Source organism: Microchirus variegatus, assembly GCF_963457635.1.
Source record: "Microchirus variegatus genome assembly, chromosome: 8".
NCBI classification, from domain to species: Eukaryota; Metazoa; Chordata; class Actinopteri; order Pleuronectiformes; family Soleidae; genus Microchirus; species Microchirus variegatus.
In genome coordinates, this window is record NC_139809.1 from 4,273,901 (window position 1) to 4,418,079 (window position 144,179).

At 40.0% G+C, this 144,179-nt stretch overlaps 11 protein-coding genes across 13 annotated transcripts; 9 read left to right on the top strand and 2 right to left on the bottom strand.

The window, feature by feature from the left end:
* Positions 1–11,356: 11,356 nt before the first annotated feature.
* LOC310930657 (beta-1,3-galactosyl-O-glycosyl-glycoprotein beta-1,6-N-acetylglucosaminyltransferase 3-like) lies at positions 11,357–16,110 on the top strand (the record flags this gene model as incomplete). Its single annotated transcript, XM_083893699.1, has 4 exons — positions 11,357–12,212; positions 13,494–13,577; positions 14,925–15,167; positions 16,100–16,110. 4 exons carry the CDS (start codon positions 11,357–11,359, stop codon positions 16,108–16,110), a joined length of 1,194 nt encoding a protein of 397 aa, XP_083749825.1.
* A 1,311-nt stretch (positions 16,111–17,421) lies between these two features.
* LOC310930658 (uncharacterized protein) lies at positions 17,422–26,988 on the top strand (the record flags this gene model as incomplete). Its single annotated transcript, XM_083893700.1, is given in 6 exon segments — positions 17,422–18,310; positions 20,341–20,424; positions 21,773–22,015; positions 24,872–24,992; positions 25,796–26,072; positions 26,074–26,988. Coding segments are annotated over 6 exon segments (2,529 nt in total).
* Positions 26,989–31,809: 4,821 nt separating this feature from the next.
* Positions 31,810–32,742, top strand: LOC310930659 (beta-1,3-galactosyl-O-glycosyl-glycoprotein beta-1,6-N-acetylglucosaminyltransferase 3-like; the record flags this gene model as incomplete). Its single annotated transcript, XM_083893701.1, has 1 exon — positions 31,810–32,742. One exon carries the CDS (start codon positions 31,810–31,812, stop codon positions 32,740–32,742), a length of 933 nt encoding a protein of 310 aa, XP_083749827.1.
* A 7,864-nt stretch (positions 32,743–40,606) lies between these two features.
* On the top strand, positions 40,607–41,755 carry LOC310930842 (beta-1,3-galactosyl-O-glycosyl-glycoprotein beta-1,6-N-acetylglucosaminyltransferase 3-like; the record flags this gene model as incomplete). The annotated part of the gene is made up of 1 exon (XM_083893896.1): positions 40,607–41,755. Exon 1 carries the CDS (start codon positions 40,823–40,825, stop codon positions 41,753–41,755), a length of 933 nt encoding a protein of 310 aa, XP_083750022.1. The 5' UTR covers positions 40,607–40,822.
* Positions 41,756–47,543: 5,788 nt separating this feature from the next.
* Positions 47,544–51,519, top strand: LOC310930660 (beta-1,3-galactosyl-O-glycosyl-glycoprotein beta-1,6-N-acetylglucosaminyltransferase 3-like; the record flags this gene model as incomplete). The annotated part of the gene is made up of 2 exons (XM_083893702.1): positions 47,544–48,459; positions 51,287–51,519. The coding sequence occupies exons 1-2, from the start codon at positions 47,760–47,762 to the stop codon at positions 51,517–51,519; spliced, it is 933 nt and encodes a 310-aa protein (XP_083749828.1). The 5' UTR covers positions 47,544–47,759.
* Positions 51,520–57,263: 5,744 nt separating this feature from the next.
* On the top strand, positions 57,264–58,412 carry LOC310930661 (beta-1,3-galactosyl-O-glycosyl-glycoprotein beta-1,6-N-acetylglucosaminyltransferase 3-like; the record flags this gene model as incomplete). The annotated part of the gene is made up of 1 exon (XM_083893703.1): positions 57,264–58,412. The coding sequence occupies exon 1, from the start codon at positions 57,480–57,482 to the stop codon at positions 58,410–58,412; it is 933 nt and encodes a 310-aa protein (XP_083749829.1). The 5' UTR covers positions 57,264–57,479.
* Positions 58,413–66,438: 8,026 nt separating this feature from the next.
* LOC310930662 (beta-1,3-galactosyl-O-glycosyl-glycoprotein beta-1,6-N-acetylglucosaminyltransferase 3-like) lies at positions 66,439–67,380 on the top strand (the record flags this gene model as incomplete). Its single annotated transcript, XM_083893704.1, has 1 exon — positions 66,439–67,380. The coding sequence occupies one exon, from the start codon at positions 66,439–66,441 to the stop codon at positions 67,378–67,380; it is 942 nt and encodes a 313-aa protein (XP_083749830.1).
* A 3,952-nt stretch (positions 67,381–71,332) lies between these two features.
* On the bottom strand, positions 71,333–72,493 carry LOC310930844 (beta-1,3-galactosyl-O-glycosyl-glycoprotein beta-1,6-N-acetylglucosaminyltransferase 3-like; the record flags this gene model as incomplete). Its single annotated transcript, XM_083893898.1, has 1 exon — positions 71,333–72,493. The coding sequence occupies exon 1, from the start codon at positions 72,479–72,481 to the stop codon at positions 71,333–71,335; it is 1,149 nt and encodes a 382-aa protein (XP_083750024.1). The 5' UTR covers positions 72,482–72,493.
* A 4,108-nt stretch (positions 72,494–76,601) lies between these two features.
* Positions 76,602–77,837, top strand: LOC310930663 (beta-1,3-galactosyl-O-glycosyl-glycoprotein beta-1,6-N-acetylglucosaminyltransferase 3-like; the record flags this gene model as incomplete). The annotated part of the gene is made up of 1 exon (XM_083893705.1): positions 76,602–77,837. The coding sequence occupies one exon, from the start codon at positions 76,602–76,604 to the stop codon at positions 77,835–77,837; it is 1,236 nt and encodes a 411-aa protein (XP_083749831.1).
* Positions 77,838–79,358: 1,521 nt separating this feature from the next.
* Positions 79,359–94,176, bottom strand: bnip2 (BCL2 interacting protein 2; the record flags this gene model as incomplete). Of its 3 annotated transcripts, XM_083893927.1 has the most annotated exons (11): positions 93,280–94,176; positions 89,744–89,839; positions 89,551–89,618; positions 88,696–88,872; positions 84,911–85,093; positions 84,480–84,582; positions 84,268–84,399; positions 84,094–84,180; positions 83,438–83,536; positions 82,282–82,317; positions 79,359–80,096 (listed from the first exon to the last, which is right to left on the bottom strand). In XM_083893927.1, the coding sequence occupies exons 1-11, from the start codon at positions 93,630–93,632 to the stop codon at positions 80,039–80,041; spliced, it is 1,392 nt and encodes a 463-aa protein (XP_083750053.1). In that variant the 5' UTR covers positions 93,633–94,176. The 3 variants fall into 3 exon arrangements, with proteins under 3 accessions (XP_083750053.1, XP_083750054.1, XP_083750055.1); XM_083893928.1 differs by lacking the exon at positions 82,282–82,317; XM_083893929.1 differs by lacking the exons at positions 79,359–80,096; positions 82,282–82,317 and having other exon boundaries at positions 83,434–83,536.
* Positions 94,177–125,722: 31,546 nt separating this feature from the next.
* On the top strand, positions 125,723–126,658 carry foxb1a (forkhead box B1a; the record flags this gene model as incomplete). The annotated part of the gene is made up of 1 exon (XM_083893388.1): positions 125,723–126,658. The coding sequence occupies one exon, from the start codon at positions 125,723–125,725 to the stop codon at positions 126,656–126,658; it is 936 nt and encodes a 311-aa protein (XP_083749514.1).
* Positions 126,659–144,179: the final 17,521 nt, after the last annotated feature.

Sequence of the window (144,179 nt, forward strand, 5' to 3'; positions counted from 1 at the left end):
AGTTACATACATCCTGCGCCAGGATAAATTTGAATTATTTTATGTTACCAATAATGCATTCAAAAAAAACAAAAACGTGTTGAATTCTAACCAATTTTCTAACCTTTTCTCATTTATACCTAGAAAACCCTGAGATCTGCAACAGCTGTGGTGAAGGTTACTTTCTGTAAGTATTCGTCTCTTGTCTTGATATCTAGTCTTTCTTTATCATCAGGAACATTATCAAATACATTCATTTAAAAGTGTACAGTATTTCTGCATATTATAAGTTGTTACAAACTAGTTTGCAGATTAACTAATTGTCAGCCGACTTATAGTTTGGATGTGTGTATAGGTGCTATTATTTTCTTTTTATTTGCATTGCCATTGTCTTTCTAGATAAAAGGTTGGGTAATTCAACATGCAGTTTGTGGAGCTGAACACCATACTCTAAAGGTTATATTGCTCATGCTGCAGGAACCTAGGTTTCACCTATATTTCTGTTTACACCAACTTATCAGTTGGACCCAGCACACGTTACAGAGCTAGAACAGAACTCCCATTGTGTCCTCGTCCCTTGAGTTTATCCTACTGGTATCGTGTGAGTCAGGTTACCTTCCATTTTCAGTCGTACGCTGTTACCCGAGCCTTGGTTTGAGCACAGAAAAGCGGTCTGCCTCACAGAGAGACACTTGACAGAGTGTGTTTTTACGTGACGTGTGAGGTATTTATTCTCAATATGACTTTTTAGGAGCCAATTCGAAGAGCGAACGTGCTAAACAAAGGTTGCTTTTGGAGATGCTGTTGTGCTCTACTGGAATGGATGGCCTGATATTTACACAGAGGGGTTCTTAAACACAACACACACATTCTTAAGTAGTATACTGTTGCCTAGTCGGCTGCTATTGTGAGTGAGTTGATGGATGCTGTGTGGGGGTCCAGCTGTTCCTTCTCAAACAACCACAACATCTTAGCACCAAATCCAGGGCAACACAGGAGCTAGAGCAGCTTGCATGATCAGGGGTTAGATTCCCTAAAGAAAAGATGGCACAGGAGGCAGCAGAAGATGTCAAACTATGTCAATTATATAGGCTTATCGTGGTCAAGCCTGTTTTCGTTGTATCCTTGAAGTGGAAGGTATGGTGAAAATAAATTGACACATGCTGCAACTAACTGTTACATGTGGATTTCACCCAGACGGTTTCTAATTGTTATAGATTATCAGTAAATATTTTTTATTTTATTTCATTTTTTTTTAATTTGCCTTCACAGTTTCAGGCACCAGTGTCGCAGACATTGTCCACAGGGCACCTACGAGGACGGGGGCAGGGGAGTGTGTCTCTTCTGTCCAGCCCCGTGCACAGATTGCAGGAGTGACGCCAGCTGCCTCGCCTGCCAACCAGATTATTTCCTCAATGGTACCAGTGGCGACATTTCTTCACATAATTCTCTTTAGCGCCATGTTATTGGGTTTTTTTGGTTTTCTCGATAGAATAATTGTTTGTGTCCGACACACACGTTAGATGTGATCGATTACGCACCAGTCCTTCTTGTTAAATACAAATGACGGTAGTCTGATTCTTCATTTGGTTTGCAAATCATGTCCGCGTCAGCAAATCTGTAATGTGAGCTATGTAAACGGACAAGCAGGGATCTAGCATGTTGCTCTGTTCCCTTGAGGTGTCTAAGTAAACGTATGCTGCCACGCTGTTGACATATATATTTTCACTTGTATGATTGCACTTTTTTCTTTTTGTTAGAGCTGATCCATTAAGCAGTCTGTCTCTTCTCTACTCACAATATCCAGTTTTAAAGGATGAAAGTGATTCCTTTATGTGACGGCGGTCAGATTGAATTTGGAGACTATTCCTGCGAGGGTAAACAGAGGAGAACTTTATTTTAATTTATATAACTGTGAACTTTTAAACCACCATAGCTGCTTCATACAGGGTAAAAAGATGGTAACGTAGTAGATTGGATGTTATCCATAATGCAGTGCCTGCTGGTTTCTCTGTGAAAATAATGCATACTGTGTACTGTGTACTGCTCCGCCCTGCCAGGAGGCGAGTGCATTAAACAGTGCCCTCAGCAGACCTACAGTGACTCCAGTGGGTGGCGCTGTCAGCTTTGCCACAGCTCATGCCTCACGTGCCTTGGACCCCGTTCAACAGATTGTGAGCTTTGTCTTGGCGGGAACCCTTCTCTTCATGGGCAGTGTCCTCTAGTCAACTGCCCACAGGGACAGTACTTTGACGGTATGAGGAACAGGCTTTTTCTGTCTTTTTTTTCCTGACTTGTATCATGAAAAAAAACTAACATTCCCTTTTCAGTAAATGTGTCAGCTTGTGCGTCATGTGTGACGGTAAAGTACAGTAAAAACTGAAGATAATTAAGAGAGAAACAAATATTAACAGTGAGATTAGCACTTTAGCAGATTGCTGTATGGAGCAGAGCGTAGATAGGTAGATAGATTAAGATTTATGCTTTATAATGTGCAACTTCTGGTGTATTTGCGATGAATATTCTTTGCAATGTTGCTGAATGAGTTGAAGCACAGTAGATACATTTAAATGTATAAATGTAGCTTTTTTTTTTTTTTTTTACCTATAGCTTGTATCATAAAAAAACTAACTTTCGTTTTTCAGTAAACGTGTCAGCTTGTGCGTCATGTGTGGCGGTAAAGTACAGTCAAACTGAAGATAATTAACAGGAAACCACATATTTACAGTGAGATTAGCACTTTACATACAGCAGATTGCTGTATGGAGCAGAGGTCAGAGAGATAGATAGAGAGAGAGAGAGAGAGAATCATGAATGTATTGTATTGTCCGGGAAACTTGATCCATAAGTATGAAACAAAGATAAGTAAATGAGATAAGTACATGAGATAAGTGATAACAAAAAACAAGAAAGAAATAGTGTGTTCTTCAAGTAAGTTATATTCAGACTCAAGTGCATGAATTGCTTTAATTTATGCTTTATAATGTGCAACTTCTGGTGTATTTGCGATGAATATTCTTTGCAATGTTGCTGAATGAGTTGAAGCACAGTAGATACATTTAAATATATAGAAACTAAACTAGTAAAAAAAATAAATAAAGGTGATTTATAGATATATTCATTATTAATTATTTCATTCATACTGGAGGATGATCTCACCCTGCCACACTATGTTCTATGTCATCATTCGTGCAGGAGCATGTTTTAGTGGAATGAATTCAACAGGATTCTCTGACTAATTCTTGGACCTTGAAGAGAAAGTTTTAATCTATTTCAATTTCAGGGAAATACGCTGAATGTCGCACTTGTGATGCGGCCTGTAAAACCTGCTTTGGCCCTCAAGCGCAGGATTGCGCTTCCTGTTTCAAAGGTAGAACTGTTCATTTCAATTTTTATTGTGACATGAGCTTTAATTATAAACCCAGCTTACAGTGTGCCTTGTGTGTGTGCGTGTGAGCATCACAGGATATTTCCTGGACCAGGACAGTTCGTGTGTTGCACAGTGTCCATCTGGCTCTTATGCAAACTCTGCAACTCAGCTGTGTGAGGACTGCTCCCCAAATTGTGAGGCCTGCACTGGCAAGAGTGATAACTGCATCAGCTGTTCCAAAGGCAGCTATAAACTTTTTCTCCACCAGGGTCGATGCTGGTCAAATTGCCCTGAGTAAGCAGTTGACCAAATTAATTAGATGTTAATAATGATGGCCAATTGAATGTTTTTTCCACTTTTCACATATGAACTATCTTTACTTTCAGGGGTTTCTTTGAGACTGCCGAGGGTTCGTGTGAAGCCTGTGACAGCTCCTGTCTGACGTGTGATGGGATAGAGTCCCATTGTTTGTCTTGTGCTAATGGTTACTTTTTAGGAAGTGGTATTTGTAGACTGACTTGTTTACTGCAAACATATCCTGCAGAAGATGGAACGTGCAGACGCTGTCCTCCCCACTGTGACGTCTGCTCGGGTGACAGCACCTGTGTCAGTGAGTTTGCGTAAAGGGCGAAACAAATATTAGAAAACATGTTTTGATGACATTTTTGAAATGAATTGTAAAACCTTGCATCAGATCCTGAAATCTCTCCACCTTATCATTGCAGAGTGCAGTTTCCTCTACTTGATGCTGAATGGTGTGTGTAAAGCCAGTTGTCCTATGGGGTATTATGAAGATATGGAGGAGGGCCGCTGTGGTCAGTGTCACCCTACCTGTGCCACCTGCTCAGGGCCCTTGGCAGATGACTGTGAGACCTGCTCAACATCTAGCCCCAAACTCTACAAGGGTGCATGCTTCAAAGACTGTGTTACTGGTACTTACTATGAACCGGAAGCCATGGAATGTCAAGGTGGGCCTCTGGATTCACAGACTTATATATGTATTGACTTTGCACAGTCCACTTGCGAAACACTAAAAGAGCGGGTCTGTAATCATGCCGGTCATCGCGTGGAAAAGAGTAGTAATTAAGCAGACTTTTTGTCATCTAAAATAATAATTAGTTAAAGGTCCCATATTATGCAAAATCAACTTTTTAATAATTTTAATACTTATGTTTGGGACTCTGGAGGCCCTGCTGGCACATGTATGTGACTCACTGATGTTTTAGTGGTACCTCCTCAGTCCCAGGCCCCGTTTACACGAGGACGCTTGCGGGTAAAAAATGACAAAATTATTTTATGGGAAGTGCCTTTCGTTAAGACAGTGACAGCGTTTTTGTGGCTTGAAAACTTGAATATGCTCTGCCGTAGCGTTTTCCGTCTACACCGCCAAGAAGCAAAACTCTGCTCAGAACAGGGAAATAAACAAACATGTCAGATTATTTCCATGCGTCGGGCCTTCATCAAGGTGCTCTGGCAGCTCTAATAAACTTACACAAGTCTTTCCGTGAAATGTACAGGATATATACACGCTTACTCAGACGTGGCGGTGTTGTGTGATAGTGTATCACAGCACCACTGAGCCACATGGCATGCATACCCAATCGAACTCCACACACTTTTGCGTCACTGTATGCACACAGATTTCATCCGAAAATGAGAAGTCTGCGAAAAGTTTTATTCTTGGGTTAGGGTTAGGAATCTAACCCCTGATGATGCAGCACAGAGTCCTACACAAACTTCCAGCCTCAGAGGATTTATCTGTCCAGTGGATACACTGTACGTTATATATGACGGCAATTTGCCTACTAGATCATGCAAATGATCACTTTTCCAAATGCTAACTGCTGTTAGCTCCCAGTAGCCTCTGTGGCTGATGTCATTTCCTGTCCCTTAAGTTTTGTTGTACCTTTTTTTTTTTTTTTTTATTTAATCAAAAGAGAAACTACTAAACAGAGCGTTCTGAACAGGGCTGTTTCGGCAGAGTGATTGAACTGCTGTGGTGCTTCATCCTTATGGTATTTTGACCGAAGCATGTCACAGACATGTTCATTAGGACACCAGGGAACTCGGTTAACTTGGAGAAATAGGGTACAATATGGAACCTTTAATGTTTGACAGCTCACCCCTGATTACCCCTGAAACATTTATTTCTGTATAATTGGATGATTCTGTGCAGAATGCCACCAGACTTGCACGACGTGTTCCGGCTCAGATGCAAATCAGTGCACTCGGTGCGAGAAGGGACTCGTGCTGGATCCAAACACATTGATGTGTGGTGTGACGAGTGACACGGACTGTCCACCTGGGACCTACCTGCACGATGACCAGTTCACCTGTATGGGTTGCCACAGGCACTGTTACTCCTGTGACGGGCCAGGCAACAACGAATGCAACACGTGTGTCGTACCCAACTACCTCCATAGTAAGCCGTTTCCGCCGTGTGTTCAGCAAAATGTCACAGTAGAATTGTTTTTAAAAAAAATCAGTGGAGATATTTTCAATATCTTATATACTTATTTTTAACGTGTGCATGTACTATACAAAGATAATCCATCTTGTAAAAGATCCATATACATCAATGTATCAATATAAAAGCCCTATGAACTGATCAATGTCTTAAAGGGGACATATTATGCGAAATCAGCTTATTAATCATTTTAATACTTGATGAATCTATGGAGGCCCGATGAGTAGGCAAAGTGTGAAAAAAGACGACTCACTCATGCACAGAGTTCTACACAAACTTTCCAGCCTCAGAGGATTTATCTGTCCATGTTATATATGACGGCAATGTGCCTGCAAGATCCTGCAAATTATCACTTTCCAAATGCTAACTGCTGTTAGCTCCCAGTAGCTTCTGTGGCTGATGTCATTTCCTGTCCCTTAAGTTTCGTTTTACCTTTTTTTTTTTTCTTAATCAAAAGAGAAACTACTAAACAGAGCGTCCTGAACAGGGCTGTTTTGGCAGAGTGATTGAACTGCTGTGGTGCTTCATCCTTAAGGTATTTTGACCAAAGCATGTCACAGACATGTTCATTAGGACACCAGGGAACTCGGTTAACTTGGAGAAATAGGCTTTAATATATCTCCTTTAAAGTGATGAATGGTTTGATGAAGCTGCCATGGTGTTTAGCTCCCAGACCGTGGACATCATTTGTCCAGGGCTAAAGATGTGGCTAATAAACTTACTTTTAACTGGCAGATGATGAGCACACCAAAACTCTGCTTGATCTAGAGGAGGGACATATTTCTTTTCAGTGTGCAGTTATCAGCTTTCCCAGACTTGACATAATCGTCTACACCATTCCCTCTTTCTTGTAAATGATGCAGTGGGATAGAGATAACCCTTTCTGGCTTGTAATCATTCACAATTCACACTTTGATTGCTCTGAACCTTGTGACCAGGATCTGGACGAGGGAGTGGATAGTCTACATTGCATATTGCTTTTATTGTCTCGATGACAACTCAAAGCCGTTTTTGCCATTCACCCGTTCACAGCCATTCAGTCACACTTTCATACAGCTACATCTATGTGCAGCAAATTATTTATATCAGTCATGTCCATTCACATTGCTGCCGGCACAGCCATCAGGAATAAATGTGGGGTTAAGTGGCTAAATACACGTCGGCATGTAGATTAGTGGAGCCAGGAATCAAACACGCTGACCAACACGTGCAATTATTTAGCAGAACATCTGAAAACAGGTTTTTCATGATAAATGACACTGGACTTTATCTAAGCCGTAATCTGAGATGGGACAAGTCAGTTGCATAATAATTATCTTTCAAGGTGTATAAGAAAGACGAATGATGCATACACTAGGGAGGAGTTGATGGTAATGAAGTGTGTATACTGTTTTACAGACAGCACATGTGTAAGCGAGTGTCCAGACGGAACTTACAAATCGATACAGGATGCGGATGGGGAGGAGCTTGGACTCTGTTTACCCTGTAACCACGTCTGTTCCACCTGCGAAGGAGCGTCACCTCGAGACTGCGAATCCTGTTCTCCAGGACACCTGCGATTCCTGCATCTCTGTGTCACTCACTGTCCAACAGGGTGTTTGATTTAATCTGTGATGAATTTACGGCAGCACTATACAATCTGTAGAATGTCTCCTCACACCCATACACAAATCGGCGTTTTCATTTTAACAGCAGGTGTCTTCCGCTTCAACAGTAAAGCACAGACCTTTTATTTTTTGCTGTGTGTTTCCTCAGATATTTCAAAGAGGACTCCCACTGTGAGAAATGTGACCAGTCCTGTGAGGAGTGTACGGGACCAGGGCCTGACTCCTGCAGGGCCTGTTCTCCACCTCTTCTGGAGCTACAAGGCACAAAGTTGTGTGTTGAACACTGTCCACAACGCTTCTATCTACAGAATGACGGATGCCAACAGTGTCACACCAGCTGTCAGACATGCGACGGTAAACCTGAATGAACAATATACCTAAAGATCACGCAAACGTTATAAACCTATACACTAAAACAACAGTGATGAACAAAGTTAAAAAACGCAATTAAAGGCCCAGCATCTAACATTTGGGAGGATTCATCTGCAGAAATGAAATATAGTACCCATTTGTATTTTTTGTACGTTTATTTTCTTGTAGCTTTAGAATAAACCTTTCTCCTTCGTTTCTTTAGACAAGGGTTATTCTTTCACAGTGGTCGCCATCTTCCACTCCCACGATTCTACAGCAGTCCAAACTGACAATCTATGTCAACAAAGAATGATAAAAAACTAGTTCCCTGAAAAGGGATGGGTGAGCAGAGAAGTCCTCTGTCGGTTACATTTACACTGTCGCCATCAGATTTCTACTAATCAAAGCACAGTGGACTTGAGAATAAGAGCTGAAAATCAAGCCGAGGGAAGGCACAGTTAATAGTGTGACTTTAATTGTTTGATTAGTTCTGCACATAATACTTAGTATCCAGCTGTAATTTATTTCTTACTGACATGGCATCTGACATCTTATGTGTAAACATAATCAGAACAAACACATTGTGGACATATATTTGCAGAAGCCTCACCTCAAAGCTGCCTCACATGTGACAGAGGCAGCATTTTAAAGGACAAAGTCTGCTATCCACGCTGTGAGGAGGGGCGCTACTTTTCAGCTGAGGTACAGTCTAAGTCATGTATTTGTGTTAAAATCATGCTTCTGCATCATAAACGTGGGCGTGAGCTGGTCGAGGTCATGAATGGGTTTCAAACTCAAGTAAATGATTAAACTTACTTACTAAGTATGATAAAGATGATCAGAGTGTACACTACGTTCTTGCCTTGGCAGTGCTCCCAGTTGGAATGTTATGACTTACTGGAAGTTGCGTTGTGTTGGTCAGTCTTATTTAGACCATATCAGACAATCATTATCAGGATGAAATAAGATTTGTGAAATTGCACTATCCTAGGAAACGTGTGAGCCCTGTGACGACTCATGTAGGCATTGCACTGGCCCCAGACCTGACCAGTGTCTTACATGTCACCCTGACTCTGCTCTTCATGCTGTGGAGAACCGCTGTGCCCGCTGCTGTCAGGCTGCTGTCAATGACACTGACTGCTGTGTTTGTGACAGCCGCTCAGGTAAAGTTTACTTTTCAAAGGATACACAATTACCAGTCTATTCAAATGGCGTCCCCCGCAACCCATAACTATTTAAAATAGTTACAGCTAATACTGTGCTATATCCTGCACTATTACATTATTTTATGCTGCAGAAGTCATGATACAATTGTGTTGATGAGTGCAATCGACTAAATGCATTTTTGTTGTTGTTGTAGCTCTGTGTGTGGAGGCTCCCAAACCCAAATCAGGAGCTGGCCAGGGAATGGACCTAAATATGTCCTCCAGAGGTGTAAATCACACCCCTGCAGCCTTGCCTATTTCCCTAATGCTAGCACTGGGGTTGGCTTTGGCTGTGTTCGCCTTGGTCAAAGCTCATGCTCGGAAAAGGTTGTGTTGGGGCCAAAGCTATGAAAGACTGAGTGGCAGTGCCAGCATCCACATGCCCCATGGTGTGCCTGAGCCGGACAGTGGAGACGAGGTGGATGTGGTGTACACCAGTAGAGGTGGATCAGTGTATCGACGCCACAGCTTCATCCATGAGCAGGACACTGATGCAGACCAGGATGTGGATGAGAGCACTTGTCTAAATCAATCTTAAATACATCCAAACCAGAACTTACAGTAGGTCATGAAGTTAGCAGTGGCTTGAGGATGTACACTATTATCAAGACTGACAGTCGAATTCAAACAAGTGTAGTAACCTACTATGTATCTATGTAGTTTTTTTGTTTTTATTTTATTCTACAAAGTGCCTGTATCTTTATAATGCACATATTTACATGACCTTCAGTAGTAAAGGTCGACCGATATGGATTTTTCTATAGCCGATAGACATGTTAATGAGTCAGGGTCAGCCGATGGCTGAAATATGCTGCCAGGTTTTATTCCCCCTTCTGTTTGCATGATAAAATGTCACACATTACAACAATTACACATTTTGGAGAAAAACATTTATGACTAAGTGCATGATGGTATAATAGTAATAGAGTACATACAAGAACCAAAACCTTTCACTGACATGCTTGTTTTTTTGTTGTTGTTGATTAACAGACAGATTGCTTACAAACTAAATGACCACAATCTATCATCCATCCATCTTCTACCGCTTTACCCTCCACAGGAGGGTCGCGGGGTGCTGTGCCAATCTCAGCTGACATAGGGCGATAGGCGGGCTACACCCTGGACAGGTCACCAGTCCATCGCAGGGCTACAACAATCTATTGTATCTGTTTGTGTGAGCTGCTGCCTGCTTCACAAAGAGTGAAATTCTCCGACTATGACAAAAGTGTAGTTCATGTATCAAGATGGGACACTTTTAGAGTTTGGCAGCGATAACATCGCAGGTCAACAGTGCCCGGTACAGAGTAGGGGTACCTCGGCATGTCCTGTTAAATAAAAAAAAAAGTAAATTGAAAACATTTGAGAATTGAAATTCTAAATGAATGAGTCATTTAGAATATAAAGATCTATCAAGACAGGACATATTTATAGTTTGGTAGCGACAAAGTCAGAGGTCAACAGTTCCACAGCTCCAGCTGAGTTTAGTTTTATGACATTTCACCTCTCATCTGAGATTAGAAGCCACTTGAAAACCTATGAGGTCAAATTTACCTGACATTTGTGACTGACAAAATACAAATACATTTTGATATAGTTGTGTATACAGTATGTATATAAATTACTTACTTCTTACATGATATTAAAGAGGTGTTTGTGAAACCATGAAGTGACCACATAACTAAAGTAGCTGAAATGTACATGATTAATAAATATAAATGAAAATTAAAGTGCCCCAAGTTCAACATAAGAGCAGTGTAAGTAATAAAGTAATATGTAAGAAATAAGAATTCTTTCTCAGGCTCTAATTTAATTAAATTCTTCCCAATTTCCTCTAGTTGAGAGCTGATGTGTTAAGTAATAATTATTTAGACAATTGACACACCTTGTTGAAGGGTTGGTAATGTTTGCCCATTTGTGGAACATGAACCTCTGCAGCTCCTCCTCTTTAGATTTCCCAAGAAACTGCATTGAAGATTGTCACTTGTGTTGCACTCACTCTGACAAGAGCATGGCTTCTCTAAGGTTGCCACATTGCACAGCTGTATTCATTTTGTTGACCCTCTGTCTCATCTCCATGGGTATGTGCCTTTTCCTTTTCCTTTTGGAAGATGGCTCTGACAAAAAGCCTTTGTCAGATCAAGCAATACCACTGGAATTCTCTAGGGACCTGCCTGGATGTTTAGCTATCATCACTGGAGACTTAGATGGAAAGAAAAGGGAAGTAGAAGAACTTCTGATATCAAAGACAAAGACAAAAGTTTTATCTACGGATTTCTACCTTAATGTGACAGAGGACTGCCCATCTTACATTGACTGGAGAGGCTTCGTTACGGTGCCTTTAAGTCAAGAAGAAAAGGATTTTCCCATTGCATACTCCATGGTGATCCATGACCAAGTGGAGATGTTTGAGCGACTTCTTCGAGCAATTTACGCACCTCAGAATGTCTACTGTGTGCATGTGGACCAAAAATCCCCAGAAGAATTTCACATGGCTGTACAGGCTATTATTTCATGTTTTCCCAATGTGTTTATAGCAAGTAAATTAGAAAGTGTGGTTTATGCCTCGTGGAGCCGAGTGCAGGCTGATCTTAACTGCATGACAGATCTGCTTAAGTCACACATCAAGTGGAGGTACCTGCTCAACACCTGTGGGACAGACTTCCCCATCAAAACTAATAGAGAGATTGTAAAAACACTGAAGGCTCTCAAGGTAAGAAACAGTATGGAGACTGAGGAAACCCCACCCCATAAGAAAATACGCTGGCAATATCACTTCAATGTCACAGACACTATCATCAGGACGGATATAAAGAAAAGTCCTCCACCTATAAACAGCCCAATGTTCTCAGGAAATGCCTACATTGTGATCACCAGAGACTTTGTGAAACATGTGATCCAGGACAGAAAAATCCAGACATTTATGGAGTGGGAGAAGGACACGTACAGCCCTGATGAACACATGTGGGCCACTCTGCAGAGGATGCCCTCTGTTCCCGGGTCACTTCTTTCCAACAATAAGTACGATGTGTCAGACTTGCAAGCTGTTGCTCGTTTGGTGAAGTGGGATGGTTTAGCAGGTGATGTAAGAAATGGAGCTGCATACCCTCATTGCACTGGGACTTACAGACGAGGAATTTGTGTATATGGAGCTGGTGACCTCTGGTGGCTCCTGAATCAACAGCACCTTTTTGCAAATAAGTTTGATCCCACAATTGATGATGTTGCCATTAGATGTTTGGAGACAGTTTTACGTTTTAAAGCCTTGGGTCATGACCCGTTGAAAATAGATCGATTTTCTTACATTTTCTAATACTCATAATCATTTGTACTGTAATGTATTGTCACTATAAGGTTGTGGAGCTGTTACATAATCATCTTTCTTATTACTACAGCAGAACTGGCACTGTATTAAACTATTATATATCTAAATAAATGTATGCCTATTTTCTCCAGTGAATGGTGATGACTGACTTTCGTTGAGCTTGTTTAACATAAACCTAAATGCAAGGAATGTTTAGTTGACAGGGACCATGTACAGAACCGGGTCTATACCAGAGTTAGCTAAATAGCTAATTTGCATCTGTGGTCATGTCTGTCTGTTAACTGCAAAACTGTCCACCAGTTCCTTTGACAGGCCTCAAACTTGGCAGGTGCTTAGGACACCTTGTTGTTCCCTTCTGTGGGCTTCAGGGCTGTCACTGTTTATTTAAAATTCTATATCATTTCGAACGTGGTATGAGAAGTTCACGTGTTAGTTATTACATTCATTCATTCATTCATTCATAAACAAAATCATTCATTCATTACCTGCTCGAGATTTAAATGCTCCATTTTCACAAGACTGTGGTCAAGCCAGCCGCCACTCCGATCTCCGTGGTTAAATCAGCCACACTTTAATTTCGAGTGCACAAGTATTCTCAGCATTATGGGAAATGGAGAGAAACGGCGTATTTACTTCCCGTTTTCAAAATAAAAGTATGAAAACCAGTGAGCTATAATTCTTACCTACATTTAAAATAAAATATGTTCTATGAAAGTGTTTAATGCGACCATGATGAATAAAAAAAATCAACATATTTTTACTGCTCCAGATTGGAGAAATGCCAAAATAAAAGTCCCACATTCATGAGATTGCATGTTTGAACATATTTGAGCTACTGTAAAAGCATTTTGCTCAATAATTCCTGGCAATGGGTGTAGCATTTTCATTATGTTTCAAGAAAGGTGCAATCTAGACAAATGTTTAATTAAATTTTGTAAAATCCTCACTTTTTTTTTTTGTGTCTTACCTTCTGGCTCTGGTCGTCACAAGCTTACTCTCAAGATACAAAATATTCTGTCATTCACACAATATTCATACATATACATAGCTTTATTATTAGTGTACTGCTCCGCCCTGCCAGGAGGCGAGTGCATTAGACAGTGCCCTCAGCAGCCCTACAGTGACTCCAGTGGGTGGCGCTGTCAGCTTTGCCACAGCTCATGCCTCACGTGCCTTGGACCTCGTTCAACAGATTGTGAGCTTTGTCTTGGCGGGAACCCTTCTCTTCATGGGCAGTGTCCTCTAGTCAACTGCCAACAGGGACAGTACTTTGACGGTATGAGGAACAGGCTTTTTCTGTCTTTTTTTTCCTGACTTGTATCATGAAAAAAAACTAACGTTCCCTTTTCAGTAAATGTGTCAGCTTGTGCGTCATGTGTGACGGTAAAGTACAGTAAAAACTGAAGATAATTAAGAGAGAAACAAATATTAACAGTGAGATTAGCACTTTAGCAGATTGCTGTATGGAGCAGAGCGTAGATAGATAGATAGATTAAGATTTATGCTTTATAATGTGCAACTTCTGGTGTATTTGCGATGAATATTCTTTGCAATGTTGCTGAATGAGTTGAAGCACAGTAGATACATTTAAATATATAGAAACTAAACTAGTAAAAATAAAAAAAATAAAGGTGATAATTATTAATTATTTCATTCATACTGGAGGATGATCTCACCCTGAAACACTATGTTCTATGTCATCATTCATGCAGGAGCCATTTTAGTGAAATGAATTCAACAGGATTCTGTGACTAATTCTTGGACCATCAAGTGTCATTTGTAGTACAAGAGAAAGTTTTAATCCATTTCAATTTCAGGGAAATACGCTGAATGTCGCACTTGTGATGCGGCCTGTAAAACCTGCTTTGGCCCTCAAGCGCAGGATTGCGCTTCCTGTTTCAAAGGTAGAACTGTTCATTTCAATTTTTGTTGTGACATGAGCTTTGATTATAAACCCAGCTTACAGTGTGCCTTGTGTGTGTGCGTGTGAGCATCACAGGATATTTCCTGGACCAGGACAGTTCGTGTGTTGCACAGTGTCCATCTGGCTCTTATGCAAACTCTGCAACTCAGCTGTGTGAGGACTGCTCCCCAAATTGTGAGGCCTGCACTGGCAAGAGTGATAACTGCATCAGCTGTTCCAAAGGCAGCTATAAACTTTTTCTCCACCAGGGTAGATGCTGGTCAAATTGCCCTGAGTAAGCAGTTGACCAAATTAATTAAATGTTAATAATGATGGCCAATTGAATGTTTTTTCCACTTTTCACATATGAACTATCTTTACTTTCAGGGGTTTCTTTGAGACTGCCGAGGGTTCGTGTGAAGCCTGTGACAGCTCCTGTCTGACGTGTGATGGGATAGAGTCCCATTGTTTGTCTTGTGCCTATGGATATTTTTTAGGGAGTGGTATTTGAAGACTGACTTGTTTACTGCAAACATATCCTGCAGAAGATGGAACGTGCAGACGCTGTCCTCCCCAATTAGACGTCTGCCCGGATGACAGCACCTGTGTCAGTGAGTTTGCTTAAAGGGCGAAACAAATATAGAAAATATGTTTTGATGACATTTTTGAAATGAATTGTAAAACCTTGCATCCTGAAATCTCTCCACCTTATCATTGCAGAGTGCAGTTTCCTCTACTTGATGCTGAATGCTGTGTGTAAAGCCAGTTGTCCTATGGGGTATTATGAAGATATGGAGGAGGGCCGCTGTGGTCAGTGTCACCCTACCTGTGCCACCTGCTCAGGGCCCTTGGCAGATGACTGCGAGACCTGCTCAACATCTAGCCCCAAACTCTACAAGGGTGCATGCTTCAAAGACTGTGTTACTGGTACTTACTATGAACCTGAAGCCATGGAATGTCAAGGTGGGCCTCTGGATTCACAGACAAGACTTATATATGTATTGACTTTGCACAGCCCACTTGCGAAACACTAGAAGAGCGGGTCTGTAATCATGCCGGTCATCGCGTGGAAAAGAGTAGACTTTTGTCATCTAAAGTAATAATTAGTTCAGGTTTGACAGCTCACCCAATGATTATCGAAACATTTATGTCCAGGCGAGGGCAGTAGTATCCGTAAGAGCGGACGTCCGCTAAGTGTTCTATTCTTGGCTGCACAGTGCAGCACAGAGTTCTACACAACTTTCCAGCCTCAGAGGATTCATCTGTCCAGTGAATACATTTTATACATGATGGCAATGTGCCGGCTAGAGTTGGAAAATTATGGCTTTTCCAAATGCTAACTGCTGTTAGCTGCCAGAGCCTCGGTGATGCTGACATAGTTTCCTGTGTTTCATTTGAATTTAAAGAGACAGGTATTTCAAACCAATCGTTCTGAACAGAGCTGTATTGGCAGTGAGTGGACTGAGTGATTGAACTGCTGTGGTGCTTCATCCTTAAGGTATTTTGACCAAAGCATGTCACAGACATGTTCATTAGGACACCAGGGAACTAGGTTAACTTGGAGAAATAGGCTATATGTCTCTTTTTAAGTGTTAAATCGTTTGATGAAGCTGCCACGGTGTTTAGCTCCCAGACCGTGGACATCATTTGTCCAGGGCTAAAGATGTGGCTAATAAACTTACTTTTAACTGGCAGATGATGAGCACACCAAAACTCTGCTTGATCTAGAGGAGGGACATATTTCTTTTCAGTGTGCAGTTATCAGTTTTCCCACGCTTGACATAATCGTCTACACCACTCCCTCTTTCTTGTTAATGATGCAGTGGCATAGTGTATCTTTCTGGCTTGTAATCATCCCTCATTCACACTTTGATTGTTCTGAACCTTGTGACCAGGATCTGGATGAGGGAGTGGATAGTCTACATTGCATGTTGCTTTAATTGTCTTGATGACAATCGGAAAGCTGTTTTGCTGTTTAAGATGGGACATTTTCAGGTACAGGGGGCGAGTCCAAATTATTTAATGATGGCCCAGAACTTGAAATAAAACATTTTCTGTCTCACGAAACTCAGTTTTAAAAACATTTGAGAATTGAAATTCTAAATGAATGAGTCATTTAGAATTTAAAAATATATTCTATCTAGCAAGACAGGACACATTTATAGTTTGGCAGCGACAATGTCAGAGGTGAACAGCCCCAGGGCACTGCTGCTCAGTGCCATCCATCAATAACACTTGGCTGCCTGTGGACGTGCCTGACTGTAAATAGCGTACTTTTGCTGAAACACTGGCCGAGCGATATATCGGTCGACCTGTATTCAGTAGTTAGTTGTAGGCAACTGAGTTAAGTTTGAAGACATTTCACCTCTCATCTGAGACTAAAAGCCTATCAGGTCAAATTTGACTGACAAAATACAAATACATTTTGATATAGTTGTGTATACAGTATGTATATAAATTACTTACTTCTTACATGATATCAAATAGGTGTTTGTGAAACCATGAAGTGACCACATAACTAAAGTAGCTGAAATGTACATGATTAATAAATATAACTGAAAATTAAAGTGCCCCAAGTTCAACATAAGAGCAGTGTTAGTAATAAAGTAATATGTAAGAAATAAGAATTCTTTCTCAGGCTCTAATTTAATTAAATTCTTCCCAATTTCCTCTAGTTGAGAGCTGATGTGTTAAGTAATAATTATTTAGACAATTGACACACCTTGTTGAAGGGTTGGTCATTTTTGCCCATTTGTGGAACATAAACCTCTGCAGCTCCTCCTCTTTAGATTAACCAAGAAACGGCATTGAAGATTGTCACTTGAGTTGCACACACTCTGACAAGAGCATGGCTACTCTAAGGTTGCCACGTTGCAGAGCTCTATTAATTTTGAAGATCCTCTGTCTCATCTCCATGGGTTTGGGCCTTTTACTTTGGCTTTTGAGAGATGGCTCTGACAAAAAGCCTTTGTCAAATCAGGCAATACCACTGGAATTCTCTAGGGACCTGCCTGGATGTTTAGCTATCATCACTGGAGACTTTGATGGAAAGAAAAGGGAAGTAGAAGAACTTCTGATATCAAAGACAAAGACAAAAGTTTTATCTACGGATTTCTACCTTAATGTGACAGAGGACTGCCCATCTTACATTGACTGGAGAGGCTTCGTTACGGTGCCTTTAAGTCAAGAAGAAAAGGATTTTCCCATTGCATACTCCATGGTGATCCATGACCAAGTGGAGATGTTTGAGCGACTTCTTCGAGCAATTTACGCACCTCAGAATGTCTACTGTGTGCATGTGGACCAAAAATCCCCAAAAGAATTTCACATGGCTGTACAGGCTATTATTTCATGTTTTCCCAATGTGTTTATAGCAAGTAAATTAGAAAGTGTGGTTTATGCCTCGTGGAGCCGAGTGCAGGCTGATCTTAACTGCATGACAGATCTGCTTAAGTCACACATCAAGTGGAGGTACCTGCTCAACACCTGTGGGACAGACTTCCCCATCAAAACTAATAGAGAGATTGTAAAAACACTGAAGGCTCTCAAGGGAAGAAACAGTATGGAGACTGAGGAAACCCCAGACCATAAGAAAATACGCTGGCAATATCACTTCAATGTCACAGACACTATCATCAGGACGGATATAAAGAAAAGTCCTCCACCTATAAACAGCCCAATGTTCTCAGGAAATGCCTACATTGTGATCACCAGAGACTTTGTGAAACATGTGATCCAGGACAGAAAAATCCAGACATTTATGGAGTGGGAGAAGGACACGTACAGCCCTGATGAACACATGTGGGCCACTCTGCAGAGGATGCCCTCTGTTCCCGGGTCACTTCTTTCCAACAATAAGTACGATGTGTCAGACTTGCAAGCTGTTGCTCGTGCGGTGAAGTGGGATGGTTTAGCAGGTGATGTAAGAAATGGAGCTGCATACCCTCATTGCACTGGGACTTACAGACGAGCAATTTGTGTATATGGAGCTGGTGACCTCTGGTGGCTCCTGAATCAACAGCACCTTTTTGCAAATAAGTTTGATCCCACAGTTGATGATGTTGCCATAAGATGTTTGGAGACAGTTTTACGCTTTAAAGCCTTGGGTCATGACCCGTTGAAAATAGATCGATTTTTTTACATTTTCTAATACTCATAATCATTTGTACTGTAATGTATTGTCACTATAAGGTTGTGGAGCTGTTACATAATCATCTTTCTTATCACTACAGCAGAACTGGCACTGTATTAAACTATTATATATCTAAATAAATGGATGCCTATTTTCTCCAGTGAATGGTGATGACTGAGTTTCGTTGAGCTTGTTTGAAATAAACCTAAATGCAAGGAATGTTTAGTTGACAGGGACCATGTACAGAACCGGGTCTATACCAGAGTTAGCTAAATAGCTAATTTGCATCTGTGGTCATGTCTGTCTGTTAACTGCAAAACTGTCCACCAGTTCCTTTGACAGGCCTCAAACTTGGCAGGTGCTTAGGACACCTTGTTGTTCCCTTCTGTGGGCTTCAGGGCTGTCACTGTTTATTTTTTAAATTCTATATCATTTCGAACGTGGTATGAGAAGTTCACGTGTTAGTTATTACATTCATTCATTCATTCATTCATTACCTGCTCGAGATTTAAATGCTCCATTTTCACAAGACTGTGGTCAAGCCAGCCGCCACTCCGATCTCCGTGGTTAAATCAGCCACACTTTAATTTCGAGTGCACAAGTATTCTCAGCATTATGGGAAATGCAGAGAAACGGCGTATTTACTTCCCGTTTTCATAATAAAAGTATGAAAACCAGTGAGCTATAACTCTTACCTACATTTAAAATAAAATATGTTCTATGAAAGTGTTTAATGCGACCATGATGAATAAAAAAAATCAACATATTTTTACTGCTCCAGATTGGAGAAATGCCAAAATAAAAGTCCCACATTCATGAGATTGCATGTTTGAACATATTTGAGCTACTGTAAAAGCATTTTGCTCAATAATTCCTGGCAATGGGTGTAGCATTTTCATTATGCTTCAAGAAAGGTGCAATCTAGACAAATGTTTAATTAAATTTTGTAAAATCCTCACTTTGTTTTTTGGGTCTTACCTTCTGGCTCTGGTCGTCACAAGCTTACTCTCAAGATACAAAATATTCTGTCATTCACACAATATTCATACATATACATAGCTTTATTATTAGTGTACTGCTCCGCCCTGCCAGGAGGCGAGTGCATTAGACAGTGCCCTCAGCAGCCCTACAGTGACTCCAGTGGGTGGCGCTGTCAGCTTTGCCACAGCTCATGCCTCACGTGCCTTGGACCTCGTTCAACAGATTGTGAATGTACCGATAATTCGGCGGCCGAAACACGGCGAGTAAACTGTGGAACATCACCTGTTAAATGCTGGAAAGTCTCTGCGCAAAAGTGAAACTTATGAACTCCCCGCGACTTTCACTTCACACCAGAGAACATTCTCTCTCTTTGAACAGTTAACTAAAGACATCGGCTCATCTGATGCATCTGTTATTCCCTTAATTGCAGAGTTGTAGGGGTAATATTGCGTGTAGAGAAATGATCCAGACGGATACGGAGAAGCGCACGGCGCAGGAGAGGGAGAACAGTACAGCGCAGGGGCGGTGCGCAGAAATCCGTCTGCATCAGATGAGGGGCACTACCATTTTTTTTTTTTATGTTTATTATTTTACTTTTAAATGTGACCAGCATTGCATGGCTTGTTTTAAGATTCACTGGCATTTATTTAATTAGGATTTAACTTAAGTCAAAACAATTGAACAATTGAGAAGTCAGTGGATTCAAGAAGAAAGTTGCATTTCAGTGGACATTTTATTCACTGACACAACAAGCACACATTCTATGGTGGTAAAGTAAGTATAAAAGGTAAAAAAAAAACAGAATAAAAAAAAATTAAAACAGAAAAAACGGAATTCTAAAAAATTAAAACGGAAAAAACGGAATTTGGAAAAAAATAAAACGGAATTGGGGAAAAAATAAAACGGATTTCATAGGGCCCTACATTAGACAGTGCCCTCAGCAGCCCTACAGTGACTCCAGTGGGTGGCGCTGTCAGCTTTGTCACAGCTCATGCCTCACGTGCCTTGGATCTCGTTCAACAGATTGTGAGCTTAGTCTTGGCGGGAACCCTTCTCTTCATGGGCAGTGTCCTCTAGTCAACTGCCAACAGGGACAGTACTTTGACGGTATGAGGAACAGGCTTTTTCTGTCTTTTTTTTCCTGACTTGTATCATGAAAGAAAACTAACGTTCCCTTTTCAGTAAATGTGTCAGCTTGTGCGTCATGTGTGACGGTAAAGTACAGTAAAAACTGAAGATAATTAAGAGAGAAACAAATATTAACAGTGAGATTAGCACTTTAGCAGATTGCTGTATGGAGCAGAGCGCAGATAGATAGATAGATTAAGATTTATGCTTTATAATGTGCAACTTCTGGTGTATTTGCGATGAATATTCTTTGCAATGTTGCTGAATGAGTTGAAGCACAGTAGAAACATTTAAATATATAGAAACTAAACTAGTAAAAATAAAAAAAATAAAGGTGATAATTATTATTTCATTCATACTGGAGGATGATCTCACCCTGAAACACTATGTTCTATGTCATCATTCATGCAGGAGCCATTTTAGTGGAATGAATTCAACAGGATTCTGTGACTAATTATTGGACCATCAAGTGTCATTTGTAGTACAAGAGAAAGTTTTAATCCATTTCAATTTCAGGGAAATACGCTGAATGTCGCACTTGTGATGCGGCCTGTAAAACCTGCTTTGGCCCTCAAGCGCAGGATTGCGCTTCCTGTTTCAAAGGTAGAACTGTTCATTTCAATTTTTATTGTGAAATGAGCTTTAATTATAAACCCAGCTTACAGTGTGCCTTGTGTGTGTGCGTGTGAGCATCACAGGATATTTCCTGGACCAGGACAGTTCGTGTGTTGCACAGTGTCCATCTGGCTCTTATGCAAACTCTGCAACTCAGCTGTGTGAGGACTGCTCCCCAAATTGTGAGGCCTGCACTGGCAAGAGTGGAGTGATAACTGCATCAGCTGTTCCAAAGGCAGCTATAAACTTTTTCTCCACCAGGGTCGATGCTGGTCAAATTGCCCTGAGTAAGCAGTTGACCAAATTAATTAAATGTTAATAATGATGGCCAATTGAATGTTTTTTCCACTTTTCACATATGAACTATCTTTACTTTCAGGGGTTTCTTTGAGACTGCCGAGGGTTCGTGTGAAGCCTGTGACAGCTCCTGTCTGACGTGTGATGGGATAGAGTCCCATTGTTTGTCTTGTGCCTATGGATATTTTTTAGGGAGTGGTATTTGAAGACTGACTTGTTTACTGCAAACATATCCTGCAGAAGATGGAACGTGCAGACGCTGTCCTCCCCAATTAGACGTCTGCCCGGATGACAGCACCTGTGTCAGTGAGTTTGCTTAAAGGGCGAAACAAATATAGAAAATATGTTTTGATGACATTTTTGAAATGAATTGTAAAACCTTGCATCCTGAAATCTCTCCACCTTATCATTGCAGAGTGCAGTTTCCTCTACTTGATGCTGAATGCTGTGTGTAAAGCCAGTTGTCCTATGGGGTATTATGAAGATATGGAGGAGGGCCGCTGTGGTCAGTGTCACCCTACCTGTGCCACCTGCTCAGGGCCCTTGGCAGATGACTGTGAGACCTGCTCAACATCTAGCCCCAAACTCTACAAGGGTGCATGCTTCAAAGACTGTGTTACTGGTACTTACTATGAACCTGAAGCCATGGAATGTCAAGGTGGGCCTCTGGATTCACAGACAAGACTTATATATGTATTGACTTTGCACAGCCCACTTGCGAAACACTAGAAGAGCGGGTCTGTAATCATGCCGGTCATCGCGTGGAAAAGAGTAGACTTTTGTCATCTAAAGTAATAATTAGTTCAGGTTTGACAGCTCACCCAATGATTATCGAAACATTTATGTCCAGGCGAGGGCAGTAGTATCCGTAAGAGCGGACGTCCGCTAAGTGTTCTATTCTTGGCTGCACAGTGCAGCACAGAGTTCTACACAACTTTCCAGCCTCAGAGGATTCATCTGTCCAGTGAATACATTTTATACATGATGGCAATGTGCCGGCTAGAGTTGGAAAATTATGGCTTTTCCAAATGCTAACTGCTGTTAGCTGCCAGAGCCTCGGTGATGCTGACATAGTTTCCTGTGTTTCATTTGAATTTAAAGAGACAGGTATTTCAAACCAATCGTTCTGAACAGAGCTGTATTGGCAGTGAGTGGACTGAGTGATTGAACTGCTGTGGTGCTTCATCCTTAAGGTATTTTGACCAAAGCATGTCACAGACATGTTCATTAGGACACCAGGGAACTAGGTTAACTTGGAGAAATAGGCTATATGTCTCTTTTTAAGTGTTAAATCGTTTGATGAAGCTGCCATGGTGTTTAGCTCCCAGACCGTGGACATCATTTGTCCAGGGCTAAAGATGTGGCTAATAAACTTACTTTTAACTGGCAGATGATGAGCACACCAAAACTCTGCTTGATCTAGAGGAGGGACATATTTCTTTTCAGTGTGCAGTTATCAGTTTTCCCACGCTTGACATAATCGTCTACACCACTCCCTCTTTCTTGTTAATGATGCAGTGGCATAGTGTATCTTTCTGGCTTGTAATCATCCCTCATTCACACTTTGATTGTTCTGAACCTTGTGACCAGGATCTGGATGAGGAGTGGATAGTCTACATTGCATGTTGCTTTAATTGTCTTGATGACAATCGGAAAGCTGTTTTGCTGTTTAAGATGGGACATTTTCAGGTACAGGGGGCGAGTCCAAATTATTTAATGATGGCCCAGAACTTGAAATAAAACATTTTCTGTCTCACGAAACTCAGTTTTAAAAACATTTGAGAATTGAAATTCTAAATGAATGAGTCATTTAGAATTTAAAAATATATTCTATCTAGCAAGACAGGACACATTTATAGTTTGGCAGCGACAATGTCAGAGGTGAACAGCCCCAGGGCACTGCTGCTCAGTGCCATCCATCAATAACACTTGGCAGCCTGTGGACGTGCCTGACTGTAAATGGCGTACTTTTGCTGAAACACTGGCCGAGCGATATATCGGTCGACCTGTATTCGTATGTCATGTGACACATCGGATCGGTTTAAAAACTACAAACCTTTAGCCCCTCATGTACAGTTCAGCAAAGGCTAGGTGGCCGGGTTTAGGGCCGTCACATTTTGAGGCCGGCAAACAATGCAAACATTCGGACTAAAGTATGTGAAGCTAAACCTCGTGGCGTGTGTTTGGTTTTAAACCGTCTGTTTTAAAGGTTTATAAGCTACAAGTGGATGGGAGAGAGTTTGTATGGAGACAGCAGACAAGTCCACATGGTGAGGCATGAAGATAAACGTATATATTTATATTGTGCTGCACCCTGTGACAGAGCAACGTTTTACCATATTTAGGGTTGAGAAAACTTAGTTACGGTAACGGTAATAGACGGAGTAGTGACTGAGAGTGCACGTCCCCAATGTAAACAACTCCCGAAACATGGCCGACACACCCAAGATACAACACGGAGTGACAACACGATCCCATTCCCTATTCTCACAGTGCCCACGCAGTGAGTAGTGGTGTCATACAGTGGGGTTTTCTGCTGCAACAGTAAAGCACAGACCTTTTTTCAAAATTTCAAATTATTCATTATATTTCTAAGCTTTAAAATGAGAGTATCGAAAAACTATGTCACTGTCTGACCAATACTGATAATACTGTGTTTCCTCAGATATTTGTATATCAATATCATTTGGTTTTGTGTAGCTTTATTCTTTAGACAAGGGTTATTCTTTTGCAGTGGTCAACATCTTGTACTGCCACGTTTCTACAGCAGCCCAAACTGATAAGCAGCTGTCTATGTAAACAAAGAATGACAAAACTAGTTCCCTGAAAAGGGATGGGTGAGCAGAGAAGTCCTCTGTCGGTTACATTTACACTGTCGCCATCAGATTTCTACTAATCAAAGCACAGTGGACTTGAGAATAAGAGCTGAAAATCAAGCCGAGGGAAGGCACATTTAATATATTTGCGTAGCAACTGAGTGACTTTAAGTATGACATTAGTTCTGCACATAATACTTAGTATCCAGCTGTAATTTATTTCTTACTGACATGGCATGTGTATATGTAAACATCATCAGAACAAACACATTGTGGACATATATTTGCAGAAGCCTCACCTCAAAGCTGCCTCACATGTGACAGAGGCAGCATTTTAAAGGACAAAGTCTGCTATCCACGCTGTGAGGAGGGGCGCTACTTTTCAGCTGAGGTACAGTCTAAGTCATGTATTTGTGTTAAAATCATGCTTCTGCATCATAAACGTGGGCGTGAGCTGGTCGAGGTCATGAATGGGTTTCAAACTCAAGTAAATGATTAAAAGTACTTACTAAGTATGATAAAGATGATCAGAGTGTACTTTACGTTCTTGCCTTGGCAGTGCTCCCAGTTGGAATGTTATGACTTACTGGAAGTTGCGTTGTGTTGGTCAGTCTTATTTAGACCATATCAGGATGAAATAAGATTTGTGAAATTGCACTATCCTAGGAAACGTGTGAGCCCTGTGACGACTCATGTAGGCATTGCACTGGCCCCAGACCTGACCAGTGTCTTACATGTCACCCTGACTCTGCTCTTCATGCTGTGGAGAACCGCTGTGCCCGCTGCTGTCAGGCTGCTGTCAATGACACTGACTGCTGTGTTTGTGACAGCCGCTCAGGTAAAGTTTACTTTTCAAAGGATACACAATTACCAGTCTATTCAAATGGCGCCCCGCAACCCATAACTATTTAAAATAGTTACAGCTAATACTGTGCTATATCCTGCACTATTACATTATTTTATGCTGCAGAAGTCATGATACAATTGTGTTGATGAGTGCAATCGACAAAATGCATTTTTGTTGTTGTTCTAGCTCTGTGTGTGGAGGCTCCCCAACCCAAATCAGGAGCTGGTGTGGGGTGCTGTGCCAATCTCAGCTGACATAGGGCGATAGGCGGGCTACACCCTGGACAGGTCACCAGTCCATCGCAGGGCTACAACACTCTAGTGATCCTAACAAAAAAAAAAAAAGATAAAATAACTGTGCTGTGTTACACAGCCTTGTATGCAAGGACCATGCAAACCATCTGTGACAGATAGACAGGTTTAATGAGGGAGCAAATGGTGCAAAAAAAGTCTTGCACTCTTTATCACGACATCTGACATCATTTGATTTGCCACAGTAAATAAACCTTCACTGTTCCGAGCAGTGATACCTCGGCATGTCCAATTTTTAACGATGGCTCAGAACTCAGTTTTAAAAACATTTGAGTATTGAAATTCTAACTGGATGAGTCATTTAGAATTTAAAAATATATTTAGCACAAATTTATAGTTTAGCAGCAACAATGTTGGAGGTGAACAGCCCCAGAACACTGCTGCTCAGTGCCATCCATCAATAACACTGGACTGCTTGCGGACGTGCCTGACTGTAAAATGTTGACTTTTTTAATCAATGGCAGAAAGCCTTTGTCAGATCACGCAATACCACTGGAATTATCTATGGACCTGCCTGGATGTTTGGCTATCATCACTGGATACGTAGAGGGCAAGAAAAGTGAAGTAGAAGAACTTCTGACATCGAAGAAAAAGACAAAAGTTTTATGCACAAATTTCTACCTTAATGTGACAGAGGACTGCCCATCTTACATTGACTGGAGAGGCTTCGTTACGGTGCCTTTCAGTCAAGAAGAAAGGGATTTTCCCATTGCATACTCCATGGTGATCCATGACCAAGTGAGATGAGATGTTTGAGCGACTTCTTCGAGCAATTTACGCACCTCAGAATGTCTACTGTGTGCATGTGGACCAAAAATCCCCAGAAGAATTTCACATGCCTGTACAGGTTATTATTTCATGTTTTCCCAATGTGTTTATAGCAAGTAAATTAGAAAGTGTGGTTTATACCTCGTGGAGCCGAGTGCAGGCTGATCTTAACTGCATGACAGATCTGCTTAAGTCACACATCAAGTGGAGGTACCTGCTCAACACCTGTGGGACAGACTTCCCCATCAAAACTAATGGAGAGATTGTAAAGGCACTGAAGGCTCTCAAGGGAAGAAACAGTATAGAGACTGAGGAAACCCCAGACCAAAAGAAAATACGCTGGCAATATCACTTCAATGTCACAGACACTATCATCAGGACGGATATAAAGAAAAGTCCTCCACCTATAAACAGCCCAATGTTCTCAGGAAATGCCTACATTGTGGTCACCAGAGACTTTGTGAAACATGTGATCCAGGACAGAAAAATCCAGACATTTATGGAGTGGGAGAAGGACACGTACAGCCCTGATGAACACATGTGGACCACTCTGCAGAGGATGCCCTCTGTTCCCGGGTCAGTTCCTGCCAACATTAAGTGCGATGTGTCAGACATGCAAGCTATTGCTCGTGTGGTGAAGTGGAGTTTTTTAGCAGGTGATGTAAGAAATGGAGCCCCATACCCTCATTGCACTGGGGCTTACAGACGTTCGATTTGTGTATATGGAGCTGGTGACCTCTGGTGGCTCCTGAATAAACAGCACCTTTCTGCAAATAAGTTTGATCCCACAATTGATGATGTTGCCATAAGATGTTTGGAGACAGTTTTACGTTTTAAAGCCTTGGGTCATGACCCGTTGCAAATAGATCAATCTTCTAACATTTTCTAATACTCATTATCATTTGTACTGTTATGTGCTGTCGCCATAAGGTTGTGGAGCTGTTATAAAATCATCTTTCTTATCACTTCAGCAGAACTGGCACTGTATTAAACTATTATATATAATAAATAAAAATATTATATAAATATAAATGTATGCCTATTTTCTCCAGTGAATGTTGATGAATTTGTTTTTTTTAAAACGTGTTTTAAATAGCTTCACATGATCAGCAATCATGCTAATACATTTTCAAAATAAAACACCAGTGTAAACGTCCACTGTATTCATTATAACCCCCGGCTACATTGCATGAATCAAAGGATTTCTGTCTCAACAAGACATGGAAAAACTTGTCCATGCATTTATTATTAGTAGGTTAGATAATTGTAATGGGGTCTTCACAGGTCTCAGTAGAAAAATTAATCAAGCAGCTGCAGCTCATCCAGAATGCTGCTGCCAGAGCCCTGACCAACAGCAAGAAAATTAACCATATCACACCTGTCCTTAAATCACTGCACTGGCTCCCTGTGTGTCAAAGGGCCGAGTTTAAAATCCTGCTACTAGTCTACAAGTCACGAAATGGTCTATGGCCTAAATACATGTCAGAACTGCTTGTTGATTATGAAGATCCCAGACCCCTCAGGTCATCAGGGACAGGTTTACTCAGCGTCCCCAGGGTCAGAACCAAGCAGGGCGAAGCTGCATTTAGCTTCTATGGTCCTCACCTGCGGAACAAGCTCCATTAACACCTGAGGCGTGCACAAACTGTCAGCTTGTTTAAATCTTTTTAAAGATTTTAATAATTTTAAAATAATGATTTTAAATTGGATTATTGTTTGGTTATTATTGTGTAATTATATAGTTAATTGATTGTTGGTTAGCAATGAGGCAGCCCAGTGGGTGGGGCTACAGCTTGCCTAAGGCTGTATCAGGCCCCATGGCCTCAGTTGGAGAAGGGGGTGCAGAGACTGTGCAGAGAGAGAGAGGGAGAGAGAGGGAGAGAGAGGGAGAGAGAGAGAGAGAGAGAGAGAGAGAGAGAGAGAGAGAGAGAGAGAGAGAGAGAGAGAGAGAGAGAGAGAGAGAGCACTGGGACAGAGAACTGTTAAAGGGTAAAATGTGCATGGTTTTTCTTTTGGAGAGAAATAGCCTGGCAACTTGATCCCTATTTATTTTTCGTTTTGAGCATTTTTGACTTTTCTTGACACTGTAAATATTTGCACCTATTAGAAATATATATTTGAAAAAGAAAAAAAAAAACTAAACAGAAGACTTTTTAGAAAACTTGCATCTTCCCTGACTCCACCATCGGCTATCCTGTCACAAGTGCAATCGACTAAATGCATTTTTGTTGTTGTTCTAGCTCTGTGTGTGGAGGCTCCCCAACCCAAATCAGGAGCTGGCCAGGGAATGGACCTAAATATGTCCTCCAGAGGTGTAAATCACACCCCTGCAGCCTTGCCTATTTCCCTAATGCTAGCACTGGGGTTGGCTTTGGCTGTGTTCGCCTTGGTCAAAGCTCATGCTCGGAAAAGGTTGTTGGGGCCAAAGCTATGAAAGACTGAGTGGCAGTGCCAGCATCCACATGCCCCATGGTGTGCCTGAGCCGGACAGTGGAGACGAGGTGGATGTGGTGTACACCAGTAGAGGTGGATCAGTGTATCGACGCCACAGCTTCATCCATGAGCAGGACACTGATGCAGACCAGGATGTGGATGAGAGCACTTGTCTAAATCAATCTTAAATACATCCAAACCAGAACTTACAGTAGGTCATGAAGTTAGCAGTGGCTTGAGGATGTACACCATTATCAAGACTGACAGTCGAATTCAAACAAGTGTAGTAACCTACTATGTATCTATGTAGTTTTTTTGTTTTTATTTTATTCTACAAAGTGCCTGTATCTTTATAATGCACATATTTACATGACCTTCAGTAGTAAAGGTCGACCGATATGGATTTTTCTATAGCCGATAGACATGTTAATGAGTCAGGGTCAGCCGATGGCTGAAATATGCTGCCAGGTTTTATTCCCCCTTCTGTTTGCATGATAAAATGTCACACATTACAACAATTACACATTTTGGAGAAAAACATTTATGACTAAGTGCATGATGGTATAATAGTAATAGAGTACATACAAGAACCAAAACCTTTCACTGACATGCTTGTTTTTTTGTTGTTGTTGATTAACAGACAGATTGCTTACAAACTAAATGACCACAATCTATCATCCATCCATCTTCTACCGCTTTGCCCTCCACAGGAGGGTCGCGGGGTGCTGTGCCAATCTCAGCTGACATAGGGCAATAGGCGGGCTACACCCTGGACAGGTCACCAGTCCATCGCAGGGCTACAACAATCTCGTGATCCAAACAAAAAAAGATAAAATAACTTTGTTGTATGGAAGGACAATGCAAACCATCTGTGACAGATAGACAGGTTTAATGAGGAAGCAAATGGTGCAAAAAAAAGTTTTGCACTCTTTCTCACGACATCTGACATCTTTTAAATCATCACAGTAAATAAACCTTATCACTGTTTGGAGCAGCTCTGAGGTGAACACGTCCGCTGTCTGTGATGAGGGCAGAGTAACATAGCTCTCACTCATGCTGCAGTGTTTGTGTGAGCTGCTGCCTGCACAAAGAGTGAAATTCTCCGACAATGACAAAAGTGTAGTTCATGTATCAAGATGGGACATTTTCAGGGGCGGAGCCAAGGCGGGGGGCAGCTGCCCCCCTGCTGTAGAGACTTGCTCCCCCAACTGCCCCCCTTAACTTTTGTGGTTTAAAAACTTTACTTGTAAAAACATCCGCCACTATGTCCACAAGCTTTTCTAAGTATTGAAACAAACAATAAATTGAGCAAAAGTCAATAATCGTAAATGTAATCTTAGGCCCCTGACTCACTTAGCTACGGCCCTGCATCAAATGTGCAGCACACACAGTCTGGCTCACACACAGCGAGTCTGCTGCAGTGGCTCTGCATCCTGGCAAAGAGAGGAGCTACTGAGCTGCCCCAAGACGATCTGAAGGTGAAGTCAGTTTACCCAGGTGAAGTTTAAACACACCAATTTAACTTAAAGTTACATTTATAATGAATGTAATCTATGCTGAAGGTAATTCACCATCAGCAGTAACAGCACAGCCATTAAAGCAGACCTAGAGTGGTCCTACTGCACATATATGTGAATTATGGAGGTCTAATTACATACATTATTGTTGTTTTTATGGTCAAAAACCTCCTAATTGCCGCAAACGAGCCGATAGAAATCTCTCCTGACTGAAGCTCTCACCAGTCCATCGCAGGGCTACAACAATCTCATGATCCAAAAAGATAAAATAGCTTTGCTGTGTTATACAGCATTTTATGCAAGGACAATGCAAACCATCTGTGACAGATAGACAGGTTTAATGAGGAAGCAAATGGTGCAAAAAAATGTCTTGCAATCTTTATCACGGCATCTGACATCATTTGAATCACCCGCAGTAAATGAACCTCATCACTGTTCCGAGCAGCTCTGAGGTGAACATGTCTGTTGTCTGTGATGAGGGCAGAGTAACATAGCTCTCACTCGCGCTGCAGTGTTTGTGTGAGCTGCTGCCTGCTTCACAAAGAGTGAAATTCTCCGACTATGACAAAAGTGTAGTTCATGTATCAAGATGGGACACTTTCAGGTAGCCAGTCCATCACAGGGCTACAACGATCTAGTGATGCAAACAAAAAAAAGATAAAATAACTTTGTTGTATGTAATGGGACAATTTCAGGTAGCAGCGACAATGTCAGAGGTGAACAGTTCCACAGCCCCAGGGCACTGCTGCTCAGTGCCATCCATCAATAACACTTGGCTGCCTGCGGACATCCCTGACTGTAAATGGGCAGATTTTTGCTGAAACATTGGCCGAGCGATATATGGGTCGACCTGTATTCAGTAGTTAGTTGTAGGCAACTGAGTTAAGTTTAAAGACATTTCACCTCTCATCTGAGACTAAAAGCCTATCAGGTCAAATTTGACTGACAAAATACAAATACATTTTGATATAGTTGTGTATACAGTATGTATATAAATTACTTACTTCTTACAAGATATCAAAGAGGTGTTTGTGAAACCATGAAGTGACCACATAACTAAAGTAGCTGAAATGTACATGATTAATAAATATAAATGAAAATTTAAAGAAAAATAAAGTGCCCCTAGTTCAACATAAGTGCAGTGTAAGAATAATAAGTAAGAAATAAGAATTCTTTCTCAGGCTTTAATTTAATTAAATTCTTCCCAATTTCCTCTAGTTGAGAGCTGATGTGTTAAGTAATAATTATTTAGACAATTGACACACCTTGTTGAAGGGTTGGTCATTTTTGCCCATTTGTGGAACATAAACCTCTGCAGCTCCTCCTCTTTAGATTAACCAAGAAACTGCATTGATGATTGTCACTTGAGTTGCACACACTCTGACAAGAGCATGGCTTCTCTAAGGTTGCCACGTTGCAGAGCTCTATTCATTTTGAGGATCCTCTGTCTCATCTCCATGGGTTTGTGCCTTTTCCTTTTCCTTTTGGAAGATGGCTCTGACAGAAAGCCTTTGTCAGATCAAGCAATACCACTGGAATTCTCTATGGACCTGCCTGGATGTTTAGCTATCATCACTGGAGACGTAGAGGGTAAGAAAAGTGAACTAAAAGAACTTCTGATATCAAGGACAAAGACGAAAGTTTTATCTACGGATTTCTACCTTAATGTGACAGAGGACTGTCCATCTTACATTGACTGGAGAGGCTTCGTTACGGTGCCTTTCAGTCAAGAAGAAAGGGATTTTCCCATTGCATACTCCATGGTGATCCATGACCAAGTGGAGTTGTTTGAGCGACTTCTTCGAGCAATTTACGCACCTCAGAATGTCTACTGTGTGCATGTGGACCAAAAATCCCCAGAAGAATTTCACATGGCTGTACAGGCTATTATTTCATGTTTTCCCAATGTGTTTATAGCAAGTAAATTAGAAAGTGTGGTTTATACCTCGTGGAGCCGAGTGCAGGCTGATCTTAACTGCATGACAGATCTGCTTAAGTCACACATCAAGTGGAGGTACCTGCTCAACACCTGTGGGACAGACTTCCCCATCAAAACTAATGGAGAGATTGTAAAAACACTGATGGCTCTCAAGGGAAGAAACAGTATGGAGACTGAGGAAACCCCAGGCTATAAGAAAATACGCTGGCAATTTCACCACAGTGTCTCAGACACTATCATCAGGACGGATATAAAGAAAAGTCCTCCACCTATAAACAGCCCAATGTTCTCAGGAAATGCCTACATTGTGGTCACCAGAGACTTTGTGAAACATGTGATCCAGGACAGAAAAATCCAGACATTTATCGAGTGGGAGAAGGACACGTACAGCCCTGATGAACACATGTGGGCCACTCTGCAGAGGATGCCCTCTGTTCCTGGGTCAGTTCCTGCCAACATTAAGTACGATGTGTCAGACATGCAAGCTGTGGCTCGTGCGGTGAAGTGGAGTTATTTAGCAGGTAATGTAAGAAATGGAGCCCCATACCCTCATTGCACAGGGACTTACAGACGAGCAATTTGTGTATATGGAGCTGGTGACCTCTGGTGGCTCCTGAATAAACAGCACCTTTTTGCAAATAAGTTTGATCCCACAATTGATGATGTTGCCATAAGATGTTTGGAGACAGTTTTACGTCTTAAAGCCTTGGGTCATGACCCGTTGCAAATAGATCACTTTTCTAACATACTGTAATATTCATTATCATTTGTACTGTAATGTATTGTCACTATAAGGTTGTGGAGCTGTTACATAATCATATTTCTTATCACTAAAGCAGAACTGGCACTATATTAAACTATTATATATCTAAATAAATGTATGCCTATTTTCTCCAGTGAATGTGGATGAATGAGGTTTTTTTTAAACTTGTTTAAAATAGCTTCACATGATCAGCAATCCTGCTAATACATTTTCAAAATAAAACACCGGTGTAAACGTCCACTGTATTCATTATTACCTCCCTAAATTATCTCGACACACAACAATAATGAATCCATTATGAAACAGAAAATGTAGGTAGGTACAAATCAAACAGGCATTTTCCTTTTAATATGTATCTGAAGTTAAGTGGAAAATATTGTAAATTATGCAATTTCAGAAGGCCTTTATTTTGAACTAATTTGTGAGAGCCACCCTGAGGTGGTCTACTATAGTTTCCTTTTAATATCAATCAATTAAGGTGTAATATTTGTCAATTCTTCAATTTCAGCTGGCTTTTATTTGTCTTTGCACGGTTTTATGAAGTTGAAGCATGACTTTACTGCAGTAAATAAAATACACGACGATCATCATCTGGAAATCTGGAAACCATATCGATGGCTGAAAAAGAAATGGTAATTTTAAGAGTTTAAATGTTTTGAAATGAAGTGCAACAACCAGGTTCACAAACGCACAAGTAACTCCACCTTGAACAAATGTTCTAATTCGTATTTTTGAACTTGCTGGTGAACACAACCAAGATAAGATAAGATAAGAAGTCCTTTATTCGTCCCGCAGTGGGGAAATTTCCAGTGTTACAGCAGCAAGACAATAAGGATAAGGATAATAAATAATAAACATGCATTACCAAAAAGAAATAGAATCTATAAAGTACAATATATAAAGATATTAACACTGACTATAAAATAGGTTTAAAAATAGAATGTAGAATGTACATTACAACCGGTCTGCAGAATATACACAGTATGCACATGGTATTTATAGTGTAAGGAAACAAGGCTGAGCTATTAAATAAGGATATTAAATAAGGATAAGGATATTGCACTGATGAGAAAACTACAGTATAAAAAATTTGACAGTATGAAAAATGACAATATATTGCACTTAAAAAAAAGTTACATTATGAAAAAAAATAATAATACAGTATATTACACCAATGAAAAATTAACAGCATATTGCACATGGAGAGTGGAGTGTGTGTGTGTGTGTGTGTGTGTGTGTGTGTGTGTGGTCTACTTAAGAGCAGTACTTGTTGTACAGTCTAACAGCTGCAGGGAGGAACGACCTGCGATAACGCTCCTTCAGACATTTTGGATGTTTTAGTCTGTGACTGAAGGAGCTGCCCAGTGCTGCGATGGTGTTCTGCAGGGGGTGGGAGAGATTGTCCATCAGAGATGATAGCTTGGTAGCCATTCTCCTCTCTCCCACCACCTCCACTGGTTCCAGGGGACATCCAAGGACAGAGCTGGCTTTCTTAATCAGCCTGTCCAGCCTCTTCCTGTCTGCGGATGTGATGCCACTGCCCCAGCAGACCACTGCGTAAAAAATGGCTGATGCCACTACTGAGTCGTAGAAGGTCTTCAGGAGTTCTCCCTGAACTCCAAAAGACCTTAGTTTCCTCAACAGGTAGAGTCTGCTCTGACCCTTCCTGTAGAGCGCAGCAGCATGATCAGACCAGTCCAGTTTGTTGTTAAGGTGAACACCCAGGTATTTGTAAGATGTCACCATCTCTATGTCCTTTTCCTGGATGCACACCGGCGATGGAGGAGAGAGACATGAGACAAGAGGTGGCCACTGACCAAAAGCTCCAGCAGGGTGCAGTCTTACCCTAATCACAGCATCACAAATGCAGGTCTACAAGAGGGAAACTGTGCTCTCTGAAAATTGTAAACCTCTGCTTTGGTGGAGACGCATGGACTTCACAAAGTGACTGCAACTCTATGTAATCTGGCTCATACATGCGTATTTACTCTATGTCTGTGTTCTCATTCGTGGGTAACTCGTAGTTTAAAGCGCTCAGAGCTTCCCTGTTCAGGAAGGGTTTATTCCATCCTTCTCTCCTGAATTTTATTAATAACACTTGCAGCAATGTAAACAAAGTAACACTTATTAAATGTATTAATAAAGTAATGAGACTGAGTATGTTAATAGAGTATCAAAGCACAGTCAGCTAGGGAACTGCTTTGCATTGTGGGGGATGTTTTCGTCCATCCTTGTGAAGTCACTTTAGACCAGGGTTTTCAAACTCAAATGACCTGGGGCCCACTTTGCATTTAGTCTGGTCAGGAGTCAATTTCCCAAAAAGTCCAACTTTTTATAACAAACATATTGTAATAACAATATTTTTGAAGATATTTCACATGGAACAATATATAACTGACACATAAAATGTATTTATGATGTAAAATGAATATTTGCCTTCAAACAACATGCAGAAATAAATATACATTATAACTTGGTATAAAGTGGTGGGCCACAGGAATTCAACTGGAGGGCCACAAGTTTGAGACCCCTGCTTTAGACTGATTAGCATGTTTAAAAGAATAAAGGGAAGGGGATTTACTAGGAAACACTGAGTGGACCATGATGCCAGAGGCTGGCAGCTGGCAAAATTACAGGTAACTACAGACATCTTCGCTAACCTCGTATGTCATGTGACACATCGGATCGGTTTAAAAACTACAAATCTTTAGCCCCTCATGTACAGTTCACTCATGGCTGGGTGGCCGGGTTTAGGGCCGTCACATTTTGAGGCCGGCAAACAATGCAAACATTGTCATTCGGACTAAAGTATGTGAAGCTAAACCTCGTGGCGTGTGTGTTTGCTTTTCAATCGTCTGTTTTAAATGTTTATAAGCTACAAGTGGATGGGAGAGACTTTGTATGGAGACAGCAGACAAGTCCACATGGTGAGGCATGAAGATAAACATAATTTTTTAAAAATATATTTATATTGTGCTGCACCCTGTGACAGGGCAACGTTTTACCATATTTAGGGTTGAGAAAACTTAGTTACGGTAACGGTAATAGACGGAGTAGTGACTGAGAGTGCGCGTCCCCAATGTAAACAACTCCCGAAACATGGCCGACACACCCAAGATACAACACGGAGTGACAACACGATCCCATTCCCTATTCTCACAGTGCCCACGCAGTGCGTAGTGGTGTCATATAAAGTGATTTTGTACTGGGAGCAACATTTGATAGGGGATATTGTTCTATCACGTAACACTACCCCTGGAATCATTGTTCAAGATGTTAAAAGAGTGTTTTGATAAAAGAGTATCAAAACATGCTGCCCATATTCTCACAGTGTGAGTCGTGGTGTAATGCAAAGTGATTCTGTACTGGGAGCATTATTTGATAGGGGATATTGGCCGATTGAGATATGATCCCCATATTCTTACACGACATTTCTCTCCATTTGTACCCCAAAACACACATAGATTTCATAACACGGTAAGAGTAATATAATTATCTTTGGGAGCATTTTCGGAGGGGCGCACAGGAGAAGGGTTTTGGAATTCATTTGAACAAATTACTGACCATGATAAATTATTTTGAACTTGATTTTTTGAAAGCCAAAGTAAGCACCAGTGTGTATAGTGCCGACTTCGTCATTGTTTGGGTATGAAAACGCAAGTGATGTCTGTACGTCTGTTGAAACTAATCTGATCTGGACCAGATCAAGGACAAAACCTGAGGCCAAAATCTGCCAAATGCAGCGCATTGGCAGTAGAATCAAGACAAAGAAAAATTCCAATGAACCCCAATTCTTATTTATATTTAGAGCTAAAAATATTTTCAACGAGATACTGCGAAGTATATGGTTCAACAACACGTCATTTGGACGCTTGCTTTATAGACCACAGTCCTCAGAGCAGCTCTACTAGTAAGTCCAGGATGAGACAGGTGGAGAGGGAGAGATACAATCATGAATCTTGTATTGACAGGGAAGCTCGATTCATGAGCATAAAACAAAGATAGTGTGTGTGTATCACAGGATATGTCCTGTGTCGCATCCGTGTCCATCTGGCTCTTATGCAATTACACATAAGCGCTAGTGTGCCGTTATCAGCTTTCCACGCTGAGCATACTTGTCTGCACCACTCCCTCTTTCTTGTAAATGATGCAATGGGATCATTTAACTTTCTGTTTCCTGTAATCATCCCTCATTCCTACTTTCATTGTTCTCAACCTTGTGACCAGGAACTGGATGAGGGAGTGGGTAGTCTACATTGCATCTGGCTTTTCGAGTTTTGATGACAATGCAAAACTGATTTGACAATCACCCGTTCACAGCCATTCAGTCACACTTTCATACAGCTACATCTATGTAAATGGTGGTTTTGAAATTTTAACAACAGGAGTATCGAAAAACCTATGGCACTTCCTGACCAATACTGATAATACTGTGTGTTTCCTCAGATATTTGTATGTTTGTATAAATATCATTCTCCTCCGTTCTTTAGACAAAGGTTTTTCTTTTACAGTGGTCGCCATCTTGCAGTATCCAGCTGCAATTTATTTCTTACTGACATGGCAATCTTAATGTGTAAACATGATGAGAACAAACACATATAGTTGGACATAATATGGTTAAGTTACGCACAAGTAACTCCACCTTGAACAAATTCTCTAATTCGTATTTTTGAACTTGCTGGTGAACACAACCAGACATGAGACAAGAGGTGGCCACTGGCCAAAAGCTCCAGTAGGGTGCAGTCTTACCCTTATCCCACTATATGTGTTTGTTCTGATGCAGCTTTGAGGTGAGGCTGCTGCAAATATATTATATTTGCAGCAGCCTCACCTCAAAGCTGTCTCACACGTGACAGAGGCAGCATTTAAAGGACAAAGTCTGCTATCCACACTGTGAGGAGGGGCGCTACTTTTCAGCTGAGGTTCAGTCTAAGTCATGTATTTGTGTTAAAATCATGTTTCATGTGTTTACATAATAAAGGTGGGTGTGGGCTGGTCGAGGTCAGTGAATGAGTTTCGAACTCAAGTAAATGATTAAAAGCACTTAGGTGTGATAAAGATTATGGCCGGTTAAAGTGTACTTCACTTTCTTGCCTGGGCAGTCCTCCCAGGTATGGAATTTTATGATTTGCTGATGATGATATGATGGACCTAAATATGTCCTCCAGAGGTGTAAATCACACCCCTGCAGCCTTGCCTATTTCCCTAACCCTAGCACTGGGGTTGGCTTTGGCTGTGTTCGCCTTGGTCAAAGCTCATGCCCCGAAAAAGTTTGTGTTGGGGTTAAAGCTATGAAAGACTGAGTGGCAGTGCCAGCATCCATAATGCCCCATGGTGTGCCTGAGCCGGACATTGGAGACGAGGTGGATGTGGTGTACACCAGTAGAGGTGGATCAGTGTATCGGCGCCACAGCTTCATCCATGAGCAGGACACTGACATAGATATATTTTATCGGAGGTGAACAGCCCCAGGGCACTGCTGCTCAGTGCCATCCATCAATAACACTGGGCTACCTGCGGACGTGTCTGACTGTAAATCAGCATACTTTTTTAATCTAGCATTATCGTCGCAAAATTAATACTAAACTTCGGCCGAGCGATCTATCAGTCAACCTCTATTAAGTAGTTAGTTTGAGGCAACTGGACTTGAGGACTTCACACTTGATTTCGCCTCTCATGTGAGAGAAGAAGCCTCTTGATATCCTTCTAAGTCAAATTTACCTGACATATGTGACTGACAAAATGCAAATAAATTCATATATTTGTGTACAGTATGTGTATGAAATGTACATGATTAATACATACAGTTAGGCCCATAAATATTTGGACATCGGCACAGTTTTGGCCAATTTTGGCTCTATGCACCACTACAATGGATTTGAAATGAAACAAACAAGATGTGCTCTAATGGTACACTTTCAGCTTTAAATTGAGGGGATTTACAACCAAATTAAGTGAACGGTGTAGGAATTACAACACTTACTATATGTGCCTCCCACTTTTTAGGGGACCAAAAGTAATTGGACAAACTAAACAATCATAAATCAAACTTTCATTGTTAAATACTTGGTTACAAATCCTTTGCAGTCAATTCCAGCCTGAAGTCTGGAAGACATAGACATCACCAGACACTGGGTTTCATCCCTGGTGATGCTCTGTGAGGCCTCTACTGACACGGTCTTCAGTTCCTGCTTGTTCTTGGGGCATTTTCCCTTCAGTTTGGTCTCCAGCAAGTGAAATGCATGCTCAATTAGATTCAGGTCAGGTGATTGATTGATAACATTCCATATTTAACTTAAAAACTCTTTGGTTGCTTTTGCAGTTTGCTTTGGGTCATTGTCCATCTGCATTGTGAAGCGCCGTCCAATGAGTTCTGAAGCATTTGGCTGAATATGAGCAGATAATATTGCTGGAAACACCTGCTGTTTTTGTCAGCAGTTACATCATCAATAAACACAAGGGAACCAGTTCCATTGGCAGCCATACATGTCCACACCATGACACTACAACCACCATATGCTTCACTGATGAGGTGGTATGTTGTGGATCATGAGCAGTTCCTTTCCTTCTCCACACTCTTCTCTTCCCATCACTGTGGTACAAGTTGATCTTGGTCTCATCTGTCCAGAGGATGTTCTTCCAGTATTGTTACGGCTTTTTTAGGTGTTGTTTGGCAAATTCTAATCTTGTCTTTCTCTTTTTGAGGCTCACCAATGGTTTCCATCTTGTGGTGAACCCTCTGTATTCACTATGGTGAAGTCTTCTTTTGATTGTTGACTTTGAAACACAAACACCTACCTCCTGGAGAGTGTTTTTGATCTGGCCAACTGTTGTGAAGGGCTTTTTCTTCACCAGGGAAATAATTCTTCTGTCGTCCACCACGGTGGTTTTCCATGGTCTTCTAGGTCCTTTGGTGTTGCTGAGCTCACCGGTGCATTCTTTCTTTTTAAGAATGTTGATTTGTTAAAGTTGATTTGGCCACACCTAATGTTTTTGCTATTTCTCTGATGTTTTTGTTTTGATTTTTCAGCCTAATGATGGCTTGCTTCACTGACAGTGACAGCTCCTTGGATCTTATATAGAGTTATAATATTATATAAGTTAACAGCATCAGATTCCAAATGCAAATGTCACTCCTGGAATCAACTCCAGATCTTTTGCCTGTGTCATTGAAGATGAAATAATGAGGGAATAGCCCACAATTGTCCATGAAATAGCTTTTCAGTCAATTGTCCAATTACTTTTGGTCCCCTACAAAGTGGGAGGCACATATAGAAAGTGTTGTAATTCCTACACCGTTCACTTGATTTGGATGTAAATACTCAAATTAAAGCTGAAAGTGTGCAGTTAAAGCACATCTTGTTCGTTTCATTTCAAATCCATTGTAGTGGTGCATAGAGCCAAAATAAAGAGAACTGTGTCGATGTCCAAATATTTATGGACCTAACTGTATATGAAAAGATCAACATAAGATCCGGTGTAAGAATAATAAGCAAGAAGGAAAAGTTCTTTGCTCAGACGCTAATTTAAATAAGTTCTTCCTAAGTTCTGATGTGTTACGTAAGAATTCTTTGACATTTGACACACCTCATAATGTTTGCCCATTTGTGGAACATACACCTCTGCAGCTCCTCCTCTTTAGATTTCCCAAGAAACTGCATTGAAGATTGTCACTTGAGCTGCACTGACCTCTGACAAGAGCATGGCTTCTCTAAGGTTGCCACGTTGCAGAGCTCTATTATTTTTGAGGATCCTCTGTCTCATCTCCATGGGTATGTGCCTTTTAATTTTCCTTTTGGGAGATGGCTCTGGCAGAAAGCCTTTGTCAGATCACGCAATACCACTGGAATTCTCTAGGGACCTGCCTGGATGTTTAGCTATCATCACTGGAGACGTAGAGGGTAAGAAAAGGGAAGTAGAAGAACTTGTGATATCTAAAACAAAGACGAAAGTTTTATCTACGGATTTCTACCTTAATGTGACAGAGGACTGTCCATCTTACATTGACTGGAGAGGCTTCGTTACGGTGCCTTTCAGTCAAGAAGAAAGGAATTTTCCCATTGCATACTCCATGGTGATCCATGACCAAGTGGAGATGTTTGAGCGACTTCTTCGAGCAATTTACGCACCTCAGAATGTCTACTGTGTGCATGTGGACCAAAAATCCCCGAAAGAATTTCACATGGCTGTACAGGCTATTATTTCATGTTTTCCCAATGTGTTTATAGCAAGAAAATTAGAACGTGTGGTTTATACCTCGTGGAGCCGAGTGCAGGCTGATCTTAACTGCATGACAGATCTGCTTAAGTCACACATCAAGTGGAGGTACCTGCTCAACACCTGTGGGACAGACTTCCCCATCAAAACTAATGGAGAGATTGTAAAGGCACTGAAGGCTCTCAAGGGAAGAAACAGTATGGAGACTGAGAAAACCCCAGACCACAAGAAAATACGCTGGCAATATCACTTCAATGTCACAGACACTGTCATCAAGACGGATATAAAGAAAAGTCCTCCACCTATAAACAGCCCAATGTTCTCAGGAAATGCCTACATTGTGGTCACCAAAGACTTTGTGAAACATGTGATCCAGGACAGAAAAATCCAGACATTTATCGAGTGGGAGAAGGACACGTACAGCCCTGATGAACACATGTGGGCCACTCTGCAGAGGATGCCCTCTGTTCCTGGGTCAGTTCCTGCCAACATTAAGTACGATGTGTCTGACATGCAAGCTGTGGCTCGTGCGGTGAAGTGGAGTTATTTAGCAGGTGATGTAAGAAATGGAGCCCCATACCCTCATTGCACAGGGACTTACAGACGAGCAATTTGTGTATATGGAGCTGGTGACCTCTGGTGGCTCCTGAATCAACAGCACCTTTTTGCAAATAAGTTTGATCCCACAGTTGATGATGTTGCCATAAGATGTTTGGAGACAGTTTTACGTCTTAAAGCCTTGGGTCATGACCCGTTGCAAAAAGATCACTTTTCTAACATTCTGTAATATTCATAATCATTTGTACTGTTATGGAAATACTCCATACTTAATGCAAACAGCTAAGCATATGAGATATTACATGAATCACACATTTATTTATTCTCAAAATATAATTATATATATATATATATATATATATATATATATATATATATATATATATATATATATATATATATATATAAATATATACGTTACATTTGAATCACGTCAAAACACTTTGTCACTATAAGGTTTTGGAGCTGTTATATAAACATCTTTTTTGTCACCACAGAATAAATGTTACTGTATTAAAATATAAATTTTTTTAATAAGTGTATGCCTACATATGATTTTGTGAAACTTCAAAATAAACTTAAATGCAAGTAATGTCTGACTGTTTACTGCAGAACTGTCCCAACAGTTCCTTTGACAGGCTTCTAAATTGGCAGGTGATTTACTAAGGACACCACTGTGTGCAGTGGGGAAAAATAATGGCTATGTTTTTCTGAATGAATTTGATTAATTTTCCTGAATGGCCACACGGTGCAGTAGTGGTTAGCACTGTTCACTTACAGCAACCCAGTTCTACCAACACACAGTTTATACAACTGACTACAATGGACTAAAAATAAATATTGATTTGAGTTTGCACTTTGGATTTGCAGTTTGAAAGTGAGTCGAGAATAGGATGTTTCACCAACAAGGCAATTTTCATTTTTCATCACTCACATTCTCTTCACTTGCCTCTGACTCACTCTTAGTCTCGAGCACCTATATCAGCATTGCTTTGATAACTGAAATATATGTCAAGAAATTAGCACAAAATAACTGACAAATAACATGTTAGGCCTAGTTATTAATAAGTGGCTGTGGTCACCTCGTTTGAACCCAATGGTCTTCTCATTGTTTAGTTGAATTTAACATAGATTTAATGTGTCCTGGGGCTAAATATAGAGGCTATGTAACAAAAGAACAAGCTAAAAAGAGTCAGAGTCGTCACTAGGTTTTAAGGACAGGGGAGGCTTAGCCCCCAAGAGAAGCACAGGATGTCAGTGAACGTAGCGCACAAGCACAACATTTCACAAACAGCTGACAAAGACTGAGAAACTGAGTAAATGATCAACATAGAAGCTAATGCCATGACTTTCCCTCACAACAAAGTCATTGTTTGCTCGCACAGATTATATTTTGGGCACATATGTAACTAAAATGGTTGCCATTTCAAGCCCTGAAAAATATTACTTAATTACTTAAATTAAAAAATATCTTGGCTTTCTCCACTTTCTAATCATTACTCTCCTCAATGAAAGCTCAAGTTAAATAAGTCTTATATGGTGCAGCTTGACTGAAATGTTTCATATCTCATATTCATATTGAGTTCCATAAAATTCCAAGACTGTCTGCATCACAAATGACTCTATCCTGTGAAATCCTTTAGACTCACCTTTCCAGTAGAAGTCTCTCTCCTCTCACCCCCTGTGCTCCTCTGCCCTGACTCCTACAGGACAATAGTGATTATTATTAGTGTATTATTATGATTATTATTATCAACTGATGATAATCATACGTGAATGAGCTCAGCTCCTGACGCACGGTCTGCATCCATGCGTGAATTGAGAAACACAGCTGATGCTCCGGAAATTAGTCTATGGTAAAAAAGAGTGCACTGCACACTTAACTCTATAAACCATAGACATATAACAGTAGACGCCGCATTGGCTGCTGGGGCGCGAGAAATGCGGCCGCCATCTTGGACCGGTCGTTCTACTATTAGTTGAGCAGCAGAAGCAATACGATGCCAGAACATTGTGCAGCATATTCCTGCGTTAATAGACGGACGTTTGAAAACAGGGCTCGAGGAATTACTTTTCACAAGTAGGATTGAACATTACCCAGAACAGGTGATTAATTGAACCTAAAACTGATTTTGTCAGTTGTTTATTACTGTTCCATCCAGTGTCTCTGGTGTGGGCTGCAGTTAACGATTCAGCCTCCAGAGGCATCTGTTCTGTTAAGTAATATTGAGATTCCATAAAATTTAAAAGGAAAAGGGAAAGATATCATTTGTAAAATCAAGATAATAGTGGAAAAACAATAAACACTGTGTTGTGATCTCCCCAAGTAAATATGAGAGTTTCTTTGTGTCTGTAGTGTGTTCAAATTCAGGGTGTATTTGTATTATTTTGGGAAAGTGTTCATTTCTCAGAGCCTGGTATTTGGTATCTCTCTCTGTATATCAATTATATATATTTACATTTTCTCTGATATATACCGTGTGTGTATGTGTATATATATATGTATGTATATATATGTGTGTGTGTGTGTGTATATATACATATATGTGTGTGTATATATACATACACACACACACACACACACATATATATATATGATTATTCTATGATTTCTATTGCTGTGTTTATATTTATAGTGTATATAGTGTTTTGCAAAATACCTACATATCACATATATCATACATCTGAATATTCTATTACTGTTAATCCCACTATGACTATTAAAATACGCCGAACCATGTGTTCTGTATCACAGCTACATGTATGACGTTTGCAGCAACAAAAAAAAACGCGTGAAAATAAGTTTTGAAATTCAGAGTTACGATTGATAAAGTGCGCATTGAGCTGTCAAACAGATAGACAGAGTGGAGCGGGCGACCTGTCCAAGATGGCGGCCCCACGGCCCGTCAGCGCCAATAGGCAGTAGCGGTCGATGCGGCGTCTACTGTTATACGTCTATGCTATAAACAACCAGGGCCTTCACAATGCAGTCAGACTACCTAGCTAGCTAAGTAGCAGTGTTCTTTTAGCGCTGGAATGTAACTTTTGACCGCAAAACAACAAGCTAGGTTTTTATTTTTCAAACAGGGAACATGGGACTTTCTGCTGTTAGTTGTTAGCTGTTAGCTGTTAGCTGGGGACTGGAGCTAACTAACTGTTACTAGCAGCAGTGATGAGTACTTACTGAAAAACTTTCTGATGTCCATTCTTCATTCACGTTATTCTGCTAAGCTGCTGTATTCAAGGTGCACACACGCTGCAGGAGTGCAAGCAAGGTCGCAGCGAAAACGTGGACTGGATTTTCAGTGATGTGGGCGTTCTCGAACAAGTGGAATGGATTGGATAACGACGCACTGAAGGGGCTTTCTCTGCCTTACACTATGAAGTGAAGGGAAACGGACAGATTTATGATCATATTTAAGTGAATAATGATAGGTTACATCATTATTTATTTATTTAAACTCAGATTATGGCCATTTTATATTGAATTATTTGTCCCACTTTTTTTGTAATGGAGACTTCTGGAGACGTTTTCAAGAAATTTCATTCCGTTCTTCTAGTTGCCGAGTTCGCTGGTGCTATGGCTAGCGCAAGTCAATGATACAAGTTAGCATGGCATTAGAAACACTCATACCGACTCCACAGTGCACCCGAGGCAAATCAATTGTAACGGCAGACTATCGTTGTACATATCTGTGTTTGAAATATGCGTTGATAAAGTAGCAGTAGTAGATGAGGAGCAACATGAAGTATTTTGAGTTCACGGATGACTAAGAGTCTTTGGTGGCTTCTTTTCTGAATGTCCATGATGTGCTGATCGAAGGGAAGTCTGTAGTTTAATGTCACTCTGAGGTAACAGTGAAACTGTCCACTATTTCCACTGTTTGGTTATGACAAACAATGGGGTGAGGGGGGGCCGAACACTGATGGAAAAGGCTCACTATGGAGGTATTTGGGGATGACGTGTCTAGCGTTCGGTGTTGCTTGGCCCATGACTAGCATAGTTGGAACAGGTCATACAAGACTGGTGTCCTTTTGCACAGCGTCAATGAATCAAGTCAGACTGTGCCAGAAAAACAAATTATTGTTATTTTTATTCAAACTTCCGCCAACAATAACATTTGAATGAAACACTGTAGTGCTGTACACAATATGCTACAACTTAATTTTCATCAAAAAGAGCTGGAGAAACTACACTGATGTCGTCAATGAGACGAGAGAACAGGAATAATACACGGTGTATTATCATGGACAGTACCACTGTGACATTTACAGGATGGAAGACGGCTCTTTTTGATGAAAATGAGGTTTGAGCTTGTTGTCGACATCTCTATGATTTAAAATATGTCTTGAATGTGTTTCAGCAAATGTTTCATTTTAATGTTATGGATCGCCGAAGTTCAAATCTGTGAATATCTTTCTAACTTTTCTTAACTTTTGTAATAATGAGTTCTCCTAATGAAATAATACTACTATGTGGCCAGAGTCCCCCCCCCCCCCCATGTCATGTCTGGGGCTACACACTTTTATTCATTTCCATTATTTCATGGATTTTCCCCTCAACCCTCTGGTGGAGGATATAGTGGTAGATTCTGATTTGTGTGTCAATTGTCCCTCATTCAACCTGAGATGTGTTAACCATTTAACACCTAAGCCTCAAAATGTCCTGCCTATTATAACCAGAAAAATGCCAGAAGAATGTTCTCTGAGTAAGGGATTTTTGACAATTTTTCCAGAAGAACTTTGAATATCTGGCAGTTATTTACAATTTACTACATGTTAAAATAGCGTACTAACAATTTAAAATGAAGAGAAAAAAAACATGGAAATTGTTGTACATGAACAACAGATTTTTAGAATTTAGGATTTTAGATTAGAATTAGAATAGAATAGATTAGAAACAGAATAAAACATAATTGACAATATAAACATGGTTCTGAGTCCGTCTCAATGTGCAAACATCAGTTGACGAAAAAAAGTAATTGTGCAAATCAAAGTATTTCTGTTAAACAATGTAGACGGTTCACTAAAGTTCTCAGTGTGAATGGGAGTGACTAAGTTAACCTGAAAGCAACCCGTCTGAGTCTGTGTGTGTGTGATGGGTATGTGGTCAAGCAAGAGAAGCAGCAAACTGCAGATACAGTTAATGTTGGCAGAGAAACAGTTTCACACCAATGTTCTGTGCCAGTGAAAGAAACAAGTCCCTCCTCTAGATCAAATGGAGTTTCTGCAGTTTCTCAGGTCATGAATATGACTTTATTACATGTCATTACTCTTGTTCTTTCTCTCTGTAGTTTGTGTCTTTCCTTCCCGTCTTCTCTCTCTCTCTGTCCTCATCTTGCATCCAGAACCAGTTTCAAGGCTGTCGTTCTTATCATTAACCTTAGTATTATTGTCATGAGCTGATATCAGTATAATGTTTTAGGATAAAGTGATAGATAATGGATGGATATGAATGAAATGATTTGTGATTTGTGTGTCAATTGTCCCTCATCAACCTGAGATGTGTTAACCCTTTAACACTTAAGCCTCAAAATGACAATTTTTCCAGAAGAACTTTGAATATCTGGCAGTTATTAACAATGTTAAAATAGTGTGTTAACATTTTAAAATGAGGTGAAAGACAAATATGGAAATTGATTTTAAACTGCACATGAAAAACAGATTTTGCATCTTAAATTAAAATGTTGAATAGTATAAAACATAATTGACATATAAACAAGTCTCTGAGTCTTTGTCTCAATGTGCAAACACAGTCCTCTTTCAAACTCCCTCCTCTCTGACGACAAAGACGCTGATTTAAATTATTTGACACACCTTATACTTTTTTTTTTGAAGATTGTCACTTGAGTTGCAAGCACTCTGACAAGAGCATGGATACTCGACATTGCAGCGCTCCAATAATTTTGAGGACCCTCTGTCTCATCTCCATGGGTATGTGCCTTTTACTTTGGCTTTTGGAAGATGGCTCTGGCAGAGAGCCTTTGTCAGATCAAGCAATACCACTGGAATTCTCTAGGGACCTGCCTGGATGTTTAGCTATCATCACTGGAGACGTAGAGGGCAAGAAAAGTGAAGTGGATGAACTTCTTATATCAAGGACAAAGACGAAAGTTTTACGTACGGATTTCTACCTTAATGTGACAGAGGACTGTCCATCTTACATTGACGGGAGAGGCTTCGTTACGGTGCCTTTCAGTCAAGAAGAAAGGGATTTTCCCATTGCATACTCCATGGTGATCCATGACCAAGTGGAGATGTTTGAGCGACTTCTTCGAGCAATTTACGCACCTCAGAATGTCTACTGTGTGCATGTGGACCAAAAATCCCCGAAAGAATTTCACATGGCTGTACAGGCTATTATTTCATGTTTTCCCAATGTGTTTATAGCAAGTAAATTAGAACGTGTGGTTTATACCTCGTGGAGCCGAGTGCAGGCTGATCTTAACTGCATGACAGATCTGCTTAAGTCACACATCAAGTGGAGGTACCTGCTCAACACCTGTGGGACAGACTTCCCCATCAAAACTAATGGAGAGATTGTAAAGGCACTGAAGGCTCTCAAGGGAAGAAACAATATCGAGACTGAGAAAACCCCAGACCACAAGAAACCACGCTGGCAATATCACCACGATGTCTCAGACACTGTCATCATGACGGATATAAAGAAAAGTCCTCCACCTATAAACAGCCCAATGTTCACCGGAAGTGCCTACATTGTGGTCACCAGAGACTTTGTGAAACATGTGATCCAGGACAGAAAAATCCAGCCATTTATCGAGTGGGAGAAGGACACTTCGTGCGCTGAAGAACACATGTGGGCCACTCTGCAGAGGATGCCCTCTGTTCCCTGGTCAGTTCCTGCCAACATTAGGTACGATGTGTCAGACATGCAAGCTATTGTTCGTTTGGTGAAGTGGAGTTTTTTAGCAGGTGATGTAAGAAATGGAGCCCCATACCCTCATTGCACTGGGACTTACAGACGAGAGGTTTGTGTATATGGAGCTGGTGACCTCTGGTGGCTCCTGAATAAACAGCACCTTTTTGCAAATAAGTTTGATCCCACAGTTGATGATCTTGCCATTAGATGTTTGGAGACAATTTTACGTTTTAAAGCCTTGGGTCATGACCCGTTGCAAATAGATCACTTTCTTAACATTCTGTAATATTCATAATCATTTGTACTGTTATGAAAATACTCCATACTGATATACTATATACTAAGTATGGAGTATTAGTACTATATTTGCTATATTTGAATCCTGTCAAAATCAGTTGGAGTGCTGTCACTATAAGGTTGTGGAGCTGTTATATAATCATCTTTCTTCTATTAAACTATTATATATCTAAATAAATGTCGGCCTATTTTCTCCAGTGAATGTTGATGACTTGCATTTTTTGAAACTTGTTAAATAAAATAATAAAAATAAACCTAAATGCAAGGAATGTTTGTCTGTTAACTGCAAAACTGTCCACCAGTGCCTTTGACAGGTCTCAAACTTGGCAGGTGATAAGGACACCTTGTTGTTCTCGGGCTGTCACTGTTTATTTGAAATTCGACATTATTTCGAACGTGGGATGTGAAGTTCCCGTTTTTACTGTTATTACCTGCTCGAGATTTAAATGCTCCATTTTCACAAGTACCTGTTCCCTCTAGAGTCCAGCAGAGGGCGCACACAAGGTTCCCAATCATATTATATGCACGGCATGGATGTATAATATGCACTGGATAGAGCACCGCCCCTTCTGCCTTGAAGACAATTTTTACATGGTGGCCACTGTGGGTACTGCAACAAAAAATCCTATGGGGCCCAATAACAATTTTCCCATTGACCACAATAGTAAAAGAGACGCCTGTAAAAGTGTCCGCAGGACACCTCGAGACATGGACACGGGCTTTCATAGATCTTTATATTCTATATTTTTAATTCATGGAGTTTCATATTTGAAAAACATTCCTAAAGGCCATAAAAAGCCCAGACAAATCTTATTTCCCAGAGTGACGTCACAGCTGTGTACGAGCACAGCCAAGTGCGGTCATGTGGCGTCTCGGGAACAGCGCTGCTGTCAGTGGACCGTACGACATGAAAACTTTATGAGAAATGTGATTAAATGAAGACAGTGAGAGGGTTTAGTATGAGGCGCCGATTGTAAAGTTGCGCACTTTTTGCCAAATTTGGCAAAAAAAACATGTATTAAAAAATTGTGAATTTTTTTAATTAAAGTTTCGACCAGATTTACAGCAATATTTGTGAAAACTTCTCCTGTGAAAATATAATTTCAACGTTTAATCTGAATAAAAAATCTAAATCTAAATGTTAAATATTAAAGGGACAATGTGTAGTATTTAAGGGTTTATATAACCCAAAATCCACTTTTTTATACATATTATGTGCTCCTGCATTGTCTAGTCGCTGTATAATAGTTTTTGTTTCATTTTCGTAGTGTTTCAAAAAGTCATGTAAAATAACATGGTCGCGGGCCGCGGTTGCATAGCCACTGTTAGCAGCGAGACGCCATGTTTCTACCGGAGCCTGTAAGGACAAACGCGAGAGAACAAATCAAGCGTCTCTTTACTTGTAGCGGAAGTCCCGCCTCCTCTCTCTCCGCTTCGTCTGCTATGGCCGCGGTAGCTCGCCCTCTCCCTCGCCTCACGAACCTCATCTGCTGACAGACAACGAGGACGACATTTGACCGGCTGCGGACACCGTAGCGCTCAGGGAAGGGAGGGGGTGAGCAGAGGAGCAGTTCTTTGTTGTAAATTTCAGCCTCTCCTCTAGATGGCACTATAAACTACTTACTTCACCTTTAAATCTAAATGTTAAATATAAATGTTAAATATAAATTTAAATCTAAATCTAAATCTAAATCTAAATGTTAAATATAAATTTAAATATAAATCTAAATCTAAATCTAAATGTTAAATCTAAGGCCCCATCCCAATACCTCCCTCTTAATATTTCCCCTTGGTTTTGAGTGCCCTCGACCATAAATTCCCCTCGTTGAGGGAAGTGGTATTGGGACATCACTACATCCAAATTAGCGTAGTGAACGTTACGAAAGTGCTAACCTACGTCACATGTTGACAATTCTACCGGTGGAGCGTGCTACTATTTTCATTCAGGAAAAATGCCGGCGGAACAGCTGTTTGTTTTTTTCCTCGTAAACGCTATATCACGAATGTGATTGAAATCTGACAAGTCCAGGGTATTCGTGTTCAAGTGAACGCCGGTACACACATTCAAACACTGACAAAACTATCCAGATGTAGCAGAGCTGCCTGGCGACTGTTCAAAAAAACTATGTCACTGTCTGACCAATACTGATAATACTGTGTGTTTCCTCAGATATTTGTGTTTGTTGTAGCTTCAGTGTAAACCTTTCCTCTTCATTCTTTAGACAATGGTTTTTCTTTTACAGTGGTCACCATCTTGTACTGCCACGTTTCTACAGCAGCCCAAACTGACAATCTATGTCAACAAAGAATGACAACACTAGTTCCCTGAGAAGGGATGGGTGAGCAGAGAAGTCCTCTGTCGGTTACATTTTCAACTGTCACCATCAGTTTGAGCCGAGGGAAGGCACATTTAATACAGTTTCGTAGTAACTAAGTGACTTTAAGTATATTAGTTCTGCACATAATGCCTAGTATGCAGCTGTAATTTATTTCTTACTGATATGGCAATATTACACAATCTTGTCACATGTGTCACAGACATGCAAGCTGTGGCTCGTGTGGTGAAGTGGAGTTATTTAGCAGGTAATGTAAGAAATGGAGCCCCATACCCTCATTGCATAGGGACTTACAGACGAGCAATTTGTGTATATGGAGCTGGTGACCTCTGGTGGCTCCTGAATCAACAGCACCTTTTTGCAAATAAGTTTGATCCCACAGTTGATGATGTTGCCATAAGATGTTTGGAGACAGTTTTACGTCTTAAAGCCTTGGGTCATGACCTGTTTCAAAAAGATCACTTTTCTAACATTCTGTAATATTCATAATCATTTGCACTGTTATGGAAATACTCCATACTTAATGCAGACAACTAGCATATTAGATATTACATGAATCACACATTTATTTATTATCAAAATATAATTATATATATATATATGTTACATTTGAATCACGTCAAAACACTTTGTCACTATAAGGTTTTGGAGCTGTTATATAAACATCTTTTTTGTCACCACAGAATAAATGTTACTGTATTAAAATATAATTTTTTTTAATAAGTGTATGCCTACATATGATTTTGTGAAACTTCAAAATAAACTTAAATGCAAGTAATGTCTGACTGTTTACTGCAGAACTGTCCCAACAGTTCCTTTGACAGGCTTCTAATTTGGCAGGTGATTTACTAAGGACACCACTGTGTGCAGTGGGGAAAAATAATGGCTATGTTTTTCTGAATTAATTTGATTAATTTTCCTGAATGGCCACACGGTGCAGTAGTGTTTAGCACTGTTCACTTACAGTAACCCAGTCTACCAACACACAGTTTATACAACTGACTACAATGGACTAAAAATAAATATTGATTTGAGTTTGCACTTTGGATTTGCAGTTTGAAAGTGAGTCGAGAATAGGATGTTTCACCAACAAGGCAATTTTCATTTTTCATCACTCACATTCTCTTCAGTTGCCTCTGACTCACTCTTAGTCTCGAGCACCTATATCAGCATTGCTTTGATAACTGAAATATATGTCAAGAAATTAGCACAAAATAACTGACAAATAACATGTTAGGCCTAGTTATTAATAAGTGGCTGTGGTCACCTCGTTTGAACCCAATGGTCTTCTCATTGTTTAGTTGAATTTAACATAGATTTAATGTGTCCTGGGGCTAAATATAGAGGCTATGTAACAAAAGAACAAGCTAAAAAGAGTCAGAGTCGTCACTAGGTTTTAAGGACAGGGGAGGCTTAGCCCCCAAGAGAAGCACAGGATGTCAGTGAACGTAGCGCACAAGCACAACATTTCACAAACAGCTGACAAAGACTGAGAAACTGAGTAAATGATCAACATAGAAGCTAATGCCATGACTTTCCCTCACAACAAAGTCATTGTTTGCTCGCACAGATCATATTTTGGGCACATATGTAACTAAAATGGTTGCCATTTCAAGCCCTGAAAAATATTACTTAATTACTTTAATTAAAAAATATCTTGGCTTTCTCCACTTTCTAATCATTACTCTCCTCAATGAAAGCTCAAGTTAAATAAGTCTTATATGGTGCAGCTTGACTGAAATGTTTCATATCTCATATTCATATTGAGTTCCATAAAATTCCAAGACTGTCTGCATCACAAATGACTCTATCCTGTGAAATCCTTTAGACTCACCTTTCCAGTAGAAGTCTCTCTCCTCTCACCCCCTGTGCTCCTCTGCCCTGACTCCTACAGGACAATAGTGATTATTATTAGTGTATTATTATGATTATTATTATCAACTGATGATAATCATACGTGAATGAGCTCAGCTCCTGACGCACGGTCTGCATCCATGCGTGAATTGAGAAACACAGCTGATGCTCCGGAAATTAGTCTATGGTAAAAAAGAGTGCACTGCACACTTAACTCTATAAACCATAGACATATAACAGTAGACGCCGCATTGGCTGCTGGGGCGCGAGAAATGCGGCCGCCATCTTGGACCGGTCGTTCTACTATTAGTTGAGCAGCAGAAGCAATACGATGCCAGAACATTGTGCAGCATATTCCTGCGTTAATAGACGGACGTTTGAAAACAGGGCTCGAGGGATTACTTTTCACAAGTAGGATTGAACATTACCCAGAACAGGTGATTAATTGAACCTAAAACTGATTTTGTCAGTTGTTTATTACTGTTCCATCCAGTGTCTCTGGTGTGGGCTGCAGTTAACGATTCAGCCTCCAGAGGCATCTGTTCTGTTAAGTAATATTGAGATTCCATAAAATTTAAAAGGAAAAGGGAAAGATATCATTTGTAAAATCAAGATAATAGTGGAAAAACAATAAACACTGTGTTGTGATCTCCCCAAGTAAATATGAGAGTTTCTTTGTGTCTGTAGTGTGTTCAAATTCAGGGTGTATTTGTATTATTTTGGGAAAGTGTTCATTTCTCAGAGCCTGGTATTTGGTATCTCTCTCTGTATATCAATTATATATATTTACATTTTCTCTGATATATACCGTGTGTGTATGCGTATATATATATGTATGTATATATATGTGTGTGTGTGTGTGTGTATATATACATATATGTGTGTGTATATATACATACACACACACACACACACACACACACATATATATATATGATTATTCTATGATTTCTATTGCTGTGTTTATATTTATAGTGTATATAGTGTTTTGCAAAATACCTACATATCACATATATCATACATCTGAATATTCTATTACTGTTAATCCCACTATGACTATTAAAATACGCCGAACCATGTGTTCTGTATCACAGCTACATGTATGACGTTTGCAGCAACAAAAAAAACCGCGTGAAAATAAGTTTTGAAATTCAGAGTTACGATTGATAAAGTGCGCATTGAGCTGTCAAACAGATAGACAGAGTGGAGCGGGCGACCTGTCCAAGATGGCGGCCCCACGGCCCGTCAGCGCCAATAGGCAGTAGCGGTCGATGCGGCGTCTAATGTTATACGTCTATGCTATAAACAACCAGGGCCTTCACAATGCAGTCAGACTACCTAGCTAGCTAAGTAGCAGTGTTCTTTTAGCGCTGGAATGTAACTTTTGACCGCAAAACAACAAGCTAGGTTTTTATTTTTCAAACAGGGAACATGGGACTTTCTGCTGTTAGTTGTTAGCTGTTAGCTGTTAGCTGGGGACTGGAGCTAACTAACTGTTACTAGCAGCAGTGATGAGTACTTACTGAAAAACTTTCTGATGTCCATTCTTCATTCACGTTATTCTGCTAAGCTGCTGTATTCAAGGTGCACACACGCTGCAGGAGTGCAAGCAAGGTCGCAGCTAAAACGTGGACTGGATTTTCAGTGATGTGGGCGTTCTCGAACAAGTGGAATGGATTGGATAACGACGCACTGAAGGGGCTTTCTCTGCCTTACACTATGAAGTGAAGGGAAACGGACAGATTTATGATCATATTTAAGTGAATAATGATAGGTTACATCATTATTTATTTATTTAAACTCAGATTATGGCCATTTTATATTGAATTATTTGTCCCACTTTTTTTGTAATGGAGACGTCTGGAGACGTTTTCAAGAAATTTCATTCCGTTCTTCTAGTTGCCGAGTTCGCTGGTGCTATGGCTAGCGCAAGTCAATGATACAAGTTAGCATGGCATTAGAAACACTCATACCTACTCCACAGTGCACCCGAGGCAAATCAATTGTAACGGCAGACTATCGTTGTACATATCTGTGTTGATAGAATGTTTGAAATATGCGTTGATGAAGTAGCAGTAGTAGATGAGGAGCAACATGAAGTATTTTGAGTTCACGGATGACTAAGAGTCTTTGGTGGCTTCTTTTCTGAATGTCCATGATGTGCTGATCGAAGGGAAGTCTGTGGTTTAATGTCACTCTGAGGTAACAGTGAAACTGTCCACTATTTCAACTGTTTGGTTATGATGAACAATGGGGTGAGGGGGGGCCGAACACTGATGGAAAAGGCTCACTATGGAGGTATTTGGGGATGACGTGTCTAGCGTTCGGTGTTGCTTGGCCCATGACTAGCATAGTTGGAACAGGTCATACAAGACTGGTGTCCTTTTGCACAGCGTCAATGAATCAAGTCAGACTGTGCCAGAAAAACAAATTATTGTTATTTTTATTCAAACTTCCGCCAACAATAACATTTGAATGAAACACTGTAGTGCTGTACACAATATGCTACAACTTAATTTTCATCAAAAAGAGCTGGAGAAACTACACTGATGTCGTCAATGAGACGAGAGAACAGGAATAATACACGGTGTATTATCATGGACAGTACCACTGTGACATTTACAGGATGGAAGACGGCTCTTTTTGATGAAAATGAGGTTTGAGCTTGTTGTCGACATCTCTATGATTTAAAATATGTCTTGAATGTGTTTCAGCAAATGTTTCATTTTAATGTTATGGATCACCGAAGTTCAAATCTGTGAATATCTTTCTAACTTTTCTTAACTTTTGTAATAATGAGTTCTCCTAATGAAATAATACTACTATGTGGCCAGAGTCCCCCCCCCCCCCCCATGTCATGTCTGGGGCTACACACTTTTATTCATTTCCATTATTTCATGGATTTTCCCCTCAACCCTCTGGTGGAGGATATAGTGGTAGATTCTGATTTGTGTGTCAATTGTCCCTCATTCAACCTGAGATGTGTTAACCATTTAACACCTAAGCCTCAAAATGTCCTGCTTATTATAACCAGAAAAATGCCAGAAGAATGTTCTCTGAGTAAGGGATTTTTGACAATTTTTCCAGAAGAACTTTGAATATCTGGCAGTTATTTACAATTTACTACATGTTAAAATAGCGTACTAACAATTTAAAATGAAGAGAAAGAAAACATGGAAATTGTTGTACATGAACAACAGATTTTTAGAATTTAGGATTTTAGATTAGAATTAGAATAGAATAGATTAGAAACAGAATAAAACATAATTGACAATATAAACATGGTTCTGAGTCCGTCTCAATGTGCAAACATCAGTTGACGAAAAAAAGTAATTGTGCAAATCAAAGTATTTCTGTTAAACAATGTAGACGGTTCACTAAAGTTCTCAGTGTGAATGGGAGTGACTAAGTTAACCTGAAAGCAACCCGTCTGAGTCTGTGTGTGTGTGATGGGTATGTGGTCAAGCAAGAGAAGCAGCAAACTGCAGATACAGTTAATGTTGGCAGAGAAACAGTTTCACACCAATGTTCTGTGCCAGTGAAAGAAACAAGTCCCTCCTCTAGATCAAATGGAGTTTCTGCAGTTTCTCAGGTCATGAATATGACTTTATTACATGTCATTACTCTTGTTCTTTCTCTCTGTAGTTTGTGTCTTTCCTTCCCGTCTTCTCTCTCTCTCTGTCCTCATCTTGCATCCAGAACCAGTTTCAAGGCTGTCGTTCTTATCATTAACCAAAGTATTATTGTCATGAGCTGATATCAGTATAATGTTTTAGGATAAAGTGATAGATAATGGATGGATATGAATGAAATTATTTCTGATTTGTGTGTCAATTGTCCCTCATCAACCTGAGATGTGTTAACCCTTTAACACTTAAGCCTCAAAATGACAATTTTTCCAGAAGAACTTTGAATATCTGGCAGTTATTAACAATGTTAAAATAGTGTGTTAACATTTTAAAATGAGGTGAAAGACAAATATGGAAATTTAAAATTTAAACTGCACATGAAAAACAGATTTTGCATCTTAAATTAAAATGTTGAATAGTATAAAACATAATTGACATATAAACAAGTCTCTGAGTCTTTGTCTCAATGTGCAAACACAGTCCTCTTTCAAACTCCCTCCTCTCTGACGACAAAGACGCTGATTTAAATTATTTGACACACCTTATACTTTTTTTTTTGAAGATTGTCACTTGAGTTGCAAGCACTCTGACAAGAGCATGGATACTCGACATTGCAGCGCTCCAATAATGTTGAGGACCCTCTGTCTCATCTCCATGGGTATGTGCCTTTTACTTTGGCTTTTGGAAGATGGCTCTGGCAGAGAGCCTTTGTCAGATCAAGCAATACCACTGGAATTCTCTAGGGACCTGCCTGGATGTTTAGCTATCATCACTGGAGACGTAGAGGGCAAGAAAAGTGAAGTGGATGAACTTCTTATATCAAGGACAAAGACGAAAGTTTTACGTACGGATTTCTACCTTAATGTGACAGAGGACTGTCCATCTTACATTGACGGGAGAGGCTTCGTTACGGTGCCTTTCAGTCAAGAAGAAAGGGATTTTCCCATTGCATACTCCATGGTGATCCATGACCAAGTGGAGATGTTTGAGCGACTTCTTCGAGCAATTTACGCACCTCAGAATGTCTACTGTGTGCATGTGGACCAAAAATCCCCGAAAGAATTTCACATGGCTGTACGGGCTATTATTTCATGTTTTCCCAATGTGTTTATAGCAAGTAAATTAGAACGTGTGGTTTATACCTCGTGGAGCCGAGTGCAGGCTGATCTTAACTGCATGACAGATCTGCTTAAGTCACACATCAAGTGGAGGTACCTGCTCAACACCTGTGGGACAGACTTCCCCATCAAAACTAATGGAGAGATTGTAAAGGCACTGAAGGCTCTCAAGGGAAGAAACAATATCGAGACTGAGAAAACCCCAGACCACAAGAAATCACGCTGGCAATATCACCACGATGTCTCAGACACTGTCATCATGACGGATATAAAGAAAAGTCCTCCACCTATAAACAGCCCAATGTTCACCGGAAGTGCCTACATTGTGGTCACCAGAGACTTTGTGAAACATGTGATCCAGGACAGAAAAATCCAGCCATTTATCGAGTGGGAGAAGGACACTTCGTGCGCTGAAGAACACATGTGGGCCACTCTGCAGAGGATGCCCTCTGTTCCCTGGTCAGTTCCTGCCAACATTAGGTACGATGTGTCAGACATGCAAGCTATTGTTCGTTTGGTGAAGTGGAGTTTTTTAGCAGGTGATGTAAGAAATGGAGCCCCATACCCTCATTGCACTGGGACTTACAGACGAGAGGTTTGTGTATATGGAGCTGGTGACCTCTGGTGGCTCCTGAATAAACAGCACCTTTTTGCAAATAAGTTTGATCCCACAGTTGATGATCTTGCCATTAGATGTTTGGAGACAATTTTACGTTTTAAAGCCTTGGGTCATGACCCGTTGCAAATAGATCACTTTCTTAACATTCTGTAATATTCATAATCATTTGTACTGTTATGAAAATACTCCATACTGATATACTATATACTAAGTATGGAGTATTAGTACTATATTTGCTATATTTGAATCCTGTCAAAATCAGTTGGAGTGCTGTCACTATAAGGTTGTGGAGCTGTTATATAATCATCTTTCTTCTATTAAACTATTATATATCTAAATAAATGTCGGCCTATTTTCTCCAGTGAATGTTGATGACTTGCATTTTTTGAAACTTGTTAAATAAAATAATAAAAATAAACCTAAATGCAAGGAATGTTTGTCTGTTAACTGCAAAACTGTCCACCAGTGCCTTTGACAGGCCTCAAACTTGGCAGGTGATAAGGACACCTTGTTGTTCTCGGGCTGTCACTGTTTATTTGAAATTCGACATTATTTCGAACGTGGGATGTGAAGTTCCCGTTTTTACTGTTATTACCTGCTCGAGATTTAAATGCTCCATTTTCACAAGTACCTGTTCCCTCTAGAGTCCAGCAGAGGGCGCACACAAGGTTCCCAATCATATTATATGCACGGCATGGATGTATAATATGCACTGGATAGAGCACCGCCCCTTCTGCCTTGAAGACAATTTTTACATGGTGGCCACTGTGGGTACTGCAACAAAAAATCCTATGGGGTCCAATAACAATTTTCCCATTGACCACAATAGTAAAAGAGATGCCTGTAAAAGTGTCCGCAGGACACCTCGAGACATGGACACGGGCTTTCATAGATCTTTATATTCTATATTTTTAATTCATGGAGTTTCATATTTGAAAAACATTCCTAAAGGCCATAAAAAGCCCAGACAAATCTTATTTCCCAGAGTGACGTCACAGCTGTGTACGAGCACAGCCAAGTGCGGTCATGTGGCGTCTCGGGAACAGCGCTGCTGTCAGTGGACCGTACGACATGAAAACTTTATGAGAAATGTGAATAAATGAAGACAGTGAGAGGGTTTAGTATGAGGCGCCGATTGTAAAGTTGCGCACTTTTTGCCAAATTTGGCAAAAAAAACATGTATTAAAAAATTGTGAATTTTTTTAATTAAAGTTTCGACCAGATTTACAGCAATATTTGTGAAAACTTCTCCTGTGAAAATATAATTTCAACGTTTAATCTGAATAAAAAATCTAAATCTAAATGTTAAATATTAAAGGGACAATGTGTAGTATTTAAGGGTTTATATAACCCAAAATCCACTTTTTTATACATATTATGTGCTCCTGCATTGTCTAGTCGCTGTATAATAGTTTTTGTTTCATTTTCGTAGTGTTTCAAAAAGTCATGTAAAATAACACGGTCGCGGGCCGCGGTTGCATAGCCACTGTTAGCAGCGAGACGCCATGTTTCTACCGGAGCCTGTAAGGACAAACGCGAGAGAACAAATCAATCGTCTCTTTACTTGTAGCGGAAGTCCCGCCTCCTCTCTCTCCGCTTCGTCTGCTATGGCCGCGGTAGCTCGCCCTCTCCCTCGCCTCACGAACCTCATCTGCTGACAGACAACGAGGACGACATTTGACCGGCTGCGGACACCGTAGCGCTCAGGGAAGGGAGGGGGTGAGCAGAGGAGCAGTTCTTTGTTGTAAATTTCAGCCTCTCCTCTAGATGGCACTATAAACTACTTACTTCACCTTTAAATCTAAATGTTAAATATAAATGTTAAATATAAATTTAAATCTAAATCTAAATCTAAATCTAAATGTTAAATATAAATTTAAATATAAATATAAATCTAAATCTAAATCTAAATGTTAAATCTAAGGCCCCATCCCAATACCTCCCTCTTAATATTTCCCCTTGGTTTTGAGTGCCCTCGACCATAAATTCCCCTCGTTGAGGGAAGTGGTATTGGGACATCACTACATCCAAATTAGCGTAGTGAACGTTACGAAAGTGCTAACCTACGTCACATGTTGACAATTCTACCGGTGGAGCGTGCTACTATTTTCATTCAGGAAAAATGCCGGCGGAACAGCTGTTTGTTTTTTTCCTCGTAAACGCTATATCACGAATGTGATTGAAATCTGACAAGTCCAGGGTATTCGTGTTCAAGTGAACGCCGGTACACACATTCAAACACTGACAAAACTATCCAGATGTAGCAGAGCTGCCTGGCGACTGTTCAAAAAAACTATGTCACTGTCTGACCAATACTGATAATACTGTGTGTTTCCTCAGATATTTGTGTTTGTTGTAGCTTCAGTGTAAACCTTTCCTCTTCATTCTTTAGACAATGGTTTTTCTTTTACAGTGGTCACCATCTTGTACTGCCACGTTTCTACAGCAGCCCAAACTGACAATCTATGTCAACAAAGAATGACAACACTAGTTCCCTGAGAAGGGATGGGTGAGCAGAGAAGTCCTCTGTCGGTTACATTTTCAACTGTCACCATCAGTTTGAGCCGAGGGAAGGCACATTTAATACAGTTTCGTAGTAACTAAGTGACTTTAAGTATATTAGTTCTGCACATAATGCCTAGTATGCAGCTGTAATTTATTTCTTACTGATATGGCAATATTACACAATCTTGTCACATGTGTCACAGACATGCAAGCTGTGGCTCGTGTGGTGAAGTGGAGTTATTTAGCAGGTAATGTAAGAAATGGAGCCCCATACCCTCATTGCACAGGGACTTACAGACGAGCAATTTGTGTATATGGAGCTGGTGACCTCTGGTGGCTCCTGAATCAACAGCACCTTTTTGCAAATAAGTTTGATCCCACAGTTGATGATGTTGCCATATGATGTTTGGAGACAGTTTTACGTCTTAAAGCCTTGGGTCATGACCTGTTGCAAAACGATCACTTTTCTAACATTCTGTAATATTCATAATCATTTGCACTGTTATGGAAATACTCCATACTTAATGCAGACAACTAGCATATTAGATATTACATGAATCACACATTTATTTATTATCAAAATATAATTATATATATATATATATGTTACATTTGAATCACGTCAAAACACTTTGTCACTATAAGGTTTTGGAGCTGTTATATAAACATCTTTTTTGTCACCACAGAATAAATGTTACTGTATTAAAATATTACATTTTTTTATAAATGTATGCCTACATATGATTTTGTGAAACTTCAAAATAAACTTAAATGCAAGTAATGTCTGACTGTTTACTGCAGAACTGTCCCAACAGTTCCTTTGACAGGCTTCTAACTTGGCAGGTGATTTACTAAGGACACCACTGTGTGCAGTGGGGAAAAATAATGGCTATGTTTTTCTGAATTAATTTGATTAATTTTCCTGAATGGCCACACGGTGCAGTAGTGGTTAGCACTGTTCACTTACAGCAACCCAGTTCTACCAACACACAGTTTATACAACTGACTACAATGGACTAAAAATAAATATTGATTTGAGTTTGCACTTTGGATTTGCAGTTTGAAAGTGAGTCGAGAATACACACGTCAGAGGCGTCACTAGGTTTTAAGGACAGGGGAGGCTTAGCCCCCAAGAGAAGCACAGGATGTCAGTGAACGTAGCGCACAAGCACAACATTTCACAAACAGCTGACAAAGACTGAGAAACTGAGTAAATGATCAACATAGAAGCTAATGCCATGACTTTCCCTCACAACAAAGTCATTGTTTGCTCGCACAGATCATATTTTGGGCACATATGTAACTAAAATGGTTGCCATTTCAAGCCCTGAAAAATATTACTAAATTACTTAAATTAAAAAATATCTTGGCTTTCTCCACTTTCTAATCATTACTCTCCTCAATGAAAGCTCAAGTTAAATAAGTCTTATATGGTGCAGCTTGACTGAAATGTTTCATATCTCATATTCATATTGAGTTCCATAAAATTCCAAGACTGTCTGCATCACAAATGACTCTATCCTGTGAAATCCTTTAGACTCACCTTTCCAGTAGAAGTCTCTCTCCTCTCACCCCCTGTGCTCCTCTGCCCTGACTCCTACAGGACAATAGTGATTATTATTAGTGTATTATTATGATTATTATTATCAACTGATGATAATCATACGTGAATGAGCTCAGCTCCTGACGCACGGTCTGCATCCATGCGTGAATTGAGAAACACAGCTGATGCTCCGGAAATTAGTCTATGGTAAAAAAGAGTGCACTGCACACTGAACTCTATAAACCATAGACATATAACAGTAGACGCCGCATTGGCTGCTGGGGCGCGAGAAATGCGGCCGCCATCTTGGACCGGTCGTTCTACTATTAGTTGAGCAGCAGAAGCAATACGATGCCAGAACATTGTGCAGCATATTCCTGCGTTAATAGACGGACGTTTGAAAACAGGGCTCGAGGGATTACTTTTCACAAGTAGGATTGAACATTACCCAGAACAGGTGATTAATTGAACCTAAAACTGATTTTGTCAGTTGTTTATTACTGTTCCATCCAGTGTCTCTGGTGTGGGCTGCAGTTAACGATTCAGCCTCCAGAGGCATCTGTTCTGTTAAGTAATATTGAGATTCCATAAAATTTAAAAGGAAAAGGGAAAGATATCATTTGTAAAATCAAGATAATAGTGGAAAAACAATAAACACTGTGTTGTGATCTCCCCAAGTAAATATGAGAGTTTCTTTGTGTCTGTAGTGTGTTCAAATTCAGGGTGTATTTGTATTATTTTGGGAAAGTGTTCATTTCTCAGAGCCTGGTATTTGGTATCTCTCTCTGTATATCAATTATATATATTTACATTTTCTCTGATATATACCGTGTGTGTATGTGTATATATATATGTATGTATATATATGTGTGTGTGTGTGTGTATATATACATATATGTGTGTGTATATATACATACACACACACACACACACACACACACATATATATATATGATTATTCTATGATTTCTATTGCTGTGTTTATATTTATAGTGTATATAGTGTTTTGCAAAATACCTACATATCACATATATCATACATCTGAATATTCTATTACTGTTAATCCCATTATGACTATTAAAATACGCCGAACCATGTGTTCTGTATCACAGCTACATGTATGACGTTTGCAGCAACAACAAAAAACCGCGTGAAAATAAGTTTTGAAATTCAGAGTTACGATTGATAAAGTGCGCATTGAGCTGTCAAACAGATAGACAGAGTGGAGCGGGCGACCTGTCCAAGATGGCGGCCCCACGGCTCGTCAGCGCCAATAGGCAGTAGCGGTCGATGCGGCGTCTACTGTTATACGTCTATGCTATAAACAACCAGGGCCTTCACAATGCAGTCAGACTACCTAGCTAGCTAAGTAGCAGTGTTCTTTTAGCGCTGGAATGTAACTTTTGACCGCAAAACAACAAGCTAGGTTTTTATTTTTCAAACAGGGAACATGGGACTTTCTGCTGTTAGTTGTTAGCTGTTAGCTGTTAGCTGGGGACTGGAGCTAACTAACTGTTACTAGCAGCAGTGATGAGTACTTACTGAAAAACTTTCTGATGTCCATTCTTCATTCACGTTATTCTGCTAAGCTGCTGTATTCAAGGTGCACACACGCTGCAGGAGTGCAAGCAAGGTCGCAGCGAAAACGTGGACTGGATTTTCAGTGATGTGGGCGTTCTCTAACAAGTGGAATGGATTGGATAACGACGCACTGAAGGGGCTTTCTCTGCCTTACACTATGAAGTGAAGGGAAACGGACAGATTTATGATCATATTTAAGTGAATAATGATAGGTTACATCATTATTTATTTATTTAAACTCAGATTATGGCCATTTTATATTGAATTATTTGTCCCACTTTTTTTGTAATGGAGACGTCTGGAGACGTTTTCAAGAAATTTCATTCCGTGACTAGAAAGAAATTTGGCCCATGACTAGCATAGTTGGAACAGGTCATACAAGACTGGTGTCCTTTTGCACAGCGTCATTGAATCAAGTCAGACTGTGCCAGAAAAACAAATTATAGTTATTTTTATTCAAACTTCCGCCAACAATAACATTTGAATGAAACACTGTAGTGCTGTACACAATATGCTACAACTTAATTTTCATCAAAAAGATCTGGAGAAACTACACTGATGTCGTCAGTGAGACTAGAGAACAGGAATAATACACGGTGTATTATCATGGACAGTACCACTGTGACATTTACAGGATGGAAGACGGCTCTTTTTGTTGAAAATGAGGTTTGAGCTTGTTGTCGACATCTCTATGATTCAAAATATGTCTTGAATGTGTTTCAGCAAATGTTTCATTTTAATGTTATGGATCGCCGAAGTAAGTTCAAATCTGTGAATATCTTTCTAACTTTTCTTAACTTTTGTAATAATGAGTTCTCCTAATGAAATAATACTACTATGTGTCTTTCCTTCCCGTCTTCTCTCTCTCTCTGTCCTCATCTTGCATCCAGACCCAGTTTCAAGGCTGTCGTTCTTATCATTAACCAAAGTATTATTGTCATAAGCTGATATCAGTATAATGTTTTAGGATAAAGTGATAGATAATGGATGGATATGAATGAAATTATTTCTGATTTGTGTGTCAATTGTCCATCATTCAACCTGAGATGTGTTAACCATTTACCACCTAAGCCTCAAAATGTCCTGCTTATTATAACTAGAAAAATGCCAGAAGAATGTTCTCTGAGTAAGGGATTTTTGACAATTTTTCCAGAAGAACTTTGAATATCTGGCAGTTATTTACAATTTACTACATGTTAAAATAGCGTACTGACAATTTAAAATGAAGAGAAAGAAAACATGGAAATTGTTGTACATGAACCACAGATTTTTAGAATTTCGGATTTTAGATTAGAATTTTGAACAGAATAAAACATAACTGACATATAAACATGGTTCTGAGTCTGTCTCAATGTGCAAACATCAGTTGACGAAAAAAAGTCATTGTGCAAATCAAAGTATTTCTGTTAAACAATGTAGACGGTTCACTAAAGTTCTCAGTGTGAATGGGAGTGACTAAGTTAACCTGAAAGCAACCTGTCTGAGTCTGTGTGTGTGTGATGGGTATGTGGTCAAGCAAGAGAAGCAGCAAACTGCAGATTACTGTTGGCAGAGAAACAGTTTGACACCAATGTTCTGTGCCAGTGAAAGAAACAAGTCCCTCCTCTAGATCAAATGGAGTTTCGTCAGTTTCTCAGGTCATGAACATGACTTTATTACATGTCATTACTCTTGTTCTTTCTCTCTGTGGTTTGTGTCTTTCCTTCCCGTCTTCTCTCTCTCTCTGTCCTCATCTTGCATCCAGACCCAGTTTCAAGGCTGTCGTTCTTATCATTAACCAAAGTATTATTGTCGTGAGCTGATATCAGTATAATGTTTTAGGATAAATTGATAGATAATGGATGGATATGAATGAAATGATTTCTGATTTGTGTGCCAATTGTCCCTCATTCAACCTGAGATGTGTTAACCCTTTAACACCTAAGCCTCAAAATGTCCTGCCTATTTTAACCATAAAAGTGTCATAAAAATAATAATAAGGAATTGTTGACAATTTTTCCAGAAGAACTTTGAATATCTGGCAGTTATTTACAATTTACTACATGTTAAAATATCGTGTGCAAACGCAGGCCTCTTTCAAACTCCCTCCTCTCTGACGACAAAGACGCTGATCTAAATTATTCGACACACCTAACATATTTTTTCTTTGAAGATTGTCACTTGAGTTGCAAGCACTCTGACAAGAGCATGGCTACTCTAAGGTTGCCACGTTGCAGAGCTCTATTCATTTTGAGGACCCTCTGTCTCATCTCCATGGGTTTGTGCCTTTTCTTTTTGGGAGATGGCTCTGGCAGAAAGCCTTTGTCAAATCAGGCAATACCACTGGAATTCTCTAGGGACCTGCCTGGATGTTTAGCTATCATCACTGGAGACGTAGAGGGTAAGAAAAGTGAACTAAAAGAACTTCTGATATCAAGGACAAAGACGAAAGTTTTATCTACGGATTTCTACCTTAATGTGACAGAGGACTGTCCATCTTACATTGACTGGAGAGGCTTCGTTACGGTGCCTTTCAGTCAAGAAGAAAGGGATTTTCCCATTGCATACTCCATGGTGATCCATGACCAAGTGGAGTTGTTTGAGCGACTTCTTCGAGCAATTTACGCACCTCAGAATGTCTACTGTGTGCATGTGGACCAAAAATCCCCGAAAGAATTTCACATGGCTGTACAGGCTATTATTTCATGTTTTCCCAATGTGTTTATAGCAAGAAAATTAGAACGTGTGGTTTATACCTCGTGGAGCCGAGTGCAGGCTGATCTTAACTGCATGACAGATCTGCTTAAGTCACACATCAAGTGGAGGTACCTGCTCAACACCTGTGGGACAGACTTCCCCATCAAAACTAATGGAGAGATTGTAAAAACACTGAAGGCTCTCAAGGGAAGAAACAGTATGGAGACTGAGGAAACCCCAGGCTATAAGAAAATACGCTGGCAATTTCACCACAGTGTCTCAGACACTATCATCAGGACGGATATAAAGAAAAGTCCTCCACCTATAAACAGCCCAATGTTCTCAGGAAATGCCTACATTGTGGTCACCAGAGACTTTGTGAAACATGTGATCCAGGACAGAGAAATCCAGACATTTATCGAGTGGGAGAAGGACACGTACAGCCCTGATGAACACATGTGGGCCACTCTGCAGAGGATGCCCTCTGTTCCTGGGTCAGTTCCTGCCAACATTAAGTACGATGTGTCTGACATGCAAGCTGTGGCTCGTGCGGTGAAGTGGAGTTATTTAGCAGGTGATGTAAGAAATGGAGCCCCATACCCTCATTGCACAGGGACTTACAGACGAGCAATTTGTGTATATGGAGCTGGTGACCTCTGGTGGCTCCTGAATCAACAGCACCTTTTTGCAAATAAGTTTGATCCCACAGTTGATGATGTTGCCATAAGATGTTTGGAGACAGTTTTACGTCTTAAAGCCTTGGGTCATGACCCGTTGCAAAAAGATCACTTTTCTAACATTCTGTCATACTTATAATCACTTGCACTGTTATGGAAATACTCCATACATAATGCAGACAACTAAGCATATATATATATATATATATATATATATATATATATATATATATATATATATATATATATATATATATATATGTTACATTTGAATCCCGTCAAAACACTTCCAAGGTTTTGGAGCTGTTATATAAACATCTTTCTTGTCACCACAGAATACATGTTACTGTATTAAAATATTAATCATTTAAATAAATGTATGATTACTGATTTTGTGAAACTTCAAAATAAACTTAAATGCAAGTAATGTCTGACTGTTTACTGCAGAACTGTCCCAACAGTTCCTTTGACAGGCTTCTAACTTGGCAGGTGATTTACTAAGGACACCACTGTGTGCAGTGGGGAAAAATAATGGCTATGATTTTCTGAATGAATTTGATTAATTTTCCTGAATGGCCACACGGTGCAGTAGTGGTTAGCACTGTTCACTTACAGCAACCCAGTTCTACCAACACACAGTTTATACAACTGACTACAATGGACTAAAAATAAATATTGATTTGAGTTTGCATTTTGGATTTGCAGTTTGAAAGTGAGTCGAGAATAGGATGTTTCACCAACAAGGCAATTTTCACTTTTCATCACTCACATTCTCTCCACTACTGCCTCTGATTCACTCTCAGTCTCGAGGGTCCGGGTACTAAAGTATAATCTGTGTTTTTGACAATACCAACAAATGAGAGCACGGAAGGTCCGGGTACTAAAGTATAATCCGTTTTTTTCACAATACCAACAAACGAGAGCACGGAAATTTCCTTGTTTCGTATTGAACCAAAATACGAAACAAGGAAACAGCGCCCCTATTTCCTTTTTTCGTATTCAACCAAAATACGGAAAAACGAAAGAAACAAAACAAAATAACGGCCCAAATTTGTTTTTTGCAAATTCCTTCTTTTGTTCTTCGTTTCTCAATTCTCAAGACGGCGGCTGACAGACCGGAAGCGGAAGTGAAGTGTAAAAACTTCAAAATAAAAGCGTGCTAATTTATTGTCATACAGATTATATACCATTCTCTTTATACACTGTAATGTAGTACATGTATTTTCGTGAAAAGTGAAAATATAACAGCTGGTTGTTTGGGAGAAGGACATGTAGGCTGTAATTATTATTTTAGCTGAGTGTGTGAATGGATATTGTAGAAAACGTTTACCCTGCCGAAATAAGCTAGCATCTAATGTCACCAGCAGAGGTCGCCATCAGCCGCAGTCAAGACAGACACGGCCAATTATAGTGTTAATAATTATTTGAAAATCAAAACTTGTGATTAAGTTATGATGACTTCAGCGTCGATGTTTAGCCACAAGGTAGCGCCCGCATCCACCCAGGGATTTATTATGTTTTGTCTTATAGCCTATAACCCTGTATGTTTGGAATACAAATATGCTGAGATGGAGCTATAGTATGTAAACTGGCTCATGACAGGTCATCTGATGCACATATAAGTAAATGACTTACTTACTTAATTAAGTAAGTAAGTCATTTGCATTTGACAAATGCACTTTTAGACAGAAGTCAAGTGGAAAAGGTCACCTTGTGTCACCGGAGTGTGACACAATCTTCAGTGTTGCTTTGAAACAACAAGGAAACAAATGAGTACTCAGTCAACAAAAGACTACAAACAAATTATCATTAATCTAATCCATAATCTCAACTGAACTACTGTATATAGCACATACGTGAGCTTTCTTGTTTTGAACTATAACTAACAAAAATAACAAGTAAAAGAAACAAACAATTATAAACAAATCAAATGAATATTTTCAGGATTCCTATGGTCTCCTCAATCCCTGTTATTGTCCTGTCATGAAAACATGTTATGTTCACTCTTAACTGTATGTCAGGTGTATTTTACTGTAATCTCCAGCGATCCAGACATGGACCCAACAGTGAGGAGCACCACCACATTGCCCATCCAGGGTCCTCAGGAAGAACAATCTAGACACCAAACTGCTGAAGACCTTCCATCCATCATGTGTTGAGAGCCTGTTGGCAGTCTTGGGTTCCCTCTCTCCTTGACACAAGGTTGACCTTTTCCACTTGACTTCTGTCTAAAAGTGCATTTGTCAAATGCAAATGACTTACTTACTTAATTACTGAACTGGTCACAACACAATATTACCAAATGGAAGAGTTTATAACAGAGGGAACAAAACTGAACTTGAGAGTGAATAAGAAAGCCCTTAATTAAATAGTAAAATTCAATAATTACAATGCATTTAAAGATATACATTATTACATTACTGTATTTTGCCCTGGGACGACAATACAAGACTTCCATAGATGTGCATCAGATGACCTGTCATGAGCCAGTTTACATACTATAGATCCATTTCTCAACATATTTGTATTCCAAATCATACAGGGTTATAGGCTATAAGACAAAACATAATAAATCCCTGGGTGGATGCGGGCGCCACCTTGTGGCTAAACATCGACACTGAAGTCATCATAACTTAATCACAAGTTTCATTTTCAAATAATTATTAATACTATTATTGGAATTGAGCCCACGGTTGGTGTAGTGGTTAGCACTCTTGCCTTTGCAGCAAGAAGACCTGGGTTCGAGCCCCGTTTGGAACATCTTCGGAACAAGGGCCTTTCTGCAAGGAGTTTGCATGTTCTCCCCGTGTGTGCGTGGGTTTCCTCGGGTTCTCCGGCTTCCTCCCACAGTCCAAAAACATGCAATATGGGGATTAGGTGAATTGGTCACTAAAATTGACCATAGGCGTGAGTGTGTGAGTGAATGGTTGTTTGTCTCTATATGTGGCCCTGTGATGGACTGGCGAACTGTCCAGGGTGTACCCCGCCTATCGCCCAATGTCTGCTGAGATAGGCACAGCATCCCCCGTGACCCTCTGGTGGAGGATAAAGCGGTAGATAATGGATGGATGGATTATTGGAATTTGAAGCCATGTCTGTCTTGACTGCGGCTGATGGCGACCTCTGCTGGTGACATTAGATGCTAGCTTATTTCGGCAGGGTAAATGTTTTCTACAATATCCATTCACACACTCAGCTAAAATAATAATTATAGCCTCTCCAGCTGTTATAGTTTCACTTTTCACGAAAATACATGTATTACATTACAGTGTATAAAGAGAATGGTATATAATCTGTATGACAATAAAGAGCGGCGCTATTTTCGTGCTCTCATTTGTTGGTATTGTCAAAAACACAGATTATACTTTAGTACCCGGACCCTCGAGATTGAGAGTGAATCAGAGGCAGTAGTGGAGAGAATGTGAGTGATGAAAAGTGAAAATTGCCTTGTTGGTGAAACATCCTATTCTCGACTCACTTTCAAACTGCAAATCCAAAATGCAAACTCAAATCAATATTTATTTTTAGTCCATTGTAGTCAGTTGTATAAACTGTGTGTTGGTAGAACTGGGTTACTGTAAGTGAACAGTGCTAACCACTACTGCACCGTGTGGCCATTCAGGAAAATTAATCAAATTAATTCAGAAAAACATAGCCATTATTTTTCCCCACTGCACACAGTGGTGTCCTTAGTAAATCACCTGCCAAGTTAGAAGCCTGTCAAAGGAACTGTTGGGACAGTTCTGCAGTAAACAGTCAGACATTACTTGCATTTAAGTTTATTTTGAAGTTTCACAAAATCAGTAATCATACATTTATTTAAATGATTAATATTTCAATACAGTAACATGTATTCTATATGAGAAAGATGGTTATATAACAGCTCCAAAACCTTATAGTGACCAAGTGTTTTGACGGGATTCAAATGTAACATATATATATATACATATATATGTATATATATGTATATATATATATACATAAATATATTTTGATAATAAATATATGTGTGATTCATGTAATATCTAATATGCTTAGTTGTCTGCATTAAGTATGGAGTATTTCCATAACAGTGCAAGTGATTATAAGTATTACAGAATGTTAGAAAAGTGATCTTTTTGCAACGGGTCATGACCCAAGGCTTTAAGACGTAAAACTGTCTCCAAACATCTTATGGCAACATCATCAACTGTGGGATCAAACTTATTTGCAAAAAGGTGCTGTTGATTCAGGAGCCACCAGAGGTCACCAGCTCCATATACACAAATTGCTCGTCTGTAAGTCCCTGTGCAATGAGGGTATGGGGCTCCATTTCTTACATTACCTGCTAAATAACTCCACTTCACCGCACGAGCCACAGCTTGCATGTCTGACACATCGTACTTAATGTTGGCAGGAACTGACCCAGGAACAGAGGGCATCCTCTGCAGAGTGGCCCACATGTGTTCATCAGGGCTGTACGTGTCCTTCTCCCACTCGATAAATGTCTGTATTTCTCTGTCCTGGATCACATGTTTCACAAAGTCTCTGGTGACCACAATGTAGGCATTTCCTGAGAACATTGGGCTGTTTATAGGTGGAGGACTTTTCTTTATATCCGTCCTGATGATGGTGTCTGAGACACTGTGGTGATATTGCCAGCGTGGTTTCTTATAGTCTTCGGTTTCCTCAGTCTCCATACTGTTTCTTCCCTTGAGAGCCTTCAGTGCCTTTACAATCTCTCCATTAGTTTTGATGGGGAAGTCTGTCCCACAGGTGTTGAGCAGGTACCTCCACTTGATGTGTGACTTAAGCAGATCTGTCATGCAGTTAAGATCAGCCTGCACTCGGCTCCACGAGGTATAAACCACACTTTCTAATTTACTTGCTTTAAACACATTGGGAAAACATGAAATAATAGCCTGTACAGCCATGTGAAATTCTTTCGGGGATTTCTGGTCCACATGCACACAGTAGACATTCTGAGGTGCGTAAATTGCTCGAAGAAGTCGCTCAAACAACTCCACTTGGTCATGGATCACCATGGAGTATGCAATGGGAAAATCCCTTTCTTCTTGACTGAAAGGCACCGTAACGAAGCCTCTCCAGTCAATGTAAGATGGACAGTCCTCTGTCACATTAAGGTAGAAATCCGTAGATAAAACTTTCGTCTTTGTCCTTGATATCAGAAGTGCGTCCACTTCACTTTTCTTGCCCTCTACGTCTCCAGTGATGATAGCTAAACATCCAGGCAGGTCCATAGAGAATTCCAGTGGTATTGCTTGATCTGACAAAGGCTTTTTGTCAGAGCCATCTCCCAAAAGCCAAAGTAAAAGGCACAAACCCATGGAGATGAGACAGAGGGTCCTCAAAATGAATAGAGCTCTACAACGTGGCAACCTTAGAGAAGCCATGCTCTTGTCAGAGTGAGTGCAACTGAAGTGTGACAATCAAAAACATGTCAGGTGTGTCAAATAATTTAGATCAGCGTCTTTGTCGTCAGAGAGGGGGGAGTTTGAAAGAGGCCTGCGTTTGCACACGATATTTTAACATGTAGTAAATTGTAAATAACTGCCAGATATTCAAAGTATTCTCGAAAAATTGTCAACAATTCCTTATTATTATTTTTATGACACTTTTATGGTTGAAATAGGCAGGACATTTTGAGGCTTAGGTGATAAAGGGTTAACACATCTCAGGTTGAATGAGCGACAATTGGCACACAAATCAGAACTTGAGAAGTTATTATTATGGAATTAATCCATCCAACCATCCATTATCTACCACTTTATCCTCCGGAGGGTCGCAGGGAAAATACATAAAATACTTGAAATTACATGGGGGGGGGGGGACTCTGGCCACATAGTAGTATTATTTCATTAGGAGAACTCATTATTACAAAAGTTAAGAAAAGTTAGAAAGATATTCACAGATTTGAACTTCGGCGATCCATAACATTAAAATGAAACATTTTTTGACGCACATTCAAGACATAATTATTTTATATCATAGAGATGTCGACATCAAGCTATAACCTCATTTTCATCAAAAAGAGCTGAATGAAGGACAATTGGCACACAAATCACAAATCATTTCATTCATATCCATCCATTATCTATCAATTTATCCTAAAACATTATACTGATATCAGCTCACGACAATAATACTTTGGTTAATGATAAGAACGACAGCCTTGAAACTGGGTCTGGATGCAAGATGAGGACAGAGAGAGAGAGAAGACGGGAAGGAAAGACACAAACTACAGAGAGAAAGAACAAGAGTAATGACATGTAATAAAGTCATATTCGTGACCTGAGAAACCGCAGAAACTCCATTTGATCTAGAGGAGGGACTTGTTTCTTTCACTGGCACAGAACATTGGTGTCAAACTGTTTCTCTGCCAACAATAACTGTATATGCAGTTTGCTGCTTCTCTTGCTCGACCACATACCCATCACACACACACAGACTCAGACGGGTTGCTTTCAGGTTAACTTAGTCACTCCCATTGTTCAACACTGTTGTTCAACAGAAATACTTTGATTTGCACAATGACTCATTAACTGATGTTTGCACATTGATATTTTAACATGTAGTGTCAGTGACTCTGACCACATAGTAGTAGTATTTCATTAGGAGAACTCATTATTACAAAAGTTAAGAAAAGTTAGGAAGATATTCACAGATTTGAACTTCGGCGATCCATAACATTTAAACGAAACATTTTTTGACGCACATTCAAGACACATTTTAAATCGTAGAGATGTCGACAACAAGCTAAAAGGTTTGTAGATCTCTGTCAAATACTGATAAAAATAACTACTTTCAACTATATGTAGGTTGGTACATTTTCCATGTCAGGTGGAAAACTAATGTAAACCAATGTAAAACTAGAATTTTTTTTTTTTTTTTTTCATAAAACGTTTTTTAAAAAAGTGTTCTGTGTGAACTTCATGACAAGGGTAGAAAATAATGCTTGCATCCAAACAGAAGCTGTTTAATTTGAATTTAGTTGCAATTGTCAGGTGGCACAACTGCAAGGAATGTCACTATATAATGCTATTCAAGGCGCTGAGGTTATCCATGACACTTCTAGAATGTTTATTAGTTTTGAATGTAAAGATATTACACACTTTAAATCATTTTGCATGATCATTTGTACATTTTAGATGCCACTATCACTATCAAATCTAGCATGACACAGGGCAAGTATTAACAATGATCCAGTTGACAACTGTGCTTTGATTACGAACTACATATGCTCCATGGACTTAGTCATAACATCTAACACATACAGTTTCACCTGCTGGAAAGTTCTCCAACAGTTATTATTATTATTATTACAGGGTTTTACTTACTTTACTTAAAAAAAAAAAAAACCTTTTTAGAAGCTTTATTTGTCATTGACCCACATATAGTTATAAAATAGACCATGAAGACCATTGGCACCGGAAACCTTATAACCCCCGATTTCCACCGGGTGCGTCACGACAGCTGAACGTAAGGGTCGTGGTCACTGAAGCTGATCGCTGCCCGCTGGAAATGCAATATGAGCATTTCCAGCGGGCACGCCGCGGCTTCTTGTGTGAATACAGCCGGCTCGCAAGCCATAATGCATTAAACTAGACCGTTTTGTCCCATTTGGTTTGGTTGCTTTCACACCAGAGGAACCATACCAAACTAGAGCGGATAAAGCACCAAATCAACCGGTCTGAGACCTGCCTTTAAGGTGTGGTCTCAGACCGGTTGATTTGTGTGAAAGTGTGAAAGCACCCTTTATGACACTGTTTTGCACAACGCTAAGTCAGACCACGTTCTCTTTAAAACTGTAGCTTTAAGCTTCATTTGTTTGATTTCAACTAATAGCAGTAGTAGATGAGGAGCAACATGAAGTGTTTTGACCTTACGGATGACTGAGAGTCTTTGGTGGCTTCTTTTCTGAATGTCCATGATGTGCTGATCGAAGGGAAGTGTGTGGTTTAATGTCACTCTGAGGTAACAGTGAAACTGTCCACTATTTCAACTGTTTGGTTATGACGGACAATGGGGTGGGGGGGGGGGGGGGCGAACACTGGAGAACAGGGATAATACACGGTGTATTATCATGGACAGTACCACTGTGACATTTACAGAATGGAAGACGGCTCTTTTTGAGGAAAATGAGGTTCTAGCTTGTTGTCGACATCTCTATGATTTAAAATATGTCTTGAATGTGCGTCAAAAAATGTTTCATTTAAATGTTATGGATCGCTGAAGTTCAAATCTGTGAATATCTTTCTAACTTTTCTTAACTTTTGTAATAATGAGTTCTCCTAATGAAATAATACTATGTGGTCAGAGTCCCTGGCACTACATGTTAAAATATCAATGTGCAAACATCAGTTAATGAGTCATTGTGCAAATCAAAGTATTTCTGTTGAACAACAGTGTTGAACAATGGGAGTGACTAAGTTAACCTGAAAGCAACCCGTCTGAGTCTGTGTGTGTGTGATGGGTATGTGGTCAAGCAAGAGAAGCAGCAAACTGCAGATACAGTTAATGTTGGCAGAGAAACAGTTTCACACCAATGTTCTGTGCCAGTGAAAGAAACAAGTCCCTCCTCTAGATCAAATGGAGTTTCTGCAGTTTCTCAGGTCACGAATATGACTTTATTACATGTCATTACTCTTGTTCTTTCTCTCTGTAGTTTGTGTCTTTCCTTCCCGTCTTCTCTCTCTCTCTGTCCTCATCTTGCATCCAGACCCAGTTTCAAGGCTGTCGTTCTTATCATTAACCAAAGTATTATTGTCGTGAGCTGATATCAGTATAATGTTTTAGGATAAAGTGATAGATAATGGATGGATATGATTTTTTTTGACAGTTCTGATTTGTGTGCCAATTGTCCCTCATTCAACCTGAGATGTGTTAACCCTTTAACACCTAAGCCTCAAAATGTCCTGCTAATTATAACCATAAAAGTGTCAGAAAAATAATAATAAGGAATTTTTGACAATTTTTCCAGAAGAACTTTGAATATCTGGCAGTTATTAACAATGTTAAAATAGTGTGTTAACATTTTAAAATGAGGTGAAAGACAAATATGGAAATTGATTTTAAACTGCACATGAAAAACAGATTTTGCATCTTAAATTAAAATGTTGAATAGTATAAAACATAATTGACATATAAACAAGTCTCTGAGTCTTTGTCTCAATGTGCAAACACAGTCCTCTTTCAAACTCCCTCCTCTCTGACGACAAAGACGCTGATCTAAATTATTTGACACACCTTATACTTTTTTTTGTTGAAGATTGTCACTTGAGTTGCAAGCACTCTGACAAGAGCATGGATACTCTACATTGCAGAGCTCTATTCATTTTGAGGACCCTCTGTCTCATCTCCATGGGTATGTGCCTTTTACTTTGGCTTTTGGAAGATGGCTCTGGCAGAGAGCCTTTGTCAGATCACGCAATACCACTGGAATTCTCTATGGACCTGCCTGGATGTTTAGCTATCATCACTGGAGACGTAGAGGGCAAGAAAAGTGAATTGGACGCACTTCTGATATCAAGGACAAAGACGAAAGTTTTATCTACGGATTTCTACCTTAATGTGACAGAGGACTGTCCATCTTACATTGACGGGAGAGGCTTCGTTACGGTGCCTTTCAGTCAAGAAGAAAGGGATTTTCCCATTGCATACTCCATGGTGATCCATGACCAAGTGGAGATGTTTGAGCGACTTCTTCGAGCAATTTACGCACCTCAGAATGTCTACTGTGTGCATGTGGACCAAAAATCCCCGAAAGAATTTCACATGGCTGTACAGGCTATTATTTCATGTTTTCCCAATGTGTTTATAGCAAGTAAATTAGAAAGTGTGGTTTATACCTCGTGGAGCCGAGTGCAGGCTGATCTTAACTGCATGACAGATCTGCTTAAGTCACACATCAAGTGGAGGTACCTGCTCAACACCTGTGGGACAGACTTCCCCATCAAAACTAATGGAGAGATTGTAAAGGCACTGAAGGCTCTCAAGGGAAGAAACAGTATGGAGACTGAGGAAACCCCAGACCAAAAGAAAATACGCTGGCAATATCACCACGATGTCTCAGACACTATCATCATGACAGATATAAAGAAAAGTCCTCCACCTATAAACAGCCCAATGTTCTCAGGAAATGCCTACATTGTGGTCACCAGAGACTTTGTGAAACATGTGATCCAGGACAGAAAAATCCAGACATTTATCGAGTGGGAGAAGGACACTTTGTGCGCTGAAGAGCATGTGTGGGCCACTCTGCAGAGGATGCCCTCTGTTCCTGGGTCAGTTCCTGCCAACATTAAGTACGATGTGTCAGACATGCAAGCTATTGCTCGTGCGGTGAAGTGGGATGGTTTAGCAGGTGATGTAAGAAATGGAGCCCCATACCCTCATTGCACTGGGACTTACAGACGAGCAGTTTGTGTATATGGAGCTGGTGACCTCTGGTGGCTCCTGAATCAACAGCACCTTTTTGCAAATAAGTTTGATCCCACAGTTGATGATCTTGCCATAAGATGTTTGGAGACAATTTTACGTCTTAAAGCCTTGGGTCATGACCCGTTGCAAAAACATCACTTTTCTGACATTCTGTAATATTCATAATCATTTGCACCGTTATGGAAATACTCCATACTTATACTATATACTAAGTATGAAGTATAATTGCTATATTTGAATCCAGTCAAAAACAGTTGGAGTGCTGTCACTATAAGGTTGTGGAGCTGTTATATAATCATCTTTCTTATCACTACAGCAGAACTGGCACTGTATTAAACTATTATATATCTAAATAAATGTAGGCCTATTTTCTCCAGTGAATGTTGATGACTTGAATTTTTGAAACTTGTTTAAAATAAACCTAAATGCAAAGAATGTTTGTCTGTTAACTGCAAAACTGTCCACCAGTTCCTTTGACAAAAGCCTCAAACTTGGCAGGTGATAAGGACACCTTGTTGTTCTCAGGCTGTCACTGTTAATTTGAAATTCGATATTATTTCGAACGTGGAATGTGAAGTTCCCGTTTTTACGGTTATTACCTGCTCGAGATTTAAATGCTCCATTTTCACAAGTGCCTGTTCAACTAGTTCCCTCTAGAGTCCAGCAGAGGGCGCGCACAAGGTTTCCTATCTATTCCATGACTGTGACAGAGCCACAGCAGCCTGGAAACTCTCCTCTCTTCACACGATCAGCAAAAAAATGCTAATACATTTTTCAAAATAAAACACCAGTGTAAACGTCCACTCTGTATTCATTATTACCCCCAGTAAATTAACTTTACACACAACAATAACGAATCCATTACGAAACATGAAATGGAGGTCGGTAAATGATGTATACTTCACAATAAAAACACATTTATGATGCACAAAAACAGAGATGACGAGGATAACTGTAACTAAAACAGCGTAAATATATGTAATTAAACGTCAAGTGTAATAGATTTAATAAAGCGATAATTACAACCAAATGTATAATTACTATTAAAAAAAATTGAGAGCAAATATATTTAGTCTCATATTTTGTGAGGGCCACCCTGAGGTGGTCTACTATAGTTTCCTTTTAATATCAATCGAATTTAGGGAGAATTGTTGATTCTGCAATTTCAGATGGCTTTATTTTGTAATTGCACACACAAAAGTAATGTCTAATATAGATATCATTAAAAAAAACAGGGGCAGGCTTTGCACAGTTTTTGGAAGTTATGGCATGGCGTTAAACTATATACACGACAATCATCATCTGGCAATCTGGAAACCACAGACTAAAAATGGACTATGCAACGACGATGAAACCGCACTTACTGCAAGTGAAAACGTTTCTTTTCTTTTTGAAATGACAAACAAAAACAAATGAGAATTAAATCTTGCTTTCATTGGACCACACACGTTGTTGCAATGCTTCCGATTTATATCTAGAGCTAAACATTTTCAACGAAATATAAGGAGTCCCCAGAGCAGCTCTAATTGTCATTCCAGCACACGTTTTATTTCAGAGCAGGCTTATGATCACCCGTGTGAAACCCCAACCTCATATTTGCAGAAACAAACGGCACAATAAAACCGTCTCATTGCGTTTGTTCGTGTTACACGTAAAGCTTGCAACACCTTCCATGTTCTCAACTCTTCCTTCAGCATGCAACACTCTAAATCAGATGGATGACCAGGATTTTTAGGGAGTATATAAAAAATGAATCCCTACATCTTCGTTCCACAAGATTCCAACATTCAAATGAGGGGGCGAAAAAAATTACAAAACTTTATTTTCCCCTGGCAGGACTTAAACACGATGAACGGTGAAAAAGGTGCCATGAAAATGTGTTCTAGGAAATTCCACTCGTTGGGTCAGAGACCGAAAATGCAGTTTAAAATCAAAGCAATCATAAAAATATATTAATCTCTCTCCTTTGTCACCTTTTGAATATAAATATATATATTTAAATGCAATAAAGCAGAGCATGCATCAACCATGTTTAAGAGAGTGTCTTAAATAATGACTAGATGCAACAATAACATGAAAAGACCAACTAAGTCTTACATAAAATATTGGCAGTGAATAAAAAGGATTAAAAATGCTTGAGAGAGCATGTGTAAGAGATGCTGATCAAGATGCTTTGACAGAGAAAACATAACACAGAGTTCCACAATGTAACAGGCTGTAAAAAGGCTCTTTCCTGATGCTAACATTTAAGTCTTCAGTCATGTCGCCCAAACTATAAACACAAGAGTGGCTGTGGTTGAAAACAATGCTTATCGTTTCTCCTCCTCGTCGTCTTCCCCCCCCAACAACGAGCGGAGTCACTCTGGAACCGCAGCAGCTGCGATCTCTAATTTACCGTGCATGTCCTGGTCGATCCTGCAAAACAGATTCATCGGTCATGAGACTCTTGTGTCACTACAAGGGCTGCGGGACAAAGCTCGCTGATAATGAAAGCAACGACGGGCTACTCCCCTTTTTCCATTTGCATCCTGAAATGTGACCAATACCCTCGTAGTGAGGCAATATTTCTGGATACGATTTCTAGGTAGAGGTATGATTTCTTACATTACTGGAGACTACTTTCTTGAGAAAATGAATTACAAAATAAAATATTTGTTTTTTACTGAAAACACTAAATGGTGTGAAGAATACAAACCATAAGTGTGTGAAGGCCAAATTCCATTTTACAAACGTTTTTTGTGCTTATAAACTTCAGTGCATTTCTCCACAGCATCATGTCAGTATATATACATATATATATACACTGACATAATGATATACATGTATATATATATTATATTATATATATTTATATAAATATATTTTTATATATATATTTTTACACACATATATGTGTGTATATATGTACACACACACACACATATGTGTATATATATACACACATAGTATATTTGTATATGTATATATACACACACACACACACATATATATATACATATAGGTAAATAAGTATATATAAAAGTAAAAATTTAGAAACGAAAAATAAAAAGCTATTAAAGCTAATTGTGGTGCTTTTTACACCTTGAGAGAACACAATGGAGGTTTGTAGAGATTAACCAAACATCAGCAAGCAGTGGGTATGCAGTGGGGTCATGCAAAGAGCTGTGAGAGTGAACGAGCCGTGTGATCAGTGAGGGCATGGTTATGTGCAACCACACACACACACCACAGTGACTAAGGCCCTGCTCCGACATGGCGTCAGCACGAATTCTGAGAAATCCAATCACAAAAGAACAGTTCATACCGAGCGTTAGAATGTCTGTGTGTCTCCAGACTACACAGGTTGGTTCATGGTAGACAGGATAGCAGAGTGAGAGCCAAATCATTGTGCAAACCTCTTCTCTCAAATTGCGTGCAGAGCTGCTCTGCTCTGCTCCGTGTGAGAGAAGTCGGTTTGTGTCACCCTTTTGAAAACAGCTGACGATTGTGCCGTGTCAGAGTAATAATCGGAGGTCAAACGCATTCTTGAAGAATCTTACATGTTCTCACACCTGAAATTAAAGCAGTCCACGCTTTATAATACATACACACTATAAGCATTAGTGAAGCATTAATAAATATTGAATTCATAATTTGTAACACATGAATACTCATTAGTATGTAGTGTATAAACACTGTTATAAATGTTTTACTCATGTGCTGAAGTGTTGACATGTACTGAGCGACTGCTGGACACACACACAGAGAGAGGTGAGAGAGAGCAGTCCCTTGTAAGTCGATCAAAAAGCTTGTTTGTTGGAGGTGGATGCTGATTGGCTGCTTGAGTACAGCAGCTATTTGGACACAGTAAAACTGTGTTTATAACCTACATACTCATGGGAATTTGTGCGTTATAAATGATGAATTCAATATTTATTAATACTCAACTAATGCCAATAGTGTGTATGCATTATAAAGTGTCACCCAGGCCACTTGTGAATGGATCCCTCAGGACAGATGTTGACATCAGATCTGAACAGACCTTAGTAGACAAGTAAACAAGCCTTGTATTTCCACCTCATTCAGTTGTAAAAACATGAGCAAACTTACCCAAAATCAAAATATCAAACTCTGAACCTAGTATTTAAAAGACAAATGCATCTTAGTGCTACTTGACCCCAGCTTTCCTATAAGGAATTAGCAGTGCATTAAACATCTTGATGAGTTTTATGAGTCAGCATAACAGTAGAGCACCAGTGTGTCAGGGACAAAAACCCCCCTACTTTATTAATGTTTTTAATCACATAGAGATAGCTGTTGACAGCTGTTTTAACAGCTAACACCTTTTTTTAAAGCTTAATTTAATAGAACTGGCTGAACTACCAACTTTTGCAAATGAATCAGTTACTCAGTCGGCTTCATAGAAATGCCCTCCATCTACTCAGGAACAATTTGCGGGATAATAAGAAGAGCAGAATTTTGGCCTAAGGGTATGATTCAATAGAAAAAAAAAAACAGGAACAGAATGAGATGCACGGGCACATTTCTAAAAGCCAACAGACAACCTTCATTGTTAGTATTTGTGAAAAGCGAGACTGGTCCTGGGTGAAAGTGCATATACCTTTTACGGCTTGTCCTATTTTTTTCGTGGTCAAACCTTTAGGAGGGGGCAGGGGGAAACTAAGTCAAGAAAAGGAGACATATACAACCAAAAAGCAACCAAACATCCGAAGAGCAAAACCTGCAGGGAACATCCAAATGTCTTTGAAGCAATAACATATCATGCGATAAAAGAAGAAAGAAAGACAGCCCTTCTACTTCATGGTTTGTAGTCGTAAATCCTACACACAAAATAACTTGAGTCTACCAGTGAGAGGATGCTGAGCTGTGAGCATTGTACTTGTTAAACATATTGATATACATGATCAGATTATAAACAAACTATTTTAATATCTTTCATACAATTTGAAGTATGTGTATGTGTTTCTCCTAATAAAATATAGATACAATTTATTTATTGTCAACCACTTTATCCATCCATCCACACTAAGGCTGAACAATTTTGAATAAATATCCAATTGCGGTTATTTTGACAGGAATTGTAATATGATTTGCGATGTCCCGAGGGAATGGTGATTTTGACTTATTTTCATTCGAAAAACAAATTTAAAAGGATTACTGTCTGATATTTGTGCAGATCTGTAAGAAACAAAGATGTTCTCTTCAGTCTGTAGAATAAGATGTGTATAAATCAAGACAATAATGATATTTCGACACAAATACAGCGCCTCCTGCGATTTGAAAAATTGTTCAGCCCTAGAACATTCAAATTCCATACAGAAAGGGGGTCACAAACCGTCATGTGACCCCATATGGAAGCGAAACACATTTCAACCGCGAATTTAAGAATTATGGCGTAAAGACTGAAAACGGTTTCTCTCCAGTGCTCTGATGTGGATTTTTTTTGAGATGTGTCTAAAGATACAGCTTGATGATGCACCAAAGTCATAGTTTGCATAGCTCCTGCTCAAAAGCTTTAGTCGGCACTTAAGTGCGCATGTGTGTGTGTTGCCATCAGGGATTCAGAGCAGAGAACATTGCCAAATTGTACATGATGTGAATTTGGCCGAGGTGATTAGTAACACATTTTCCTGTGGGGTGACAAAGTCAGAGGACGTACTTTTCATTGCATTACACGCATTTGAACTGAAATAAAACCAGAGTCTTCACTGAAACGGGTGGAAAAGTGCTGATGTGCTCGAGTGAAACATACTTACTGTTTGATACAATCCGGAATGGACACGTACTCCATTGGAACCAGTGCTGCAAGGTCTGTCAAGCTGTACACGTACTTGATTTTTTGACTAAATTTGGAGCTGTGGAAAGAAGTAGAAAGTGTCACAATCTCAGGCTATGAAAGGGCAGACATGGAGGACATGTGGTCGGTTTCTATTCAGTCAAGAAATGTATAGATATACAGTCGATGAAAGGACAGGAATTAATGTTTGGACGGAGAATAAATTATTTTAAAATGAAAACGTATTGGCGTGAAATGCAGATTCAAAGAGATTAATATGTATAGAGCTGAAACAATTACGCGATTATTAATCGATTACTAAATTAATCGTTTAGAAGCTTTTTTCATTATTAAAACAAGATTTCTGATTGTTTTAGCTTCTTAAATGTGAATATCTTCTCGGTTTCTTTGCTCCATGTAACAAAGAAATCGTTAAAACTGAATCAATTTGGTTTGTGGACAAAACAAGACGTTCGAGAACATCGTCATTTCCAGGTTTGACAAACACCGATCGACGTTGTATAACGTTTTCGGACCAAACGATTAATCGACTGATCGGGAAAATAACCGATTACGAAAAAATAAACGTTAGCTGTAGCTCTAAATATGTACAATAAGTTGAAACAGTACAGATACCTTATGAAAGGTTTCGTCAGTGCCAGCAGGGTGCGAATAAACCAAGAAGGATGGACAATTATCAAAGATTTCAGGTTCTTTCTTAACCTGTACAAAAAATGTGAGAACAGTAAAACAACACACACACACACACATATATAATATAATGACGTCTCTTTGAGAATTGCGACTCACCTCCTATCAATCTGCTGATAACACTTTCTGAGCCAGCCGACAGTTGGCATCTTTTTACGAGAGGTCGCCCCGTTCAAATACACTATCATATAGTTCTCAGCAACCAGAAGCTCCAGTGTGCCAATGACATACCTAGAAGCAAGACATTTATATCACTGACGGTTTTTAAAATGTTAACTCACAAGCCCAAAGGAATTCAAATAAACGCTCACTTGAATAAATTGTCCATGATGTATCTGTAATTTGGCTGATTGCTCTCCGGCATGAAGCAAACAGCAAAGACGATTATGGCATTCAAGCCGTCTCCATAGTAACCTGCAAGGAAAAAATCGAATATAAAAAAGGTTGATGATCTGGCGCTAAAACAATTAATATTGGTAACACTTTAGTTTAGGGCACACATTCACCATAAAGTAGGTGCTTATTAACATATACAAGTAGCATACTAGCCCTTTATTAGTAACCATTAAGCACGTATTAACACCTTATTCTACCTCTATAACAACATGTATTAAGATTTTTCCAACATAAGTTGTCAATACCTGCTTAATATTTCCTAATGAAGTGCTAGTATGCTACTTATATGCATGTTAGTTAATGGTGAATATGTGCGCAAATGTTATCACAATGTCATGCTTCTGACCTCCATGGCTGATAACCCTCTTGTAAGGTTCAATAGCCTTCATGTCGACTCTGTGCTCCTGGTCTCCAAAACGAAACATCCTCCAGCGTCGACCCTCCTCCCTCTCCTCTGAGACCGAGTACTCCTGAACTGACTCCACACCTTTCTGTAGCAGCTCTGTGGTTTTTGGTTTTGGGAGATCGTCTAAAGGGGGGGAGGGGGAGGAAAGATTTGTAAGCCCACAGCTTGGATAGTCAAATCAATGGAGACTTGCCTGATTTTCTCAAATTAGATCTATGTCAATCAAATACATTTTGATCAAATGTTTATTTTTTTTCCAAACACATGCAATTTAATCAATTGACAGCAAGATTACACTTAACATTTGTTGTTTTGTAACTGAAGGCATGCTTTCTCTGCAAATCAACAGGAACAATCACATCCATGTGACCCTTGTCTTAAAGCTGCAGTCAGCAGGTTTGCTGGATTAACAGTTAATAGTGGAGGTTTTTCAAATTACTCAGGTTTCTGGACCACAGCTTTCTGGTCCAGGGATCCTCTCATCGGACGAGCATTGAAAGACGACAGACGACTTAAAGCAATCTCTCAATACTGACAAATTTCATTACATCTATTGTCCAAATTTGTTTTAAACCCTTTCCCTTTAAAAAAAATGTTTTGTTAATGATGCAGCACCAGAAATGACCTCTATGGAGAGAACATAGAGGTCATTTCTGACCACAGTGAGCAAGGCCAATTCATCACCATGAAGATTTTTAGGGGCTAAGACCGGATCAAGACGAAGACAAAGTGAGTGAGGTCTGAGTGTTTTGAGTTCTGCACGGGGAACAACATTATTGCAGATGCAATGATGGAAAGACGCATCGACTCCCCGGCATTGAATATCAAATCTACCAATCTACAAATAATACAGACCCAGTGCTGGTAATAGCACAAACATGTGGATCACTTTAAGCTACTGGTGAATATTTTCATAAATACCTGACCCCAAAGTAGATACATCAATGGTCTGTTAAATTTGATACGACCACACAGTGCAACTCTGCTAATACAGTCATTGGTGATAATTCTCAAACTCAAACCTTAAAAAAAATGCATCAGACTTTCTGAAGTAATCCCCAAATTGTCAAGCACAGGGTGCTGTAGCTTGGCCTCAGCCATGCCCTCTTCGCACGATGTTACTCAGTCCGTTTACATGCACAATTTAATCGAGCTAAAGCCGTAGGCCAACCAAGCCAGGCAATCGGACAACTTGCCGCCAAGCCTGAGTTTATATGCGGAGGAGAAAAGTCTGACTCAACCTTCGTAAAATTGTGCTCTATTTCTCTTTATAAAAAATATTTTGGTGCATGCGCGGAACGCCAATTCCCACTTCAGTCCGACTAATACATGCAGGAGAAAGTAAAGTAGTCCGATTAAGACTAGCTTGACTAACTAACTTGTTTACATGGCATTAAGAAAACCGAACCCGTCTACAATCTGACTTTTAACATGCATGTAAACGCAATGACTGATGTATTGGAGTGACGGGATCAACACCACAGATGACACTGTAATGAATAACACTGCTGACTCGGTTGTTACCTTATCGGTTAGTTCCAGTGATGCAGTGAAGCAAGTAACTCAAGTCACTTAACTGGTCTGTTAAGTTATTGTTTACAGTTTTGTTGTTTTGTTTTTAACTGGTCTGTCAAGTAATTGTTTACAGTTTTGTTGTTTTGTTTTGAACTGGTCTGTTAAATTATTGTTACAGTTTTGTTTTTTTTGTTTTTAACTGGTCTGTTATGTTTATTGTTTACAGTTCAGTTTCTTGTTTTTAACTGGTCTGTTAAGTTATTGTTTACAGTTTTTGTTTTTTTTACTGGTCTGTTAAGTTATTGTTTACAGTTTTGTTCCTTGTCTTTAGCTGGTCTGTTTAGTTATTGTTTACAGTTGTTGTCCTGCTTGTCTTGTTTGCCTAGATTTGTCTTATTTTTACCTGAACCTAATACGCACCTTATTTACATTCACTCTTATCTTATTTCTTTCTATGTACAGTTTTTATAACATTGTGTAATTGTTAATCTGTATACGGAGCTGCTGAAACCCTGTTCTCTCCCCACTGTGGGATAAATAAAGCTATCTTATCTTATCTTATCTTATCTTAAAGTTTGTGCAGAAGATACAGGAAGCTGCGTATATTAAAAGTTCGATCTCAACATTTCATCAAACGATATTAGATCTTTCAATTGTAGAATAGATATGAATCGTAACCCAGCCCTACCGACTGCAATATAATAAGTTCCAGTAATGTGAGAATAAAAGAAAATGTAACACAACGAAATATTGACAGACAAAAAAGCACACATCGTCAAAGGTTCAAATTGCTCCTACTTCATGACTGCTCCTTTTACAGTGATCATTGAACTGTTTAAACATATCTTGCTTGATTATTTCCTCAAATTTTCATGGAAAAAAAAAAAACCCCACATGCGTAAAAAAAAAGTATGTAAAAATGAAGAGGTATGAAACACCATTCACAACATGATTTGTTTGAACAACTGAAAAATAGGGGTTGATTGACTGATGGTTGGCAGGGTAAAAAAACACAGGTTCTGTCTAAGAGACCTTACCACGAGGAAAAGTGAAACCTGTTGCTGGCCTGTGCCCTGTATCCAGGCAGAGCATGGAAACATTTCTTCCCAGTGATAAAGAGGAAGGCAGCAGTGAAGAAACAAAGATAAACAACAAAGCATATTTTAACTACTCCAGCTGCCTACACAAAGCTAGAAAAGTGGGTAATTACCAATGCACCCAAGAGGGTGGACATAAAAGACTTTGAAAACACATTTGCTTATGTATTACAAGTTACAATAAAACGGAGATACATACATTTCCATAAATATTATATTATTATAGATTAAAATATAGGTCAAATTATGAGTAAACGTTACGTTGCTGTGACCAAGATAGAATAAATCAGAGGAGAGGCATGTTTCCACCACAGGAACTGGGGACTTTCTACGGCAGGAACGAGGGACTCAATGGAAGTAATGGACCATTTATTTGGCCCAAAAAATTGTTTTGTTTGGGGGTTGAAAACCATGTGGGTGGAGCTTGCAGCAGTGCATTTCTGATTGCTGAATTGTATTTCCCTTGCCATTTTTATAAACCTAAAGTAGCAAACGAAACCAATGTAATTTTAGCAATGCTGAGAATAGCTGGTTGTGTTCATGTGTTTTGCCTTAGCTTTGTTACTAGAACTCATTCTAGTAACAAAGCAAACAGCAGCACGACATGGATCTCTTCATGGTTACCATTGTTGACGTTTTGTGTTGTTGTTGTTGTTTCCTGTTGTCCTGCCCTCTCATGACACAGTTTCAAATATGACCCAAAACTGTCCATACTCCATACTAGTTTCTAGTATGGAGTATGCATCTCTGATGCATCTCTGATAGCTATACTATTAGTTCTTGTTTTAGATAGCTCCTCTGTTAACTTTGTTGTTAGCCCCACAATTACAGAGGGAAGTGTTCTACATAAAGGCCAACAATATGTTTGATCATTTTCTATGGCAAGCAATAGCGATGTTGTGGCGTAGACTTTTACATCACTGCCGTCTGGTGGACAGCAGTGTAACAGTTCATTGTGGGTGTGGTTTGCTCACATGTCATCATGCTACTTTACATCATCATTCCTGGCCTTTCACCGCAGTGGAAACGTGCCTGAACAATGGCCTGCAAGAGCCATGTAGATCCTGGTACCTGCAACATCAATGTCAATACATGATATAATTAAGCCTTTACCTTCCCACTCAAACTCATTGCTGTTGTCTGAGGGTGTGTCGATGTCATCAAGGTCTAGCTCTGTGCTTTCATCCAGTTCATCTGAGAGAAGAGAACCCTCACTGCGATCCAATGTCAGACTGATGTCTGGTGCTGCAAGCTTTTTCTTTGCCTTCTTGCTATGGTCGATTACATAGTCTAGGGTAGAAACCAAGACATTAATGGTTATACTGTTATACAGGTTCAGGTGTTTTCTAAGTCTACCATAATACAAAACTATTCCCACCAAATCTTTAGCTTAGAAAGCAATCTTAAATCCACAGCTGTATTAATTGATATTTGAATCAATGCAATACAATATTGTTCTGCTTTAATAATAACATTGTTGTAATTAATATCGTTATTGCAAATATTTGAAACATCAGGGCAGTATTTTCATTTCTCAAGATTATTGGCTTAAATGCTTAAAACTATTGCCTTTGTACTCAACCTCTGGAAGACTTCTTTGAAAGACACTTTTTTGATCTTGCCAACTCGGAGTGCTGAGCTCTGACATTAGTTCCGAATGAACTTTTGAGAGGATTTTGGGAGAAACAAGACTGACTACCTTTTAAGCTGCGACTTCAAAAGGAGAAAGGAGATACATACTGGGGGAAATGGGACTATCACAAATTCAAAGACTGTTAATACTTGTCTGTTCATCTGAATATGTCTGGTATGCACTGTGGAATGTACCAAGTAGTGTATTGTAAGAGATAAGAATTGCTTTGCAATTGTAGTTGTTCTGGTCCTCATCTGTTCTTTGTTCATATATGTATATATATAAATATATATATTTTATGGACATGTGATATTATAATATTCTGTTTTCCTTACCAGGGTCTCGGTCTTCAGGTGATGCAGCAAAAAGCTCTTCTTCAAGCTCCTCCTCCTCTGGTAGGGGCCTGAAAATAAAACAAGAGGGGAACAGGTCATCAGTAGGTCTTCTGTCTATGTGACTTCAATACACAAAGATATGCGTTCCATACTTTACTAAATTTACTAAAATAATGATAAAATGCAAAATTACCGTGGAAAGTCCTCATCTTGCCACTCTTCCTTAAGTTCAACTCCTTCCATTCTTAAACGGGCCTCTGTTGTGGCGACTGATTCTTGGCGATCAAGACTGGAAATTAGAACACAAACATGTTTTGCTATTGTTGAAGTTTTAAGGCCTGTACTTACTAAAAGTCTGTTGTACTCCAATTTCAATTAGCACAAGAGCAAGAAAAGATTATCTATGACCAACAAAACCCTAAGAGACACAAATGGTCATCTGTCAACACTTGCTTGTAACTTCTACAATCCTCAAAGGTTTCAGGGGGAAACATTGAGGTCCTATTGCTCTACCAAGAGTCAAGCGCAGCTTTGTTTTATTACAAAGTTACTGGATAGGAAAATAAACCATAAAGAATATCCAAAAATCATAGAAATGTTTGACAAAACAGGAGGAGCACAATAATAAAGTATGCATTAAAGAGAAATGTTAAAAACGAAAGAAAAGCTACAGAATATTGCTTCAGGGTATATTGATATATGCTACATATGTTTCACTTAACCCTTCGATAATTGTGTACCATGTACATACAATAACAGCCTCATTATTGTAAACAAATTACATACCGTAAACAAAACCAACCATAATGGAGCATTGCGCTATTAAATTATAGACAATTTAACATTCAAATGCATTGTGACATAAAGGAATGAATTGCAAAAATATCAAAAGCTGTGACTGTGTTCAATGTATGCAAAATGCAAAACAATAAATACCAAGCAACACTAAATGGGTCATAGATCCACCCAAGCTTGTTGGGGTGTGGAATGAGAGGCCACCAATTATTTGTTATGTTAAAGTATAGCAAATGCAGACCACATCCTGAAAGTTTGAAGTGACAATAGGAGACCCAGGTGCTATATAACACATTGCAGTGTTTGTGAATTGCTGATTGTGTCGTTTCAAATTCAAATTGATTTCGATTTGACAATCGTCAAATATTTGAAATGAATCACATACATTGATTATTAATTAACGGAGCGATTCTTGAATAATATCACACGTTACAGTACTAATCAATACATGAATAATAGTCCTGCGTTGTGGGTGACTGCCTTTACAAATTGGAAGGTCACACACTACATACAGAAAATACTGTAGGAATTTGTGTGTGAGTGACTTGTTTTATCTAATGTCAAGTGCTTTGAGTTGGTTGTGCACACAGACCTGTTAACATGTTGATTGTCTCTGAATGTTGCTTGTTCCAAGTCATGTAATCAGATCACTGGCTTCTTGAAAAGCTTATCAGCTTGCGTTGAGGGATTAGTTATAAACCATGAATGCTGATCGTGACATCTGTATCTTTGCTATACAGAGCTCCTTTTGATGCACTGAGCACATGCATGACCGAATTTGTATTCCCAGACACAAAAACATTCTGGGAATTTGGTTCTCAACATTTCACAAGGTATCAGCGTAGCGGATTGCTTGTGTTTCACACTAATCACTACATTATACTCAAGAAAACTGTGAGAGGTCTGGGTGCCACAGGAATTTAGTTTCCTCAAAAAGAGGCTTGCAACCTAAAGTGTTCTGGTGACATTACTGGATGTAAATGTAATCAGCCACACTGACTCAAAAAGTAAAACAAATAAGTATGTGAAAAAAATTCAATAAATTAATTAATCATCAACTATTTTGCTCAATGATTGATCGCTTTGACTTTTTTTTAAACAATTAAAACAAGCTTTCTGATTTTGAAGTGATATTTAACAAAGAAATCATTAAAACTGAATCATTTTGGTTGGTGGACAAAACATGACATTTGAGAAAATTATCGTTTTCAGGTTTGTTAACTCATTGGCATTGGCCTCATTGTATAGGCGTCAATTCAGATACAACCGTTCACTGCCAATAACGTCTGATGAAAGAAGAGATTCTACTCTTTCTTTTGGTAGTTTCGGTGTTTACGTCATAGAACAAACTATTTTTGGAGTCTTGGAAAATCAGTCAACAATAAATGGCTGGCAGCCAATGAGTTAAACACTGATCAACATTTTTCTGACATTTTGTTAAAAATCAGTAAGCTTGTTATTTTGATTACGCCGATCACACTGGTTAAAGAATTCCATCTGGCTGTCAGCTTAGTTGACCTAAAATGACTTGCTCAGGCTTGCTAATAACTTAATTATACGTTAACCATTTTATAAAGACAATTATCTGCTGAATCTCCCTCATGTGTAACTATTTGTTGATGTGTCATCCCTTATTACATGACCCTAACCCTAACACAAGCATTTAGTTCCCTTATAAACACAACAGGTCAAGCGGTTTAACCCTGCTTCAAGAAAGTCCCGAGTTCCTCCTGCATGCTCTCCTGCTTGAAAAATTTGATATGCAATTTCCTTTGGTTAGATAGGGCGGCCTATTTTAGCTTTCGTGAAACAGCTCATTCAGTACTGTTGGTTATGCTGACGACAGAAGGTAGACGCATAATCCGCAAAGTTATCCTCACACACAAAGGATCACACATTTCAAGACGACAACATGTAGACATGTCCTCTCCATAAGACGCATTTAATTTGCAGCTGTCCTGATGTGTCATACATATTTGTTTCCCATTTTAACTGCACATGTAGTGATGTGCCCGTTTCTTTATGTATTCCACTACAGTAGTAGTAATGAGAGTCATTGACATACGTATCAACAGGATACAACAGGGATTGCATGTGGAGGATAAAGCGGTACACAATGAATGAATGAAAGTTACATTATTGTTGATTGTGTTCTTTTAACACAGTGGTCCTTTTTTTTATATCCTAGCCTGTGGAGCATTTTACTACATGGTATTATGATAATATGATAAGTTTGTCCTTGGCCAGAATTAAGTACATGTTGAGATTAATGGTCACCCCTCAACAATATTCAATAATAGTAATAACAACAACAACAATAATAAAAAATGTTATACACTCTAAACCTAGCTTCTCCAAATACTGCAATGTCAAAATGTTAAGATACCTTCTCCTCTCATAGGACCAGCACAGCAACTAACAGCCAACAGCAACAATATTGGCAATAACAATGAATGATAACTGGCCTGTCAAAGCACTTTCGAATGTAGTGTCTCAGTCTGAATACATGAACACACACCACAGGTAGTAATTCAGGGGGAGATTCTGGAGTCTGGGTGAGTTTTGCAATGAAGAGATACTGGGATACTGGTGAAACCTGCCACTTGATCAACCCTGAGGTCATGTCAATGTTACACTATATATAGTTTACTTGAGCAAAGTCAAAACTCAAGGATTTGGGTCATTGTAATGTTTATCATTTACATTTAAAACATATACACTGATGAGTCTAAGTCTAAACATGTGTGATCTTAGAATATTTGTTAAATAGAAAGATTTAACATGCCACACTGCACAACTTTGGAGGACTTATGGCAAAACCATTGCTCACATTCTCCTCCAGAAACAGAGAAAGAAGGAAAGAAAACCTAAAATAAGATCATGTTGTCATTATTCAGGCAATATTTTAGAATTTTAAATGCATATATGACAGACCTTCCCACAGGTCCAGATGGTGAGCGTGGCTGGGAAGGTTTCACTGGAGTAGAACTTCTGGCTCCAGGCTGTTTGTGTACATGTTCTGGCGTCGTCTTCTCCTGCAAGGTAACTCTCGTGGTCGTCAGACTCTCCTTCAGGGCCTCTTCGCCATTTCCAATGGTGCTATTTTGTAATTCATCTGCTTCCTCCACGTCACCTTCTCCGGACACCCCGGAGGATGAGGGACTGGAAGTCTGCCTGTTTCCACCATGAGTCCTCCTGGGTGTGACACAATCCGGGTTGCTATTGTTCACATTCATATCACTTACACCGTGTAGCACGGCTTCACTCTCAATCACACCCGACGCCATGGGTTTGTCCTGTTGTCGGTGGAGCGTAACAGTCCGTGAACAAACGACAAAACACACCTGTTTATCAGTGACACAAATCAACAAGATCGCTCAGTCTGATTCACAACTTCTGAAGAAGTTTGTGGCGAGTGTGCAGTACCGCTACCGCTTTTGTTGACAGCTAGCGACACCTACCAACTATCTCATTAACAAGTCGTGTTAAATGTCCCACAGGCTCCACACATTGTCACATTTTCAAGATGGGTCACGGTGTAGAGTCGAGACGTCCAAAAAGTAGCTTAGCAAATGGAGCGGAGCGGAGCGGAGCGGAGCGGAGCGATCCTACCTATGTCAGTTCATTTCCTTCCTTCCTCCAACCGTTAACCCACGTATGTCACGCTAGCGCGTGAGCTACCGTTAGCCAACGTAGCCGCAGCAAAACAAGCTAATGCCGTACGGCTTAAGTCCAAACAAATCACACCAAAGTAGTTGACAACTTCGGGAAGCCCGTTCCCCTGGTTCGTGTATAGTACAAAGTCAGTACCCGCTGATTCCACCACCCGGAACTTTCAGTACCGGTGTCAGACCACAACTGTTGTTTGCCAACAACGCTAGCTGCTTCCCTGTTGCGCAGCTAGCGTTAGACAGCTTTCCACTGAGTTGCCAGGTGTCGTTTCCTCGTGGTTTGTTTCTAAACGTTTTACTTCCCTCAACACAACACGTAGTAAACGACATAAAACATTTTGTTTTCATTTCAAACTGCAAAGTTGTTCACCGCCTCATCTTGTGACAGACGAAGATTTAAGATCTCCGAGTTGTGATTTGTCATTATGTTCTACCCAAACTCAAGAGAACAAAGTTGTGTGTACCGTAAAATACTAAATGAATAAATACATATCAATACTATTCCAGGGACACCAAATATTTATAATTTCTCCTAAGTTGGAGACTGTTCATTAGAGTCGATTACGTACATTGTCTCATCGCTGTGTCTAAGCTGTAATTAAAAACGACTGAAATATATGATACATATAATTCCGGAAAAATAGAAAACCTGGCAACGTCGACAGTTTACTGCCCTCTGCTGGCGGCAGCAGCAGCAGCTCATTGTTATGATTATACAGAGTAATCAGAGATAACGGTATCCATACTATACTAATACTCTACCTTGTGGGATAAAAACATAATTGCAATTTAGGGGAAAACAATTGGTATGATAAAAAAAAAAAAAAAAAAAAAAAAAAAAATTATTGCTGCAGAGCCCATTTTGGGCAATTGTGTTTTTGCAATGATTTGATGCTTACTGAAGGTTTTCCCACACACTGAGGTGAGGGTTATTATATATATCTATATGTTGCTAAAACATACTTTTGGTGTTTACTTTACTCATTGTTCTTTGATTTCATATTTCCATGATTTGGTTTTTTACTTCTTGAATGTTAACACATGTACAGTTAGTTTTTACTGTAAAGCACTTTTACTCTATTTTGAAATGTAGTTCCCATATATACGTATGTACCTAAACTATCTAATGTCTGGTTAGAGCTACTGTCAAGTAATACAAGTTCCTTATAACTTGAATTGACTGTGGCCTCAGTGTCTCTCTGCAATGCGCCACTAGGTGGAGGTAGATGCTTATTTAAATGGTGGGCTTTTTATTGATTGCAAATCTGCCTTTAACTCAAAGCCTTGTAGAGAAAACTGTCTGCGATGTAATGAAGACCGTTTTTAAATTGCAATAACAAGAGGCAGCTGTTACCCAACCCATTTTTATCTGGAAGAAAAACAACAACAAAAAAACACATTACACGTTTTTTAAAGTAGAGATTTTCTTTGGTGAAGACGGCTGCTTTCATCCCTCAGGTGAGGCCATGTTAATACCTTATCTGAAGAGATGGGAGCATATTACATTTACATTTGATGGCTTTTATCACCACCTATACCTATAACTGAAATGAGATGACTCCAACGAATGTACTTTCTCTTTTGGCAGTTTGGATAATTGTTGACTTATGACTATTATTATTATTATTATTATCATCATTATTATTGTTATTATTAATAATCAGACCTTGCGGTGTAAAATAAAGCACATCTATAATTCTATCATAATGGTGCTGCATGGTTAATTAAGACCTCCTCTGTGTGCAGTGGCTCATTCAGCAGTTGTTTCTAATTAACACAGTGCTATTTACTCTGCTGGATCATTAGGCCTCATCACCGAATGATAATCCAGTCAAATTGAGAGTACTTCCCTTCCACCTTCCACCACTGTGCTAGTTGCCACTGAGTCATGTTGCAATTATTGTACAAATGAAGACAAATGTTGCCTGTTTAGTCAAGATAAATCCGTTGATCTGGGCTGTAGCATTACCATATCTAACACGTGGATATTTTTCTTAGATATATTTCTTTCTTTGTTAACCTCCATGTTTGGTGACAAAAAAATAATTAATTATGCTCAGAGAGTTATAATTCAAATTTTCAAGCAAAATTGCAATTGCATCTCAATGAGGTTGGGGCGACTGACAAAAGCCAGTGCCTTTTAGTTAAAACTAGAGCTGAAACGATTAATCGATGAATCGATTATTAATCGATTACTAAATTAATCGGCAACTATTTTGATAATCGATAACCGGTTTGAAGCTTTTTTCATGATTAAAACAAGATTTCTGATTGTTTCAGCTTCTTAAATGTGAACATTTCCTTGGTTTCCTTGCTCCACATAAACAAAGAAATCATCAAAACTGAATCATTTTGGTTTGTGGACAAAACAAGACTTTCGAGAACATCGTCATTTCCAGCTTTGACAAACGCTGATCAACGTTTTTTAACATTTTCTGACATTTTATGGACCAAACGATTAATCGATTAATCGAGAAAATAATCGTCAGACTAATCGATTACGAAAAATAATCGTTAGTTGCAGCTCTAGTTAAAACCATTCAATATGTGCCTGCTTTTTGAGAGAGGTTGGACGTGGCTCTTTTTAGCTATACATCTGTTGCATTTGTACTCATATCTCTTGCATTTCTTATCCAAAGTTGACACTACACACACTGGTGCACTGAGCGAGTCCCCTGCTGAGTGTGAGGCCTGTCAGGTGACCCGTTTACCCCAAGCAACAGTTACAGTTATGTGATTAACAGACAGACAGATATTCGTCCATCCATCCATCCATTATCTACCGCTTTATCCTCCACCGGAGGCTCGTGGGGGGTGACAAAGGGTGATATGAAAAAAAAATTGAATTTAATCTATGGTCGTCATAATGTGTAGGTACGAGCACAATCTAGAACAACCGAGGAGCTGATTTGTTAAGCAACACAATGCAACGAGGCACCGTCTGTGCGTAGGGTGTCTCAGATTTCTCCCCCACGAAAAGTAATAGCTGAACTCCAGATCTCGGCCGAGACGCTGTCGCAGACCCCTCATTTCATCATGAAAGGAGGGATCAATGCTGGATTCAGAGATGGAGGCATAACCTATTTGTACAGCAGGATCATTAGGAAGGTTCTCCTCCAATTTCCATAAGCGGGGTAGTGGGAAGTATTTAGGCTACTTGAAATATATCACTAATGAGGGGAGACAAAAAGAATTCATGTGCATGTTTTATGCAATCTCTTTCTGGGTGTAGATGAATAATTATTCATGACTGTGAAGCCTAAAAGGAAGGCATGGATATAGCGACTGCAAAGAGACTGGTAAAAAATTTAAAGAGGAAGTTGGATTAATATTTAAGGGAAGATGAAATATTTAATGGAAACAAATGAGCAAAACATTTAAACCGGGCACGATAAATAGCAGCGAGTGTCATTAAATTGGCCCTTGTAATTCGTGCTATTTGTTACATTAGCCAAAAGGTCTCATTCATAGTCATGGTGTGAGCCGAGGAGTCTGTGGGTTGTTTTCAGCGTCATGCCAGTGCCTGTCTGAACACACTGTGTCTGTAACTAAGGGCTGACCTCACAGCCCAGAAATAGATAACAACACATGTTGTATTGACCTTCTTTCCAAGTTAAATTGTGGAAAATAAAAATACACAATGACATAAATTGAGTAGATGGTTGCGGCTATAGGTTTCCTCACGAGACACGTGTGCATTTCACCCATAGATACCATCAAAAGAGAAACAGAGAGTGGATTTGTTTGCCAAATGCAAAAATAATTAAAGCAGTAAACAAACAATTATCCAAGTCAATGAGAACAATTATCTCAAAGACGCCTCTGAGACCTGCATGTGCATAGTGAATTGATTAATTATCCTGCTAAAGACAATGGAGTGGAGCTAGATCTTTGACTGCTTCCTCTCAACATACCCATGCATCCACTTTGATCCCGACAATAATCATCCACGCCACCATTGTGTTGTGACATAAACACGTCACTGTGTTTTAAGTGTTGTGCTTCAGTTCTTGCAGGCATCTCACCCTTACATTATTCCTGCACCATAAGACAAAAAGAAAATGTCCACGGCCAGACACGGAGTGCAACTCATCTCTTACTTAAGCTCTGTGAACCTCCAGGTTTTGCAATATATTTTAATCTTTATTAAATTGCCTGTTAAACGTATTAAAAACGTAGCAGTGTACTGACCTGTGCTCGTCTGTCCGAGTTCAACTTTGTCAGCAACACTGTGTCATGCCCTCACTAACCTGTGGGCAGACTATTACTTACTTCCGAGCCAGACAGAGATCATTACCCCCGTGAATGATGGCAAGGCAGCCGGAGCCCAACAGCTTTATTTCCCAGCTCAGCTCAGCGGATGCGAGCCATCACATCCTGTTAACAATTCCATGGCTCCTCCATAAAGATAAGCTCTCTCAATCTGCTCCGTCTGTCTCAATCGCCACTGAGGGGCCATCAGTCATCACTATAGCCCGGGATGGGGCCCTGCGTATTCACTCGTGATTGACACCGTTTAGGATGATTTAGACAGAATCAGTATAGGCTGTTTATTTCCTCTGTGAACCACTGTTTTCAGACTAAGGGAGGTTCAAAAAAATATTTATTTTTGCTATCAGCCTTTTAGGAAAAAATGGTCTTTTCCCCCTCTGAGCAAATATTGGGTCACTTCCCCGTGGAATCTTACAAATGCCGAGAAGAATTAATTCACAGGTTTTGACATTTTTACTCAAATGAAACACAAATCAGCGATTAAACACGAGGGTAATTCCTGTTGTTAAGGATCTGCTTGTGACAAGATTTAATCGTTACATCCTAATGATTTCGTTTACATGTAAGATCAGGTTGATATTTTATGTATAAGCACACATTCTGTTCAAGGCCCTTTATTCTATTAACCTGTCCTGTCTTTACTAGATCATAAGATAATTCCCTTATGGCTTAGCCTTTGATAAATATGCTTTTAGATCTGCTTAATTAATGCATTCCACTGTGATTTTCTTCACTTGTCACCCACTCTTTAACCCCACTGTGAAGGAACGGACTTTTCCTACTCAAATTATAGGTCCTCTGAGATGCTGCACATGTGTGAGCTAATGATGTAGTATGCTGTACAACCTGGTTACTTATCTTAAGGGCCTTTTTTTTTTTTTTTTTTTAGTAGAAACTAAATATTATACTCCTTCTGAGGAAACATGTTATAATCTGGCATTTTTCCAGTTTGATCACGCCATAAATTACAGTCACTTCTTAAGCACTTAAAGTGTTTTCTGCATAATTAGGGGTTTTATGTTGTTTTAAATGTGATTCTCCTGTGCTCACTGTATGCTTTGTCTGCGAAATATCTCTAATATTTCTTTAAATACCAGCAAAAACAGAAACAAACAAAACAAAGCCATGGCACAGTGTTGAGGCAACATTTCCGAGGAGACACGGGAGGATAAGCCTCCACTGGCTTATTCCACTATCAAATTAATTCAGGCTATTCAGCGTTTTTTAAAATCTCCCACCCATTTTTACGTTTACTTTACTGCCAGCGTAATTGCAGTTTGCAGCCATGTGACCGAGGGACTATTTATAATGAATGGGATGAGGTGGTGCGATGTGCAAAGATGCTTGGCCATTATTGTAACTGCATGTGCTTAATATGAGAAAGGCCAGCTGCACTCGCACAACACTCATAACAATCAGAAAAACACACCGTGTAATTATGTGTGTGTTTGCAACCTCTGATTTAGCCGCCTGTCACCTCCCACTGTAAAATGTTACAGTGAGCCTATGAAGAGAAATACTTTGGTAAAGCCAAGATAAGATAAGATAGTCCTTTATTAGTAAAGGACTATCTAACAGATAAAAAATAATAAACATGAATTTCCAAAAAGTACAATATAGAAAGATTTAAAGGTGCATTATGTAATAAATCTAGAGCAACTGGCCATCAAATCCTCCTAATATGTCACAGAGACTCAGGAATAATGTTCATATAACAAACTGAACTCACCAACAACAACAGTACAGACAAAATATTTGCATTAAAAAAAAATCATTTGCAGACTGCAAATCATGTTTATGTTTTGAAATCATGTTTTGGGCATGTGGCGCCACCTACCGCCGTCTAACTATCATCGCGGTCAGTAGAGTCTCAGCTGCCGAGCAACCACGGGTTGCCAGTTACGTCCGAGCTACAATGGCGGAGAAAACGAAACCTAACAAACCTCTGTATTTTGAATATGAGTGTAGTAACAGGTTTCGCCTGATTCTTACATATGGTACCTTTAACAATAAGACTTTAAATAGTTTTTTAAAAAGAATGTACATTATAGACAGTGGGCCCACGGTTGGTGTAGTGGTTAGCACTCTTGCCTTTGCAGCAAGAAGACCCAGGTTCCTGGGTTCGAGCCCTGTTTGGAACAACTTTTTGGAACAAGGGCCTTTCTGCAAGGAGTTTGCATGTTCTCCCTGTGTGTGCGTGGGTTTTCTCCGGGTTCTTCGGCTTCCTCCCACAGTCCAAAAACATGCGATATGGGGATTAGGTAAATTGGTCACTCTAAATTGACCGTAGGTGTGAGAGTGTGAGTGAATGGTTGTTTGTCTCTATATGTGGCCCTGTGATGGACTGGCGAACTGTCCAGGGTGTACCCCGCCTATCGCCCAATGTCTGCTGAGATAGGCACAGCACCCCCCGTGACCCTCTGGTGGAGGAAAAAGCGGTAGATAATGGATGGATGGATGGATTATAGACAGTTTAAAGAACATATGCAGTATGGCCTTGATATTTACAGTACAAACAGTAAATGTGGGATATTCTATGTGTATATTGCACTTAAAAAATGGGTAAAATTGCAGTGGGCTCCTTCAGACATTTAGGATGTTTATTAAGGTTGTTATTAGGCGCCATATGTAAGAATGTGGCCAAAAAAACCAGTTACTACACTCAAATTCAAAATACTGAGGTCTTTTAGGTTTTCGTTTTCTCCGCCATTGTAGCTCAGACATAACTGGCAACCCGTGGTTGCTCGGCAGCTGAGACTCTACTGACCGCAATGGTCGGCTTTATTCAAGTCAAGATTATACAGATTATTTTGTTTCGAGAGCTGTGCATTTTACTGCTGGCAAATGAATCCCCTTTAAGAACCCGCTGTGCACTCAAAGATCACTGCACAGCAAATATGTGATCATTTGTGCACACATTTGAATATGTTGCATAAGATCGTGATAGTTAAGGAAGCGATGGTTCAATCATAGACACGTATTGATCCACATTTTTGCCATAACACAAGGTTCACCGAGGTCACTGATCCGTGCACTATACCCACAGCTCAGATAAAAAAATAAAATAAAAAAAAGTTAGAATAGTATTTAAGGTAACCTGAAGTTTGACTTTGATTGTGCTGTCAAACGACCTTTTGCACGTCTATTGTTAAAGCGCCAGACGTCTCTTGCAAAAAGATTGATCGCCGAAAACTTTGAACCACCCTCATAATTAAGTGTGTCAGAAGAAGCTTAACGGTAACTGTCAGCACACGCAGCCAACAACCAGGGAGCGATGAGGGGGGAAAAAAAAGCAAAACTTATAATTACTCTTTGTGTCACTTTGTTATGATAAATGTTTAAGTTACCATCCAACACAAAACAATAAATATTGTGCACTAAAGCTTCCAGTTCTCCACTCTGGCTTCAAACCCTCAAGAATTTATTCACCATCACAGCCAGACAGCGTGACTACAAAAATACTTTTTCCTTGTCTTTTAAAAGGATGAAATATTTCCTCTGCTGTGTAATTCTCCTCTCTGTATTTTCGAGAGACACTGACCTAAAAAGGTTGATCAAAGACTGATGGAACTCCACAGCCCTGCAGCGACCAATAAATTGGTTCGTTCGATGTTTTTTTGCACTGACAAATTATTCTCCAGAGTACTAACATTCTTGGGAGCAACTCAATTAGCAAGAGACAGATGTAAAAAAAAATCACATTTATGTTTCATTGGCATTTCAATATTTTATTATTTCACCGCATGTTGGCTTTGACCCTTTTTCTTTTTTTTTTGTCAAAGAAATTATAACTATTTACCAATTCTCGCATCAAGTGTAGGTTGTTTTGGTGCAGGGTTGTGGGCTAAACTCGACTCTCTTTCTATCCCTTTAGGCCTTTTTGCGCAATGTTGATACGGCCTTGAGCATCCATATGCTTTTAATGTGACTTTTAAAAGCCAATATGTTTTATTACGGCTGAAGGGAGACTGATTCTGCTCTCTGTCAAAGTAAAGAGAAATGTCGACAAAAGGAACGTGGTAAAAATCCGACCTGGGAGAAATAATGATGTAACCATTTGAGAAGTTATTCATTTAAAAGAATAAAACAAAAATTTCCCATTAGTTTAGATTGATTTCTGCAGATTTTAAACCAGAGTCCTAATTAATTGTCACTGAGCTCAATGCATTCCCAGTTATCATAAGAAAGAAACACATATTTGCCATCTGCATGGTCTTTGCACAGGGGAATATAGACCGTTATTAATAAATGTGTGAGTGCCTCAGTCTTTGGGCATTTGATATTAACCCCCAGAAACACTGGTGACCTTTAGCACAAAACCATATGGTTAACAGTGAGTGATAACCCCGCTGTTCAAGCATCATTTACCCCAGAAAGGCATGGAAACGGAGAAGTTAATGGCGTATCACAGCGAAAGGTGCGTCGAAAGAAAAATATTCAATTCATTGTACAAGTTTAGGTTCTATTTTACTCACTACAGTATTTCTAGTATTCAAGTATTAAGTGTTTTTTTATTGCTCATGTGAATCACACTGATTTAAAAAGGATTACTATATCGTACGGTATGTTATAGGAAATGACACTGCAACGACACTGGTGTTTTTCTACACGTGCTCAGGCTTTGCATGTGGCGGCGGCAGCAGCATCAAAAACACATGGCGCTCTCTCTGTTATGCAAATACTATGAAATGAAACCGGAGCACAACAACAGACTCACTGTACATTTGCTGAGAACATCAGGAAATACCAGACCGCACAATTAACTGCCAATGAAATGTTCCCTCGAGTCAGTCTTTTGCTTTATTAACAAAGTAAGGCGGTTATTTTTAATTGGCTATTTCATTGTATTACCAAATTAGATAAAATGACACGGTGCTGCAGAAAAAAAACAAAACAAAAATATCTAACCGTCTTCTATACCCTTGGCAGGTGGACACGACAAATAATATTATATTTTTCCACTTCACATATTGAGGATATAATATACGTATGTGATAAATGCATGTAATAAATATGTGATATTTATTACATGACATAGGCAGGCATTGAATCAAATGTTTGAGTGTGTACTGTGTGGGTCATTTTCTGTGAAAATTCGATTGAATTTAAATATATGTCTTTCTAAAATGCTGTGTTTGTATAATCTCCATTGGATTACAGGATGGAGCTTATATGTTTATTCCCACCATGTTGCAATCGTGTCGTTAGCAATTTGAACGTACTGAACTAAAACTTTACTGATCGTGTGTATTTTTTATGCAGCCTATAGCTGCCTCCGCCACAGCAACACAAAGTATGATCTAGAGCCACAACACTTTGCAAGAAATTGCAATGATCATAGTTTGGCAAGGAGTTGAAAACTGTTTTAATAATTTAGATCAAAGTCAAAGTAAAAAAATAAAATAAAACTGCAAGGAGAAATTTGCTCTTTGTGGCACCACATGAAATGTCCCTGCAGCATAGCTTAAAGAAGACAACCGGCGGGTTGATGAGCAGTTGTGAGAACATCAAACACTTCTTTCTTTCACTGAAGAAATACTTCAGATTTTCCTCTTTTTTTGGGGGGGGGGGGGGGGGGAGTAAGAGAGCCTGTCTTCTTGCTGACAGGGATTCCAGAGTTGGCATTGCACTCGGCAGCAGGGAGGCACCAGTGGAGAACTATACCTGAATAGCTTTCCTCACCACAGACCTCTACCCGAATGGATCATTAGCATTGTGCCAGAGATGGATGGCAACTTTCTGCACGACTTGCCGGCCACCAGTGCACGAGCAGGACGCGGGCTCTCCTCTGGTCCCTTTGGCCTGCCTGCTGACCTGCTCCTGGGTCTTAGTTAACATTCAGGGGGCCCTGACCTGAAAAGCAGGCTTGGCAACAGAACCAAGGTCCCATCCTCCCCAAAGAAATTAGGAGGTAGTAATCGTTCAGGAACAACCTGCTAACCTTCCCAGACCATGTAAATGTAATAGATGCAGCTGATTGTTCCAGCCTCTGTTTCGCAGCCCCTCTCGCTGTCACCGGCCATGGCAGGTTGCGTACCAATTTGTGTGTATTTGACAGCTCAGAAGTGACAAACGATGGCTGGAGCTGAAAGAAGGTTACATTTAAACACAGCACAGGTCAATGGGGTAGATGACTGAATGCTAAATCATTGTCAGAGAAACTAATGATACAACAGTTTACAACAACAGGGCACAGTGAAAGATAAAGTGCAGAATGTCATGCGGACGCCGGAGTCGACCAATGTCTGTCTGAAACGCACATTTGTCTTGATTTTGCATAGACATTCATATATTCTAGTCGTTGAATGGAAAATACTGAGGAGTCTTTTATATTGTGTGGTGCAACAGCATCATAGCATAGTGATTCCTGACGGCGATACTATGCTGCGCCATTTACACGCAATACTTTCGGGATTATTCTCGTCTCGTTGTAATTAGAACAGAAAATGCACTTTGTAAACGAAAACATTTAACTCACCGTGTCTGAGATCTGTTACACCTGCTGTAGCAATTACACACACACAGGAAGTCTGAATAACAAACACAATCGCAAGAGCCTGGGAAACCGAGGCACAGGCTGTGGCATCTTGATAAGTCTTTAAGTCGTTTTTACAAGAACAAACAGCCCTAGGCTCATTTGCTTCGTTGCCTAAGTCAAAACAGAGAGAGTACACACAGCCACTCGGCTGCCAATGAAATCACATAAGTAGTGTCCACTATTTTAATGAGCGTATTTGTTAATCATTGAGGAAAAATAAGATGTGCTATTGCTCTAAACTTGATGTGAAACTCGTTTAATATTATATTACCAGGGTTTCTAAATCTGTTGTTTCGTTCACATCATCAAAAAAAAAATGTTATTTCATTGTCTCTGGTCTTTTTCAGTGGGAAAAAGCCAAGCGTGGCTGCTAATAATAACCATTAGTACAACCGTGTAGCTGGAGGTTATGTGGACACGGAGTGTCCAGGAAGCTTCAAGGACGGCCCACTCTCCCAGATTAAACAACATTCACTCTCTGTCAGATGCCCGGCTCCCAAAACTGCCAAGCCAGAGGAAAATGAGCCCCCACATGACCCTCACTGTGGATGACAGGATAAAACACAAGACAGTTGCGCCTGAAGGAGACCCAGGATAACGAAATAATCTTTAATCTCTGTCCCTTCAAGGCACTTTCAACACCTGTTAGGAGAGGGCAGCTAACAGATTCATTTTAAGCCTGGTAATTATTGCACTAATTATTCACTTTAGCGCGGGGTGATTACCAGTCCTCGTTCAGGTGAATACCCGTCCGCTTGCACGCCAGCTGAGTCCAGAGCAGCTCGGCAGAACAGTTGTTCCACTCGTTCTTTCCTCGCAGATATTTGACCTCTTGTCATGTTTGCAATCTGTACTTTGGGGGGGGAAGGGAGAAAAATAGCCAGAAACTTTTAATTGCACAACAGAACCAGTAGTGAAAGGCATGCGTGTGGCCATCTGTTCAGCCCACACCTTCTCTTTAGCATAGAAACTTAAACAGGTTGCATGTTTTCCACTGTCAAATGTGAAGAAGCTACTGGGAATTCATTTAAACTTTTTTTTTTTTTTTGTATCACATATAGCCAAGTAGTTGCCTTCCCTTAATGATGAAACATTATTTCTCTTAAATTAATGAGTATGCATAGTGTTTTCCCCTCCCCCCTCATCAATAATTAATAAATCGAGACGTATTCTTTTCATTTTGCATTTATAATCCGATCTTGAGGGTCCAAAAGCCTTTAAGACAAAAAATATTTCTGCTCTTTGACTGGATTTAATTCAATTATAAGACACGTTCGACATCAAATAGAGCGCCTCCATTTACAGATCTTTCATGTTGAAAATGAATATCATAAATATTGCAATTTATGGCCACATGAAGACAATTAGTCTCTCATGCTGTGAAGATAGAAATTAAAAAGAAAATACAATGAATTTCCCAATATTGAACAGGTATCTGTAAGTTAGATCACATTATATATATATATATATATATATATATATATATATATATATATATATATATGTGGCGCACATGTTTTTGTGTGAGAGGAAATAGACACAATTTTGTATCTGTATGTAGGTAAAACATATTTTTCATCATATCATCAACATATAATGAAGATGCACATTTCACCAATTGCATTTTCTAACAATTGTAGAGTCAAATTGGCTAATATTGGCTAACAGGCTAGCATTTGTTGGTCAGATACTTTAATCTCAGGGTTAGTATCGAATCCTAACCCTAAACCCTAACCCTTAATCACACACAGATGGTTAGATTGATGAATGAATAGATGAATCCAAGCAAATACTGTCAAACGCATGACATCCTTTCCACAAAAAATACTGTATAATATAATATTGTCCAACGATTTATCTCTTACTAGATGTATCACTTACTAACTATAATGAATAAGTAGAATATATCCATGCCTTTCTCAGTCAATATTGTTAGGGACACACGATATTGATACTTTTTTTTGCCGATATCAGATATGCCGATATATTGGTATATACATACATTTCTTCTCAGCCAATGTAGATATAAGTTGTCTTCATTAAGCAAAAATACGGTCAACGGTAAAACAATAATACATAAGGAGGTAGCAGATTATTTAGTCATCAGTTTTATCGGCAGATCTCGGTGTGTTTGCCGATTTTCCATCATACATTTTGCCGATGCCTAACGATAACGTCACGCATCCCTAAATATTGTTAACATGCACAATAATGACTTTCTCCGTGTTTTCAGCTACTGCTGCTAACAATGCGAGAGAAGTCATTTGAAAGCCGAAGCAAGTGACACGCCTGGCAAATAAGTAATTATTTGCCAGGCGTCCTAAAGGTCAGGTTTTTTGCTGTCTTTGAAAACACAACTGCAATATAAATGCTCTCTGACGCCGTGTCTGCTGATTGCTTTACTCTCTAGGCAATGTCAATTTTGTGGAAGTACTTGCAGATTAAGTCGGCAGGAACGTCAAGGGCCCTTGTCGATGCAGCTATCTTGTCTTAGCAAAAGGTCCGAAAGCCCTTGTCTATTACCGGAGACACCCCCAAGGACAGATGTTTTAGGCTTAGAGGGGTGATGGAGAATAATAGCACATTAGATTCCTAATGTCTCTCTGATGCAGGACTCGGGGGAGACAGAACTCCTGGGTAATCCAAATTCATCTTTCTCTCTCTCTCTCTCTCTCTCTCCCTCATTTCCTCCTCTCTTTCTTCTCTTTCTTCACTCTAACCAGAGTTGGGTCCTCTCTGCCTCTTGAGGTGCTGAATCTTAGCCTGAAGCTATGCACGGTACACAGTCCATTCATCAAAAGCCTGACCCTCTCCAGTGAGGGACACAACGCCATGGACTAATGAACTGAGTGTATGCTATGAACCACAAATCTTTGCACACAGGGGAGGGAATCTTTACTTATAATGGGCCATTATTACACACAGCGTACCTGCGCGGCGTTTCAATACAAAGACAAAAGTCTCATCCGTCTGCTGGACTCCCACTGCAACCGTCCTTGGGAAATATTCATCTAAAAACAACATTGAAAAAGGTTAATGTCAGTGCGACGTCTCAGGTGTGGTACCCGGTGCTCTCACTGGTTAATATACATGAGGAATATGTGGATATTTAGTTTGGTTTAAGTTTTGTCATTCAATCATTTATGGATATAAGGACAACTTTTTTTTTTTTTTTCCCTTCCTAGAAGGCTTTTCAGCCTGGTAAATATATTGCCATAAAGCTAATATGTAATGAAGTGCACTGTGGTAACATGCCCCTCTGGAGTTTCTTTTTATTGTCATACATCATATGTAAATTGGGGATAACAGGGTTTTCATCTCCTTTTTTTCGTTCCCACTATGAATGTTGAGTGTACTAAACACATGCTACCCATATTAAATCCCAACCCCCACTCCCCTCACCGCCAACACAGAGGCACCACACCCCCCCCCCCCCCCCTCATCCCCAACCTCAGGCCAAGGGTACACCTTGATGAGTAAAGGGGGAGGCTAATTCAGTCCTCAGGCTTAATTAATCCTATGTCTTATTTGATGAATGACTCCCAAATTGTGCTGTAATAGTGGTATTTTTTTTGTGGAGGCGGCTGCAGAGGCGATGGGAGGGGGGCGGTGGGGGGGGGGGGGGGGGGTTGCACAGAGCGGCATGTTGACACGAAGCCGGGAGAAAGTCAAAGTCGGGACTTCCACGAGGTTCGACTTGGCTGCTTTGTTTGCAAAGTTGTTGTCCTCTGCGGACAGTTGCGAAGCCCCGTCCTTTGACGTCAGGCTGGGCTGCGCAGATCGATGTCGCGCTGCAGGGAAAACGCATGCGTTCGCGCCGCGGACTTCTCCGCGCTAACGCCGCGATAGCTAGGCGCTCACTGTTTTTCCTTTCACGCTGGGTTTGTCAGTTTTTGACAAACAAGATTTGTTGTCTGCGAGTACACACGGTGCCCTTACAATGTTCTCTCTGTTTTTGCATGAAGATCTGCCTCAGGGGTGCAACGCATTATAATGATAGATTCCATGTTTGCCTTGCTAATGAGAGGTTGCCTAAACTATTGAAAACCAACAGTTTCTTATTTATAATGAATCTAAATGTGCTGTTTCATCGTTTACTTAAATATCAGCAAGGTTAACAACGATGAGATGTGTCGTTCGTCTAACATTTAAGTAAATATAGATTTTTTTTATGAGCAATTTCACTGTAATAGATTGGCTCCCATCACAACTATCACACAATATCATTGTGATTGTTGTGTTATGTACACAGTTTTCTGCTCTGTGTTGTATATGGGCCAGTTCAGACTATATTATATTAGCATCTCGGAAAGATTCGGTACTCCCGGCTTTTGCCCCCCCCCCCCCCCCCGTCTAATATGAATCCTCTTGTCACGAAGGGTTCTGCTTTAAGTATGCATTGTCCTAACAGGGGTAGCACTTAAAACTAACGATGTCATAAATTTTTCGGGCTAATGTGGCAGGCGTAAAGGGAGCTTTGGCGGTTGGGGTGAGGGTCTGGTGATTTGAGAGGAAGGATGATGAGATTCCGTGGCCTAGCCCAAGCAATGAACTTGATTAAACTAATCTCATCTCTATCAAAGCATCACTCGGATCCTCCTTGTCCCCATTATTCATGGCAATGGGATAATTACATTGAGATGCGCGGGGCCAGACAGATAGCACTGTGACACAGGCCCTCAGACCCTGGGCTACGCCGCCACTACGGTAGCGGCCTGTTCATTTTAAACACAGATTAATTATGGTCAATGGGATGGTTCACGTCTGTCACTCTGAGTGAGAAAAATGGAAATGACTTCCCTCAAGATGATAAAGGATGTGTATTAAGTCATCTTCTTGTTGGGGCTCATCGGTATGAATACAATCAGCATTTTAATTTTGACATCAGCGACCGTGAGTGTCACCGTAACGTGGAAAAAGCAGCTGCAGTGGACGGGGTTTACTGTCAGTGCAGGAATCACGCGGGAGGAGACACACGGGAGGATGACGGAGGTATTATTATGGTGTTTTCTGCTCGTCTGAACCTGATATGTACAGTTTGTGTGCATTTTATGTTGAAAGCGGTGACTGAAACTCGACATGAAATCAAGTTTACAGCGTGACAGTAAAGTCCCGTTGAGGAGGCAACAACATTTATTGGGTTTTTACTGCATCACAGTATTTTATTGGATAATATTTTACGCTGTTCCTCCGTGTATGACACACACACGTCCCATGATTCTATTTACAAATATTTTCCTTTTTCACTTTTAATCGATAACACATAAACAGCTGAGTAATGCAATACTTATATTACTGTGTCCACTGAAATGTGCACACCTGCACACATCAGGAGTTTAAGCGTGTGTGTACTCTTCAACTTACATCCTTTTTTTTTTATTTACTTTTAATTGAGATCAAAATGAGCAGTTTAATTGTGCACAGCATATATATATTTATGTGTGTAGACTGTATATATGGATGGCTGCGTCTAAGACATGGACATTTACTTTCTGTTAAGCAAAGCAGTAAGAGGTGATTTCAGGATTGGCCTGGTGGGTGGGTTTGCTGTATCCCTTAGTGCACACGTGAACGAACACACACACACACACACACACACACACACACACACACACACACACACACACACACACACACACACACACACACACACACACACACACACACACACACACACACACACACACACACACACATTCTTGTACTTGCTGCATACTGAGGACCAGCATTTCCACTTTAAAAATCAACACAATTACAAATATCTACTTCATGAATCACATCTACAAAGAACTACTGGTTGCAGTACCATAACATGTCTGCAGGTGGAGCCCCAGAGCAAAAAGGGCTGGAAAACTTTTTTTTTTTTTTGTAATTTTTGGTCCAACATTTGACAAAAATGTCACACTATATACTATGTCGTCCAAAATGTAAAAATAATTTTGACCAAAAAGTTTTGGTCCAAAAATTAACAAAAACGTCGTACTATACTATGTCGACCAAAATTTGACCAAAGATTTTTGGTCCAAAATTTGACAAAAAAAGTTATACTATACTATGTCGGCCCAAATTTAAAGAAAAATGTGACCAAAAAATTCAAAGAAAAATTTGACCAAAAAATTTAAAGAAAAATTTGACCAAAAAATTTTAGTCCAAAATTTGACAAAAACGTCATACTATACTATGTCGTCCAAAATTTGAAAAAATCTTTGACAAAAAATGTTTGGTCCAAAATTTGAACCAAAAAAAAGTTATACTATTATACTATGTCGACCAAAAGTGGAAAAAAAAAATTAAAAAGAAATTAGAATTTTTTTTTTCCCAAAAAAGTCATACTATACTATGTCATCAAAAATTCAATATTTTTTTTTGGACAAATTGAGTATAGCATGTTATAGCAACCTAAGGAAGTGATTTCAATGAAAACAAAGTGAGGACCGGCCGAAATGTCCTAGGTCCGTAAAAATGACCTCACTTTGTTGGTTAAAAACCCCTCACTGGTCCTCAGTATGCCGCAAGTACAAGAACTCACACACACACACACACACACACACACACACACAGGCTTGCACACATCACACCCCGAGGGACTCCAGTGGGACAACAGGGAGTGACGAGCAGACATGAGCAATAGAAGCCCCGCCACTGTAATTATCTCCTGGAGTGGTGTATGTAGTCAGTGAGCTCTGCCACGGTCAGAGCTGTGTGGCCCTCAGTGCTCGTCTGCAGGTTTTTTTTTTTTTCTTTCTTTTTTTTTTTTTTTATATAACCACCACAGTGTCTAACTGGTGCGCCCCGAGGATGTTTTTCACCAGTTCAATCTCTCAACTCTGTCCCCGGGGGACGAACATCTGACGACCGACCGTAGCACTCGAAACTAACACGATTATGTGGTTGCACACAGTCGTCCGTTTATGTCCGTCTCATTCCTGAAGTCACCTGAGGAGGTGCAATGTTACGGCTTCGGCTTTGTCGTTATGTTAAAAAAGATCAAATTGTGCTCGACGGGGAACGTGCGCCTGTAAAATCTGCTGTAAAGTTTGTTATGATAAACAGCCCAGATGGGTGCAGACATGTTTAATTTTTTCTTCAGGCGTTTACATATTGAATTAAGAGTGCACATTAATTAACACCCCTCTCTTTGCGCAATAATTCTTCGTATTTGGATTGGGTCCAATGCAGTAAACATGCTTTTAGATGCAAATGTTTATTGCTGTGCTGTTTGTAATAGTCACCTTTCATTGAACCAGCATTTTACATGCTCTGACACAACAGTTACAGATTGCAGGTGTGCCACAAATGCTCTTATTCTTTTTTCATATGACTTTTGGTTAGGCTTAGGTTATTTTTCTTTGGATTGGGTTAATAATATAATTCACCACCTCAACTGCCTCTACTGTTTTTGGATATATGGTATGTTTACAGTCCCTTTACTGTTTGACCCATACAATAGTTTTAACATAACACTATTTTTGTTCTTCCCTATAACATAAAAAGATTTTATGATGCTTTTTCCTGACCCTGTTCGTAGAAAAATACAGCAAACACTAATCTGTGCAGAATCACATTTATACAGGTCACTGTTGTCCAAAAAGTCATTGATAACTCTGTTCTTATTTCTTTGGTCTGTAGTTATACAGTCCTTTTTCATCCCCAGGCCAAATGATGATGCACGTGTCCAAACAAACAAGAACACAGAGTTAATGGACACACAAAAGCTCCTACATATCACGTTCATGCCCTTTATCTTGGTGACAGTGTTCCCTCTGACGAGCTTCTGAAATTAGATGAACTGACAGAAGGGTCACATGCTATTTTTCTTTTTGTATTTTTCTTCGCGCTGTTGCATGCTGACTATATGTACATTTTGAGAAAATGCAACTTCCATACATGCAAACCCTACTGTCAACCCTCTTAGACGCTCCACCGTAGTGTTTCCCCCAGTCTTAGTCAATTCATCAGTTTTTTTCTTCCCTTGGTCTGTCGGGCTGCACAAACATCACTCTTTTTCTTATCTGTCCATCTGAATGTATGTGTCTGCATTTCCTCCCGACAACAGTGTCACACGATCATACGACGCCAGGGAAACGTCTTTACTTTAAATATGTAATCTAGCCTCCAGAACTGGGTGTCAGCCTGTGGAAATATTAAATATTAATACCAAAGAAATGATCATATGCACTTCACACTATATATCAAATGCATGTCAACCCCTAATAATAATCATACAGGGCACCCTGTGAGAACCTATTTTACTTAGACAGTCATCTTTATTTTACGGATCAGAACGGAATAAAAGATTATGGTTTTAAAAAGAGTTGAATAGCTCCTAAGAAAACTAAATTACTTTAGGATAACTCCGTAAAGTTCTTAAGATAGTAGAAGGAGCGAGTTACACAAAACAGATAAACGCAGTATCTGTTAATATGCTGATTGATGGATGTCAAATGTAAAGCAAAAATCTGTAAAGAGCAAAAATCACCCGGAGTGCAATTAAATTACAAAATTATTTAATTATTAAACTCAATTTTTATTATGTATTATTATTTTATTATTATTATTATTATTATTATAATAAAAACACAGTGCAGAACAACGTGCTCAACTTTAACCAGAAGACAAATTAAACATGAGAACAAGTTCTTTTTTATGTTTATTTTATTTTTTGAAACCAAGTGAGGTTGGCTAGGTGGGGCCAGTGAGCAATGCAATATGAGCAATAAGATTCATTACTGACAGCGTGCCTTGAGGAACCAAAGACAATTTCCCCACATTGTGGACAATAATGTTAAACTCTAACCTAAACTCGTGTTGTGAAATAACATTCGACGATTCATGTAATTAATGCAGATGCAAACACTGGGTGAAGTGACGCAAGTTTGCAAAACAAAAGTTGCTCGTGTGTTGCCTTTGGTTTGTAAAAAAATAATTTTGTTCTCATCCTTCAAAATAAACTCTTCATCAGTGTGTGTGTGTGTGTGTATAAAAAGAGTTGTCGCCTCCTCCTAATTTGCAGATGTGAGTTAGCGTTAGCTGCCGGCGATTTGTGAATGAATGATTCCATAGGGCTCGTTTGCTGTCGTCGTTGTCGCCGAAGCGCAGAAACACACTGCAAACAAACACAATGACTGACGCTAAATCTGGGATTTTGTGATACAGCGGGTTTTGCATGAAAGTAATAATTCACCGACTCATGTGACCGTGCAAGACAAAAACAAGCTCAGCCATTGAGGAGACGTGGAGCCGACGCTCGTATATAACGTAAAGATTTGCACGTTGAACTCAGCCTCAACCATCAACAGCACATATGCTAGTTCATCGTCACTGTTTTTTTTGGCCCGGCTGAGCACGCTTTAGAGAATTTTCACTCGGCTCACGTCTTAGGTAAATCAATATGTCTCCCGAGCGTGGCTATTAACAGCGGTGTCCGTTCATTCCCCCCCGTTTCTCCATGAAACCACACTAATCCTGATTTACACAGTTTAAAAACCTTGGCCATATCCCGTACCTTCCAAGGAGATGGGGTAATTAAATTGGTACTTTTTTACAAGTCGTACTCAATAAATCTGAATAAATTAACAAGGCATTACTAAGACTGCTACATTAAATTTGCATAGTGTGTTTAATGAATATGCAACTGCAAGTGAAAAGGTCTGCTACTGTGAACTCTTGGAATTAGCATAACTACTTCCAGCATGTTTCTTAAATAATGCTCTCATTTGCACATCACTGAGTTGGCTAATTCTAACTTCAGTCAGTGGAGCCTCATAATTAAGACTCGTGCTTTAATTTTTAATGAAGTTTACGTTACATCAATCCTGACAGTAATGAGAGGGACATGGAAACAAAAAGGCTGCTAATAATTAAATTCACCAACCAGTTTGAAGCGTAGTAATTCCTGAGGAGAAATTACATGGCTAATTATTAATCTTATATTCATACCATCCCATAGATAGATTCACTCCTTATCCTGGTGCCAGTTATGCTGAAATGCAAAATGCCTCCTCTCTGGCCCCTTGACTAGGAGGTCTCACATGGATTTTAGTGCACAATTAATCATGTTGACATTCACGATTAAATGCTTTTTATTGGCCCCCGATTTATTAGGCCATATTACCTGAGTTGGTTTAACGCCTGTTGAAGTCTGTCAGTGGGATGAGAGCATAAACAGAGTAATGATGAAATAACAGGGCTAATTTGTGGATAGTTCACAAGTGGGGCTGACGAACTGCAGTTCAACAAAAACACTACTTTTGAAGAACAGATTCTCCTCTTCTTATTTATTGCTGTCGCCCATTGACATGAGTCTGTTTGAGTTTTGAGAGGCTGAGTAAATGTTGGGCAAACATCATGTGACCACTGACTCATTCACTCCCCGGAAAAACGTGAGGGTTGCGTCAGGAAGGGCATTCTATATAAAACTCTCTGCCAAATCAAACACGTGGCTCGTCCGCAGACAAAACATAAAAAAAATAATTCACAAATTTCATAAACTGACTAAATGTACATCATTCTTAAGTGAAGTTTTTATTTCCTCTTACAGGAGCCAGCACCAAGAACCATACTGATCATATTTTACAGTATACACTGTCAGCTTGAGAGAAACCAAAAGCTTTTAATCTGCCATTAAATGTCCCATATTACACCCTATTTCTCCAAGTTAACCTAGTTCCCTGGTGTCCTGATGAACATGTCTGTGACATGCTTTGGTCAAAATACCATAAGGATGAAGCACCACAGCAGTTCAATCACCCTGCAAAAACAGCTCGGTTCAGAACGCTCTGTTTAATAGTATCTCTTTAGGTCCACCTTAAAAAAAAGTAAAACGAAAAGGGACAGGAACTGACATCAGCCACAGAGGCTACTGGGAGCTAACAGCAGTTAGCATTTGGAAAAGTGATCATTTGCAGGCTCTAGCAGGCACATTGCTGTCATATATATATGTCCATGTATCCACTGGACAGATAAATCCTCTGAGCCTCTGAGGAAGTTTGTGTAGGACTCTGTGCTGCACTGTGGAGCCAAGAATAGAATGTTTTGTGGACTTTGCGGACTTCCGGTTTTCGGAAGCTCCGCGAGACACCAATTCCAGGAATTTAGCGCATTGTGACGTCCCAGTGAGTCCCAGTTGCGTGTTTTATCTCCTGATGAGTTAGTCATCTTTTTTTCACACTTTGGCGACTGGTAGGGTCTCTAGAGTCCCAAATATAATGATTAAAATGATTAAAACGTTTATTTTGCATAATATGGGACCTTTAAGGACTTGCTTTAAAGCGGACCTAGACCGGAAGTTCCAATTAACGCTGTTTTTCAGTGTGTATCTGCATCATTACCTTGCTTAAGAAGCCCTGAAGGTTCAAAACAAACAGTTCAGCCATTGCTGAGATCTCGGGCTCAGCGAGATCTCTGAAAAACCCTGTCCGGTTACGTAAATCGGTTCTCCGGAACAGCAGATCGTCCTGCTCCGGGCACTAGTCTGGGCACATCCGGTTGCATACATTGAACCGCAGAAGAAGAATAACGTCCTTTGTGGAGGTGTTTCACGAGCGACAGTGTCTTCTGACTCTGGGTCTGACTCCGGGTCAAAGTCATAAAAGGGACTGCGGCGGGGAGTCGTGAAGAAGCTATTGTTGTTAAAACAATGTATTGATAATGAGTAGCAGTGCATCCACCATTCCAGAGGGGGGAGCTGCGCTTCTGAGAACGGGTGTGCTGAATATGTCACTTCCGGGTATTGGCCAATCACAACACACTCTGGGGGTGAGAGTTGAGTCTGATATGCGGGTGGGGAACAGCGTCAGAAAAGAGGATTTATTTCGGCTCGTTTACAGCAACTAGGAGGTTTTTAACCATAAAAACAAGTTAATATATGTAAGTAGACCTCCATAACTAACATTTATGTGCAACAGGACCACTCTATGTGACCTTTAAAATTAGGGTAACACTCACATTATCATTTAAAAATGCTCAATCGCCTGAACTCCCCAGGAAAATAGTCGTTTTTTGTACTACACTAAATTGTGAGACAGTTACTTTTGTTCAAAAATGTCGACGCATATTTCCCTCCATCCTCGTTGTCACGGTGACGGGCTGTTCAGCTGAAAGTTAATTATTTGGGATTGTAATAGCTTTGGTTTAGGCAGGGGGAACTGAGCATTTTTCCCAGCTGATAAGGCTGTTAATGCTCTATCTGTGCCTACAGTAGCTGCCGCGATGGAGATTGTTCCTCACATGCAGCGATACTTGACATTTCCCGGGGATTTTTTTTCCTTGCGCTCTTCCGTCGGTGCATTGTAATTCAACTCCAAATTAAATTTGTTTTGATAGAAATGTAATTGCGTTTTTTTTGTTTTTTTTTTGTGTGTGTGTGTGCGCGCATGCATTCGCTGTGTGTTTACCATCTATAATTCAAATGCTTTGTCACATCTGAAGTACTTTGCCTTTGAGCAGCAGGTCAGTGTCAACAACATTATTTTCAAGTGTGTACCCTTAAGGGTCTCGTAATCAACACCACAGTTCATCACTTCTTTTCCAACTATCCTTCAGAAATGACTCTTCTCGTATATATCAGCTGCAATGCTGCTTCGAGAGCCCTTCATCAACAGGATTTGAGACACAAAAATACATATTTTTCCTCAAGATATTAGCTATGCTTTCAAAGGTCCTTAGCTGCCAGCATGGGGTTGCATCCTCACATGGTTGGTGTCACAGCAGGCTGGCGGTATAATAATAATAATAATAATAATACCCTGCCTCTAATAATGCTACAGACACACAAACATACACAAGTTTCACCTTAATTAATATGACAAAATACTTCTGCAGGGGGTTTTCCTGTGCGCCTTTGATTAGCCACGGATTAGAGGGACCTTTTTATTATGTTTTTCTCACCGCACACCCATGTTTCCAGCACAGGTTAGCTCCCCTATTACTAAACAAATGAATTAGTGCCTGGAAATGTGTCATGCGTGTTACCTTAGCGGGGGAGGCAGATTTGAGCTAGTCACCTATAAAGGAGCGGTAGCAAAGCTCGCCGTGATTTATGGCGAGGCTTGTTTATGCTTAGCAATGCAAATGTGGGTTCTTACAGCAGTATATATATCACAAACCAGTTAGAATCTATCAATAGAAGTGGCACTCTGTGGTTGGTCATCGTGTGGTCATTGCCTTTCGGATCAAAAGGACTGCGAGCGCTGCCTTGGTGGCTGCAGTTCCATCTTTTAAAAAGTGTAATACAATACAAGACTGTATATAACAATTCATCCAGTCTTCCAGATTGAAAGGTGAAGCCTTGGAAGTAGGACGGTAGAAGAAGGTTAACCACCAGGGAGTAAAAGAACTCTGTTTGATTGGGAGTCCAGGGGAAAATCAGCCCACTACTCAAATTATTTTTTTTTCAAATTATTTTTAAAGATCCCATATTATACTCTAATTTCTCCAAGTTAACCTAGTTTCCCTGGTGTCCTAATGAACATGTCTGTGACATGCTTTGGTCAAAATACCATAAGGATGAAGCACCACAGCAGTTCAATCACCCTGTTCAGAACGCTCTGTTTAGTAGTATATCTTTAGGTCCACCTTAAAGGTCCACCTTAAAAAAAAAAAAGTCAAACGAAACTTAAGGGATAGGAAGTTACATCAGCCACAGAGGCTACTGGGAGCTAACAGCTGTTAGCATTTGGGAAAAGTGATCATTTGCAGGCTCTAGCAGGCACATTGCTGTCATATATAACATGTATCCACTGGACAGATAAATCCTCTGAGGCTGGAAGTTTGTGTAGAACTCTGTGCTGCACTGTGGAGCCAAGAATAGAACTTTTTCGCGGTTTTCAGATGCCGTTGCCCTCGCCCAACACTCTCCCGTGTTTTACGGACAAAGTGGATCGCCGCGAGACAACAATTCCAGGAATTTAGCGCATTGTGACGTCCCAATGAACGCGGAAGTCAACGTTGCGTGTTTCATCTACTTAGACTGAGGAGGACCACAAAAACATGAGTGAGTCATCTTTTGTCACACTTTGGCGACTGATAGGGCCTCCAGAGTCCCAAATATAAGGATTTAAATGATTAAAACATTGATTTTGCATAATATGGGACTTTTAATGTTAAGTAACATTTCCCTGAAGAGCTAACGATATCAGGTCTTTCTCAATAGAGCGTGTTGTCCATTTTATAAATTACGCTCATATTTATAGGAAATTAGATGATGATGATTGACAGCTAGCATCGTGCAATTGTTTTCCAGTGGTAAAAAAAACTGTCATGGCACCATGCAGTCCACACTTGAGTTCTTTTTAAACCTGGAAAGGTTATACGTCCTTTTTTTTTTATCTAGAGTCTGCGCGTGCGACTCAGGAAAGAGCAACTCCAAATTTAGCCTCCTCTCACGTGTGCCTTCTTTTCACTCAGGTGTCCACAGATGGATCACGTCTGCAAACTTTTCAAATACAATTTTAAAAGTTACCTTCCCTATGGGCGTCCCCAGCATCAGCCAAATGTTTTTGTTTATGTGTGTTGTAAACACTCCACTGCATCTTCTTCTTTTTTTTTTTTACTTTGTGTGTGTGTGTGTGTGTGTGTGTGTGTGTGTGTGTGTATTGTTTTCTCCAGGTCTTTGGCTCTGTCAGCCATCCTCGGAGACCGAGCTTTTCCCCGCTGAATAAGATGAAAGACGGAAATACAATGCCCCTCGTTTGGTCCCAGTTGGTTAAGTGTGTTCTGATCACTGCCAAGGTCTGGATGAACGCCACATGGAGGGGACTGTGCCTCCAAACCACACAAGCACACAATAAAAGGGATGATTTGCCTCAGTTATAAACATTTTTGCTCCGCACTAACCCCCAAAGGAGAGACTTGTTGGTGCTGTAGCCAAGGACATGTCAACCGTCTCCGAAATGATCCCGGAGTTCAAAGCTAATTTTTTTTTTTTTCCCGATCCTTCATTACCGCATACCTTGAAAATGTGTAGTGTAATTATTGTGGGGAAAGATTAAAGGAAGAGTGAAACACTCCCCCCCCCCCCCAAAGTAAAAGATAATAAAAAAGGAAACCCAAACAGAAAAGGCAAAGGGTTATAGGTTAAACTTGCAACTTTGACCTCTAGAGGTTGTAATGTCATTTGAAGCGACCCAGTATATTAATCCTTCTCGCACCCGGTCTGTCACCCGTCATCATGGCCGCGTTATTGACTGTTCAAAGACCAAGAAGAAGAAGCCTAAAACTTAGATAACTCATTTCATTTTCTGTGATCTTCTTCTCATTGTGAAGCGACACAGATTCATATAGTTATCCATCTCAAAGCCTTCCACCTCATTTTTATCCTCTATGAAAGGTGACTCTTGTATGTGATTGAACTATGATAATTCATTTTTTTTGCATAATAACTCTTTTATCTTTCTCCTTCACAGTAAAAGTTCACTCTTCTGTTGAGTGTGTTGTTAATATATTATGATCTCACTTCTATTCTCTCACTTTGACAATAACGTATACAGCATCTCATGATTATTGCTTATACGGGATGAGTACTTTATTCACGAACAGTAGATTCATTCTTCCTGCATTTTTCTCCTCGATATTGAAATGGACTCTGTTGTCATGTTATTCTGCCTCATCTTTCAATCGTGTACATTTTGTTTTGCCACTAACTCGCAGCAACTTCTCCGTCTCACTCGTGGCTTCTTTCTTTCTTTCTCGTCTATCTGTCAGCTACGGCTAAGTATCATGTGCAGTTGAATGGAGGGGGGGGGGATTTTTTTGGCGTCATCTGTCACCAAAAGCTAAATGAAGAGATGAGAGGGTGGGCGACACTGTCTTTGTCTGTAATGAATTATGCAGCGGGTCAAGGGGGCCTCTGTTTTGGTTACAGTCGACAGCACAAACACGGACCTCAGGTAGTACACTCATCAGTCCTGCTGTTTCTCACCATATGGAGTCAATGAACTGGGACGGCCCTCCTCTCTATCTCTCTCTCTCTCTCCCTCTCTGTCTTCCTCACACACACACACACACACACACACACACACACCACATGCACTCACTGTGCCTGCAGACACAGTTTCATATGTGCCAGGATGGAACCATTTCTTTATGTTTCACAGTGTTTAGAATTAGTTCAAATCAAATATTGTATATCACCGTAAAAAATCGCTTACTGTACACTGTACTGTGAATATTTACAGTACAAGATTGTGTCCTGGATGTCCTGTATTTTCACAGATTACAGAATCATTACAGTTATGTATGTGTGTGTGTGTGTGTGTGTACACATATATGTATATACATATATATATATATGATCATTGTGATTAAGCAGTATTTTTCTGTAGAAATAAAATAACAGGGGAAAAAACATATTAGAAGAAAGGTTTCTTGCAATAGCCACATTATTTTCACAATAAAAGTCTAAAACAAAAAATAATAATATTTTGCTGAATTGTATAAAGCCTCTGGAATCTTCTAAATATTTTATACATAGAGGTGCACACACACACTGTATATCTATACACACACATATATGTATATATATATATAGATATAGATATTCCTTATCATCATTAGATTGTAAAAAAAAACCTGCAGAACCTATATACATATACATATATATAAAGATAAATATTTTATACATAGAGGTGTGTGTGTGTGTGTGTGTGTGTATATACACACACAGACACATACTGTATATATATACACACACATATATGTATATATATAGATATAGATATAGATATTCCTTATCATCATTAGATTGTGAAAAAAAAAACTGCAGAACCTATATACATATACATATATATAAAGAAATATACCTTATATATATATATATACTTTTATGTCCCTTTTATGTCGCGGGGACAAATTAAATTAGATGTTCCCGCCTCTGCTCAATTGAGATGTCTGTTACAGATGATGTGCCGTATAATGAATGCCTAATTTATGTAATTAGACCATTAAGCATAATCCGAGCATATGCTGCAAATGCCCTGAAGTCTTCTTTCAGGTAGCGGAGTGGGCTGCGAGGGGACACTCACTCGAATTCCTGCTGTTTGATAAAATAAACACACACAAAAAACACATTTCACTATACAACACACTATGCACCCACGGTGTGATAGAAGCGATAACATGTGATACAGATTTCACTTTTTTTTCTGCTCGTAAATTCACTGAGAAGAAAACACCGTTAATGTGGAGGCGCCATTTCAGGTGCGCGCGGACGTGGCGTCATATAGGCTAAATGTGCCGTTGAGGAGATGGTTGGTAAGAGCCCTCTGTCTGCTAATTAATTGTCACTCCGCTGAATATTCATACCTTATCACACCAGCGCGTCCTTAATTGCACCGTAAAACATCTCTGGAGGCTGAAATCACCACGGACTTAATTAGAAGCGCGCGGGCCGCCACCGCCACCGCACCGCACCGCGCGCACTGCAGACTGTCCTCGTGCACTTGCAGGGTTCGGGGCTGCGTGGAGAGTCGCGCTTTGCAGACAACAAATCTGTTTTTTTTTTTTTTTTATAAAGTCACTCTGCCCTCAACGCACTGAGCGTGTTTTTTAACACCGAGGCCACACAGGAACTATATATATATATATATATACATATATATACATGTCTGCATTCTGCGTTTAATGGTTATCCTGCGTGAAGATCACTGAGACATCTCAAAGAGAAAACTGCGCAAATTTACGACCATCATTTAATGGGATTAAAAACGTTTATACTACATTTGCATATTATTCAGCAAGCGATAGATAGATAGATAGATAGATAGATAGATAGATAGATAGATAGATAGATAGATAGATAGATAGATAGATAGATAGATAGATAGATAGATAGATAGATGCAAAGTGTGCAAGAAAATGTGATAAATGCGAGTATAAAAATGACAGTATACATTTGATAAAATGCAAAAAAACAAACAAAAAAAACCCCCTGTGAACAGATAAACAGAATATTAACAAATGTGTTTGGACAATTTGAAATAGCCATATTATTATTATTAAGTATTTGTTTACATTTAAAAGGAAGAAGAAGGAAGTGTAATAAAAGCTGTGGCCAATGTTGGACATTTTTTATTGAACGATGCTCTCATCCAAACAGAAATCAGTTAAATAAACGTTTATGTAATCATCCCTCTCTCTCTCTCTCTCTCTCTCTCTCTCCCCCTCTCTCCCTCTCTCCTCGCAGGTCTGGGTGGCAGCATATCTCAAGTCGATTCAGTGTGACAATATTGTTTGGCTATCATTCGCTGCTTTAGGGCTGAATGGCATCGATCCTCTTTTAACAACATTTGTTTCCTATTGTGCGCATGGGGCGCAGCATCGCAGGGCAGACGTGTGAAAGTGGCTGTTTGATTCTCTTTTTCATCCCCATGACCTCAGCTTTTGTGTCCCGTCACCCTGGGAATGTCACGCCTCACTACTCTACTTTAAGATGTTTCAGAAAGTGCCCTTTGTTTTCGCCCCTCTCTCTCTCTCTCCCTCTCTCTCTCTCTCTCTCTCTCCTTTTTAGCGCTCACACAAAATTGTTCTTGGTCTCCCCCCCCCCCCCCCCCTCCTGCTATAAAGGATACTTCAGACTGAGGCACGGTTCACAAGTGCAATGCAATTTGGCTTATCCCAACCTTTGTCCGGGTTCCTACAAATGACCAAACATAGTGCAGACTTGATCTACTGCTGCTTGAACTCGGGAGTTTTTTTTGGGGGGAGCAGCGACAGAGAGAGAGAGAGAGAGAGAGAGAGAGAGAGGGAGAGAGAGAGAGAGAGGGAGAGAAAAGGAGAAGAAACTATTCAGATTCGGAGTCATGGTGGTATTTTCAGTGTGTGCATTCGACGCGGGACAAAAGGCCGACCAATATCCCATAACCCTGAAGCTCAAAAGGCACACCGTGGCTCGGCTGGTTAACGCCAGTGCTGGTGCAGCTTAACTGGCGTGAATTACGCACAGGAATAATAATATATATAAATACAATATTCCATATTTTTTAATTCAGTGCACACCTCAATATTTCGATATAAGCAATGCAAAAAAAAAAAAAGAATTAGAGAAAAAAAACAGCTTAAATTAATCTATGAGAGACCGTATGATATTTATTTATTATTTCTTTTTCTTTTTTTGGACTGGATGTCAAAAGATGTTTGCGATTGAACAGTGTGAGTCGTCATTATCCACAGTGGTTTCACTCCACCACTTCCTTTTTTTGGACAAAAACCTTCGGACATTGAACATTAATGTGAAATGACAGGTGTTAAAAAGCCACTTCACAGCGTGACACCTATAAGGGGAAAAGTGCACTGGGAAGATTTTAGACTATATATAAATGATGCATCTTCTTTTAACATATATAAAATATCACAAAAACACACACATAATTAATTATAATTTTCAAACCTGGCGTATTAATAATAATAACAAAAACACGTGCATAGTAGTTTGTTGTTAAAGATTGTTAAACAGTCCATCCTGCAGCGAGGAGGACGCTCCTCTCTTCATCCTGCTCCTTGTCTCTGGGTGAAAATAGCTCGCTGTGCCCCCGCAATGCGATTCTTTTCGTAATCCGTCAGACTGGTGATGGGGTGCATTGTGGATTTATGGGGGGAAATTAGCATAAATTATGAGCAAATCTGCTGTGTGCGTGTGTGTGGTCCCTGGTATTGCGAACCCTCCAAGCGGAAAAGGTGGCCCTGGCCAAAAGCTTGAATAGCAATAGCTCAAAATAGGCTTCCCATTTGGTTTGCACATTCAAATAATTGACTTATGGATATTTTATACAGTTTTCACCACACCATCCTCAAGGGTTTATTTGCATTTCTGAAGTACTTTTGAATGATCTTTACATAAACACAATAGACCCGGTTGCCTCATGAAGTTTCAGTTTGAAAAGCATTGTTTGCATTGTTTTGATTTCCTCCTCTTCTTCTTCTTCTTCTTCTCCTTCTTCTTCTTCCATGCATCATCTACTTTGCTCAGCTCTGGGTCGACCAAGCAGAGAAGAGTTAACTTGTGTGTTTGTGTCACCGAAATTTGAGCGTAATGACAAACATGTTTCTTTGAAATACAACAAAATAAATAAATAAATAGTCAAATAAACAGGTGCAAATGATCACACATCCCACAACACAATGCACTATACATTAGCAGCAGCAGCAGAGGTTATTATTTGTTAATGTAACACCAGAATATAATTATTATGCCGAATCACATACATTTATATAATCCTCCTATGTAACTGTAAAGTCCGCTGAAGAAGTATTAGCGCATACCTTCACACACCGAGTGCCATCGCAGTTCAATTCCGGTTGTCGAGCCTTTTCACCCCATTTTCTGTCTTCAAATGGAAATGATTTTCATTGGCCCAAGGTGTCCATGTAAATAGGTGTAAATGAAACCAGATTATGCCTTCCTCCCAGCCGCCGCACCCCCCCCCCCCCCCCACTCCTCCTCCTCCTCCCATGGCAATTGTCATGTGATAGCAAAGAGGTGGCACATTAATGGAGCGCCCCTACAGGGGTCTTTTCTGCTCATGTCACTACATAAAACTATCAGATGGTTAGAGGAAGGCCATGGAGGCATCCACTTAGCTCGTCGTATCAGGGAAGTCAAATGAAGTCTATTCAACTCTGCTTTAGCGGGACAAGTTGACTTACTTTGCCAGAGAAGACTTACAGCAGCCGTCACTCCATAAATGTGCACCATCCGCCCGCGTGCACACAGCAGAGGCGCGCAACCTGGCTGTTTTTACGCACAGCGCATCAGCTCCAGCAACGAAACTTTCTCCAGCGGCTGTTTTCACGAAGAGGTGCAAGCTTTCGTCAAGGAATTAAAATAAAAGGGGAGACTATACTTTTTTTTTTTTTTATTGTTTTTGTTTTGTATTTGCTTCACTTGAGACACATATCGAGGATGCCTCGTCCGGGGAGAAACACGTACAGCGACCAGAAGCCGCCTTACTCCTACATCTCCCTCACCGCCATGGCGATCCAGAGCTGCCCGGAGAAAATGCTGCCACTGAGCGAAATTTACAAGTTCATCATGGATAGATTCCCTTACTACAGGGAAAACACGCAGCGGTGGCAGAACTCCCTGCGACACAACCTCTCCTTCAACGACTGCTTCATCAAAATCCCGCGGCGCCCAGACCAGCCAGGTAAGGGCAGTTTCTGGGCGCTGCACCCAAGCTGCGGGGACATGTTCGAGAATGGAAGTTTCCTGCGACGCCGCAAAAGGTTCAAAGTGCTCCTGGCCGACCCTTTGGCCCCCAGTAAGCAGTCGGAAGCCGCGCACTATCTCCAGCAGCAAGCCAAGCTGCGACTGAGCGCGCTGGCCGCCACTGGCACACACCTGCCCCAGATGTCAACGTACAACCTCGGCGTGTCGCAGACGTCGACTTTCAAACACCCGTTCGCCATCGAGAACATCATCGCCAGAGAGTACAAGGTCCCGGGAAGCCTGGCCTTCTCCACCATGCAGTCCATGTCCGCCGGCTACCCGCTGCACAACCAGCTGACCACGGCCTGGCCACACATGTACAACACCGGCGTGATCGACACGGCGGCGCCCATCTCCATGAGCGGCGACTACAGCGCGTACGGCGTGCCCATCAAGTCGCTGTGTCACGGCGGACAATCCTTACCGGCGATCCCCGTGCCGATCAAACCCACGCCGACGTCCATGTCCGGTTTCTCGGCGCTACCGCCGCACATCCCCGCGTTCCTCTCAAACTCTCCGCAGTCCCTGAGCCCGACGTCCCCACAGACCGCGACGAGCCAAAGCAGCCCCGCGACCCCGAGCGAGACTCTGACGAGCCCGTCCACGCTGCAGTCTGTGGCGGTGCACTGACCGCGTGAAACCCGCGAACTTTTACCCTTTTACCAAAACCCAAAGTTTATATATTTTCCGTCGTCGGGAAAACTATCAAGGCGAGTTGCAGTTGCATATTGATTTTGTGTGTGCGTGCGTGTGCGTGTGTGGGTGTGTGTGTGTGTGCGCGCTATGTGTTGAATGTGCGCTTTAACTGGTGTCATATGGAGTCCACGCAGCACAGAATCACACTGCGAAGTATTTGCTCTTGATAATATAAATTATTTGATTGTTCTAATTTTTCAGTTTATTGTGAAATGTTGGACGTGGAGTTCACTGCAGGGATTCAGGGGGAAAATTCCCGCGGCAGGTTTTTAAACTTGAGTTTTATCCAACAGCGAAACTTTTTGCACCGTGTCTGTGTGACCACTGTAATGTCAATGAAACTGCGTTTTAGTTTGCTTTTTTTTTAAATACTGGAATGATGGATACGGGGGAAACCAAATAGAAGTAGGATTTTAGATTTGTTCTTACGAGCTCTGTATTAAAAAAAAAAGAAAGAAAGAAAGAAAGAAAGAAGAAAAAAGTAAAAGCAAACTGACTTATGAGATCTTTTCACAATTGAAAAGCAAAGTGTTTGTCCTCAAAATGCAAGATGTGAATATTGCAAATAACCGATTTCTAAAATGTTGTAAGATGCACTTTTTAGTTTTATGTTTTAGATATCTATTTTCCAGAAAATGTTCTGTGAAGCATTTAATTTAAAAAAAAACAAAAACAAACTGTGGTGACCATGTGTATCAGATCTGCTCTGTACATTTGTACTTTTTCTATAGGTAAAAGCATGCGAATTCATCCCCCCCGAAAATCTGTGTTGTGACTGATGGTGTTGATGTTTTTTGTTGTTGTTGTTGTTGTCGTTGTTGTCGACGTTGTTTGTTTGTTTTCTTTTGCAAGCATGCGTGCTTTCGAAAAGTGTGCAAACAGTGAATTGAAAAAAAAATACTGGTCATCGAAATATTTTCTCATTAAAAATTAATTAAACAATCAAAACGGCTTCTGAAGGTTTCCTGTAAAAAAAAAAAAAATGATGTCATCAATTGTTGTTATTATTCAAAGAGAATGTCTAAAAATGTGTTGTTATAGACACACAATAACAATTGTTATAATAAAATATAGTTATTATGATAATAATAACGCTATTTTTGTTGTTATAATATCTTTTTTTTTCCCAGCTAAAGTTGTGCGATAAACACAGAGTGTTTAGAGCAGCAGCGTCACTGAGGGGAGAAATGAATCGTGCAGTCGATTAGGATGCACGGAGCTGCGATGCCATGGTCACAGCGCAGACAACCGGCCTCATTCATCAAACTGTGGCTCAACACAATTAAGCCCGACAATAAACATTTGCAAAAGCCGCGTCCGAATAAATATCTCACCCCAACACATCCCAAACGTCACACAGGCCGTTAAAATCGCTGTCATGTTCATTTGTATTTACATTTTTTTTTTCGTTCACTTATGATTGCAGCAGATATAATTCTGAAGTGTATTTAAGTGTATTTTTTTAATTTGTATTTGTTTTCACTAAAATAATAAGAATAAATATAATAATAATAAACAAACCTCCTCCTCTATAGCAACAGCCTATTTTAGGGCATTAAACAAATACATTAGAATTCCGTCACTTTATGCAATCGACTAGATCAAATAAAAGAGGTCTCGGGCCACTTCATTCAGCCTCATTCACTTGAATTGAAAGTGCAAAGAATGGCAAACTTAGACTGGGCCACCAATGTAGATTTAGCCTTTTTTTTCAGCAAGACAAAAAGACGTTTTTTTTTTTTTTTTTTCTCCACAAACACATTGCTGACTGGGAACTAGGAAACGAGCTGGGAGACCCTTTTGGAATTTAAATCCACCCCTCCCCCCGCGGACTGTTTGTACAACAGTGTTAGTTTTATTTTCCTCCCAATTTAGTGCATTTGTGTGTGTGTGTGTGTGTGTGTGTGTGTGACATTAATTCAGACCCTGGATGATTAATTTGATTGAAACTGCAACAGCAGATTACAAGCTTTTATTTTGAATTAGACTTTCTTCCCCCACCCTGACAAATTAAAATAACATTAAGAAACATTTTTTTTTAACTTTAAAAATAAACGGATGAGAATAAGACATTAGTGTGCCACTTTACTACATTATATAATTTATAACAGTACATTTTTTTTTTAAATGTGGTCAAATTTGTATTGCACTGTGAAAAGTAAATAGTTTATGTAATTTACAGATATATGCATGAAACATTTGTGAATAGGAAGTCTAACCTATATTTTTTTTTATCTTTTTTTCTTTAACAGAGATGCAAATTATTAGACTTCTGACATTCTGTTTTAAGACAGACAGCATGGTGCTGAATTGCTGCAAATGTCAGTGCAATTGAGTAAATTTAAAAAAAGAACAATCAGGACTCGGTTTGGATTAAACTTAGTTCCAAAAATAATAATAATGATAAACATAATTAAGAATGAAGGAATTAATTGAATGTTCAGAAAAGTCACACAGCCCCTGTCATTAAACACAATCTTACAGGTGGAAAAACTAAAAGGTTCATTTTTTTAAAGGTTTTTGGAAAACATTTTTTTTTTTTTCAGAATAAAACAAAAAATGTTCTGATAGCACAAAAATGTTTTCTTCTGCAAACCTGACCCCTCACAGAGTTTTTTTTTCTCCCCCCCACTTCTCATTCATACTGTAGCTTTTCTTCTGTGTAACAATTATAAATAAAAACCTGTTCATGACTCAGTCTTCAAACATTTCAGCAGCATCTATGAACTCGTGTCTGCCTTGTCCTTGTTCTCTCCACTATGTTGCAGTTAGACTGAGAGGGAAGGTCGTCTCAGGCAGGGGATGAAATATTGACCACATGCAAAACCCCAATGTTGTAGTTTAATTAAAATAATTCATTAAAGCGGAGGCCCAGGGTAATTAGCATGTATAATTTATGATTTGCTTAATGCATGCAGGCAGTGGCCTCCACAATAAACTCAACTTAACCTCAAGTAGGGAACTGATATGGACAGGTTGCTGTTATTTACTGTGTGTTTACTGTTTGGACATTTGTCAAGAGGAAGTGTTTCATAAAACCCTGGCGGTTATCTGGCTTCCACTGCAACACAAACAACTTATTTGTTTTGGTGTTTATCTTGTGGATTTATGCTCACTCATAAGAAAAAGGTGTCAGATTTGTCGCGGGGTAAAGATATCGGGGATTTGTCCACGCAGTTTTTGTCAGCTTTTTCCACAGCGTAATGTATGTTCACAGATCTCCTGCAGGTCACTGGTGATGAAAATAGTTATACGCCGGCTCTTTGAGCCTTTGACAGAATGAGGACGTCTACGCGAGGTAGCTCGTGCTGTCTCTCCCGTATGCAGCAGGCTGTCAACACTGACTTTTAGAGGAAACCAAAATAATCAGTGATGAGCAAAACTTGCATTAATTATCCTCTGCAAATGTGCCAATCTTTGGCACGGCCCTGACGTTCTAAAAACATGGCTCGTGGCTATATTTTATTCTCTCCTGCAAGTACATGTAGTTTCCTTTTTTATATAAAGACAACAAAGCAAAACAAATATTATTAGATGGAGCTGTGGACCATGGTAAACACATTTATTATAGTGGTAAATATAGCAACATGGAGCTCACATGATGGGTGGATATGGGGTATGAAGATTATTTTATTAGGAATATGTCAATCTTTGTCAATTTTAAAATAAAATACCAAATACCCAGCCCAATAAATAGAAGCTGCAATTACTTTTAGGCAAATTGTACATTTTATCGCCTGTATTGGCCCTTTATGGGTATTTCAACAGATGCAATGGGACAGGGAGAGGTATAATCTGCCAAACATTAACCACATGAATGAAAACAAGTGAATTTGAAGCAGAGATCACAAGGTAGGAGTTGCAATCACTTTTTAGCAAATGCAAAAACAGCATTTTCTGGGTTCTAGTGAGCATTTAAGGGTTTTCCAACTGGTAAAAAGGTATAATCTGGGTGAGGTATAATCTGCCAAATATCACCCTCGTGAATGAAATAAAGACCTTTTGGGACCTTTAGCAGATAAAATAACGCAGTCACGCGTAAAAATCTCTGCCAAATCAAATGTGCAGATCGTCCACAGTGGCAAAAGCAAACATATGAATATTTAGTCATACACAGCAGAGGAAGTATAGAAGTAAAACATCATATCTGTTCAATAATCGGTGGGGATTATAATCTACAAGTCCCACACTTGTCCTGACGGTGTGCATAACATCATTATATACGGCTATGGTTGAATCATCAGTCATGATGCGTGAATGCCAGGTTAAATACACTACACGGCTGTGTCAGAGGGCAAAGTTCAGGTATAGTGGGCAGCTGCAGGGAGAGGCAGGGGGAATGCAGCAGCAGCAGCAGCAGCATTCAAGGCTGCCTCAGCCAAACACCCATGTGTGCATGAAATTAGAGTGTCAACATCTGATTCATGCTGCTGTGTGGTGACTGTGAAACAAATTATGTCAGTGGGTGGCAGCAGCAAAATTCCACTGAGCTGCAGCAGACAGTGGTGGTGGTGGTGGTGGTATACGTGGAAGTTATAGCAGGCCATAGATTGGGTTTTATAAACTGTGATGAAAGTTTTCTCGTGTGATAAATTTCAAGGTTCTCAGCTCATAGTCCAACTCGCCAAAAGAAGAGATTAAAAAAAAAAAAAAAAAAAAAAAAGAACTGTCTTCCTATTGTTGAGCCATAGACGGTGAAATTTCAAGCCCTTTAAAAGAAAGTGGGCGTCGTAAAGTAGATCTAATGGTTCTAGGAAATGGGGTGATAATTGTTATTCAAGACAAGGATGCATATTGACACAGACGGGGTGTGAGGTGCAAATGAGAGAGAGCCCATACTGTCAGCAGCAAAACTCTAAAGGATCTCGAGAAGAGAAAGTTGTGCAAGATATGCAAACAGTTTGCAATATGAGCAAATACAAGAACACACAAATGTAATCCATTTGTATGGCACTTTCCTAAATAAAGTGACAAAAGGTTTAAGTGAATAGAATCAAAGTATTTTAACCCTTTAACACCTAAGCCCCAAAATGTCCTTTTACCCATTTTTCCAGAAGAACTGTCACTAACTGCGCATTAAAATAGTATTAACAATTTAAAATGAAGAAAAAACTAATGTTTTATTGAGGAAAAAACACCAACACCGGATTTTGCATGTTAAATTAACATAAATTAAATAAAACATATTTAAAATAATATCTGTTTGAGTCTCAGTGTCCAAAAACAGGCCAAAAATGAAAACTATGAATAGGCGTTTTTCCAACTTTCTCCTTGCTGATGATAAAGACGCTGTAATAACCACACATTGTGCTTTGACTTGCAACTTTCAACTTTCAGAAACCGGTTGATGGCACAAACCGTCGCGTAATTACGGCAATGCAAAGTGTGCTAGCGCGAACGTGTCGTCTGCAGTACGCTCGGAGTTAAAGGGTTGAAGTGATTAAGTTCATAAAATTCAGTTATGTAAAATTTAAAAAAATAAAGACTATGCGCAGTTTGTGGCATTCCACAGTAAATTGCCTGTCATCCATTAGCTGTACATGAAAAACCGGCAAAGCTCCGTTCGCTATTCTGAGTGAATGCCCAGGAACGGAGTTAATATGTCATTGATGTAGTTTGGAGCAAAGCCATTTAATGCTTTAAAAGCGATAAGCAATCCTACACCCAGCTGAGACTCCTGGAAACACATGTAAGCCTGTAGAGCCTGAGGCAAAATGATCTAGTGGGAAAATGGGTTACTATATAAGCTCCTTAATATATATTGGAACGTGGCCATTAAGTGCTTTGTTTGTAAGATTTTCTTTTCTTATGAATTCTGGATTTTACTGCGAGCCAATGCAAAAGATTATTGGAGTGCTTGTACTGCAGGCATTTTGTCCGTAGCAGTAGTAGTAGTAGTAGTAGTAGTAGTAGTAGTAGTAGTAGTCCATTCATGTTGTGTTTTCTGCATTCTTTTGCCAAAGGGTGTTGTATCGGTGGAAGAAGTTCATCCTACATACTTACATACATACCTTACATTAGATCTGGAGGCCAAGATAATGCCATTCAAACATATTAGCTCTAATCCTTTCCCTAACCGTGTCCCTATACTCTTTTCCTGATTTTTCATGTTTGCCTTGTTTTTCTGTCTGTTAAGCCCAATTTATACTCCTGCGTAAAGTGCTCTGCGTCGACGCAGAACCTGTCGAAGAGCCTCTGTGTCATCTCCAGGTGCACGGAATATTTTTTAAGTGTCCGTCACTCCGTCAAGGGACAACGGAGACGGCAAGAGCTGCGATTGGTCCTCAGGACAGGCCCAGCGAAGCTGCTCTGTGCCGGCTCACAGTGAGCAGCGAGCGTCCACAGAGGGCGGAGCTGAACACCGCCGACTTCGTCGCTGCAGAACTATAAATACGTCATATCTTAACACACACAGCACATGTTTAGACTCTAAATGGCCAATTTCTCGCCTCAAATTATCTTAAAACTGCGTTCCGGGACACAGAAAAGTGACAAACGGCCACCGTTTCAACAACAACTGTCTTTCTCCCTCGGACGCCATTGCTCACTGTAGCCAAAAGCACAACAACCTTGCGCAGCGACCCCTACTGATCGGGCGGGAAATTGCAGCGCCTATCCGTCACCACGACGCAGAAGTATAAAGGCTCGAGTGGTCTACCTGGTGACGCAGACGGATAACGCATTACGCAGAAGTATCGGAGAAGTATAATGTGGCCTTTAGTCCTGCCACGCCAGCTCTTCACTACTTTCTTTAGGCTTTTTCACACTAACATTATTCGTGTTTACCAGGGATTCTTAAGCCTGTTGAAGTGATTAACACCATTCCCATTAGCAGTGTTTGTTCTGCTTGTTCTGTGACATCACAGAGAAAATAAACTTGGAGGGAGAAAGAAAAATAACAATAGTGATATCGTCACAGTAGTTACTATTTTGCATTTTCTACTTCAATCTCTCTTTGAAATCGATCGTTTCGTTGAACCGGTTGATTAAATAAATGATACTGAGTGCTGTCCCAAGTTGTAAAAAAAAGTAAGGACCGCTGTCATAACACAGAGATCATAATAATGCATACATGACGGATTTCTGGCAAAAATAGAGCAGACAAAGACAAAATGAGTGTGTTCACTCAGGCCTTATGTCCCCACTGATGCAGAATGGAGCCAAAACTCATAAAAACCCATGTGCATTGCAGATTGAATGCTGATTAAACACATTGCCACTGGTAAAAAAAAAAAAATCCATTAAATATGGGATTATATGGGTTTTTGAGCAGTGGGAATGGGGCATTTATATTGAACTTGGTTCACCTCTGCATGCTTGCCAGTATCCTGTGATCAGCTCATCTTTGTGTCTAAAAGATCCAGTCTGAGATCCACTATTCTGACATTTCACTTTTATCTTAATAGTGACTCGTCTCCAGATACAGAAAGTAAAGCCTATGCAAAAATGCCTGAAACCTCTATTCTCTTGAATTGTGTGGAGACTTTCTACTGGTTAAAAAAAAAAAAAAAGTTAATTTCTAAATAAATCTATGAAGATCAGATAACGCACTGTAAACTGCCAATCGTCATACTAGAGTGATCAACCCTCTCATCCGTAGTTACCTTCACGTTTCACAAAAGCAACACGGTGCTGGTCAAACTGCAAATCTCAAGGCTTTAAAACGCTGAGCCACAAACCAATAGATCACAGTGGGAATAGGTCACAGTGGGTTGCCACTTGTTCTGACCTCCAATCCCCCCCCCCCCCCCCCCCAGGGCCTGTACGGCACTGTCCACCGTGCTCCAGAAGAATTTCAGCCTCAAACCATTCTCTTTAAACTCCACATCAGGGCCATTTAAATTTACTGGTACTTGTACTTATGTCTTTAAAAGATTCCTAAAGTTTAACTTTGATCAGTTTCATCTGGCTCCATAGATGAATGGCTAGGTGTCGTCTGCATAGAAGGATTTGCTTTCTGAAGATTTTGCCTTAAAAGAACAGGTTAAAAGTAGTTTTCCTTACACACGGTCATTGTTAACATGAACAAAGTGTTGTTAAGCAGGACTTAAACATCCTTGTGCAAATGTATATCTACCTAATCTACCTCTAGTGGAAGTGATTTATTTATAAAGAAGCTACGGAAATCAATAGAATTGAAAGTTAAAGGACATTTGGCCGTTATGGTGGATTTTCTCATGTTGATTTCTTTCCAGTCTATTATACTTTCCAACTGTTATGTGTTGATTCTGGTAGATTTCCTCCAGTTTTTGTAGAGCTCGTCCCAATCCAAGCCTTGTGTCTTCAGGCAAAGAGTGTCATGTGGAGCTATTTTTGGATACATTTATAAATTGAGATTTTATCCATATAAATAAATCTTGCTTAATTATCTTCATTTAAGTCGACCAATACACTGCCATTAGATCAAATATCCCTTCAATATGTGACCATTTCTGGCACATTTCCAGTTTGCAAAAAATGTCCTGCAACAACTATGTTGGTCCCATGATAGATTACTAGTTTCTGGCTCTCGAGTATGTACATATGTTGGGCAGGTTGAAACAGACAACCGAGAACCAAAACCATTCATCAAACTTCAGGCTCCAGCCTTGTCAACTTCAACCTCGAGCCATTTCATTTGACAACTGACTCAAATAAGAGTGTATAATTTCACAGCTAAAGTGGGTTTAGCAAATAGCTGAAGTCAGCAAGGTTTTTTTTTTTTGTGCCAAAAGTGTCTGCTGTGTCCTCGTCCTCTCTCGTCTAATGAATCGTGAAAAGTTGTTTTTCCCCAGCCAAATAAATCCTACAGTTAGATTTTTGACCAAATGTTTGCTCATGGAGAACTTCAGTGTGGGAAGTGCTCATACAAACAAGTAGCTTTAATGAAGGTACTTAACAGATTTGACACTCCGATGTTTTTGGTTCTCAAGTGCTTTAGCCGTTAGGTGTCACAACTGTAACGGAGTCTGTGGATTTTAGCAGCCTCCTATTTCCCCTTCTTAAATGTACGACGAAAAGCTAATTTACCACCGTTTCCGCGGGATCTCATCGTACCCTCTCCAGCCATAAACTAACACTTGCATGGGACTTCAAAGGTGAACTAGGTATCAGAGGTGAGAAAAGGGCCGACATCTACTTGAGGCCAGTTCCTTCCAGAGATGAGATGGAGCTGATTAGCAAGAGTGTTGCAGTGAGCCCTGTGGGGCAGCAGCTGGAGGAGCACTCCCCACGGGACCAGGGAGAAAGGTGTGAGATTTGACAGCTCACGTCTCTCCCCTCTGGATACTGCAGGGTCAGGACACCCTCAGTGGGCTGGGGCTCCATGGACGGATAGGAAGTCAACAGTAATTGCCATTCAGCCGGTGGGACAGAAACAGAGGCAACAATAACCGGTGAAGAACACACAGCCCGTTTCCTCTTTGTCTTGATGTGTTTGAGGAAGGATGCTACCTCCTCCTCTCCACCACAACAAAGCTGCCATAAAGTTCTCACTGTCTAATACAATCGTGCAGAAGTTGCTCAAGATCACTGCGGCAAAGCTGTGCACTTGGAGTCTTTTTTGCTCTAGTCCAGAGAAGGCCCAGATGGCTGCTTGTTATTGCATAACAAGGCCCCGCTTTGTTTTGTTAATGTAACTTCATCTGTCTTTGATGTAATCTCATGTTGTCAGTCACCAGTGTGAAAATCCTTATTAAGTGCATGATCCGGCACTACCCTCATTGTGATTGTGATAATCTCTCGCATTGTAATTCCACTTTGTTCCTTTGTTTCTTTGTCAGCGGACACAATGTGAGGTTAATTAGCAGCTACTGGTAACCCCTGCGTTCTTGGATACTTAATCACAGCTGAAGTGTACTCTTCACTGGGCAACGGGACCACTGGCACTAACAAGACCAAATACAAGGGCCTTGAGCCAATTGAGAGAAGAACACAAACGCGGCGGCGACTTAATCCCTTTCACACTAGCACACGGGGCTCAGAAGTATCCGCCGCAATTGTTTCTCCATGTCAGTAATGGCTCTCATCACTGTTGTCGCCATCATCATCCTTTCTCATACTTAAAAGCACTAAGTCACTAAGAGTGTTGACAAAATCAGCTTAGCATCGGGATACATTTGCAGAAAAAAGGCCGCAGTGATTAACTGTATCAAACATTAGGAGGCTTTAATGTGGTTATTATCTGATTCCGGGGGTTGTCACAGTGTAAATTTTCTGTTTCTTCTGTGGCGGAGAAGCTCTCAGCACAGTGCATTTATCTGCAATATTGCCCTTCCACCACTTCAGATCTCCCCATTCCCTGGTGGTCTAATTTATGTTAAGTCACAAACCTCCCCTATGGCTGTTTTGAGAATGTTCAGAATGGAGACTATGTGCTCCAGGTTTATACCGGCACCACAATCCCCTGTGTAATTGTTCTCTATGGGAAAGCACATCTCAGTGAAACCATCTGCAAGTCCATGGGGCAGTTTCCTAAGAATGAGTGGACTTCTTAGGGGGTTCCACGGCAATCCAGTTTCTCTTGTGAAGCAAGTAATTAATTCAAATCTCAGGAAGTCAATAGCTGCCTGGATCAGAGGCACGTAGCACACAGCTGCTGATACCTCTGAACAAACTGCCGGTCCTCTCAGGAAGTTGCAAAACACAAAGGTTACAATAGGTGCACACACCCATACACGGCTCAGATAACACCACTTTTAAAAAGCGATATGTTGTGCATGCCGATCATAAGTTGCACACCACATTGTAATGATGACAAGAGTCACCATTTACACTTGGGAAACTGGGTTCTTTATGAATGATGTAATGCACTGTTGTTAAGAAGAAATTCAAGGTTATGTGGTACCACTAGCTATAATTATTTTATTTATTGATTATTTCTTTTTGGAAATAAATGTTTTAAAAAAATATATATGAAAAGACAGATTTGACCTGACAGGGTCTTAGCCTCCAAAAGTAGTTGATATCACATGCATATAGAGTTCAGTTTTCTTTCTTGTCTGCAAAGAAGTCCCAGTGTCTGGCAGTTTTTGTGATGATGCATTCAAAAAAAGTGGTTTTTTGGGTCATTAAATTCATTAGCAAAAACACAGAATGATGAAATATGATGAAAGAGCCAGGGCAGCACTTTAAGAACCACAAATGAACATGACTTGCTTGCTGCGCAACGTCTTTCCTCTCTCCGTAAAACTGCAAACTAGAGCTGCAGAAGTGAAATATCGCCGCTATTTATCCAGACGGTTGTCCAGCTTTGTTTTTGTGTCACTGTATCTCTGATCTAGTAGCAATTTCAAGGAACGAAAACACATTTTTTCGCCAAGAAACATTAGCGTTTTCCCCCTTAATGATAAGATCGCCATGCTTTTTTTGGACCGCGTGTGCGGAGAGTGAAAGTCTCTGCAGTCACATGCAGTAAACTTTCCTCGCTACCCTTTTTTTTCGTCTGGCGATGGGGCAGGGCTGCGAGGGCTAAATGCCTCACTGGGCTGCTCCCTAGAGCTCATTGTTACCCAGCCCGTGGAGGAAGCCACTGCTGTGCCTACAGCCTGTCTCTGACAACAAGTGTAAATAAGGATCTAAATAACAAACAGAGGAATGCGAGCCTGTGTGTCACAGTTGAGCTTCACAAGGCTCTGCTGTTGTCCCGCACTGGCCACCTTAATGACGCTGTCAAAGGGAGCGTGCGATGGTCGGCTAATGTCTTTTCTTTGGCATCATTAGATGGCACTGTAGTGGACAAATGAAAAGCAGTGTGTGTATGAGTGTGTGTGCTAAAGGTTAACATGCATACATATGTCTTTAACATGGTGGTTTACCTTATATATTGTGCCAAGACACAACTTACATTAAGATGTCAAGATGTTAAAGAATGTATATTTCTTATTTCCATGCCGTCTGTCAGAACAGCTTGTCTTTTAGTGTTAAACACAGAATGAGGAACTGTGTAAGATTCACAGTGATTGACTGTGTATGTGTGTGTGTCTGTGTGTCTGTGTGTGTGTGTGTGTAGGCCCTGCAGCAACGGGCGGATTTCAAGGTGAGTTTATGATTGACTTGGTAAATACGGTATCTATTTAATTATAAAGCGTAAAAGGTTGTTGTTGATTCACAGCTTTGTTTGGCATCTCGTGCCATAAAATGGATTTATAGCCAGCGTTTGACATATTTTGTTACTGTGGGCAGTTTTCAGCACCTGTTTTTTTTTTTTTATTTAAATTTCATAAAAAGTCAATATTGACGTTTCTTGTAAGAGCAAAGCAAACATTTTTGTTTGCACACGATTTTTTTTTCCCCCACGATCGTGACTAAATCCCCGGCGATGTCACCAGACTCTCCTTCCACTTGACCTTTCACCTCCGGCAGCCCTGCTTCTTCCAGAGAGTCCTCGAGCATATCAACAAGTTATGAGTCTCTGTTTGACGATAGTGTTTGCAAGTGGGCAGAAAAAAAAGGGGTGGGGGGGTGGGGGGGTGCTCGCCTCCCTGGCCACAAATCAGCGGAAAACGCAAGCTTGTATCTTCAAAGGGTGGCCTTCTCCCCCATGATTTACAGCCCCCACAGAGACAAAGTTAGGCTGGCCCACTGTCTCTGCACCTGGGCCTTTATCAAGCAGCCAGGATGAGCTCTTTGCAGAAGACATTCAAATGTACAAGGAGCAGATTAGGCTGACTCAATCTTCTTTTGCTTTAGAGGGAGAGGGGGGAAAAAAAAGCAGAGAAAGAGAAGTGAGTGACTTCAAAAAGATCTCTTTTTTCCCTCTGCTTCTTCACGGAGTGAAAGGGCTTGGGAATGAAAACAGCATTGTGTATTCAAAGTGCTAATTCACAACTTATTCCTCTAATACACTCATGAAGCACTTTTAATTGTGTTAGTTCGCATTCCAAAGACATGTTTGTTGCTTTTAATTGGAGGTCTCTTTGAAATCATTGAAATGTATGACTCGAGGGGGGGGGGGGGGGGGGGGCAACTTAAACACTTAAACCGTTCCGTGGCTGCTTTTCTTTCTGGGTCGGGGTGGCACTCTGAAAATGTGACTCTGGAACACAAACATAATATTTGTGTTTTTGTGTGTAAAGACACATTTCAGTGATTAATACTTGAAACAAAAACACTATATATGTTTTTAATCCTTTTGATTTATATTATATTATATTACATGTTTTTTGTTTTTTTAAAGCATTACTGTGCAAAAACTATACAGATGTATTTCTTTTTTTTTTTAAATTGTATTACTTTTTTCTGTAATAAACACCAGAGGGAAAGGGGCAGGTTTAGTATGAAACACGTATCTATATGTAAACATGTATGTAAATATAAATAATCTATTGATAATATCAGTAAATTAGAGTCTTCTTTTTCCCCAAATAATCTCACAGTTTGTTTTTTTAAATAAGAGTTAGAAATAGTCCATTCATCTATATATTGTCATTATACTCAGATATAAATAAACAGTGGCTTCTCTCATATCACATACCACGGAGAGGTGGAACCACGGCATGTTTCCCTGTTCATCTTCATACATCTCCAGTGTTAAATACACTTTGGCAGCCTCTGCAGGTCGCAGTTATTTTTTCTTCTTCTTTTTTTTTCTTTCTCTCAGATAAACTATGGACTTCTTTCTCCCCGAGTGAATTCTTTCTTAAGCCATTCTGCCTTCCTCCTCTCCTGAGTCATCCTTTAATCCAGAGAAAAAGGCCCCCAAGAACTGGCTGTCATTTAATGCTGCCACTGCCAGGCTCTCTTAGCTTAAATAAAGTCAGTGTAGCATGAATCTAATTCTGTGGATGTATGGGCCCTGAGATGGTGAATGTTGTGTCTGGAGAGCCAGTCCTTCACACAAAAAAAAAAAAAAAAAAAAAAAAAAATCCGTGCGAATGCTTGGCGACTGCACAGTTACCCACAGTGAAAGGACCACCCACTTAGGTTTGAGAGGGGATTTGAAGCTTCCCTGCCTGCCCTTTCCTTTCCAGGCCCTTTCTGATGCTGTTTGCAGCTCATCCGATTGTGTCACTCTTAATATTAGCCTCCTCTATACGGCTGAAAGGCAAGCCTTCAACTCTCAGTCCAAGGACGACAACAATGCGTAAGTTGGTATATCATGACTGATTTCTAAAGAATAGTTTATGAGATCTTGTTAATAGTTAAGTTCATAACAAACAGCCTGTTCAAATATAGAATTAAGGCTCTAATTCTGAACAAATATTACACACATTATGCACTGCACAAACACAGACGGGCACATTTAGAAACACGTTCCATCGTTGTGGAGTAGCAAAAAACTGACTTTTATGTCTGAATATATGCAATATTCTGTTTTTTCTCTCAAACTTTATACAAATTCATTTAAATGTTGTGGGCCTTTTTGCTGTATTTTGATATTTTTTCCTGTATGTTTTGTGTGGACCACAAGAAAAACAGTGGACACCCCAACAAACAATATCACTTTGCTCAAAAGCACATCCAGAAATCTCAACATTTACTGCAAAATGACTGCACAATCTCCGCACCGGCTCCTGTAGTTTGAATTTTGGCACGTCATAGTAAACCCCCCCCTCAATGGCATTTTCTCTTTCTCTTCTTTTGCTAGTTTTCTTTGAGGTCTTGTATATTTGGATTTCCCGCTTCACCGCTCCACCCCGACATGTTCACTTCCAACTGCCCATCTCCATTTACAACCTGTTTTTATCAACTTTTTCCACAAAGCACAACAAAACAGAGGGAGGGGAGAACTCGCCGCTTGTGGCGCGCTAACACGGCCGGGGAACATTGTCCATGAACTTCTCCTCATCTCCATCCCCCAGTGTTATAGACAAACAATCCTTTCCATACGCAGTGGACGGGGTCATGGTGTTAACAGAAGGAGGAATGCTGTGGGGAGAAAATATTGTTCAGCAATGACACAGAAGTAATTTGGGTCTCACTGAGTGATTTCATCGGGGTCTTTTGTTGCCTCAAAGTGTTTGACCCAGAGGTCCCTGTCAGCCCTGTTGTTAATGGGAGCCAGAGCAGAGTGACAGCCCCAGAAAGTAAAACATTTTACTACTAATAGTGGGCCTCCAGAGGCTTAGGCATAAATATTTAAGCTCTTCTCCCTTGTCCCAAATACTGGGGGGTCTCCATGGTGCATTTATCTATAATGCAAGAAAAAGAGCAAATATATCCGCTAGGATGCTACTATACCGGCTTGCTGGCATGTTTTCAGCATTGTTAAGTGGAAACGAGGGAGCGTGTTAAATAAAAGTTTTCTCAGCCACAAATTACAGTGAGGATGTTCATGTCATGCAAACCTCACCAGTGCTGCATCACTGAAAATGTGAACTTTTAAGGAAACGCATCAATAGGAGCCGAGATGATTTCCCTAAAAAGATACTAGCTCCGGCCTATTTCTCAAAGTAAACTTCATTAAAAAGGCCTCGAAGGCTTGTGAAGGTGGTCTGACGTGCCCTGAATGATGGTCTCCGCAAACAAAGCTGCTACACAAGCCACCGAATTATCTCTGTCAAACTTTGGCGTAATCTGAGCTGATCCTCTTAAAAATATTTAAATGAAAACATTTGCACATCAATGGGGCTCCATGGCAACGCTTGTGTGTATTCGTCTTCGGGGTGCCTCTTTAACACTGACTGCTTTAGAGAAGCACATCTCCTCCGTTGTGTTGACAAACAACAAAACAAACAATATTAAATGGAGGAGCTGACGTTTTTCACACCGCTGACGGATCGACGAGCGTGAAAGAGAGCGAAGGAAGCTCCGAGCTGAATGAACACACTCGAGTTTTTGGAGACACTGGTGATTATATGACCGGCGCTCGGGATGTGTCGTTATACACGGGCTATAAACCGAGGCCAAAGCATTTGAGGTTGCGAGACTGATTCTGGCTCAGGACTCTTCATAAGTATTCACTGAACCGCCTCATCACTATACTTTAGAGCTGCACACACCCCCCCCCCCCCCTCTCCCCCCTCTCCCCCCAGTGGTCGGAAACAAACCAGCCCTGCATGTATTTAAAATCCCTCTGTTCGGGGTTTTGACTTCTTTTCCCCAAACAGCTCAACATCGCCTCTGAATACATTAAAACATAAACTGGGGGCGCTTTGTGGCTGCAACTGTTGCAACAAAAAAAATGCGATTGTGTTTGTGAAAATAATAGCGCTTGTGCTCGGCTTCCTGTGCATTCTGGGAAATGTTCTGATGTATTAATATAGCTTGTGGCCTAATTGGGTTTTGGATAGTGGATTAATTAATTTGTGGCTAATAGGCACAAACACAAGAAAACAAACTTCTTTACTTTATGCTCAGGCTGTACATGCATCTAAGTAAGTAATGTAAATTATGCAGAGTGTGTTGATTATTCTGACAAAGAGGTTTTTGTATGGAGGTGCTTTAAAAGATTACTCCTTCCTGGCATTTTATCAATTGCACACTTCCATAAATAAGTTGCGCTGCAGATTTGAATTATTAGTCTGTTTTGCTCTAACATTCTTTTTGTCGTGATTAATCGCATCGCAGGTTGTTTATAAGTGAACTAAGATCATTCATTTTACAATACAATAGTGCGTAGACTCCATAATAAGCCACAAATGCACCCTGCTACCAGTCCGAATACAACGATGTGAATGCGAGTCTTTAGCAATGTCATAAAAGTGTCTCGGAGTGAGAGTTATTGCCGGTGTCACTGTTCAGACTTTAATGCGATGACAATAAGGCTTGTGTTATGCATAATTATACTTTTTCTCTTCTTCACATCTAAAAAAAAAAAGAAAAATAATATGATTTAATCTTTTCATCTGCAGGCTTTGCATAGGAAACTGGATTTCTGATTCAACACAAAAAGAAGAACTTGGGTGTTTGGCCCCTCGTTGTAACTCTGCTGCAATCCATGCCTGCAAACTGATAGCTCGCAGGAGTAAAGCCCCCCTGGTCCTGAGCATAAAATGTGCTTTAATCAGCAGAACATCAATTAACAGTTGGAAATAAAATGTCACCTTGCCGTTTCAGGGGGAGAAGTCGTCTCCCCCTCAAGCTTTCACTTGGAGAACTTTTAAATTCTTTCATATGGTAATTCTCTTGATTGTACTGTGTGCTAATTCCATCTGCATTTACCGAGACGGTTAATTATATTTGCAAAGTTTTACAGCTCAACAAAGCAATTACAACCAAATAGCTGCAGCGGAAACTGCTAGTCGCCAAATATGTTATTTCCCTGTACATTTCAGCGTCGTGCGAGCAAATGTTGACACGTTGGGATATTCTTTTGACGCCACGACTATCGTCGTGTCCGTAAGTGACGAGATTAACTCAAACACAAAATAAAGCTGTAAAGGCACCGCGGTTAATTGCTGTCTGAGTAAAAAATCTGTTTTAAAAACATCACCAAAAAAAAAGGCACCGGTGTTGAAAACGGATCATATTTTACAAACACAGACTAACTTTATAACACAGTGATGATGTGTGTGGCTCCTAATGGCTGCTAAAA